Source organism: Pteronotus mesoamericanus, unplaced genomic scaffold (genome assembly GCF_021234165.1).
Source record: "Pteronotus mesoamericanus isolate MK-2021 breed Mesoamerican mustached bat unplaced genomic scaffold, CSHL_Meso_final scaffold_1186, whole genome shotgun sequence".
Lineage (NCBI taxonomy): Eukaryota > Metazoa > Chordata > Mammalia > Chiroptera > Mormoopidae > Pteronotus > Pteronotus mesoamericanus.
The window spans coordinates 3813247-3943291 of NW_026555302.1; the positions used below are offsets into that span (position 1 = coordinate 3813247).

Consider the following 130045-nt stretch of genomic DNA (forward strand, 5'->3'; position numbering starts at 1 on the left):
CTGGCCTGCCCTAAACTGCTGAGAAGAAGCAGAAGCCGAGGAAGAGAAGGAGCCGAAAGTCCTTCCAGACTCGACATCCCTTCGGAGCCCAGCGGAGAAGAGAGGGCGGGAAGAAGGCCGGGGCCAGCCCACAGCTCCTCGGAGGGCGCGGACCTGGAGGAGGCGTCCCAGAAGGCGGCGCCTCTCGGAGGAAGTTGGTCCTTTAACTGCAGAGCCCCGCTGCCCGTCGCTTCAGCCTCCAGAAGCGAGCAGCGGGCACGCACCGGAGCCGTCAGTGCCGCGTGGGGTGTGGGCCGCTGCCGCGCTCAGCACCCGCGCTCCCCGCAGCCATGGGCGCCTCGGCCTCCAGCCAGCTGGACGAGGGCAAGTGCACCTACATCCGAGGTATGCCTCCCGGGGGACGCTTGGGACGGAAGGGCCGCCTGGGCACTGTCCCCAGAGGGGACATCCCGAGCAGGTGCCTGCAGCGCGCCCCGCTCTCCACGCCCCACTCTCTACCTGTGGGCGCAGGGTCCCCAGGTTTCACCCAGTGCGGGTGCAGCTGGCCGGTGCGCTCCGTGTCGGGTGGGGCTGGGGATGCTCGGGGGAGGCCGCCGGAGGGCTTGGAGAGACAGGTGCCGGCTGTGGGGTGGGGCGAGACCTCTTTCCCTCCTCTGCGCCCGCTGCCGCCTGCCTGGGGCTCTGCCCCGCGCCCAGAGCCCCGCGCCCGACCCACCCAGCCCAGAAACACCTGGCTTTCCTGTCCCTGCACTTCGCCGCAGAACACCGCAGGGGATATCCCTCGCTTCTAAAGTTTCCCTGGGGATTCCTGGCCTATCAAGCAGAATTTCCCTCTTGGTCCTGCTGGCCTGGTTTTGGTCCCGCGCAAGGCCGCAGCTATTCTTAAACTTCAGTGTCACTTGGGGGATGATTTCATTAGAGGCAGAAAGGGCAATGTCATTATGCTCCCAGGTTGTAGGGTTCCCTTCCCTCCCTTGTAGAAGGGAGGAAGCAAAAGAGGAACACGAACCTATTTTGTAACTGCTGCTTAAGTCATAGATAGGGAGAAACTCATTTTGAGAAACTTGCAGAGATGTGGTGATTCAGAAAAGAGTGCGAGGTAGAAGAGAAAAATAAAACAAGCTGAACTGAAACTGCAGGAAATCATGACTCTGGGTCTGTTTGGTCTCCCTGTCTTCCCTCCCCACAACCTTGCTCACAGCCACTACCTATTATTTGGTTATCTTGTGAATTTAGTGTTTCTCTGGTTTTAGAAACACCTTCTATACTAGGCATGAAACTCTAGAATGAAACCCTAATTCTGTAAAGAAATGATTAAGTTCTTCCTGATACCTCTTTCTGGCCCCTGAAGCTTTTGTTAAGAAGAAGGCATTTATTTAGTGTTCTTAATCCATATTTGTTTTTAGCCACCACAGCACCTAAATCCTTTTGGAAAGCCAGGGCACTTGAGCACGGTGTAATTGATTTTGCCGATTTCTGCTCCGATGTTTTTTGGTAGTAGAAGGTTATCCACAATCTATATGGTCAGGGGATAAAAGTTGGTCAAGTATCCCTTCACTATTGTTTATTTAAAATGGGAAAAAGGTGGATGACTTGTTTCTATTAGTAGAAGAGCTAAACTGAGCTGGCCTTAGTCTTACGCTTTTGGCTATAGCCTTGTGGTACAGGGGACTGAAAGAACAATGTAGTAGAATGCATGAGAAGGGACTTGCATGGATTTATTAGTAAAACACGTTTCTGGCACTTAATTTTATAAGACTTTATCTCACCAAAAAGCTTAGAAACACCTGAAGCTGGAGCAAGGCCATCTACTGTAATCATTGGAAGTCCAGCAATGAGCTGGTTAGCTTGCCTGAAGAAGACTTTATGGTCATGGCTATTGTTGATGCAAACATTGTACTCATGATAAGAAAATGTGTAATCTCTTTATTTCTGACATTAGATAATTACACATACAGAAGGATGAGACAGCTAGCACCCACGAAGGACTTAGGTGTCAGTCACCATATCCTCTAGTTTTGTTCAGTTTTATCTCCTCATTCTTTGTTTGGGAGGGCACTTTCAAGGTGTGTAGGGACAGAGGGAAGAGAAGAGTTAAAGTTAGAATACCTCCAGAGAAAATGAGATGTTGCCTCATTTGAGCATTCCAGCCTTGCCAAAGAAGAACAGTGCATTGGAAAAATGCATGGGGTTGTAAATTGTTAGTGGATGAATGAATGAAGGTCACTGGGACTGTGATGTCCTGATGTCATTGAAGCCCTGGATCCTGGGGAAAAACAAACAAACAAACAAATAAACAAACATAACCCCACCTTCACCTCTTTGCCCATCCTTTAGACTATATATTTTCAAGCTATGATTCAGTTGTAAGCAGAATGATTGAAAGTATGACAATAAAGTTTAAATACAATTTTATGACCCATTTCTCATACAGTAGCTGCCAGTGAAATATTTTAGATTTGAAAGCTCTTTATGTGGAAACAATAACTTGCTTTCAAGCTTGATAAACTTGCTAATATATGGAGAATAACTAGTCAGTATATGAGTATTTGGAGTGAGGTTTGTTAACTTAATCTTGTATGTGTGAAAAGCAGCTGTCTGAATCAACATTTACTTTTAGATGAATCATTTAACAGCTGCCACTTGGTTTGTGTGCCTCAAAAGTTTGTGTTAATAGTGATCTTTGTCACATGGGTGTTTTGAAAGTCCATTATTTCCTTGGATTTAGTAAATCTCTAGATAAAGGGGTTTCAGAAGTTAAGGACTTCGTTTCTAAAGATGTTAATTTTGAAAATTACTTCCACACTCATGTTTCTTATGACGAAATAAATTTTTAGGAATGTTCCTAGAAGACTTTCAGTAATTTCCCTTGATAAGATGTTTATTAATGAACAACAGAGACCAACTTGTAATACACAGGCAGTGTCATCTGTTGGCTTTCAGTGAGGACCTGGAAGTGTCCCCCTTTCATGAGAAAGAAAGCTCAGTGGCCAGTTTAGGACACTTTTCTCTCTCTTTTTTAAGGATTTTATTTCTTTATTTTTAGAGAGGGAAAAAGAGGGAGAAAGAAAGGGAGAAAAACATCAATGTGCGGTTGCTTCTCACATGCCCGCACCCAGGGACCTGGCCCACAACCCAGGCATGTGCCCTGGCTGGGAATTGAACCAGCGACCCTTTGGTTCTTAGGCTGGCACTCAATCCACTGAGCCACACTAGCCAGGGCACTTTTCTCCTTTTATGCCTTGTTTCCTTTTTCATTTTAAACCTTTGGTATGCCTGAAGGTGAACTATAGCTTCAAAAATATAGTGTTTTCCTGTTTAAGCAATTTTTTTTTCTTTTAAAAATTGTCATTGAACTGTAATTCAATGGGCGGGGACCGGTGGACACCTCTAGGCCTCATAGCAACAAATAGCAGTTAGGAAAACTGTCTTTGTCCTAGACTTACTCATAGTCAGCCACATGTAACCTGTAAAGGGTCCATTGGCTCCCTCTGAAATGCTCATCAGTGATCTGATACTTTGAAGTGAGAAATGAGTTTCAGCTTAAAGACAACATGTATTTCTCTAAGGGGAATTTTATCAGCTTTGTACCATAAGGATTAACTTAGGCGACCGTATAAGAAGCTTATGTGGATAACAGTGTCTAATGTGAAGTCTCCGCAGACGAGGTGAGTGAAAGGCAGGAGCGCTGTGCATACTTGCAGGCTACTCAGTCTGGATGTGCAGGGCCAGTCCACACATTTGCTTATTCTTCAGTCATGATTTGTTGGTAGGAGATGAGCATAAGACCTGATCTGATTTATCTGAATTATTGTGATAAAATGATCTTAGAGCTCAATTTATCTGGCTAGTAATGGTAGTAGGAAGTAGAGAACAACTATACCATTGCTATTTATCTCAGTTCCTAATTTGTAGAAATGGGTGGATTCTCCTAAGAAGTAGGGGCTTGCAGCTCTGCAGATGGGGAGAGCAGGGATGGGAGGAAGAAGGAGAGGACCTGGTATAAATAAAGCATAAACATGTATTGATCACATTCTATTTCAACTTAAAAAAAAGCCTTCAAGCATGCCCAACTACTGATGAAGCTAATAAGAGTTTAAAATTAGAAAAATGATTGCATATAGGGAATTTGTAGTGGCAATAATTACTTTCCACCACCTTTAGAGTTTGTGACTGGAAACCAAACCTTGGGGAATTTAATGTGAATTGAGAATTTCTTAGATTCAACCTAAATAAAGACGGGTAACTGAGGCAGATTAACATTTCCTCCTGGACTTGTGGAAGAAACAGTGACCTTCTTTCTTGGGTCCCCAGTCATGCTTTGATGGACTCAGAGAGTCAGATGGTAAGTCAAGATCTATCTATTCTTGATGAAACACCTTTTTTCTATGAGCATTGGCTGCAAGAGGACCATATCATCAAGGCTCCTTTAATGATAGTAAGTTCTAACGTGACAGTAGTGATTTTCTCGTTTTGATGTTTAAGTTTACTTTTGCTGTGGACTATGGAACTAATTGTAGGTTTCCTCTCCTGTAGCCTTTGGGAAAGTCTAAACTGGGTTCCCAGGTAGAAAGTGCGAGAGCAGGAGCTCAATTTGTAAGAGTAATTTCTAATAGACCTGAAATAAATGCACTGTGAAAGTTTTATAAAATATACAGTGTGAATTGTGGTGGTAAATTTCAATCTCCTAATGAGAACTCTTAATTTTTTTGTCAGTAGAGGTAGGTGCTTAACAAAAAAAGGTGCACATAGTAATCAGCATTGTGAAATGGGAAATGAGTCAGAGTGATGATAAAAGAACAGTGGAAAGGCAGATGAAGGAATAAGAGAGCATAAGTTACCTGCTGCAGTCTGTTTAAACCACTACAGTAAAGCTTAGGACTTGAGGGTTAAAATTCTAACAGTTGCAAACTAAAGTACACACATAACCCCCACCACCGCCATCACCGCCACCAAACAAAACTCCAAATGCAATACAGATTTTCTCCTTGGAAACTGAAAATTCATTTAAAAAAGAGACCAGCAAGTTGCTGCCAATAAGAAAATGCAAGCCAGCTTATAAAAGTGCCTATTATATTTTTTTGGTATTCCATGTTTTTTCTCACTTACAGGAGAGAGGGAAGGATTTAGGGGATGTGTGAACAATTAATTCAGCTTTGCGCATCGCAAGGTCAAGGCCCCAAAGTGTATATTTTTATGCTTGAGGTTGTTGGGTTGTTGATGTCTGTAGGATTAGAATAAATTAATAGTTTTAACGAGGAGCCCCAAAGTGATTTAGAAAAAGTCCACAGTTTGAAGGAATTTTGGAAGAAGAGTAAATGTCTCTATGCCAAACCATGTGGATTTTTCCTTCCATTTTTTTTTTTTTAAAATAAAATATAGGTTTGGAAAAGCACATGAAACAAATGCCGAGCTTGGTGAATCATTTTAAGGTGACCATCGCCCAGGTCTAGAAGCGGAAACGACTTCACTAGCTCCTGCAGGAGCCTTCATTCGGGGACCCCATTCCCAACCCTAGACCTTCTTGTCTCTCTCCAAATAATTGCTGTCTTCAGTGATCTCTTGCTGCCCCACAAGCTCCCCCAAAAGATAATCGCTCTTAAAACAACTAGTTATTTGCCCACAATTCTGCTCTCGGTCCGAGGTCCAGCTGGGCAGTTTTATACCACGTATTTCCCTGTGGGCATTCATTCGGCAGCCACTTTGCGCTGGCAGAATGGCTGGTGGCTGGCCTTAACTCTGAAGGCTTTCTGTGCCCCCAGTGGCCTTTTTACCTGTCTCTCCAGTAAGATATTGGACTTTTAAAATGATAGGTTGGGGTTTGCAAGAGTACAAAAGCTTCTAGAAGCTGACAGGGTTTCCTGTGTTTCAGGCCCGGAATGGCTCAGCATTGCTTGCTGCATTCTGTTGTTAAATCAAGTCTGGGGCCAGCCCCAGTTCAAGGGGTGGGGACTCCACAAAGTGAGAGATACCACGAGTTACGCATAGCTCCTTAGAGGATCGTGGTAACAGGCTACCACAACACTCACTCTTCCTAGATTTTGAAATAATGACACCCTTGTATTTCCTTATGGTTTTATCACCCAGCAGTGTATCTTTAAGCACTATAGTTTAGTCTTGCCCATTTAAAAAATATCTGCTTTAACTTTCTTTTAATCTGCAGTTTTCCCCTGCATCTCTTTCTTTTACCTGCAAATTATCTGTTGAAGGGTCTGGGCTATTTGGCATGCAGTTTTCTACAGTCTGGAATTTGCTAGTGATGCAAGTTCCACATGTTTCTCCTGTATTTTCTACAAATTGACAGAGCAACAGTGAGACTTGATCAGACTCAGGATTAATAGTTTTGTGAGGACTATAGGTGGTGGTTTGTCCTTCATCTGGGGGCACATAACATCTGGTTATGTCTCTTTTTGTGATTTTCGCGCCCATTGATGCTCATTGCCAGGACCCCAAAATTCACTGGGGGGTTTCAAATATGATGATATTCTGATTGTGTCATTTTCATTTTCATTTCTTAGCTAGAATAATTTTATAAAGTGCTACTTTCCTTAACAACTATTTGGTTCCCTTGTATTATAGTTCATACAGGAAAGGCAGGACTAGCACTTTATCCTTTCCTTTTATTTACCAGTTTTCAAGATAATTTATTGCTCTCCTGTCATCTTCTGATGGTGATCAAGTAAATTAAAAATATCATTATGAATTCCTGAATTCCACTGTACTTTTTATTCTCACTGAAGCTCAAATTTTCCTTTGACAATGAAAAACTCTTCAACTTGGCTTCTGAGTCCTTTTGAAATACCCCTAGTCTTATTGATAGCTTCCTTGCCGTCTGATAGGTCAGGGTATTTTACAGGTTCATCTTGTTTATTTCCTATCCTATCTCTCCATTCTCTATAGGGATACAGCAAAATACACATTCAACAATGTAAAATCCACAATATCCAGTATCCAATCAACAATCACCAGGCACATTAGGAAGCAGGAATATATCCTTAACTCTCAGGAAAAATATCCATCAACAGAATACATGTGGGAATGACAGATGTGATAACATTAACAGACAAGGACATTCAGACAGTTTTTATAAATATGTTCCATATGCTAAAGAGGAAGACATGAACATGATGAGGAGAGAAATGGAAGATACAAAAAGTAATTCCTCTCTCTAGTCTTTAGGAAAGAGCAATATGACTACTCTGTTTTTGAAGTCTGTTGGAACCTCTGTTGGAGAACGTGGCTGTCGTACCTGTTACCAACACTCTCAGTACATCTGGGAGAGGAGCAGAGCACATCTGTGTGTGGAGCCGCTGACATGTGCTGGTCTGCGGCCAGGACAAACGAGCAGGTGGCTCAGTGGGGAAACTGGGGATGTTCCTTCAAAAAGGACATTGTTAGTCATGGTCATGTGCTGTTATCTTTGGGGATCACACAGGACGGGTGATAATTTCTGTGATTAGCTCAAAAGAATTCAGAGGTTTTCCGCAATGTCAACTGAATGCATTTAAAAAAAAATTATTTCCTATATAAGTTCTTGCTGAGTGAGTTAGATGGATATGTCTGGACAATTGCCTGAACAAAACAGACACAGGCATGGAATGAGATTAAGATAAATTCTATTAGCAACAATTGAAAAATGTATAGTATGTGAAGAATAAACAACCTAAAATGGTTTCATTGGAGAGGATTACAGTAGTAACATTTATTAAAATGTACTGTTTAAAGTTAAAGTAAATGAGAATTTTATAGCATGACTAAGACTAAGAGCATGAGTGGAATGTCAATTCTTTTTTATTTTTTTAAATCTTTTTATTAAAAATTTTTTCAATTACATTTTACATTCAATATTATTTTGATTTAGTTTCAGGTGTACAGAATAGAGGGTAGATAGTCATATACCTTACAAATGTTCTTCCTGATATTTCCAGTACCCAATTGGCACCATACATAGATATTACAATATTCTTGAATATATTTCTTATATTGTACTTTACATGGGATGTCAATTTTTAATGAAAAGTGATAACTTCTAGTGTGAGGAATGATGATAATAATGAGAGTAAACACTAGTATTTATTGAATGCTTAGAAAGCGCCAGTGAGTAAATGTCTCAGAGAAAAGTTAACAGGATATCAAATGTTCTTTCAGAAATACCAAGTCTTGTCAACATAACTTATTCTTTAGTGGAAAGGAATATCAACTTGATAGGCTCTAAATAGTGACTTATTTACTTCATAAGCTAAACCAGTAATTTACCCCTTGGTATAAGTTGAAACATTTACTACACCCTTGCTTCTACCTCTTAGTTCTAAGTAATTGGGCTACTTTTTGAAGTGAATATTTTCAGTGGATAAGATTGTAAATAGCTGAATCCAGAAATTAAAATTTATCTAAATGTTAGCAAAATGCAATATGGAATTTACAAGGAGGAAAAAGCAGGCCTAGTGTGTCATTTTAAAACTTTAAGTAAAATGGTAGTTTTAGGTACCTTCTTCACTACAGAAGAAAATATTTATATTTGTGAAGAAAGCCACAGAAGACTTGTAAGTGGAGCCTTCAGACTTGAAAAACAGGCGTGATGATCTCCTGAGGACTCACTGAATCTGAAGCTGGATTCTCTGTATATATTGGTTCTGTCAACTGGCTGCCTTTAATTTCTTATATGTAAAATGGGATCAAGCAGTAATGCCCGGTGAGATGAAAAGAGCTCAGAAATGAAGGTAATATAATTCTCTGATCTCCCAATCCTACTATTATGCTAATAAATTTGTTTTTACTATCAGAAATGGCATCCGGCCTTCGGAGAGTGAATAATTGGCTTTCAGATGCTGCCAAATAATACCTATCTCACACATTTGTTCTGCAGACTAATTAATGTTTCCGCGTGTTTAAACACAATGCCTCTACAGAAGCAATGGCATTATAATTTGTTGGGACACTCCAGGATTGTAATTAGTACTAATTGGATTCTTTTCAACAGCTTGTTGCATTTACAAATTACTGCATCGAAGGTATTCTGCGATATTTATCCATTATGAAGGAGTCAGGCACAATGGTTTAAACAGGAGTCTTTAAACAATTATTTTCAGGTTCTACAATAATCTTCCCCTCAAATCAGGTGAGGGAGGCAGCAACACAGCTTTCCAGGACCGGTCGTGGGGAGGAACAGCCCCTGTGGAGTGCCAGGAATTCGCTCACGCTGGCTGACCAGTACTGAATTGAGGTGTCCCTTCCTTACGCAGAGTTCAGGGGCATCCTATTGGGAGCTTGCAATCAGCCACGCTAGGTCTTCTTTTGTTTTGCTTTGTCTTCAGACCCAGTTTACCAGGCCGTCTCTGCTAGTGCCCCTCTCTTCGGCGCATGGATTCTGGCTGCCGTGAGAAGCAATTGCCAGTGGCCTGCGCCGGATTTCAGTTGTATCTTAGACAGGGCTGACTGTTGAAAGGAACACTCCGCAGATCTCAGTAGCTTGTCATGATAATGCTTTATATCTCACTCGTTACACAGTCCAACGTGATTCTCCATGAGACAGAGATGCGGTGAGCCATCCAGGGACCCTGACTCATTCTGTCTAGAGCATTGTGTCATGGACCACCTGGCTGTCTGGTGAAACCTATGGGTCCCTTCTGAGACTAACATTTTTAAATTAAAAAAAAAGACAAAAAACACGCAGAAGTAGAAAAGAAACCAATTTTATGAAAATGCATTTATCAAAATATTTAAAAAATCTATAATACAATATCGTATGTGCTTCTTGATGTGTTCAAGGACAAGGTCTCATGGTGGGTCTCATACCTGCTGTCCTCTTGATGAACTGCTCTTCTAAGATACACAGCAAGTGAAATGTGCAGTGGGAGCATCTGCGATGTCTGTCGATGACAGAGTCACAAGTACGGCCATACTCTATTGTGGTTTGGTGCCTACGTACAATATTGAAGGAAAAGCTGAATTTGAGTTTGAAGTTAATAAAAATAATTGTTATTTCTCTCCATTCAACTTTCGGATCCTCCGAATTCTATCCACAGATCCCATAAGAGTCCACAGACCCCAGAGTAGGAATCCTTGGTCTACTGGCTCCGTTATTCTTAGGGCCACAAAGACCTTACCTGGATGCCCTGCATATATCTGCAGATTAGAGGAGGGACAGTGACAGCTCAGGTGTGAACATTTTATGGACCAGGCCTGGAGGTCCATATCTATTTGACCTTCAAGGTTCCACATGACACAGTGCCTTCTCTATCTGTTTTGCAATTTCCAGTAAAAGTCCTCTCCCTTTGCTGATTACCTCGTCCCTTTCCTTCCCTCATCATGTTGACACTAATATTTTAATGAATTGTTTTTCTACTTAAATGTATTCTCACTTTGAAGGTAGGCTATTTCCTTACATTGTGTTCAGGTAAGGAATGTTTAAGCCCTCTAAACTTGAGCTGTCTAATATGGTAGTAATCATACATGTATAACCATTGAACTCTTGAAATCTGGCTAGTTCAAATTAAGATATGATACAAGTGAAAAAATACACACTGGGCTTTTAAGAGTCTTGGTACAAAGGAAAGAATGTAAAATGCCTCATTAATATTGTTCACTAGCAATTACACATTGAAGTGATACTATTTTGGTTCTATTGTATTAAACTATATTAACATTAACTTAATCTGTTAAAAATTATAATGTGCTACAGAAATCTTAAAATTACACTTGGGGCTCACATTTGTAGCTCACATGGTATTTTAGACTGCTGTTTCTGATAAAGATTTCTAGAAGATTCCTAGAGCAAGGAACTTGAGAGAGAAGTGTCTAACCCAACCTCTTTATTATAATCTGAGCAACTGAGTGAGCGACCCCTGTCTGCGCACCTGGCAGACACAGGACTGGAACTTGGGTCTCCACACCCCGGGAGAGAGCTCTTTTCATGGTCCATGGTATTTCAAACAAGCTAAACCAAACCAAAAATCTCCAAGCTTTATGTTCCAGTCCAAACAGAGTGTACTCTAATTCAGAGTTATATGTAAAAATCCTGAGAATGCCAACTCTTTTTTTAAGCTTATGCATTATATTATTCAGCCCTAAATTTAACACTTAGATATAATGCCCCCTTGGTACTCAAGAATTGCACGCCCCAGTGGGTCGACAGACTGGCTGGTACTTGTCTCTCTGATAAAGCCCTGAGCCCATTTGCCTTCGTCACCAGTCTCTGCATTTCCCTCAGTTGAATGCTTAAGCTCATAAAGAAATGCTAAAGTATTCTTGCCTCTTTGTGATTTTTGTCTGAAAGGGATGGAAATGTGCGGCACCCCTAGTACTTAACATGACCACCCCTCTCCTCCAGCCAGGAGGCGGTAAAATAGATAGCTTAATTTTATCTTCTTCTATTTTCATTTCTTGGCTCCTGCTCAGGACTCTCTAGCCAAATTTAAGAGGATGTCTGGAATCTTTAATGACCTTTTGGTTCCAGACTATCCCTTCCCATGGGTTTTTCCTCCCTCCAACTCATTCTCCCTCTGCAATGACCGATTTTCATAGGATTGCATTTGGGCCATTGTGTATTTAAATTATATTTAGGATAAGAGTTAAGATTTTTAAAAGCCCCACTTTCAATGATACATTGCCACTATTTCCCCTCATAGGACTTTTTAATAATGTAAGTGATTTTGGATCATATACTTTGCTGTTGAAATTGAAATAACATAGTACCTTACTCAGACTTTTTGGAAAAGATTGTATGTCATCTACACTCTGGGATGTTCCATTTTCTCTGTACTTGCATTTCTCTGCATTTTCAGTGGTCTGTAGAATTCTAAGTTCTGAGAAAAGCCATAGGAATGCCTCCTGACACATGACAACATTAGCGGCTCACTTACCAACATGTTTCGTGTTTGGTATTTCCTTCTTCAATATTATTTGACACTTTCAGGAGAAAGTCTTGAGGCATACCATAAACTTTGCTTATTTCAGAGCACCGCAGCTATTGGCATCGGTGGATGCCCGAGAAAAAGGATGCATGCTCTTAGTGTTTCCATATGGTTTTTATGAAAACACATGATGCCTTGAGATGTGTTGGTAGCCACACTCAGCATTTCTCCTGGGATATTTTTAATCTCTTTATTGTTCATTAAAAGGAGAAATATATACATATGATATATTTTGCAAATGAGTGTAAGGCATTAAGATTTGTAATAAAAACTGTCAAAATGATATTTATTATATGTCTGCCCCATTTTCAGAAAAGTGGACAAAAATAAAAAGAACTTACCGAGCAGGTCAATCCTTACAAAACATTCATCATAAACGTTCAATGTGCGGATTTCTTGATTCTACAGAGCACTGGTTCCGCAGGCGCAGTTCCCAAGGTCAGGCACTGGCCTCATCGCTTGCTAGTGGTGCGGTCTTTTGAAGTTCTCTAATCTCCTCTAGCCTTGGTTTCTGCCACTGCAAAATGGGGTTCATAGTCGTGCCCCAAACCAGGACTGAGCTGCTGCACATTTTCTATAATTTATAGAGGTAAGACTCTAATATGTTCCAGACTCAGTAGAAAGCATGGACTTTTGGGACAAGGACATGAAATTTGGTACAAAAGTGGATTTTTGAAGCTTGGTTTTAGTCCTTACCATGTGACTTTGGGCTTGTCTTTAGACCTCAAGTTTTCTTCTTAGTGAAAGGGTTTTTTAATTGATTAAGACTCTCCGAAGAATCTTACTGAGGACAAACTTATAAAACTTCATGGATCACATCTATTTCTAATGATGAGACATTCATTTCATACCTTTCATCCTAGTCATCAAATGGAATGTGCCGTTCTGTGAACTGAGATGAACAGAACAGATAAAACTGCTCTCGAAGGACTTCATTATGGAGGCGGTAGCAGGGAGAAAGAAATAAACAACTAATAAAATGGTGTGTGGTAATAAAGATAGGAAGAAACAGGAACAGGGAAGAGAAAAGAGTGTGATGAGGGCTACTGCATCAGACAAGGGGTCAGGGAGTTCTCCTCTAACATTTGGATGAAGTGCTCGAGTAAGATATGGGAATATCTGGGGTGACGGGTACACCCTGGGTAGAGAAAATAGGAAGTTCAAGGCTCTGAATTGGAAGGCAACTTGTCCTGTTTTAGAAATAGCATTCTTACTGTTCTGAAGAGACACGAATCACGTGTGCTACCAGAGCAAGGGCAGGGAGGTGGGCGGAGCCACGTCACAGAGGGACTTGCAGGTCATTGCAATGACTTGGGCTGGAGAAATCATGGGGAGATCTGGGCACATGGGGAGGAAGGATATAATCTGGTATCTCTGACTGCTGGGTAGAGAACAGGCTGTACGAGGGGCAAGGGAGGAAACAGGAGGCCAGTTAGGAAACTAGAGCTGTAACCTGGGCCCAGGGTGGCTAGGGATAGGGAGTCGCTGGAGGGAGTGACAAGTAGTTGGGTTATCAGTGTATTCTGAAGGCAGAGCTAACAGGTCTATGGAATAGGAGGAAGTAAAGTACAGTGACTTCAACGCAACTCCAAGGTTTCTGACCGGAGCAATGGAAAGAATGAAGTTGCCACTTAAGGAAACAGGGAGGGCTGGGGGTGCACGTGAAAATGAAGAGTTCAGTTTTGGGTGTGCTAAGTTGGATATCCAAGTGGGGATATCAGGTAGACAGATGGAATAATAATAATGATGATGATGATGATGATGATGATGATGATGATAACTGTTGTTTGCTAAGCAAGGCCTTTCACTACCTGCCAGGCGCCATGTTGAAAACTTTATACGTGTAACTTCATTTCAATCCTCACAGTAATCCTCTGAAATAGGTACAGTTTTCATGCTCATTTTGCAGATGGCAAGACAGGCCCAGGGAGATTAAGCCTATGGGTAAAGCCACATATGTAATCATGAATGGATGGCATTCTCCCTGAAGCCAGTGCTTGTCTTGCGTACAGTGTCACTCTGCAGCCACGACAGGAGGGGACCGGACTCAGTAACTGAGCTGACTTCCTCCTTTCAAAAAGAGTTGGCTGAATGGCTCTATGTTGGCTACTTTGACCTCTTTGTGTCTTAATTCTTCTAGGCACCTTGAAGGTTGTTGAATTCTGGTCCGAAGCATCATTTATTATTTAAGAGCAGGAAGATGCTGATGACATAGCATTTACCACATATTTTACTTCTGAGGAATACAAATAATTTTTACTGCCATATACTATAATTTCAGGAGAGCAGTAAGAACTGCCGTCTGATGAAATGATTGTTTCCAAAGGAAATAAGCTTGGCTGCTGATCTATGTCCATTATTGTCCTCTTTTATAGCGGCATTAGGCATTGGGCCATGAATTTTCATTTCTAGCCTGTCCTCGTCTGAAACCAGCTTCTTATTTGTGATACTGCGAGCAAGTGAACATTTTCCCTCCATATATCATGATAGCCTTTAGATGAGGCAGAAGTCTAATCATGATGTTCTCATTTGCATAGGCATCTCCCTGACAGGTCATCAGATATCTTTATTGTTCTTGGGTGCATTTCATGGGCTGCTGAAGGCATGCATAAACATCTCCAGCAATTCATCTCCTTACCTCGTTTAATGGTCCCCGTTACACATCAGGGGAGTGATGGAGTGAGAAGGCAGTTTGTCCAGGGCCTGCCTGCTGCAGAATGCGGAGTAAATCACAGTGGAGAATCACTTACATTAGCTCTTTCTCATTATTCACGTACCTTTTGCAAATTTCTCCTCGCCAGGCTCAACATTTGTGGATGGCCTGGAAAAAGAAATTTGTGCACCTTCTCACCAACAGGCTCAGATTTTCCTTGTTTCGCGTCAAGCTAATAAGTGGTCAAGCCTGAGACCATCAACTCCTAAATTAAGGAAGGCTCTTCCACACTAGAGAACAGGGCTAAGACAGTCACTCCGGTTGGGGGTGAGTGGGCTCCTTATTCTATAACCCTTCATTGAAAAAACTAGTTTGGAGATAAAGCAGATTTAAAAAATCATTATCTTGAATGAGTTGTTTTACTTTATTTTTTTAATCTTTATTATTTTATTATTTATTTATTTTTCCTGCGTGGTGTGTGGTGTCCTCCCCTGGGCTGTGAGAATATATGACTCATAACCTCCTGTTGAGCTCATCTGTTCAGCCGATCGAGTCGTTTTAAATCAATACTCCACTGAACAGTCTCTTGATTGCTTCTTTCTTGGCTTCCACTCAGCGATGATGATGGCAATAGTGATGGTGATGTTCTCTGTCTGCCTGGTGGCACAAGAGCCTTATTTATGGCTGGCCTGTGGCAGAGCGCGGACCCCCACCCAGTTCTGCTTGATTTTCTATGAATATTATCATCCTCCATTTCCAGATTAGGAACTGAGACTTAAATTCCAGCTTGGGACTTTGCGCTCAAATATGTGTGATTTCTGCCTATTAGCATTGCCCTAGCTCAGTTTTGATAGTTATTCTAAGAAAAGTGTTACCACAAGATTAATAACTGCTTTGTTTTGAGAGGAAAACGCAGTGTACTATTGCCTTGGATCATATTTTTATACAAGTCTGTATACTGCTACTGAACACTATATCACAGACAATTCCCTTATCACTACTTCACTAAATATTCTTCTAAAGCATAAGTTTTATTGGCTGTGGAGGACACCAGCTTCCATATAGCCTATAATTTATTTACCCATTCTCCTCTTGTTAGACATGAAGGTCATTTTCAGATTTTTATTATTATAAATAACATTTTAGTGAGCATCCGCTAACACATAAATATTTATGTGCATCTGTGCTTATTTTCTTATAAGTACTTTTTAGATGTCAAAGAGTGTGAACAATTTTAAAAATTACAGCTTTAAAGTAAAAGGCACAATAGAAGTGCAATCTGTTAGTCACGCTGAATTTCTTAACCTTCTGGCACACAGTCAGTAATCTGAGCTCTTGATAGCGGAAAATTTGTCTTATTTTCCTACCCACTTTATATTCCATGATCTGTCCTCAATACTTGTTTGTTGAATGAATGAATAAATTAATAAATATGTGCTTTGAACTGGAGCTAACTGAATCTACATCTCTTTCAACAGAAATGTATCTGAATTAGCTCTTTCTCAGTACCATATTTACCTATGGATCCCTCGGGGAAAAAATTCCATAAACGTATGTAATAATGATTATAGTATTTGACAATTCTTATTCCTAAGGACCTTTCCATCTTGTTACATACTCTTGAATATCTTGATTGTGTTTACCTGGGAGTGGCCGAATAACTAATTAATCTAAGAAATTGTTTTCATTCCCATTATTTTTCCACTTCGTCACTATTTGGGGTCATCACTCTATAAGTCTCACAGTTTAAGGAGATTTTGTTAAAAGAACAAACATCACTTGCTTGCCCCTCAGGAAGGAAATCAAAAAGTAGTTAAAAGTCATCTTAGCTTGAATGCTCTTACTAAACCCCGTGAGTGGCTTTCAATACAGGGTATCCACTGGGAAACTTGTTATCTCCTAAAGCCAATCAGTCCATATTTGGACAGCTTATTTTGTTAGTGAACTGAGCCTGAACCGAATTCTTCCTCGATTCCATCCTGCTTCTTGGCTCACACCTGGCCCCTGGCCCAGGCCCTCTGCCCCCTCCCTCCTGCTCAGCACCAGCCAGCTCTCCCTCCTCCAGCCCCTGGTCAGCTCCCAGGCTCCTGTGCATGTGGGAAGGGGGCTCACCCTGTGCCGAAGCCAGATCTCTCTATTTTTAGTGTGGTAAAATATACATGACATACTATTTATCATTTTGACCATTTATAAGTATACCATTTGGTGGCATTAAAATATTCACCATCTTTTGTAACCATCACCACTGTCTATATGCAAAATTTTTGCATAATTCCCGATGTAAACACGTATAGCATTAAATAATAACCTTTATTTTACCTTCTGTCTGTGAACTTGTCTATTCACCGCATGTAAGTTAAATTATACAAGATGTATGATTTATCCCTCTGTATCTGAAGCTGGACTACTTTTTACTACAACACCCTACCTTCACTATATTGTTCTCCATCACAAATGCATTTTGCCTATTTAAGCTTCCTCAACCAGTTTGGTTCCAAAACCTGCCACACTTCTACGAAGAGCTCAAAGGTTTTGCCTGCATGTCATTTGCTTGAATAGAAAGCCAGGCAGGAAACACTTTCCTTTGTCTTAAACTCTAAACTCCTCTTCAGGCAATTTCTCCTTTCTGTTGTACCAGATTTGCTTTAATGAAAATATGAAGAATGGAGAATATAATCCCCTCCCATTTCTAGTAGCAGTCATTCTGGTTTTGATCCTGCTTTTTTAAAAGAAAAGACTCTCTTTTTTTCTTCAATAAATTTGATTGTTGCTTTTAGTTGGAAACAGATACTATTTATGATCTATTTTTTTATTTTGAAATTTCAAATCATCCCTTTAACAGCAATTCCATAATCTTTCCTGGTATTAAAATTAAGTTCAAAAGTCTGTAGATTGCAAAATCTGCATTTATTTTTCCTCGTTTTAAAAAAGAATCGGGTCTACATTTGTCTATTCAGCTCTTCCAGAACCTCTACTGGTTGGTGATAGCTTAGAATCTTGTTTGTGAATGTTCTGAACACACCGGATTGTCGTAACTTGACAGTGTCCTGCTGCTCTCTTTAAATCTCTTTTATCAATCTTGGGCTTTCTTTTTCTCTTATATTTAGTCTTCTATTTCAAGAATGAAAATCATTTTTTTTAAATTTATTGATTTTCAAGAGAGAGAAGAGAGAAGACAGGGAGAAACATCAATCTGTTGTTCTACTTATCCACGCACTCTTTGGTTGATTCTTGTATGTGCCGTGACCAGGGAACAAACTGCAACATTGGCGTGAACTGCAGCCTTGCCATTTAAGGACGATGCTCCAACCCACTGAGCTACCGGGCGAGGGCTAAAACTCATTCTTCATGGAAGAGAAGACGAGGATAAAAATAGCAGTGGAGCCGTTTTTCTTTCTCTGTGTTATTCCACCAGCATCATGTCACTGGTGCCATACGTCTCATTTATCTCTCCCTGGCATTCCTTTAGTTTTGAACATTACGAAAAGAACACTTTGTTGTACTTAAAAGTTGTAGGTCTCGATCTATCTGTTACTATTTTTGGAGAGCCCTAGCACTCTCTTACATTTATTCTCGGCAAATGCCCTTCTCTATTTTTTTTATACTGGCCCTGTTGAAATCAGAGGTCATGATAAAACTACATACAGGAACCCCTATCCCTGTCCCTTGATGGGCTCACAATACGTGATTGTGTAGACAGGGTCATAGGCCATGTGGGCAGAAGGGCGCCACTCAACCCTCTGTCAGTCTCTTGCCCCAGAGTCATCGTCCTGTTTCTGCCGAGCCTTGTGAATTCTGCCTTCCGGAAGTTCAGGTTTTATAATCACAGTGTTGACCACCCCCCCCCACCTGACTATCAAAAATGCCAGGATATGAGCCTTTTTTCTGTTGCTGTTGGAATGAAGTTGGACAATTAATTAAAAAGACAGTTAAAGTAGCATATTATGAAAAGATCATATGTCTTGAATATTTTAATTTAAAATATATTAGGGAAAGAAATTTATTCATTCCCAATCTTTCGACATAGGGCAAAGATCTTTTTAAAAAAAATTGATTAGGCTTCCCCATTGTGTTTTTTTGTATTATTTATAATTTTCAGTTTTTATTTCCTTTAAGTTGGGCAGATCTTGTTTAAAAAATCTGATCACAGCATCCAAAGAGACCTATTTTTTGGGGTGGGGGGGTGGTTTTTCAAAAGATGTTCACTGTTTAATTGCCTATACCTAATTTAACAATACTTTTTAGAACTCTTTATCAAAACCTTCCAAAACATTTGACTTAGTTAACAATAGTTCTTTTCCTCTTGCACTAACAGTTAGTCAGTTTGTATAATATTAAATTTAAATTACTTATCCACAGTAAGTGCAGCTGGGATGAACAGATTTGGAAGGAAGCACAACAGACGTTTGATAGGCACACAACTTGGAGGTGAAGCAGAGGTAGTAGAGAGTAGTCTATTGAACTTGAACCCTGGGACCCTGTTGCATCAGCAAGTTCATTTTACAAAAGAATCATAAGCCATGGGTAAGTAGAGAGTGGTTAAGAGGGCTCTGTCATATGCTATAATGACATCATTACTTTTGCGCAAGCTTTGTTCTTTCACTTCACTAGCTGTTTAGAATTAGATCCAAGTAGCAGTTCCCTTGGTTACCTCTTCTCTGTATAGAGAAATAAAGTTGTCTTCCAGTCCAGGCAGTCATTTGTGAGACATCCTGCTTTCATTTTAGCATCGCCAATCAAATATTCAGGTCGTTGAAGTTTCCCATCTCAACTGTTTCGTGCCCCTGGGCCAACATTATAAACTAAATTAGGAATGTGTCATCCATTTCTCCCATTGGGCCATACAGTCTGTTAATTTCAGCTTCATCTACAACGTGATAGCTTTTCCTCTCATTTAACCCTTATTTGAATGCCTCTTCATCATCCTTACCACCTAAGTTCATGGATTTTTCACACAGATGATGAGTGATATTTCTTTATGTCCCTTCCTTACAGATATTTCTTTGGATTACTACCAACTCCTAGTAATTATTATGAGATTGTTTTTATCACCTTATTTTCAAGTTGTTGTGCTCTGTACTGGTCCCACACAACAATGAGGCCCTTGAGAATATCATTTTGGGAACTTTTCCCAGTTGTTTTCTTATAGGAGTATTATGGCTCTCCCTTAGCTAGTCTTCTTTTTCTCACAACATGACTGCAGACCATTCTGGTAACTGGTTTCATGGTTCTACGTGCACATCGCTTTCCTTTTTCTTCCATATTTAATTTAAAGACCAACAAATCATCTTCAAGTCTTTCTTCCCTGTCCTCATGAGATGTACTGCAACCCTCCCCAACACCCATCACTCAAGTACATTACGGCATCACACAGAAAATGACACCCTATTCGCCAACCACCTTTTCATGGTAAGCTGTTCACTGCTTCAGTATTTCCTCTCTTCCAAAGTCCTAAGCATTGACAGGAAGAGGCATCAGAACCCCGCTTGTGTTCCTGGGTCTTGTAGTCTCCAGCCTATGACTTCTTAGGTGCAAATGATTGTCGTTGTGTGTTCTAGTGAAGATGCAAGGACTGAATAATGGGTTAGTGGGGCCTAGAATATTCCAGTAGACTCTTGTATTCTAGAACTGTTCCAATGAAGATGGGTAGCAAGCATCATTGACCAAATCATATCTGCACAGAACCCTTAGTACTCCCAATTGGGAGAGGTGACGATTACCCATCCTCTTCTTCCCAGGGCTGCAGCAGGTTCCTTTCTTCTGATGGTGCTTGGAGGTCTTCTGCACATGACTCCTGATGCTCCACGCACACAGAGACAGCAATTGGCAGTGTCCACAGAGGCTACTGTATAGTGATGGCCGTACAATAAGGCAGGGATAAGAGGAGTACATGAGTTTTCCACATTTTTTTTTTTTGGAAGATCATCCTACTCCTTCTACCTCTGATTTTATTATAAGCTTCAAATCCTGAGCTTTCTTTCCCCACTATGGGTCATATTCTCCCACAGAGAACCATATACTCGTTTGTATCACCCACTGTGTCTAGAATAGTGTGCTAGAGAGTTTAGCACTCAATGAAGATTTTTAAGGTTAATTCACATAAGAGCAAAGATTTTGGAATTCATTTTTGAACAGTAATTTGCATTTTACTGAGCTATTGGTTTTGACTTGCTATACTGCATTTCCTTAGCAAGCTGCAAGTATTCAGCGGCAAGAGATGTGGTCAACTTATAAATAGCATGGTAGTTGTTTTGTTTTTGTTGTCATTCAGCATAAACATGTGCTAGCTTTATAACTATCAGATACAACTTCTGCTGTATCTATTAATACAATAGAACTTTCTCTCTAAGAAATGGCATCAATGCATTGGTATATTAAAGTTGCTGTGATTGTGGACCTATTAATTCTGAAGTTGCCATTTTAAAAAATTGAATTTAAGTCTAAACTAAAATGTTACGTAGATTTAGAGGCCGTTTCCTCTTTTCCTTTACTCTTCCTGGACAAGCCCATTGTTTCTGCGTTAGTTGGCCAATGCAGGCTTCCCATAGAACTCAACTCATTCTCATCCAATTTTCTAACAGAATATTATTCGTCTTGTGAGCCTCAGATGGATTCTTCACAGGCATCCAAGTCAAGGAGTTTTCATTTGGGGTCAGGGAATTTGAAGTGGCAGAATTCTATGTTTTTTTATATTTTTCGGGCACCCAAAACTTTCAGCACATTATTAAAGGGACCTATGACCCAAAAAGCCAAACTGCTTCCCTCAACATCAGAGGTTAAGAGAAAATGTATCACTTTCTCTCTAAAATAAGCAAAACACTTAGCTCACATTCTCATTGATGTTCTTGTCTGTATATGTTTCTTTTTCCTATTCTGGGTTGAGGATTTTTCTGAAACATCATTGATTTTCAAGTCACCTGGAAGCATTTGATGTGACAAGTTGCAGGGGCTGGTTTCATTGTTTGTACCCGGGCATGAGAGCGAGAGACTGCTCCCGCCAGCCATGGCCTCGGCGCTAAATGTGGGCAGTTAGTCACACATGTCAGCAGGCAGTGTTCAGGGCAAACATGGATCTTTCAAAAATGGCAGTTCTCACAGATGTTGACTGAGGATCCGGGGACCTATAAAGAAGATAGAGAGTGTCACTGCATTTTTGGGGGGATAAAAAATAATGAAATTAGGTTATTCTATTTTATTTATTTTCTTTTTTAATTGTTGTTCAATTACAGTTTTCCCCTCAGCCATTCTCTGGACTTCCCTGTTGCAGCAACTGACCCCATTACTCTCCCCTGTCCTCCCCTCCCCCCGCCTTCCATTTTCAATCCTCCCCCACCTTCGTTCATGGGCCCTTTATACCAGTTCCTTGACTTGACCCTTCCCCGTCTATAAAGAAGTGTTAAAACTAATTTAGTACGTAGAGCCTGTCCCAGGATCCTGGCCCTGAATGTGGCCCCTGACTTTTATTCTGGATTCTGAAAGTGACCGGGAACCTGGTGGTCTTCTTTCTAAAAGGGCTTTGTCATCTGAGGGCTGCAATGTTGCTGTCAGGGTCCCCGCCCTGGAACGCAGCACAGCCCAGCTAGTAGGAAATTATTTTCTTTATTTTTAAAGATTTTACTTATTTATTTTTAGAGCGAGGGGAAGTGAAGGAGAAAGAGAGGGAGAGAAACACTGATGTGAGAGAGAAACATCAATTGGTTGCTTCCCTTGCACATGCCCTGACCGGGGACTAAATCTGCAGCCCAGGCATGAGCCCTGACTTAGGATTCGAACCTGTGACCTTCTGCTTTGTGGGGCAACACCCAACCCACTGAGCCACACTGGTCGGTGCAGGGAAGTGATTTTCTTGATTGAGGGGTATTCCGCGTTGCCTAATAGATGGGCAGAAAAGCATTTCTAAGCTCTAAAAGCGCTCTCCTGTAGGGTTCCCCTGAGCATCTGGCTCCCTGACTTCCCTGAGCAGCACTGCCTCTTGCTTCCCTCTTGCCTCGGGACTCGTATGTACTGTGTGTGATCAGAATATGGGGGGAAATGGAAAGGAATTTTCCTTAAGGAGCTGCTGGGGTCAGAAAAGTTAGGTAGGGTTGAAGCAAATACATACAAGCAAATCATCATCTTACAAAGCTTTTCCTGTAAGCCAGATAGGATTTCTAAACAAAGAAATTAAACAGACGTTGTTCTTATAATGAAAAAAAGAAAAGGAAACTCTTAGTATACTTTTACTGTACATATGCCCAAGATCAAAGTTTACCCATTAAATGTATTTATAACAATTTCTTCAAACAGGCGATGAAATTTAAGGCGTCTGTCTATTTCACTTGGGTCCCTCCTGCTGTGCCACAGATTTCCTCCAAAACTAGGTGTTTTTGTATTTCATAACCTGCAAAATGCACCTTCTGTTTTAAACTGAAAACAACTAAATGCACTTTTAAAACCATAACTCTAATATGCGCAGGAAGATAGAGTAATTAGTATATTCTCTTTCTGATAGCGTATTATTACATTTCTTAGCCTACACAGCTTTCATTATGAACTATTGGTTCCCTGAGACATTGTTCTACAGGTCAATAAATTCTGTATATTTGAGTCAATGATAACACAGGGACCACAGGAAACTTTAAGTTGTACCACTTAAATTATTTTTAGTGCAAGCCTTATTGTGTACTATGTCTTATCTTAGTATAGTTTCTGTCATTGGCCCCTGAACTGTGGAAAGCTGAATCAAGAGCAGTCCTCTATTTTAGTGTCACCTGTCATTGAGTTCTTTCCATATCCTTCCTTATGGCGAAAAACTTCCCTCTTCTCCTGAGGACCGTAAAAATCCTTTTGGTGTGAGACTCAGCCGTTCTCCGGACTTCCCTGTTGCAGCAACTGACCCCGTCAACTAGCCGTAACCTCAGACACTTCAGTGACAGGATTGCCCACTGTCACATCTTTCCAGGCCCTGCAGATGCAATGCATGTAATACCTTCATGCAACTTTTTTCTTAATGAGGATTGGGGAGACCAGACCTTAATTAGGTCCAAGGAGGTGAGCGACCCGTAGAAGGAATGGTTGAATAATTTGCTACAAATTAGAACAAATACGGTCACCTCCACCTCCCAGCAACTGACCTGTCGCTTAAGCTCAGTTATAGGTGCATCCCTGAGACTGTTGTGAGAGCATGACAACAGATACCAGTCTGTGATACCATTTAACAAGGTATATAAGGACACTCTAGTTGGATTTTTTTAGAAACCAGAATAAAGTAGCTAGTATTGTAAGGTATATGGGTTATGTTCCCTCCCCCTGATCTAAATTCAGAAGGTACGTGAAAACGCCTCCAGATTCTTTAAATAAAAGTGCTGACATTTTAGGTGTTTAACTTTCCTAATTTAGAACTAGACTCGTTGGAGTGGAGGTAGAAAAGACTACCAAAGAGCTTCAATTGGCTTTAGTTTTCTCGCCTCAACTTCCTTTCTTTGTTTAAACTCCTTTCCCTTTTTTTTTTTTTTTTCCTGGTTTCCAAATCCCTAAATGATTTGGGTGTTGTTATAAGGGATGACTAGAGTCAATAAAACAGGTATCACATTTTCCCATATTGTGAACCAGAAAATAAATGGGGCACAAGAAAGGGCAGAGTACTTGTGACAACATGGATGGATCTTGAGAGTATCATGCTATGTGAAGTAAGTGGAAAAGGATCAGAACCATATGATTTTACTCATATGTGGGGGATAAAACAAAAAGCAACAAACAAACAAACAAAACCCCATACCAACTCCTAGACACACACCACCAGGGGAGAAGGGGGCGGGTGAGGGGAGGAGAGAGGGCTCAATCCCATGGTTTTGGAGGGACGTCAGACTGTGGGCGGTGAGCGTACAAGGCAACATACAGATGGTGTGTTACAGAATTGTACACCTGAAATTCAGATAATGTTATTAGCCAGTGTCACCCCAATGAATTTAATCTTTGAAAAACTCTTTAAAGAAAGGGCAGACTGAAGTGTGTCCACACACCCTTTCTCTTGCATCTATGTTGCCCCTTTAACCAACAAGAGATGCACGAAGTCAATCCATCCCACTCAAGCACAATGAGTGAAACATTGGTGATAATTTCACGATATCTTTTTCATTCAAAAATATAAAGCGCCTTCTTATATTTTTACAGAGGTTATTTATTTCATCTGTTAACTGAGAATGGAGAATGTGCCCAGGCATTTTTACTCATGGAACTAATGAGAACAAGTCTTTAAAAAATTATTATACAAGCATTTTGCTTAACTTTCTTGCCAAGCGCCTGCTTTAATAGTTAAGTGAATGTGAATCATGTCGTTGTCACACGGTTGTAAGACAATAACAGTCCTCTTCCCAGCCCTCCACTGAAACAGGATGCACTGATTTATACCAGCTAGGCTCCTATATACCTACCACTGTGTTTTTATGAAAAAGCTTTTAAAAGCAATATTTCATAAATTGTTTTCTTTCCTATATTTTTAAGCTACTTGCCGCTGAGTGGCATGGAGAGAGTCTACAGTGTTATATGATTTGAAGAATTTTAAAGTTCCAAAAGGCCTGCAAAAGTAAATTGGGGAATTTTATTCACTATCATACTCCCTTGCTACCCTTCACATTGGCTGATTTCTTCAAAACCAGGTGCCTTTCAGGGGATGTGGAGGTTCTCGTGTAGTCTCTGAAGTCCAGCCAGGGTTCTACCGGCACGATCAGCCAGAAAGCTGTTCTAGAAACCCAGAGGCCTTGGTTGCTGGGCTCTCTGGCCACAATGGTCTCTGAATGGCCACATTTTCCTTCAAGGTGAGGGTATCTCCTTATAATCCCAAGTTAGCCCGGGACCTGACCTCCTCGTCCATTTCTTCTTACCTCCTTTCTGAAGACTTTGCTTCTTCCTCACCAGCTGCCTCTCCTCATCTTGGAAACAGGCTAATGTCTCTCCTGCCTCACATGCACCATCATCACCTTCTCCAAGGATTCCCTGTCTTCGACCTTTTGAGTTGTTATTCCTTGAGCCGCCTCCCATCTCTCTCCCTTCCTTCACCACTAACCTCTTTTCAAGAGTAAGATTTTATCATCATTGCTTTCTCTCACTGTCACCTCATATCATCCTGTGTTCCTGTCTCCACCATAGCTGTCTACAGAAACTACTACTTTCATGTTATCAGTGACTTCCATTCATGAAACCCACTCTCCTCAATCTTCCTTTTCCCTGCTGCTGAGATAAGTTGTCGTCATTTGAATCTGTTTTTTCACCTTGGTTTTCATGAACAAGGCTGTCTTCTCTCTTATCCCTAGCCAATCCCCCTCTCGCACCATCCGTGCTTTCTCTCTGTGCATAGACTTTCATTAAACCATTTATCACATTTACTGTGTTCGGAATTCCCCATTTCTGCTACACCCATTGCGGGCATCGGTCCACCTTTCATCTTTGTTTCCCCAAGGATTAGCACAGTGCTTGGTTCATGCCAGGAAGTTAAGAAGTAGTTATTGAGTGAATTAATGAACCAAACAATATGCAAACAATATATAAACTCCTACTGCCTGTGAGGGAACACTAGATGGTGTGGAGAAGCAGAATGGAGAACTATCGTGGGCACTTTCTGAATGAAGGGGTGGAGGAGGACAATAGAAATGTCATGTAACCTCTGGAACATGTTAGGGAGGGTATTAAAGTTGGCTACTTAGAGAAGCCAGAAATGAATATCTAGATAATTTTATTAGTTTTTTTTAATGTTTGCACTGCCTAGTATCATTGCTGCCTTAGATGAGCTGATAATTAATCCTTATGAAGAAATGTGCTTGTGCCAGGAACAAAGGGTCATGGCATAGGGTGAAGGACACTCTTACAGTGTGGCTTCATCCAAGACCCTATGTATCTGTATTTGAAAATATTTTTGCTTCTTTTTCTAAAAGATGTTATTTATTTATTTTTTAGAAAGAAGAGGGGAGAGGGGGAAAGAGAGGGAGAGAAACATTGATGTGAGAGAAACATCGGTTGCTTCTCATACTCGCGACCTTTGTTCACATGGAATAGCATGCCAAAGAGTGTGCCCTAAAGATATCAGGTCTTAAATCCCTGGAACCTGTAAATGTTACCTTGTTTGGGAGAAGGCTATTTGCAGATGTGATTAAGTTTAAGGATCTTGAGACAAGGTGATGAAATGCAGCCACATGTATTCTTATAAGAGAGGCGGAGGGGTATCACACACACGCGCATGCACACGTGAGACGGCAGTGTGAAAAGGAAGGCAGAGATCGCAGTGGTGTAGCGACAAACCAAGGAATGCCAGCAGCTGGAAGAGGCAAGGGACAGATTCTATCCTAGACCCTCTGGAGGGAGTGTGGCCCTGCCAGCAGAGGGTGGCCTGGCTGACACCTTGATTTCACCCTAGTGATACTGACTTTAGACTTCTGGCCTCCAGAGCTGCAAGAGAATAAGTTTCTGTTATTTCAGGCAAAGAGTGAGAGAATAGGTATCTGCTATTTTTAGCTTGTGATCATTTGTTTCAGCAACCTCAGGAAACTAATCCACACCTGGAGGCAGTGATTGCGGAATGTAAGCATGAGGCCCCGTACACAGAGAGCCCCTTTGAACGGCTCTCCAACCCTCTTCCCCTGGAAAGCTTTCTGTTTTCACTTTCCAGGGTATCAAGAATGGAGAGCTTCTACCTCTAGAACTGCAGTTACTCTTGGAGTTGGCGAGCTCTCCAGTAGTTCTTCCCTTTCTCAGGATCTTCTGATTCTGTACCCACCCCAGGTCAGGCTTGGCAGATGCACCTTCCTTTGGAGTATGTATGGCTCTCACTGCCTGGTGATGGAATCTGGGAACACAGCTATATCTGAATGAGGTGAATTATGAGTGGGCAGAATCATGTTACTTAATTAGTTTAGCATACGTGGAACCTTTAAATAGCTCAACTTTCCTGTCGTTGTGTCTGTCACAAGAATAGGTCCGATTAGATAACAGCTATGGTTCCTCTTAACTCTGAAATCCTGTCACTCTCTCACTAGTCTGTATTTGCTTTCAACCATGAACCTGTAACTTTTTCTCACTGCATAGCTTCATCCTCTACTATTAGACCCCAGTTGAGTTCTCTCTCAGCTAGTAAGTTCCTAGAGAAAGAGGGTTGTTTTTCTCTCTGGATCCCAGGTCCTGGTCAAAGCTTAAAAAACAAAAAACAAAAACAAAACAAAACAAAACAAAAAACCCCACTTGATTCTTGACTCACATGGCATTCCTAGATTCAGATGTTGGAATTTACCCAGCTAGGCTTTCTTTGGTGTCAGGTACTTACATTTCACCCCGTGTCTGTGACTAGAGCTCGATCACACCCATCTGAGTTCTTGCAAACTTTTATTCTCTTTTCTATTAATACATTTCTAGCTGCTTGTTTCCTTTAGACCTCCCAACCTCCATCAGGTCAGCGTAGGTTGTTTCCCCTTTCTTGATCCCGTGATTTTTCTCATGTACATTCTGGTGTCCTTCACGACTCTCACCCCCAGATCTGACAGGGTTCAGAGGGTGCCCATGTCACACAGTGTCCGGTTGGTCAGCTGGTGCTCAGCCCCCCATCTCCGCATCTTTAAGAACCAGCATTGCGTTCACCAGCATGCTTGGAACACAACTTTCTTTTTATGTACATTATGAGCATCTGTTTATAAGCCAGACATTTCTTCATATAGTATTCTAAGTACACATCCAGATGTTTTTAAATTTCATTCTAATAGAGAAGGTTAGATAACCACACACATAATAAGATCGAACAAGCGCTCCTGAAATGTTGGTGGAAGTCAACCTAGTCTAGGTCCCCTAACTTGCTATGAGTGGGAATTGATGAGCATAGGTTTTCTCATATGCCCACTGGGTCGGTGGGGAGTCTACCGAGTGAAGTTGTTGTGTGAATCAGATGATGTAAATGTATGCGGAAGTGCCCAGTATCATTCCTGGTCTATAGCAGGAGGTCAGTAACAGATTCTTACACTGAAATAATAAAAGAGAGAAGGATTCAAAGGAGGGAGAGATCACAGTTGAGTGGATAAAAAAGGCTTTGTGGAAGATGTAACACCTAAGAGAGGTGAGACAGGTGGCTCCTAAGGGCAGGGACCTTCCAAATTACTTTTTAAAAATTGCAGTTGTTCTACACATAAACTGCACTGAATCTGTATAGAACAAATGGACTTCGAAGGATGAATAGGACTCTGGGTTGATCTGGTCTTGGAGGAAGGGCATTCCAAGCAGAGAGCACAGCACGCTGGCAGGACAATGGCCTAGTCTGACTGGAGTGTAGAGAAGTGGCGGAAGCGAGAGTAAATGTGTGCTGGGAATGTTACGTGGGTATAGAAAGGGTTTCCAATGTTAGACTGGGGGCATTGCACTTAATTCACTCTTTCACGTATTGCTAAGGAAAAAAGTGCTGCCATTTACGCTTACCAATCATCTCACGCTACACGTGAGCTGGTTATACTGGTTTATCATTGCTTTGACATTCCTTGCGTCTCTTCTGAGATATTTAGCACTTTAGTCTGCTTTAGGTTGTATTATTTGGCACAAAGTAAATAGTCCTTTGCATGCATTTTTGTGACAAAATGCAACTCAAATTTTTCTATCTCTTGTTTAGAATCCATAAAACAATTGATTGTTGCTTCGCAATCAAACAAGGAATTGTCATTCCACTGATATCAAATTTTTCCTACAAATCTCTTTCCATGCCTTTTTATTTACACAATAATTTTTGTTTTCCTATTGAATCAGTATAATCTTCTAAAGGTGTATTAAAATGGCAATTAAACTCAACGCTACCTATAAACAAAGCTCAGTAACATGGCAGCCGTGTAAACAGCTGCGATCCAAGTTTGTACGCATGCAACCATGTCATGAGAGCAACTTCGTGGAAGACAGCTCTATGGCCCTATTGATTGTAAGATGCGCTCCCAATTTAGAGATGTTCAAATGTGAAGAAACTATGCATTTTAGGAGCAGTGAAATGCCCATATTTTCAAACTTGCCCAGGGACTAGCCTACCACTTGCTGAAAGTATTGCCTCTCTCACCGAAGACTAAATTGGTGGAGCCACACCTCTTTGTGGTTTCTAGATGTGCACTAACGTGTGTCCTAAAACCATAAGTGTATTTGGTGACCACAGTCATTTTATCAAAGGGGTCTGCCAGGAGGGAGGCAGAGAACTGAGCATCCAAACTTCTGAACCCTGCTTCCCAAGTTGGTGGTTGTATGTTTATGCGTGGAAGCATCATGGACATATTTGCTCTTCCTCATTTCCATCTATAACATGTGTGCACCACTTAGGTTTATTTGGTCTTTAAAAATTAGTTTATTTACATGGACAACAGTGTGGTGGTTGCTAGGGGTAGGTGGTGAGAGATGGTGGAGGAGGGTGTGGGGGGATAAACGGTGGTGGACGGAGGCTTGACCGGGGGTGGTGAGCACACAGTGCAGGGCACTGATGACGTGTTGTAGAACTGCGCACCAGAAACCTGTGTCCTTCTGATAACCAGTGCCATCCCCATAAACTTAATCAAAAATAAAAATAAAAATGTTTATTTAATAGAGTACATTTCTTGTCTGATTTACTACTTTTTTTATGGCTTTTTTGTTTTATTTTTTATTTTTTAAATCATGTTTATTTTATTACAGTTGTCTCCATTTTTTCCCCTTTTGCCCTCCTCCACCCATCCACCCCCGCCCCCCGCGCCCCCAGTCAATTCCCACTCTGTTGTCCATGGCCACGGGTCACTCATACATGCTCTTTGTCTAGTCCCTTCCCCTTCTTTCCACCATTGTCCTCCTTCCCCCTCCCCTCTGGTCACTTTCAGTCTGCTCCATGTTTCTGTGCCTGTGGCTTATTTTGTTCGTTAGTTTATTTTGTTGAATAGATTCCACTTATAGACAAGATTTACTACTTCTTGGCGGTCCTCACTTAGTACAGCATATTTTCATGTACACACAGGAAGCGAAGGATGAAATCATATAACTTATCTCTGAGTCAGTTTCATTTTTTATCACCTTGAGCATGCTCATTTCAAGCATCTCTGCACTGCGGAGTGTGCCTCACAAATTGAGATGTGGGAAACCTGCCAGAAGAAATCAAACTGTCAGTCTCTTTATGTCCCAGGCTGAAGATTGATACATACACCTGTTTTGGCAGCCTTCACTCTGAATTGAGCAGATTTCAAACTTTCCCCTCAGTGGTCTACCTAGGTTTAATCTCTGACGGCTTTTATGTCATTGCTGATCATTGAAAAGATGGATAGATTTGCATTTCATCCAATCCTTTTTTTCTCCAGTTATTTACTGGTAAAAGAAACCCTGAGTAGGAAGTTGTGAAAGAGGATAAAGCAACACCCAGCAAACGGGATAATGCTGAAAAGTCTGTGAGAGACCACATGGGAGGGGGCTAGTGGTGGCTTTGCTGTTCGGCAGTCAAGGTCTCTGGAGTGTGAAGAGAACAACTTCAGCGTGGAGCGGGAGGCGCTGATTCTTTGGGCGTTCCCTCGGGTTGAAAGTCTTCTTGATTCCTGTTTTTGATCTTACTCCTATTACTATCTTTGGAGGGTTGCTTTTGCTCTGATCTGCTGGGTGCAGTCTTATAGCTCGTTAGATGACGACATGTGACCACGTGTCATTGTTCAGTAAAAGTTTGACGAATCTTCCTGTTAGCATTTCATGATCATTTAATCTGTCAGGGACAGACTAAGCGGGCACAATAAGCCATCACTTGTTTTATTGTTATATTAAGAAAAAAGGTTTTTTTAAGTGCACATATATTTGGTGGAGAAAAACAGGGCATGCTTTTAGAGGGGAATTCTTGTTACAAGTGAGTTTTATTTTTTAAAAACTAAATGAATGCCTTAAAACATATTTCTTCTTTTTTGGAAGTAAAAAAAAAATCTTCTAGGAAGTTGTTATTTACAAAAAAATAAGTGGCATCAACCTTCCTTTCAAACTTTTGGAAACCAGACTTACTAAATCTCACTTAATATGTCAAAGGACAACACTATTTGGAAGCATTTTAAATATTATGATTTTAGGGTACTTGAATTGTTTTTTTTAAAACTGAGTTTTTGGGAGTGATAAAGATATTTTATATCATGATGATGTGGTGGTTGTAAAATTATAAACATTTGTCAAAACTCATTGAATTGCACTCAAAATTAATGAATTTTGTTATGTATAAATTGTACTTCAATAACAGTGACAAAAAAATATTTTAGGATTTAGAAAAAGATAGGCTGGGACTCCAAGGGAGGGAGTATCCATGAACAAACAATGACATCAAGATCATAGCTGGGAACAGAAGTTATTGTTTTAATCAGAAGCTGAGTGTAATGAAACTATTACGAGAAATGATTTAGGGTTATTGTATTTAACCTGCTCATTACACTTCCCAGTGCATTTGAGTTCCTTCCCCAGCAGCATTGCAACCAACTCTGTGTGTGGAGGTGGAGTAGGGTGGGGGGGGGTGGGAGGGGTGGGGGGCGGGGGGCCTCATGTGACATTGAAAGGAAGGGAGGAGGGATTCTGGGAGGGTGCCCAGTAGGGAGAATTATTTCTTCTAACTCTACCCCTATCAATTCACTTACTGTAATTTTGTGCATATGGTCAGCATTTACTATATCATGAAAGAATCATGTGTGAAAATTGGAATATAGAAGCAAAACTGAGAAAGAAACAGTGAAGCCAAAATTGCTATTATTATATAATTACTGTGGTTCTTTAAAATTGGGGCCACCATGCTTAAAATATCTAGAGCACAAAATTATATTTTAGCTGAATCAATTGCTTGTTTTAACCGTATAAATATTCTTGAAAATGATGGCAGAGTTGATGCTGTTTGAAAGATTATTATTGATTATTTTTACTCTTAAAATGACTGGACTGATTTTGCAATGCTTTGGGAATTAATGGGACACTATTTACTTTTACTTTTTTAAAAGATTTTATTTAATTATTTTTAGAGAAAGGGAGGGAGAGAAACTTCAATGTGTGGTTGCCTCTCACGTGCCCCCAGCTGGGGACCTGGCCCACAACCCAGGCATGTGCCCTGACTGGGAATAAAACCAGCAACCCTTTGGTTCACAGGCTGGTGTTCAGTCTACCAAGCCTCACCAACCAGAGCCATTTACCTTGATTTTTAGATATTAATTTAATAATATGTAATGTTTTTATTTGGGCTGGCTAGGTAGGATTTTTAGACCTTAACTAAGAAGGTTATTGCTTTTTCTGTACTGTTTCTCTGGATAAAGGGTTTTTTCAATTTCCATTTTAGAATGAAATCTGTCTACAAAGCATAGCCCTTATTAAAATAGAAGGAGATAACTCATCCATGGACCTACTACTCAGTGAGAACCACTGTTGTTCTCATTTTGTTCCTTCTAGTCTTTTTTCTCTGCCCAGCTAGTTTTGTTGCTTTTACATCTTTGTGATAGGTCTCTCTGTAAAAGTCTATGGTCACTTTTTGGCTGTTGTTGCTTACTTTTATGACTTGCATTTTTACATGTTAGTTTCTTTTCACAAATGTATTTTTCATGGTAGCATTCAATTGAAAATATACCATATTTACTTCCCTGATCTTACCAATTTCTTATACTTTATTTACATAATTAAATAAAAAAACATTTCTTTTTGATGGAAGAAAATTTTTATTTGCTAAAATTTTATACTGAAAATTTGGTGTCAGATAAGTGAACAAATTGTATAACAATTAAGATACCTAAGATCAAACTACCAAATTTTAAATAATCCCAGGTGTGTATATAATTTAAAAAGAGATATTCTTATTTCACATTTAAAATATTTTCTTTAGATTTTTTAAGGATTAAATAATTTGCCTACATTTTGATGGAAAATTTAGAAGGTTTAATATGTCATGCACCTTCTGTCTTTTTGGTCTCTCTTGATTATCCTTTTATGTCTTCAAATAGCCATAGAAGACTATTATATACATCTTTGTGATAGTTTAGTAATGGGCTCTAAGTTTCTGTCTTAAGATGAGGCCCTTGGTTTTCCATTTTTATACATCTTGTGGGTTTCCTACTCCCCACTCTCCTCTGCTGCTGATGCAAAACCACTTCCTCTTAAAAGTTTGCCTCATTTCCTGTCATTCAATCCCCCAGCTTTGGTTGGAAGTTCTTATTTACTGACAACCATAATAACTAAAATATACATATGTGCACGCGCACGCGTGTGTGTGTGTGTGTGTGTGTGTGTTTTTCTTTTCTATCCTGGGGTTACTGAATGAGATAAGATTTTTCATCTTTCCCTCCTAAGAAAGCTCACTCAATCTGGAGATATTTTTGAGAATGTGTGGTTAAAATTTTTTTGGTTACTGTTTAGTATTTGTTTTGTTTGTTTGTTTGTTTGTTTGCCTGGAGAGAGAAAGCATTGTGTGTTCAGATGTATTTTACACTCATTACCTGCATGTTTACAGAATTCCCCTCCCCCAGTTAATATACAGCGGCTTTTTATTCCTTGCCCGCTGCCATGGCCCAAATCCAGACAAGTCTAAGGCACCACGGGACCCTTCCTGGAAATAACAAAACAGATGACAAAGGAGTTCGCTTCTCTTCTTCTGAACTGGGTCTCTGTTTTAAAGTTATTTCCAGCAAAAATTTGGGTGTTTCATTTTATTAAAAGTAGCAAATTTCTAATATTCAGACTGTTCAAACTAGATTCTTCGCCACTTCTTGCTAAACTGGATTAAATCAACCAAGTATTTTTGCATCACATGAACCTGATCTTAATCTAGATTTTCACCGCATAGCTTGCTTTGTAAAGGTGTAGTTGTAGTGATTTGCTCCTAACAGAACAGTAAGCTTCAGATCAGATTTGGAGAAGAGGGAAAAAAATGCCCCTTCTGTGAGGTCCTTCCCTGGAGCCCCGGGCTGCTGGGAGCTGGTCACCTTGATTCATCAACAGGTCAGGAGTCTCCAGTTTGTACCAGGTATCTAATACTGAAGGTTACCTTTTTTTTTTTTTTTTTTGGTAATTTGTATCATACTAAATCACTCTATAGCTAAACATATTGCTTTAGGACAAATCTTTCTGATAAATTATGACTTATTTGAAGTCTTTCTGGTTGTTTAGTGAAGGGAAAATAAACTCACAGTATGTGAGAAACTACAGTTTTGAAACAGAGTTTTTAAAGAATTATAGAGGTGCAGGTTTAAATGGAGGGAGAGGGAGGGTATAAATATGAATGATAAAGAAGGAGCAACTGTTGTAGGCAAGGAGTGGCGTTTTCATACATGCTCAGCTCACTCGTTCATACAGTCATCCATTCAGTAAAATATTTATTTTTGTCCTATTTTTATAAATATAGAACATTTATATTTCATTACATTAAATGGGACAAACAACTTTCAATCTTACCTCAGAAATTAAATATTTTACTTCTTTTAAAAAAGTTCTCATTTGAGCCCTGGCCAGGTAGCTCAGTTGGTTAGATACATATCGTCCTGATATGCCAAGGTTGTGGGTTTGATCCCCAGTGAGGGCATATACAAGAATCAACCAGTGAATGCATAAATAAATGGAACAACAAATCAATGTTTCTCCCTCTCTCTCTCTCTCTCTCTCCCTGTCCTCCCCACCCCATCTTGCTCCCTCTCTCCTTCCCTCCCTCCCTTCCTCTCTCCTTAAAATCAATGAATTAAAAAAAGGATTTAAAAAACTTCTTATTTTAAAACCTTGGCCAAGTTACATATAATTTATCTGGTTTTCTTAACATAACCAATTATTCAAAGGGGATAAAGAAGAATTAATAAATTATTTTTACATTTCTGCACATAGCTAAGTTACCTTCCATCTGCTGTCGTAAAAGAAAAGTCAAATTTTGCAGTTAGCCAAACATTATAATATACACATTACAATTAAATAAAGCGAAATTTAAAATGTAAAATCAAATGACATTCCCAGCCCACGCTTCTTTTAGCTTTACTGGCATATAATTTAGTTACCTTGTTGCAGCTTTCTGCTTTCCCTCCCAATCATCCTTTTATTCCCCAATTTTGTAATATCTCTACTACAAAGGCCCAATGGTGTCTATATGATTTCAGATCCATTTTCTTGATGAGAAGAGCCCACAGAAGCCATAATAGACACATTTTTTTAGCTCAGATGTTTCTGCTTCTGCAACTAACAACCTTGATTTTAATGCTTGTGTCTTTTATTTGGAGAGCTTCCAGTACTCAGAAAGAATCTCGTTATATTCTCGTAAGGAAAGTAGACAAGCAGATGGTTTCTACATCCACAAAATGGGGATGTTCATGAATTTCTGGAGCTACACTGAAATTTTAGAATTCCCTGTGGTGGTTATATAATATGTTCCTTGAAACAGCAGCAAATTCAGGAATGAACTAGAATGCGGCCATTTGTCCAAAACAAAAAGCCATTTTAAAAATCCTATTGAGATCTTTCTTTTCCCTAGTTCATAAAGTTAACAACTTTGACATTAACAAAGCCTTCACTATGCAAAACTTTTTTTCAACCTTTCCCCCTCTTTCTCTCTTTAACTTCTGTTTTTCAAATTACCTTGATGGCATAGTTACATGTTAGGAGTTTTCTATTACCTCCCAGATTTCCAAATTCCTTCACCAGATTTCCAATAAAATATACCCCTTCCAACAGTGTTGAGGTCATCAACCTTCCAACTATCCATCATCAAATTTGTACCTTGTATATTGCTCTAGTTCTCCTCATTGCAACAGAACAAAGGAAAACCGGTAAAGTGTCCCCAGCCTTTGCAACACGCTGACACCCAGAAGCTTTAAAACTAGGCTATCTGACCATACATCAGAGACCTTTGATTTGTGTGCTTGCCTCTCCCCTCTTAAATTTGGTGATGGGGCCTGTGATTTAAACTGGTAAAAGATAAAATAAGTGGAGAAAATAAACATTTACTAAGGTATACCGCACACACATCCATAGGGGAGTGATCAGTGTATCTCAAAGGAGCGTTTACAAACAGGGCTCATATACCATCTTAACCAAGAGTGATAAGTTTGTGGAGAAATGACAAGACAAAGGAAAAGGGATTTGGGCTTCTAGGGGCAGTAAATTGTATATAAGTAAATGCATGGCAGAAATGACTGGACGTTAGAGTTATTTTCATTAGATTTGTTTGTGCAGACATTTCTGGGTGCCAGCGTTCTGTCCCTGGCAATAATGATTATTTTCTTCCTCCTGAAATGGGAGTGGGAAGAGGGAACACATTCACAGAGGGACCCCTAGGTCCTGCTTTTGGGTTGTGGTGGGGGTGGGGGCCCATAAAGCTCTTTCAGCATTTGCTGCTCGTTATTGCCTTCAGCTCTAGATAACCCATATGCGAAGGTGGCAGAGTTGGGGGTTGCATTTTCTGATCCCCTTCAGTATGTTAGATACTAGTGAGCACGATGTTAGCCCAACACACTGACTTTGGTAGAGCTTGTGCCTTCTTGCTCTGGGGTGTGCACTGCGCTAGGCAACTTGCGAATACTTACAAATATCAGTATTTAGTCTTCATTGCAATGCTGTTGCTTATATATCATAAGAATCAACTGGAGCAACATATAGAAAATACAGGATTTCCATCTCTCTTGGTACATTCTAACTCGGTGGGTCTGATGAAGGGAATGGAATTTTATCTATTTTTTTTAATCAGGCAGCCTACGAGACCAGTAAAATGAAGGAAAACACTGAGATTTTTATCCCCATCCTAAGATGAAGACATGGAAGTTTTCTAGAGTTTCCCTACTTGGTGTGGCAGCCATTAGCCATGTGTGGTTATTAAAATTCAAGTTACCTGAAACTGGCTAAAATGTTAATTCAGTTTCTCAGTCACACTAACTACCTTTCAGTAGTCCTACTATACAGAACAGGTGTAGAACATTTTCATCATAACAGAAATTGCTATTAAACAGCACTGTCCTAGAGACAAAGTAACTTGCCTAAGGTCATATAATAGTAAGTGGTAAGGCCAACTTAATGGGCATTCGGACTTAACACCTCTCGGAAGTAGAATCTTTTGCCCCTGGAAGCCGAGCTTGGTTCAGCAGAGGGTGGATCTGTCCAAGGGAAAAGGCTTGAGCAGCTGCTCTCTGCTCAGACTGAACCAGCCTTCCTCAGAGGTATCTGAAACCATGGATTCCCCACTTTGGGGGTGTTAGTTTTGAAACCAAATGGGGCCATGCAGACAGATGACAGACACTAACTGCCCATCTGTTAGTTACTGCGCAACAAGCCAAAATTGTGTCCACGGGAGCAGCCCACCTCTGACCCACGTTCAGTCAGCAACTGGAAGTTCACCGGATGCAAGAGAGAATCTACTTTTGAAATGTTTCCCTTTTGCAACTTAGTGTAATGGTTTCTCTTCTCATGTCTACATAGCCCTTCCTGTACTTCAATTGTTTCACTTATGTGAATGGTTGGGATTTTGGAGTGCCTTTTTCCTGTACAGACAATGCTATTGCTGTTGGTTAGTTTCCAGGCTGGCCTACAAAAATCTGCAATGCGCATGAAAGAAACAATCACTTCAATTAGAATATGGGAGTATAAACACAGTATTCGTTACACTTAGTTGCCATTTACCACTCTTGTTTTGGGACTATTCAATAAATAGTTCCAAAATAATTAGTTATCTGTGTGGAGAAATATTTATTCCTAAATCATACTCTACACAAAAATTAATTTGAGGTTGTAAAAAACCGTAATGCTAAAGCACTTTTTGAGGAAAATATAGGAGAATATTCTTATGAAAAAAATAGGAAGGAAAGAAATTCTAAGCCATACTGTAAAAACACAAACCAGAGAAAATAAGATAGTTAAATCTGACTCCACTAAACTTTAAAACTTTTGTTCACCACTATAATCGAAGGGAAAAGACAACTGCAATGTTTCTAGCTGAGAAGTATTCATGCCTAAAATTGATAAACAATGACTATACATCAGTAAGTAGAAGACAGATAGGGAGAGGGTGGATTCACAGAATAAGAAACCTGAATAAGCAATAAATATAAGACAACTAGTAACTGGATAAATGTAAAGGAAGGCTCCATTTTTAAAAATCCATCAGAATAGACACAAATGTGTAGATAGAACAATACTTCAAGTTTCTAAGGATGTGGGAGGAGGAGACTCTTATACTCAGCATGTGGGTTTCACAGGTACTTTGGAGAGAAATCTGACAATACCAAGTGCAGGTGAAGGCGCCCACTCTCTGCCCCAGGATCCCAGACATACACTCTAGAAAAACTCTCCCATTTATATGCTGTATATGTTCACATTAGTATTGATTGAAAGAGCAAAAAGAGAAGAAGCCCATGTGTGGTCTATCAACAAGGAATTAAATAAATTGTAGTTTATATTAGAAGTATAGATAGCAGCTTAAATTAATAAACTAGAATTAAATATCCCATATATGATATCTATCTATCTATCTGTAATAATATGGGTATAAAAAAAAGCAAGCTAGAGAATGACAGGTAGGGTCAAGTCTGAAGATATGCTTAACAATGCCATGAATTATGTATGGATACATACATATATAGTAAGGGTCTAAAATGATTTATAGGAATAAACATCACTCTGAGTATAGTGGTGCCTATTAGGGATATGGGGCAGGAGTCGGGGCTACAAATGTAGCTGCAGTGTTTTGTTTAAAAATTTTGAGACAAATACTGCATAATGTCAAGATTATATTTAGTTGGATACTAGAAATCCAACTTATTGTTCTATATGTTTGAAATAGCTCCTAATTTTAAAAAAACCCACAGACATACACAAAACCCTTCCTATTAGTGGTCCATAATTCAGCATACCTCTTGGCTCATATAAAGTAAGTTACAGAGAAAAAACTAGAGAAACTTTGTTAAAGACATTTCAAATATCATGCAGATGATTGGACTGGTTCATAGCAATACCTTTTAACCTTAATTTTGTGCAAAACTGATTCTTATTCAGTAGATAAGAAAATCTATTTAGTGCATTTCCCAGGGAGTCTTATATTAACCAGCAAAGACTGCAGCTTTAAGGGAGATGGAGATGCCACTTAAATGAAGCACATGAATGAGATTAGGGGGTGTGTGGAGAAGGTCAGCTCATTTCCCTGGGCCTGGAGCTTTGCTGGGTCTCTGCCTTCTTGCTGACAACTTCTGCCAATTGGGATGAACCCGGGCCAAGTGATTTCACTTCTATTTCAGAGTGCTTTCTGAAATGTAGTCACATGCCGATTCTGTTGTTAAATTGAGGACTCATTACACTGAAGCACTAGACATTTGTATTGCTTTTAACTTGTTATTGATCCAGTAGTTTAATGTTCATCAAATAAGTTGATAATTGTGTTGGGTTATATCTGCCCATAAAAAAAGTGCTTGGATTCTTCCACAAAAATCAATGTAGTATTAGTAGAGAGAAAAACTGTTAAAAACATTAACGTTGTTTTTTTCTTTTCATAAGTATTCCATTACTAACTTGTGACCAGGGGCCAATTAATTTCTTGATCTGAAAATAGGAGGAGGATGGGATGGAAATAAGCATTATTATCCCATCCAGCTCTAGAAGTCTGTAATCTTTGGCTTTTTCATCAGTATAGGGAAGCTGGAATGTGACTGAGGTTGGCATGTGTCTGCTACCATCCGGATGTTTTCTTAGGGGTATTGGCGAAGTATGCTCAGTTACTTATAGTTCTACTTCCTTGGTGCATGTAAAGACTAGTTGAGAATAATTGAATCTCACTTGTGAGGCTTGGACTCCAAGCAGAGCTAATCTTATGAGGTTCCAGCACACTTATCAAGTGCCCTGTGAACTGATTATATAGAAGAGAAATTTCCATGAAAAAAAGGGGTGATTTTAAAGAACTTGGGAATATCTAAGTAGTTGGTGCTATCGGTGATTTTTGCCCCCCGTCCCCAACCGTCTCTCTGCTTTTAAATCATCGCAGAGCTTTTGGATAATTTTTCACTAATGTACGAGGTCTATCCAGAAGGTATCCAGCCATGTACTATGAAAAATATGAACATTTATTCAAGAAGATACAAGAAACATTGTACAAAGCACAATGACCCTTCAGTCCCGTTCAAAATAGGCACCTTGGGACCTCACACAGTTCTTCCAGTTACCATCAGCTACCCCATCATATTTTTGTGAATCTCATCAAAGATCTGAAATCTATTCCTTTACAAAGGTGATTATAGTTTTGGGAAAAGCCAGAAGTCACAGGGCGCCAAATCTGGGCTGCATGAGGGCTGAGTCACCTGGGTGATTTGATGTTTCACCAAAAAACTCTGCATGAAATGTGATGCATGAGCAGGCGAGCTGTTGTGATACAGCTACTAATCACCAGTTGCCCATAGCTGCAGCCTTCTGAATCATCCGGGTAGTTTCCGTGGAGGAATGTTCAAGCTTAATGCAAAATCTGATGCAGATTCATTGCTCTTCTCACTCAGTCATTTTGAATGTGACGGCCACACAGTACACATGCTCACTCAGTGGCGTCTACCACCCCCACTGACTAGCACAGTGAGTCATCACTGTTCACGCATGTGCATTCCAGGCCACTCTCCTTGGCGGCCAGGTTACAGCAATGTCACGCAAACCATTCTCGTTACATTAACAATGTTAATTGTTAAACATTGGTATATTAACACTTTCTTCGGACAGACCTTGTACATTACTCAAGAATTTTTTTATGTTATAATTAGCTGATGCACTGACTGGCAGTCCTTAGACTGTCAAAAAAGCAAACTTTGACTGTGTGGCGAGCTGAACTGGGACGGCGCTAAGCCAGACTTTCTTGTCAGAGACGTGCGGGTTGTTATCAAGGAAACCGTATTCAGAGGAAACAGAGCCTGACCAATCGAGCGGGTGGGAGTCAGAACCATTTTGGCAGTTCCTGCATTCTTGTGAGGATAAGTTAGTGCCTGTTAAGATAATTTTCACTCCTGTGTACCTTATCTGCCTTACAAATAGGTTAAGAAAGTCAGCTGGCCTGCATATATGTTGCATAGTGTATGAACTCTTCCCTGGACTCCCTGTCCCCCCGCCTCCCCCAAGCCTAGCAAGGCCGCCTTTCCTTTCCCCGGCCAAGCCCACTCCCTTCTCGTTCTCTGTATCCACAGACTCACACAGCACAGCGTGTTGGGCGGGGCCCCGAACACGGTTCTCTAGAAATACTTTTTTCCTTTTACATGAATGGCACATGTTCTTGAGAGAGAGAGAGGTAGAAGCTATACAAGCTTTTCAGACAGATATACTTCTGTGGAGAGAGGAGAAAAGTGGAAAATAGAATGAAGAAAAAGAAAGGATATAGTTAGGAAAATAAGAGGGGCCTGGAGGAGACACCAGAACTTATTGGTTTGGAAGGAGAATCACTTAGTAAAATTCCTAGGCTTGTTGCCTGGTTTATTTTAAGTCTGGCCCGAGTTCTTTTAATGTGCCTGTTGTGTTCATTTGCGTGGTTGCAATTAAAGCAAAGAGTATTTTCAGGATTTTGGAATAATCTGAGAGCCCTTGATAAAACATGTGCAAAAAAAGAGTTTAATAACTATAATTAGACTGGAAAAAATCAAAGGGAATCTCATTATTTCAGTTTCTGAATTTTAGCTGTTTTCTTCAAAACCCAAAACAGTTGTCTAATGGGCAAAAATATTATTATTACCTTCAGAAAACATATTAATAGCTGTATCAGACTGATTTAATTTTATTTTTCACACCCTTCCCTCTTGTTTCTGAAAAGAAAAAGACAACTGATCTTCGACTTCCTTGGAGGACATTAGACAGCTTAGAGAAGGGGCAAAATGAACACGATTTTTATTCTCATCAGTTGTGTTATAAGAACATTGGATGGATACTGTGAGGTAATGGGAAAATAACCATGAAAATTTCCAAGCACCATTTCCAAATGAAAAGGAAGAAAATTTCAAGTTAGCTTCCATCTAATGATGGCTAAAGAAAGACGTGTGTGTAAAAGTACAGGCATATATATTTTCCCAACAACACCATTGGTTTCTTTGTCTCAAAAAGAGAAGACAAGACTAAAGGTCTTCCAGTTCCAGAAAGCTGTTTTCTGGAATAGCTGACCACAGTGAAGATTTTAGTTTTTCATAGAATAAGATAAAGGGAACTGTAACTGATAAAACAGTAGTGTATGTTTTCCTTTTTAAACGCTTCCTCCTGTGTCATTTATCTCAACCCGTGAAGGTATTGTTTTTCTAAATATGTAGTTGGGTGCAGGAACCTTACTTGATTTCGGTGGCTGTGGTCTTTGGTAGAAAGCACTTGGACTTCTGCCTCACCCCCTGGAGCTCATGTGGCATCTGCCAGTGCAAGTGGATTCACTGAATACCCTTAACGGGTTAAGCTTTGCGGCCAAATCAAAGATCCTGGCCCGCTTTTAGAACAGGAATTGGGAAAAATTGAGGGTGTCTCACAGTCCAAGGTCAAGTATGCTGCAAGCCTCACTCAGAGTTTGGGATCTCTCTAAGTGTGACTTTTGGAAACCAGGAAACAGTTCTATTGTTTGTTCCTAAACGCGCCTGCTTTCTATCCAGATGCTTTCTGAATCTGGAGAGGGTCCCGGAATGACTTCGGTATATTTAATATAAGCTTTGGGAACATAAGTATTTATGTTCCTCTTCTGTGGATTCGTATCTGAAGTAAATCATAGAGAATGTAAGTTGGTTTATATGTCTCTTATTTTTAGCTCACAGTGAAGTTTCTTTCGGGTACAATGCAGGGGCTTGCTGGCATCGAGGCTGCCCAGGAAAAATGTCTGACTTTGACTAGTAGAGGCTGTTCAAAAAATGGCCACTCAAGCACCAGTAATAAATGTGCTTATAAACACACACACGTGCCATTTAGTTCAATTATGAAGAAATTTATACCCACTCTTTAAGGCAGAGATTTTCAACTGGTGTGCCGCGGCACACCTGTGTGCTTCAAGAATTTTTACAATTTGCAGTAGTTATTTAGTCAGGGGAACTCTTTTTCCTTAGAGTGTCAAATTAAAAAAAGAAAATGACAAGAGCCAACATAACAATAGCTGCCCAGTGTGAATGAATCAAAATTTTACCTATTTTTTTGTCAGATTGAAAAAATACATTAGTTGGTGTGCCACAGAATTTTAGTAATTAGTTTATGTGTGCCATTAGATGAAAAAGGTTGGAAATTGCTGTTCTAAGGCATTTCCTAGAAGAAAGAGAGAATCCTTGGGCATTATTCTGCGTAATTAGATTTCTGCACCTTTGTGTTGTGAATTGGGATTTCTGGTTTTTCCACCCGAAGGTGCAAAGTTATGGTGCTTGGAAACCTGAGACTAAAGCTGATGCTATAATTCATCAGGACTTTTAAGCTTTTATGGTCTGAGAAACTCTAGGGGAAATAAACAACAGTGGGTATTATATGCTATTTTATAAATATGCTGTATTGAAAATATTTTTAGAGCCACTTCTCTTGTTCCCCCAAATGAGTCTTCACCTGAGACCTCAACAGGCTTTAAGAAACTGTTCCAAAGGCCTAGTTAATCCTCTCTCATAGGTGGATTTGCTCGCATTCCCAGGAAACATCCACTTTGTTGAAATAAATCTATTTTTTTTAAAAATCAAATTTTTCTTTTCCATAGTAACCGTAAAAATGTACCATCTGAAAAATGTTAATTTATTTTGGTAATGCCATAGAAAAAAACCAAGGGTGAAATGTTACCTAAATTAAAGTGAGTACAAAATATAATAAACTCAATTATTTAAAAATAATTGTAAAAACTATTAGAAGGAAATATAGCAAAAATAGAGTTTGGATTTGTTTATCTTTCTCTATTTATAGGCTGCTTGTCTAAAAGATTGAATAAGGAAAGAATCTGCATATTTCAGAGAAGATTTTATAATATATAATTGCATTGGCACTGGGAATAATGGGGGTCTAGAAACAATCCATCTTTCAAGGAAGAAAACTGATGAGTAAGACTAGATTTGAGTTGGACTGCTACAGAACTGGAAGGTTAACAAAGAACCTTCTAGAATGAGAAACTGTACAACTCTTTTAGGTTCTTCAGACTTCATGGTAGTTTTACCTAGACCCTTATATTATATAACTCCCATGTTTACAGACTGGTCATGAAAAACAAACAAAGAAAGGCTTCTGTTTGTCACTGATTTCCCACATATAAGTTCATGGAAAAAGATTCACTTAAAAACTTGAAAGGAATTAATCAGCAAGAGTCTGATTTTTTCCCAAAACAGATAGCTGAACTTCAAGAGCACATATTTGCAATAATAAGTATTCAAGCGGAGAGGAGAACCATGCCTCCCCCTTTCTTGGGGTATTGACGTGGGTTCTATGATTATGATGCATTGTACTTTGCTTTTCTCTTAAATATTTGCACAACCATTCTTCTCTTCGTCCGACAAATATTTGCTGAGTACATAAATACAGTGTAGCCTTGGCGGAGAGATAGCTGTATTTAAACAGCTGTAGTAAATTGATACACACTTTCGGGAGAATACAAAAGATGGGGAGAGTGTTTACAGCTAGGCAGAGCCAAAAAGGCTTCTTCTTCGGTTGGAATTACCCTCCAGGCCCGAAGGGTCTGAAAGTGGCTGGCAGAGCGCTTACGGGAAGATGGAGGAATGAAGGCATGGGCATGTCCAGGGCACAAGGAGGAGAGCTTGGGTAGGAGGGCAGGAGTGAGGGCAGCGGGGCCACATCACAGGGCTTCTGGTGGTGCTAGGCTAAGGGGTGACTACTCTGGGGAGAGGCAATGGGGAACTGTTGAAGGTTTTTACAAAGGTAGTGACGTGGTCTTGAAGCAACGTGTCAAATGAAACTTGTCAGAACGGGACACAGAGGACTGTGCCTCTACGACTGGAGGTGTGACTCTTACAGCTTTCAAAGGTTCCCTGGGAGCACTGACGGCAAGACTTGGCTCTGAAGGACAGCCCCCGACTCTAACCTCTGGCCTTGATGACTCGCGCCAGCTTTCCCTTGAGTGGGACCGGGGTGGCCAGCTCGGATTCAGCCTCTCCTGCTCTGTTCCGCCAGCCCTGGGCTCCCTCCATCCCCTTCCCAGAACCTGCCTCTGCCACGCTGACCACACTGTGGCTTCTTTCCCACAATCCTCCAGGGTCTGTGTAACAGCAGCGTCACTCCTTCCCCCACGCGGGTTTTGACTTTTATGTTGCTCTGTTAGTGCTGGACGCTACTAAGGCATTTGATGCTGCTGTGAGAGTGACATAGGACAGATAAACAGACTTTTACAGAGTTGTTAAAAAGATGATAAAGACTAGTTTAAAAACTTGCAGGGGTGTCCAACCTGCAGCCCACAGGCTGCATGCAGCCAAGGATAGCGGTGAATGTGGCCCAACACAAAATTGTAAATTTACTTAAAGCAGTATGAGACTTTTAAAATATTTTTGTGATTACGTGTTGCAATGTATTTAAAGTGGGGCCCAAGACAACTCTTCTTCGTCCAGTGTGGCCCAGAGATGCCAAAAGTTTGGACACCCCTGGGTACGAAGATGGGGAAAAGAGGATGAATTCAAGAAATATGCAAATAGAAGTAACAAGATCTGACAGTTAAATAAGTGTGTCAGGAAGAAGGAATCAAATCACAGTGCTGAGTTTCTGAATCTCTGTGAATTCAAATGGTTTTGAAAGGACCAGAAGACACTTCTCTTAACTTCTGCAAAGTTGAACTGAAGCTAAGTGTCGCAGAGAGAGCTGTCAAAGGGGCTTTCTTAAGCTTTAGGGGCCGTTTTCCTGAAGGGTGTTATGAGCAGCCTGGTGAAGTTAGTTGTACCGACATAATGCCCAGCACAGGAGTAATAATTGAGCAGGATTAGACGAAATGTGTACCAAAAATGCTGGTATAACAAAATGTAGACAAAGTCCTTCCATTGGTTCTAGTCTCTATATTATTGAGTAACGTCCTTTTAGTGAAAGACCTAGGACAGTATTTTACAAACAGTTTAAGGAAGGAAATATGGTACTAAATTGGGAAGAAGGGTGGGGAATGAAGGCAATCCAATACCCAAGAATCTTGAAAATTGAAAACAAGCTGGTTCAGCCTGTGTGCCAGTTGACTTTATTTGAACACTTTCACAGCAGAATATTAAATAATAGTAATAATAGTCAACAGTTATTGAGCAACTAAAGTGTCAGGCACTAGTCTAGCCACTCTTGTACCTGAAGACCATCTCATTTCATCCAGACAAAATCCTGTGAAAATGGGCTTCTTACTACCCCGATATTATAGGCAAGAAAACTGAGGGGTGGAGAGAGAAGCTCACTGTAACAGTTTCTAACTCTTGCTTTCGCTTTGGCTCATTATTGCCAATGTTTTATTTCATTGGTTTCAATTCAAGGATGTACTGAGGGCCTCTGATAAGTGTTCCTGAAACATCTGTGAAAATGCAGGTTATGTTTGTTTTTGGCCTGTGGTGAGTGGGACCCCTGTTCTCTCTGCGGCTGGGCAGGGTGGCCCCAGAGACAGAGTCACAGTAGACAGCCTGCTTTTGGCTTCTCCTTGATTTCTTAGTTCAGCTGAAGGACATCCTGTTGGTAGTTGGCTCTGCTGCTCCATCATCACCATTGCCGTGAATTTAGTTACTGTGGATTGTTGAACACTCTCCGTGTGCCAACAATACTGCTGAGCCCTTTACCGCAGTATTTCATGTCATTTCCATAACACTGTGGGATGGCTGCTCTTGTCTTCATTTTATACAAGAGGAAGCCACACAAGATGCCCCTGCTGGTAAGTCGCAAAGATGAGACTCAAACCCACGTCTGTCTGACTCCAGAGTCCATTGTCCTAACCACAGGGACATTTTGCTCCAGCACTAGGCTTTTCTCAAAGGGTCAAGATCCCCACATTGAGCTTTCCTTTAGTTGGGCTTAGATGGGCTTAAACTGAGATCTAGATCCATTTTGGAAATTGCTTTAGGTTCTATTTCCCCCAGAACTTGTGATGTTCTTAGCTGCTTTAGCCCCATTTTGAACCAGTCATTAGGTTCAGTACCTGAGGAAGCTGTACCTCTTTTTTATAAGTGTTGCCTGGTGGATGATGCATTGATGGTGCCATATGCAATTTTCAAAGCACAGAAGCATTTTTCTCATACATTGGAGGCAGTGGCGACCTCAGTGCACTTCAGTAGGAGCCAGCTTTCCTTGAGGAAGGCTTGGTGATGGAGCAGGAAATCAGCTTTCAAGGCTTTGCAGAGCTTATTGTAAAACAACAGCCATCTCCTTTCATTTAAATCCAAGTTCTCACAAGAGTGCAACAATTAGCATCAGGAATTAACAGGCTGTTCTTCTGTTGGACAAAATAGTGGTTATTTGGATCCAAAGTGCAAATTTTGTTAACTGTTCATGTTTCGGTGAGGTGAGACTCATTCTCGTTGTGGGAATTCTCAAAGATGTCGCACTCCTATGTAAGCAAATTATAGACAAGGGAATTGAATTTTACTTCTTATGCACTATATAAAAGCTAATGAAAATAATAACCAATTAGACAATTGTGAAGCTTGAGTGTATTAAAGTGTTATGCAAATATTGATTAATAGTAATGCCATAAACTCACAGAACAAGCAAAAGCATGCCTGGTTCAAATTATAGGAGTTTTCATTTGCATTTCCACAGAACCTGTTATTAGTGGGTCTCAAAGTACCTTATAATTAATAATTATTAAAACCCATAAATATGGTCAGGAAATGTCTTTTTATTGAGGGCATAAGCAAAAAGTCCCCTTTGCCTCATACATATCATGAGATTTAAATGCCTGAGCTAAAGTAGACTTCTCCATATAAAGTCATAGAGTATGAGTGTTTTGGTCTGTGATACTACAGGTTAGAAGCTGCCAGCTATGGGTTCAAGGTTTTGTATTGAGTATTTCAATCTATGTGTTTAGCACACTACTTATTTTTTAAATTTTATATGTGCAATAGCTCTCAACAAATCTTGCCAGTATGGTATATTTTAACATTTCTCTGTTGACTGTAATATCGAATTTGAAAACAAACATTATGCCAAGCTCACGTGAAAGTATTTAAAAATATTTTGGACTGTTGTGTCAGGTTTATTTTTTCTCAAGTTAATATATTATTCCAAGGACTAAGAGCTTTTAAGCAGTCAAAGGGACCTGTGTTCATTTTTAGACTCTGCAGCAAGTCCTCGAAAGGTCGGGAAGATTTCTACTCTGCTTTAGAATACTCCTTTGCCCTTTCTCTCTTATTTCTCCTCTCCTCTCCTTCCTTTGAATCTACCCTACTCTCTAAAGCTAAGCACAGGTTGGAAAAGCTCAGGAATATTCCCAGTGCTTGGCTCTCCTTCTCCTCAACTCCTCAAACTGCCCCCACATGGCTGTTTCTCAGCTTTATTTTCTTCTGGCGCTGAGAGACCATACTGTAGTCATGAGCCACTATTATGAGGCAGCTGTACATCCGGGGTTATACTTCAGTGGCATGTCAATTGTAAGGAAAGGGTGGACTAGTTGGCACTTTCCTTTAGAGTTAGGGACACGAGAACCCAGAGAAAGTGAGTGACTTGAGTGAGGTCCTGTGGTTGGTTTCTCTCTCAGTAGATTTGGGACCAGAACTCAGGTCTCTGGACCCATAAAGCTTTTCTCTCTGCCTCCCAGTCGTTAGATGATGCTTTGAACCACACACAGAACATTAAACCAGGAACATAGGGTCAGAACCAGAAGTAGTTTGTTGATGTTTTATCCAGGGCTGTGGATCAGCAGGACAAGAGGGCGGAGGCTCAGGGCTCTGAAGACAGATGGAGTGAGGAGGATGCAGAGCTGAAATGGGGGACCCTGAGATTGCTGCTGTGTAGGGTTGAATGATGGAGGTGAATGAAGGGCCAGCTGAAGCGAGAACAGGGTGAAGGAGAATGGGCGTTGTCGGGGATTAGAAGGGTGTCGCGTTTATGGCCATGGCCATGGGTTGTTGCTATAAGATGAAGAAAAATTCTATTGGTTACTGGATGGATGGTCCTGATGGACACCAACGTCTCTCAGGATGGTCTCAGAAGGGGGAGAGATAAAGACATGTGTAACATGTGTACAGTTCCCAGGGCACGTGGAGGAACACGTTTCTGGGACACAGTGGCGTGAGGGAGACGGGGGAGTGATTACAGGATGATGTAGGCGTGTGTCTAATCTGTGAGAGAAGCTACTTTTCTAAATTCTGACTTCCATGTCTTTTCAGGGAAAACTGAGGCTGCTATCAAAAACTTCAGTCCCTTCTACGTTCGCCAGTACTCCGTGGCTTTCTGTGATCACGTGCGCAGTGAAGTGGAACAGCAAAGAGATGTGACATCACAGCTTTTGAAGACCAAGGTAACCCATGGCCATTTGGCTTGTGTATTTCTCCCACTAAGTAATGCTTTATAACTCATAATAGATCTGAAAGAAACCATCATTTGGCAGCTTGTAAAAAATGTGCTCTCAAAATATTTCATGCTCAAAACACTCTGTTTACCTGGAAGTTAGAACATGTGAATATGTGTTGATGATATAGTCCATAGTTTAAAAAAAGTAACTATCATGCTCTAATTTTATTATCTTTTCCCTGCATTAATGTTCGATACCAGGAAACTTGACTTGCTGTAGTAAAGTTCACTTTTAAAAAGTCATTTATTCTTTCTCTTTTGCTCCATTATCATAATTATCCATGATCTCCACAAATAATTATTGACCCTACTATGTGCCGGGCCCTATTCCAACAACTGGGCAACAAAGCAAATTCTCTGCCTTACTATTGATATTCAAATGTAGGAGACAGACAACACACAAACGAACGAATATCAGGCGATGTCAGGTATGGACAAATGCTACAAAGAGAAATAAAGCAGGAGTCTTATTTTAGAGAAGGCGGTCAGAGAAGCCCTCTGTGGAGATGACACTTGAGCAGAAACGGGAGTGAAGGTGAGCGTAGGCTGTGTGCACGTCTTAAGAGGAGTGTGCCAGGCACATGACATGGCCAGTCCACAGACCCTGTGGCAGCCACAAGCACATCAGGAAGGCTGGCGTGCAGAGAGCAGTATGAGAAGGGACAAGAAATGACTGCAGAGTGACAGGTAGGAACTAGACCACATGGGATCCATAAACTACAATTGGGTGTTTAAGTGTGAGGGGAAGTTATTGAAAGGTATTGAATACAGAGCGACTTACAATTTTAAGTGATCTCTCTGGCTCTCTACAGCAAAAAGACTATGGGAAAGGACAAGGGGAGAAATGGGGGCCAGTGAGGAGGACACCGCAGCAGTTCAGGAGAAGGATGACGGCAAATGGCACTCAGGTGGTGATGGGAGCAGGTGTGAGGAAGGTCCAGGTCAAGGTATGAGAGATGGAGCTGATGGGACTTGCTCATGGACTGGGTAAGAGGGAACAGAAGAAGAGAGAAGTCTGTGATGACTTCTTGCAAATAAGTGGATGGCGTTGCCTTTCAGATGGAAGACTCGGAAGTGGATGGGAAATACAAGTTCACCTATGGCATCTTAAGTTTAAGACACTTATTTGATATATACTCATGGGAATATAGAGGAGGTAGTTGATTACTCTGATCTAGAGCTCCGTAGAGAGGGTGAAGCTAGGGAGTAGAAATTTGGGATTTCTTAGCTTATAAGTGGTAGCAAAGCTGGAGACATAGTTGAGAGACTACAGAGAAAAGAAAGGTTTCACGACCAACCCCTGGTCCCGTCAATTGTTGGAGATCAGAAAAAGAAGGATTCTGCCACATGGACAGAAAAGAAATAGCTTGTGGAGTAGGAGAAAAGCCAGGAAGTGAAATGTTCCAGAAGGCAAAACAAAAGGGGTTTCAAGAAATTGGGGGTATGAAATGGGTCAAATACTGCTGAGAGGTTGAGTCAGGTGACCAGGAGATTTAGTAGCATGGGTGCGTAGGGATAACTGACCGTTATCTCCATAAAACAGTGATTCTCAAAATTTAGGGACGCTGTTAAAATGCAAATTTTGACCCATACTCCCAGAAGTTCTGTTAACATTAAGTCTAGGGTGAAGCCACATTTTAAACAAGCGTATCAATTGATTAATGGCCCAGGCTTAAGAAATGCTACACATAAGGACTGTAAGGAGGTAAGTTTATATATGGTTTTAGTCTCACACAGAGAGAAGAGTGAGGTTCTCTCTTGCCTGTTAATGAAGCAAAATAAGAGACTGCCTTATTATTTGTGAGGAGAGAATATTAAGCCCTGGACTTTGGAAGGGAATTTATTTCATCCCTCAGACCATTCTTAAAAAGATTAGCATATCTGTCCTCTCAAGTATGGTCTTGAAGTGGAGGGTTGAATTTCTAAAGGCATTATGATTCTTTTAAATAAAGGAAAAATAGATGTCAATTCACATGAAAGACAGAAGGTCCATTCGTATATTTTGAGATAAAATAAGAATTGCACCATGAGGCAGGATGGGAATGATTCCGTACACAGTTAGCCAGGGAGGAGACCTAACTGGGAAGCTCCCAGAGGCTCCCCTATAGCACCTGGGCCACAGGAGTTAATGAGAAATCCTCAAACTTTTAAGTACAAGAGGCAGAACTGCGCTGTTTTGCTGCTTGTTCTTTAATCAGAGAGCCAAGATGTTCTCCTTAAGAACAGGTATGGGTTCAGTTTGTGCAGCTTGAGATCCTCCAGCTTGAGGCCCGGGAAAACTGCTGAGAGCTGACTCTTGCGGCTGCCCAGAGGTGTGATGAATAGGGAGACGGCCTGTTAATTCCCCTGTTTCTCAGGACTTAATCCTGAGGTATATTTCTGGTGTTGGGATAGAATTCTATAACCTCCACCTACCTGCTTCCCTCTGTCTCTTCCACAGAGTTTATCAAGGACTTAGTAAGTGCCACATGTATATTAGGCATAACCGTATTGCTATAATCCCTTCCACCATTTGCTTCTGTTTCTGTAGCATAATGGAGAGAAGTGAAAACCACAAAAATATCACCCAGACAAATATGTGCTTTTGGACAGAAGGCATAGGAAAGGGAAGTGTGGAGGGAGGAAAAAAAGCAGCCCTTTCTCCAGAACCTCAGCACAAGATAGTTTCCTAAAATAGTCCTTGATATGCGCAGGCAGACTTAATGGTAGCGTGCTATGTTATGTTGTGTTGTCGTGATTAATTGTGTTCATCTTCCTTAAGCCACCATTGGATCCTGGCACTGTTTTGTATGAAGCAGAACTATCACAGTTTGCTGAAGATGTAAAGAAATGGAAGGAGAGATATGTTGTGGTTAAAAATGATTTTGCCGTGGAGAGCTATGAGAACAAAGAGGTAAGGTGTTTCCTTGTGACCAAAGGTTCTTGCAATTTTCCTACAGATGGGGGGGGTTGACCGTCATGCCCTCTTCTTCGGGATAGATTGGTTTAGCAAGCACGCGCTCTCGAACATGCGCTCATTTCAGTTAACAGATGTTTACCAAGTGCCTGTTATATGTCACATGTCACGGGAGGTTCTGGAGGATATGGCAATAGATCAGACAGATGTTCACAGTCTAGTGGCCAAGAGAGACTTTGAACAAGTAATTGAACAAGTGAGTGAGTGTGGAAACAGGTTCTGCCGAGGGGCCAGTGCGGGAGCCTTCCCTACAATCGTTCAGCGTCAAGGTCGCTGTCCTGGCATCTGTGCCTTTGCTCTGTGTCTCCATGTCTTCCCACTCTTAAGCCTCCCATAGGACAGGTGGCTGAGGAGTTATTTAATAAGATTGTGGCTGAATTTGCTTGAGCTCCTAGGAACTCAGGACACTTTCTCTACTTATTTCACTTTTACTTACGGATTTTTTCCCCTTTGACGTACCCCTGGTTATCTCATTGTATTTCTTGTCTGCGAAATGTGGAGAAAGTGAGATAACGTGTGTAAAGTGACCAGCACCTGGGAGGACGTCAGTTTTTATTGGTTCCCATTTATTTCCCTCGTGGAGAGCATGGTGGTGTAAAGGAAAGATCACTGGGCCACGAATTGGGGAAACTAAAGTTCAGTTTGGGCTTTAATGAAACCGGACAGTGAGGCCAAATGGTGCCAACAATTCTGCTCCCATCTCATACTGTCCATACATTCAATCTACATAGATTCTCAAGCCGCCTTTGAAAGGAATAGCTATTATTTATCAGTGAAATGTAGCAACGGGTTGAAAACTCTGTTCTCTTGGCTCTAAGTTCAAGAGCAGCCGCAACCACCGCCGATATTCCGAGCAATACCCCTGATGCTAAACCTTCAGGAGCGGGTTTCAGGCTGCCTGACCAATGTGTTTCCTTCCCATTTCTGGGGGGGAAATAGGAATACAACACAACACACACGTATCCCACAGGCAGCCAGGCAATGCTGCCTTGAGTAGTCTTGTTCTTTTCAACACTGATTAAGCTAATATCTTCTCTGTTTATGTATAGGAGGATTTTGTCCAACACTTGATTTGCTCTCTGAAGCAAATTCTCAGTATTCTACAAATAATAATGATAATAAAAGCAAGTCATGTTTATTTTGTATGACTCGTTACAATGACCTCTCAGGGGAGCTTAATGCAATAATGGTTATTGCGTAATGGTTCATATTGCAGACTTGTATCAGGTACTAGGTGTGTCCTTTCATATGTCATAAATGTCCTTGAGCCTCACCTTTCTCATCTGTAAAATGGTGAGCATGCTCTCTTGCTCACGGTGTTGCCGTGAAGGTTAAACGAAGGATTACATAGCAGCACTAGGCACGTGGCTGGGCACAGGCAGAGCCCAATGTGCGGCGGCTGTCGGTTCTGTTACTACTCAGTCATTGGGAGGAAATGCTCAGAGAGTTTCTTCTGGGATTTTTTATGGTTTTCACCATATTTGGCACTAACTGAAGTTTCATTTTGAATCAAAATTAGTCTCTTTCCTCTTTTCATTTTTAAAGTTTTCTCCCTCAACTTTCAATGTATGTGCTCATTATTTTCAAAATAACCTGCTTGGATTTTTAAGATATGATTACTGAATTGGATGATAACCAAGTATAAAAATTTTTTCTGTTCATAATATTCAAATGATCCTGTTTGAATTTTTAAGATACGGTTACTGAATCTGGTAATAAACAAGTATTAAAGAAACCATAGAAATTAAAAATATACCATGCAGTTTGCCATAATTCCTCTAAGCTTTATTAATGTCTTGTTTTTTCACTTATAAAAGAGTGTGTTTTTAAAAATTATACCTAAGAGTTTATACTAAGTACCTACAAATTCCCAGTTATTTTACTGAGGGTTCGGTTTTGGCTGGCAATGAAGCAGGAAAAATAAGCAGTCTCATTTGATAATCATTTAATTTGCACTCTCTGTACACATGCACTGGGCTGGACAGGCCCAGGTATGAATCCAGGATTTGTTACCTAGTCAACAAGGGCCATTGGCAGGTTATTTAACTTCTCACTTATAAAATGGAGAGAATAACTGCTTCATACTGTCATTTTTAAGATTAAATAATACAATGCTTATTAAAGCCCAGATTGGGGCCTGTTATAACAAATAACCCAATTCAGATTTGAGGTCAGTCAGTCATACAACTTTTGACTCTTCTCTCTTATGTTCTGGGTCCCTGATGTGCTTAAGCAGTTGAGTATGGTTTTCGTAAGTATGAAAGCAACCTCTTAGATATATGAGAGTTTGTTTTGTTTGTGTCTCTTCAGTCACTACCTTATTGATGGAGAATGTGTTATACTTATTCTGATTAGATTGCCCTGGTCAACATGATTTCCACTTTTCCCAGGAGTACACTGTACATTGTGGGTCACACAGTTCCTTGGTTTCAATTCTCAACTTGCTCTTAGCTTGTCATCCTCAAAATTTTGCCTGACAGAAGCCCTGACATGAGAATCAGACATACAAACGTAAATTTTATCTTACTTGTGTCTTTGTGGGCCTATCTGCTTTAGTGTCCCAGTAATGCTCTACACCTCTTTCATGTTTCCGGAACCACAGAGCTTCCTGTCTGCTGGCTATTTGTTCTGCTATCATGATCATGTCCTTCCATCCCAGATCACGTTACTACAGAACAGCCTCACATTGAGAGCAAAGTGGTGACATCTTTATCACGGCAATGTTGATTGTTGGTTTCTTTTGGTGAAAATCCATGGCAACCATGGTTGTAGTTACCTGCCCCACAGTCTCGCTAGTCATCCGTCTGCCAGCATTTGGTGTAGGAAATGTCTGTATGCACAATACCCTTGTGGTTATTAGAATGACTCAGGTGCAAGCACCTGAACTGGTGTGGTGCAGGATTTCTAGAAGTTACTAAGGTTATGTTTTCCTCATTTGAGAAACATACCTACAGTGAATCTCGCCGAGAGGAGTGACTCTGACCTACCATCCTGTGACCATCACACAAAAGCACTAAAGTAATATCTTGCAAGTAGCAGTTAGGCAACATATATTTTGTCAGTAAATGGCTCTTAGTAACGTAGTGTGTGAATTGCTTATCTCTGAGGGTCTCTGTCTGGGTCTGTTTCTAATATTCTCGATATTTTTCAAAATTCCAAATGTGCAAAAATAATCACTCATATGTGCCTTTCTTTTCCCAGGCCTATCAGAGAGGAGCTGCTCCTAAAAGCCGAATTCTTCCAGCAGGTGGCAAAGTGTTAACCTCAGAAGAGGAATACAATTTATTATCTGATCGGCATTTCCCAGACCCTCTTGGTGAGTTGCTGAGCATTCTTTCCCAAGGCAAAATTCCTAGACTCGCTTTGTTTAGCTAGTGGTTCTCAGCGGGGGAGGGGGAGCAAGATTTCACTCTCCAGGGATATTTGGCAGGGTCTGGAGACATATTTGCTTGTCACAGCTTGGGAGGGTGGTGCCAGAGGCATTTAGTGGGCAGGGGACCATGATGCTGTTGAACATCGCACAATGTACAGAGCAGCTCCTGAAAATGAAGACTTATCTGATGTAAAATATTAATAGTTGCTGAAGTTGAGAAACTCTGGGTTAGACATGCAGACTTTGCAGACAAATGGGTGATGTAACTTTCTTAATTTAGGTAAACATTGTACCACTTCTATTATTTTGAGTCGTGTTCGGTAGCACACAAGTCGGTTGTGGTGTTTCTAGTACATAGAGAATATGCCACTGGTTGGACATCATAGGGCTTTTGGAGTATGTTGGAGACTTTAGTAGCACTACACAAGACAGCAGAAGTGAGTAAGTAGGGCTCAGTCTGTAAAATGTACAATCTCATCTTTCAGTGAGCATGTCAAGGGAATATTATTTTTCTAATTTTAGGAAGATGTGCAAGAGAATATCCTAATTGGACAAAATGTTTTTTAACAAGCATTACAGTAACTCATAGCTATGGTGTAAGAAAGCATTGAATTAATTAGCGTATTTATAAATAATAGCTGAACGCTGCCATGGAAAGAGCATTGAACTACGAATTCAAGGCTGAATTTTTATCTGGTTCTAATGGTGCCACTTAGCAAATGTGTTCTGTAGTGTTACTAAACCCCTCTGATTACGGTTTCTCCAACTCCAGGGCCTTGAAGTTTGAAAATGTAGAAGGATCTTTTCATGTCTGATATACTTGGATTCTTGTACGTTTGACTTTTTTCACGTTGAGAAAGTGATGGATAATATGTGTACATAGACCAAGTAGTGCATTTCATAGCGATTCATGAACTGTGAATAGTGTAGTAATTCCAGCTGGCGTTGTGTAAATCATATCACATGGTAATTACTTGGTATCTTGAAGAGAGCGCTGGTTCTTATTAATGGGTATGACCATTTCATTAGAGTTTATGGAGAAAATATAGTCATTGTTCTCAACTCTTACTTTGGTGCAGAATTCTTAGCATAGTGTTTTTAATGGCACTAGTATTAGGTTAGTACATGGACCATAAACCTAGATTAACAAACTATTATTAAATATGCAATAATTCAAGCTAAAACAACACCTTATGTGCACTGTACATATTATTATATTTTCTTTTGACATCTACTTACATGTCATCTTGGCTCTGGAGCTACTGCTGGAAGTGGGAATACTAACACACTGATCCTTGGAAATCTCTCCAAAAGGACTTTCCAATGAAATCAGTCAGACCAGACAATATGTTTATTGATTAATTGATGAAATCATGTCCAAAGGAATGAAGAGGAACAAAAAACCCAAGTCCCATGTGACTAATGCCATTTGGCTCAGGGCTTCAGATTGGGGCATTTCAATGACTTTTTTTTTTTTTTTTTAATTGTATAGTGTGGCCTTCTGAGTTTTAAAAATAAGACATTCTACAGTGGATCATTTGTGATATCTTGGTAACACAACTCAGGAAAAATGCAGACTAATGGCATCTGGAAAATTGTTGTAAAAGGTTAAATAGGAGTGCATTTTATGGGCCTTCCAGAAGCTTTTAAATACAAAGGGTCAGTGCTGCTTTGAGTTGTTTGTATAAAACTGTGACATCTTGGAAAGGCAAGAATTGTTTCACAAAATCATGTTAACAGAAAGGCTCCCTGTGTGATACCAATGCTACTGAAAAGGATAAAAGCACAAAAAGGATGGAAGGAATGAACCTCACTTGAGGAAAAGTACTAGAGGTTTATCAACAAATATTACATTCTGCTAAGATGATGTATTCTAGGTGCCCTCATATCTTGCTGAAGTGACTCATTTACTTGGCATTTTATTAGTTAGAATCTAGTTTGTCACACACAACAAAAAACTCAACTTAAATACATAAGTTCTATTATCTTGCTAAAAATATTTGGCTTTAGCTTCCCAGGGGTGGTGGGACATCTCCATGAATGTCGGGGACTCATTTTAGCTTTCTCCCCCTTTATCTCTCAGCCCTTTTTGACATGGCCCACGGTGGCTGCTGGAGAGCCAGCGTGGCTTTCTCCTCCCAGGCAGCAGGAAGGAGGAAAGGGGAGGAGAAAGGCACATTCCCTCTTTTTATGGGTACTTCCAGGAAGTTTCACTGTCCCTTCTGTTTACCCATTAACCAGAACTTCGTGTCTGTGGCACCCCAACCTGAAGCGGAGGCTGGAAACATAGTCTTTATTTTGTGCAGCATTTGCTCACTGGGAAATCAAGGATTTTATTCCTGAGAAAGAAGGGAGAATAGATACGTGTTACAACGAGAGGTCTCTACTACAGCGTTCAATCATTCATTCATTTGTTCATTTACAGGCTGATCCATTCTTAGGTTATTATGAACCATGTGTTTTGCTGGTGGTCCTAGTGCATTCCACTCTGTTACCTTCAGGTTTCAGGACACTGGAACAGCTCTCACATGTGCCCTGGGAAACCTATTCTTTCTCTAAGCCCATCTTGATTTATTATTAACTTGCCAGTAGCAAAGCTTGGTTGTGGAGCCGCCCTTGTGTTACGGTCCATTTCTTGGTATGCCTAGGGCTTTCACTGGCCTCTTGGAGAGCCCTTCCTCTCTTCCTTTCCCTGAGATCAGGGCTTATGATGTAGGCAGGGTGCTCAGGGATAGTTTTTTGTCTACTTTTTCTCCATGACTCAAGGAATAAGATGGGTTTCCTTTAACCAAGTGCAATATCACGTGATTGTAATGCATGAAAGGGAATGAATTAAGGCGGGCATCTGAGTAGTAGTATGGCTTAACATGAGTCTCTTGGAATTGATTTTGAAGAAAGAGGTAAAAGTTCCCTTTGTGTAAGGCTTTTAAGATTTCCTAGGGCAATGTAGCATATTTATTCATTCGGTAGCTCAACATCTACTAGGTTCCATGGCTGTGCCATGTGTGGATGGTACAAAGGTATGTCAGATAGAGTCCCCATCTTCTGGGGGTCCCAGGGCAGCGGTGCAGCTTCCTGGGGAGGGTCAATGAAGGAGCTCATTTCAGTCTGGGCCCCTCGCCCTGAGTGGGGGTGCCAGACATGGAAGCAGATCATTACAACATTTTGGGAGAACAAGGTCGGGAGCACCCAACTCGGTCTCTGGTGACAGAGGGAGGTGCCAACATAGGCACCTCAGCGCAGGTGGCTTTTGCATGGACTTCTGCAGGATGAATGAGACTTTTCTGTGCAAAATCATGATGGGGGAGGAGGAGAGGTAGCAGGAACAGCAGAAGCGATTTGCAGAGTCATGGGGTGGGTGGTTGCACCTGGGGAGAGCGGAGGCTGACGGGGAGCAGACACCAGGGCGGAACAGGGGGCGAGCGCTGACGCTTAACGGGGGGATGCAGAGAAGGGGCAGAGGAACCCATGAAGGGGACAAAGAAGAAACAATTTTTTAAAAGCATGAAGGACATCAGGAAGTCATGGGAAGAGAATGTTTTCAAAAGAAGGGGTAGCCGGTAACAACAGATGTTTCAGATCAGGTTAAAAGCATAGATAATGAAGAGGAAGCCACACACTGGCAGCCAGGGTGACATTCGTGACCTCAGCAATTTGGTTTCTGGACTGGTAGGGCAGGAACAAGACGGAGGTGAGAAGAGAGGTTGACAGTGTGAAGACAGCGAGTGACAGGGAGGAAGGGGAGCGTGCAGGGCAGAGGCAGAGCTGGTGGCGTGAGAGCCTGGGGGAGAGTAAGGCGGGTGTCTGCACAGGTGGGCAGGTTAGCACGGAGGGCGGGGGGCCAGTAGGAGAGAGGGAGCTCTGTTTGCACGTTCCATCAATTTGAGGAAGTTTGGAAAGATCGTGTCTGATGGCCTTGGTTGTTCCCGTGGGGTAGCAATAGGTGAGGCGGCCACCAGCTGGAGTGAGACAGAAGAAGCCGGTGGAAGGATGGGGAGGAGTGTGGACTCTCATTTCCCCCAACCTCCCAAAGACATCTCACAGCACCTCTCCATCCCGTGGCCTGCTCTACAGAGCTACCCTCACAGCCTGAAATAAGTATTTTAATAAAAGACGCATATTTTGAAACATCTTTGTGTTTTCAACATTTCTGTAGCATCCAATGAGAAGGAGAACGTCCAGCCCTTCGTGGTCCTGCCGAAGGAATTCCCAGTGTACCTGTGGCTGCCCTTCCTCAGACATGGCTACTTCTGCTTCCACGAGGCCACCGACCAGAAGAAGTTCAGCGCTCTCCTGAACGACTGCGTCAGACATCTGAACCATGGTATGACATGTCTGCCTCTTGTCCCCGGGGCTGCTTTTTCTCTGTGGACCTGGTCAGTCACCTGTTAGAATGCTTCCTAGAAAGGGCCACAGGCGGTGTCACCATGGGTGTGCTGAGTGACAGTCTTGTGCATGGGCAGCGTGGCCAGCGCGCTGGTGTTTGGTCCTGTCTGGAGGCCTCGGCGGGACAGTATGTCGAGCAGAAATCGGGCGGCACACATAGGTGCACATTGAAGGCACTGTCTTCACACATGGAATTTTGCGTATAATCCGCCCTCCTCCTTTTAACTGACGTTTTAACATCTAAATGACAGCAAGAATATGTCAGATGTCCCTGGCAAAAATCTTAGTCCGTACGATATTTGTTGCTTATTCCCACCTTCCTTTCTGAATGCTAGTTACTCAAAACTCTAAGGTACTTAGGAACTTAAAAGCAGGCTTTGGGGCTCCATTCTCAGCTATGCCGACTCACTGGGTCTATGGTGGACTCCCGATTTCGCTCTTCTAACAAACTTCCAGAGCCAGTGACACCGTTGGCCCCGGGACCACATGGCAGAGGTGTGGCCTTAGACCACTGTGCCTTGAGGTATGGATTTAATTACCTTTGGGTCTATAATAAAGACTCCTTATTCTGATCTGCCATGTTTTTGCTGAATGGGTGTGAATCCTGGCTCTCTGGCCTCCACGAAGCCTTTAGTTACAGACACTTCCCGAGATAACTTGATAGTTATCAACGTGTTAGGGAGCAGCTAGGGGTTACCGCATAGGGAGGGAGGGAGCTCAGTGTTTCCGCCTCCTTGAGCAGGTAACATTGGAGTTGTCGCCTCATCCCCCTGCGCCTTTATTTCCTAATAAGGCTCATTTCACTGTGCACCTACTTTAAAGCTCTGGGGTTTCCCCAAGAGTGTCAGCCTGTCAGTGCCACCAGGCTCAAGTCACTCGTGGTGCCTGTCAGCCTGTTCTTGATTTTAGCTTGTGTATTGATAGACTACATGGAAAAAGATAATGTCACTCTATTTTGCTATGGCAACGCTGAACAACATCGGTCATAATATTGTCTCATACCTAGCTAGGGACTTTATGAAAATGACACCCTTGTTAATATCTTGCCTTGTGGTTTTGATGTTTTAGAGACAGACCCACCCAGCACCTTCGGCCCCTCTGGCTCATTTGTTAGTGCATTCGCACCTCTGGGGGTCAGGGCTTTGGTCTAGTACAAGCATGCACTTGGCACCGGCTGCAACAAACAGGGCTTCCTAAGCAGAGAGTATTCTCAGCCCAGCCAGATGGGACTTGCTCCGCTCCCCTTCCATGGACATAATAGGAAGTGCTCTGGGGAGCCTTTGGATGCCGTGCAGCCCGCATTTAGACTCCATTTATGGAAGAGTGCAGTCGATGGGAAACCCAGCTCCGCTCTCCAGCACGTTATCGAAGGCACTAAGAGAATGACGTCCTGTCACATTGCCCTGGTTCTGTGTCACATTCCTCTGCCCAGAAACTGCTTTCCTGACAGAGGCTTTATGCAGACTTACTGTGATCTGGCATGATTTCCAGTCACTCCAGTCAGAGCCAGAGAGCATCAAAACATTGCAGGGAGCAGTCCCTGATCCTCGTGGGCGATGAGCTCATGGGTCTTTCCCTTCTTGCCTCACTTTCTGGGTTTTGGACGGTACAACACAGCGCTCATCTTTATGGATTCCTCCCCCCTCCTGTTGTTTCAGTCTCTACCTTTTATACCTTGTGTGGTCCTGAATAAACTAGTAAGAGGTTTCTCAGACTGCTAGTTACCCATTATTTTTTCCATGATTACCACAAATGATTAGAAATAGATGTAAAATTAGGGCTGTGCTACAGGCTAGAAGCCCTGAGGGGCCTCCGGGAGGCTGCTGACTTCCACCCCTTGGTAACTTCTAGAATATGCGCTGCCCCCCTGCTTCCATGCGTCATGGACTCAGGCCGCCAAGGGCCTCTGTTGATAACCAGGAATGAGACGTTCCAGCAGCTGGTGCCGAGCCGCTGTGGGTCCTGTCCACTCACAGGTCCTCGGGGACCTTTCTCCTCCTCGGTTTTATTGTGATGTAATGGACACATAATATTGTATTAGTTTAAGGAGTATAACATAATGATTTGATATATGCATCTGTTGCAAAATGATCACCACCATAATTTCAGTTAGCATTAATCACCTCACATCCTTACAGTTTTTTCTTGTGATGAGAACTTTATGTCCACGGAAGATCTACTCTCTTCGCAGCTTCTAATATACAGGACAGCAATGTTAATGAGAGTCACCACATTGCACACTCCATCCCAGAATACCTTTGGGCCCCCTTTCATTCATTTCTTCCCCCTCCTACCCCCTGACTCTGCACTACCAGTCTGTTCTCTGTTTCTCTGAGTTTGGTTTTTTAGGGTATCAAGTGTCAGTGAGATAGCACAGTATCGTTTTTTTCTCTGCCTGACTTTATCTCATTCAGCTTGATGCCCTCAGGGATCATTCCATTGGCTGTGAGCTGAGTTCCACTGTGGATGTCTGTTGCTTGGGGTTCCAGGATGCGTTCCTTACTGCTCAGATCCCACCGGGGCCCAACCCCGTTGCCCCAGGAGCTCTGGGCTCGAACTGGTCTCAGTACCCATGTCCATTCATTTGAATCCTGAAGTGCTTCCCTTGTTCTGCCCTGTGGGTTGGGTTCATTTCTTGTTTAGCTCTGACAGAGGGCCCAGCAGCACCCCATTCTTGCACAATAGTCCTGCGGTAGGAAAGGACAAGCAGAGAGCTCCCTGATCCTCCTTCCTTCAAGAGAGGAAGCTGCCTCTGTGCCTCAGAGATTAGTTACACTTCGAAGGAGCACAGAGGCATGTGTGTGGGTGGGAGTGTGGGTGCATGCGCGCGCACGTGTGTACATGCATGTTTGGTTGGTGGCACCTCTTCATTGAACTGGCATAAGAAAACTCCATGATGAACCTTTAGCAGAACATCCCTCTCCAGCACACTGGACTAAATACTCAACTCACTGCATGACATGAGCCTAGAGGACCTGCTGACCCTTGAGTTTTTGGAATTGACTCTGCAATCCTTGGTCCCTGATGAGGGAAGTCCAGGATCTAAATGTCTGCTGCCACAAAATTGGATTTATATAAAGCCATGATATTCCAAGATGGTTCCATTGCCCAAAGTTCAGCCTATTCTTCAGAATTTTACTTGCAGGATATTGTATTTATACTGCACTGTAGTTACAGAGATAGAGTTAAAACTTAGTACATGTAGAGAGCTGTACATGTGCAGTGTGGAGCAATGATCATTATTAATGTACGTCTGTCCTTGCAGCTCAGGGTAATCCTTTCTCGGCGTGGGAATTTGCAGGAGAGGGGAGAAGTGTTTCTGGCAGGCAGAATAGGATATGGGGGGGCCAGGAAGAGGGTCAGAGCCTGGACCATTAGAGGAACTGAAAGGATTTTGCACAGCTGATGCTTAGAGAGCAGACAGGAGCCAACTGAGGATGGGAAGATGGGCAGGATTCGGGCCATAAAGGGCTTTGCAATGCATATTAAGGGATTTGCACTTTATTCTAACAGCAACAGGAAACCACTAAAGGGCTTTAAGCAGATAAGTGACTCAGTCATGTATTCATTTTAGAAAGGTCACACTGGCTGGTATGTGGGCAGTGGAGGGGGTTTTGCAGGCTGGGAGGCCAGGAGGCCACTTGGGAAGTTTTGGCTCGGAAGTTTTGGTGGCGACAGATGGTGGTAACTTGCACCGAAGAGGTGACCGTAGAGACGGCAGGAGGCGGCTGGATGAGAGGGATATCCAAGAAGTAGAACCAACAGAAGCCAAGGCTAGATTAACGCGGGGAGTGAGGCAGCAGTGGACTAACCAAGAAGAGACCGCACGTTTCTGCCATTCTCTGAGATGGGTCCATGCGCAAGGAGGAGCAGTTTCCGGGGAAAGGGGGTGGTGTGCAGTGTTGTAGATGTTGCAAAGGAGACACGTGGGCGCAACCACTGGAGAAAGTCCCTTAGAGAGATGCATGGACAAGGCTGGAGGGTAGGAGCACAGACCAATGCGGAGACGCCGGTGGGAGGTCAGCAACCTGGGTGTGGTCAATGAAGACAGGACTGGCGTTGGAGGAAGGATGTCACTGGTAAGCCCCTCCCTCCAAAGCACAGGCTGTCTTTTATCTCTGTGTCCCCAGCAAATGGCCGAGGGCCTGGCACCTGGCACAGGCTCTGCAAACATGTCCACCCTTCACCCTTAGACAGACTTGCAAACATGCCCATGTGGTAAAAAGCGTGGGGCATGTGTGTCCGTGCACCTTAAAGGTGCTTGTACTCAAACTTTAAACATTAAAATAAAGTGGGTCTGTGCTTTCGTGAAAGCACTAACTTAGTCACTCACTACACGGACCTATGACTTTACCTTTGAAACTTGAAACAACGTATTCATTAGGAATCCAAAGCCCTTGTGAAATTCGGTGACTCAGTTAGGCTCTCTGACTCACGCTCTTCACACTCAATTGCCAGTGTCTCTCCTGCATTTTATTTCAAGTTCATTGCTACCACCCTACTTTGTGACTCATATAAAACATGCCCAGAGGCTTTTACTTGATCTTACTTTTGCCAGTTCCTGCCACCTCCTTCTAAATGTGACAGTCAGATAAATCATCTTCTTAAGCACAGTTTTTGATTAAAATCTTTCAGTGACATTGCTGTGGTCAAAAAGACAAGACACCCCATTCTAAAGACACTGAGAGGCGGGGTCTGATTTCCTACTGTTCTCAAGCATAAGCCCCCTTTCCCCCAACCTTGCTGCACTGCCCTGCCCGCCCAAGTCGAATGGAAGTTTTCCATGCTTACCTTTGACCTCTAAATATACCCGGAACACCCGCTCCTCACCTATTCAAATTCTCTCTTGCCTCTGTAAGTATAAGCGTCAGCCTGACCCATGCCATGAAGGTTACAGGGAGGACTTCACTGGCACCTGTTACCTGTCCCACTGATTGAATACTCACTACACTCTGTCTTACATGATTCATTTTCACGTCTAGTTGTCCGGTTTCTCTAACTCTATCCCAGGGCCTCAAGGGAAATCCCTGACATCCTTTGTAATCCCCTGTAGTGCGCAGGTAGCTTGTGTTCCATAAAATCGTTTGAAGACATTAATGATTTCAGAATTTAAGTGTGATTTTAAGGATGACAATTATAAATGCGGTTTGGGCGAACTGATGAACATGTTGGCGCGCGTGAGTGAGGGAATTTGTCAGTATGCCAACGTGAAGCCACCACCCCCTAGGTGAGTGATCTGGGGAAGGAGCTGGAATGCCGGCCAAGCTTTGTTAGCAGCACTCTGCTAGCTGGAGGGACAGCTGGGACAGCCACTAGACAAATGCCAGTGTCCCCATCATTGTGAACACTGAGGAAGAGGGGACAGTAGACTCTCTGGGAAGGCACACGAGTTGAAGAAATTTGGCATGAAAGAAGAGCCCAGAGGATTCTGATGAAAAGAACACAATCATGAAATGACACTATGCAAACCTTTACGTCAAGTTGACTCTTCCATTCTCCATGACAGTTATGACATCCGAGGGTGCTTGTGATGGAGGGGTCAGGCTGAATGTGGACCTGCCTTTGGAGTCGGCTGCTGGAGGGTCATATGCCTGGGCTCTTATCCCAGAAATCCCATGGTCAATCAAATGCCTTTATTACATTTTGACACTTGCACATGTTAGTTCAGTGTTACTGAATCACATTGACTTTTAAAACACAAAAGAATCTTATGATTCAAATTAGCGCAAATCTTTTCTGGTGTGTTTATTTGGGCTCAATGTTCTGTACTCTTAGTACTAAACAGCAGATCTCAAATCTATTTTCACTAACTTAATTTCTACTCAGCTCACTATCATCCAGGAAGCAAGTTCATTACTTGAGAGACTAAGTGTCTGATGTGGGCATCAATTGATTTTAACTAAAAATACGTAATGAGTTTTATTTTGTTATATGTGAAAACATGCTTCTGAATTTGTGGCACATGCTTGTATTTACAGACACATCTGTGAGTTTGAAAATTCTAACTGTGCTTGGGCTCTTTGGGACACTTTACTACCATGAGTAAACCTCATAAAATGAATAATGTTTGGACATAGATAAATAAAAGTACAATTTTTATAAACATCTCTTCATATATTTTTGCTTACGTAAGGTATTCTGTAGTGTACTTTTGTTGCAATGCATAAAAATATGCATTGTAAGCAAAAATACTTGCTAAATTAATGTTTAATTCCAGTTTTTGCAGGACCACCCTAAATGAAATTCCTTAAAAGGACTCCCTTTGCATGGAGACTACATTCTTTCCTTAAGTTTAATGTGTGCTCTTTGTCTCACACAGTTAATACTCTACAAATTATAAATATTTCTCTCTATCCCTTTGTGAGTATGGCATTTTCTCTTAACAAGTTATCATTTCCCCTCTCTCATAAAACTCTAAATTTGGAAGGGAGCTTAGAGCTTACCTAGTCTAACCCCTCAGAGTTGATTTATGATAAGGTTGAAATAGTGACTTACTTGCCCAAGGTGACAGCTAGTTAGAGGTATAGGATCAGTTGTTCTGACACCTGGCTCTTGACATCAGTTTCAGTTGTACATATCTTATTGTCTTTTCAACATTATTTTTTAAAAGACTTTTTCATCTCTTGTCTTTTAAAACACATTACTATTAAATCAGACTACTCCTGTGATATGTTTACATGATCCAAAGAGAAGCAAACCTGGAGGTAGTCACTTCAGGTCTTCTGAGACCTGGGATAGGTCTGGTTTCTTGATAAGTAATAGTGAGTTTAACTCAGTATTTTGTTCACTGGCTAAGCATGAGTATATCTTTTAGTTTAGATATGCTCTAAAGATAAAATATTTGACAATGTAGCTTGTTTACTGGTTAAATTTTGTGTAGTGCAAAATTCAAACATATATGGCTTTATGCAACTTAAATAAAAACTAAATTTTAGGAAGGCTACACTGCTTGTGAGGACATGGGTTGGAATACTTTAGAAAGAGTAGATCTAAAATAAGCCAGACAGAGAAAAACCAACATTGCATGGTATCACTTCTATATGAAATCTAAGGAAAGTCGAAGCCATAGAAACCCCGTAGAAGGTGGTTGCTTGGGTTGGGGAGAGGGAGAAATAGGGAGAGGCTGGTAACAGGGTGCAAAGTTTCAGTTACAAAATGAATTAGGTCTGCTAGTCTAAGGTAAAATATGGTGACTATATTGATTAACACTGTGTGAACTAATTGAAATTCTCTAAGAGAGTAGAACTGAAATGTTCTCAACGCTCCAAAAAGGTAAATACATCTGGTGATAGATGAGTTAATTAACTAGATGGGGGAATCCTTTCACCATGTATATGTATATCAAATCACCATGACGTACATTTTAAATATCTTCTAATTTTATATGTCAAGTGTACCTAAGTCAAGCTGAAATAATAGATCCAAACATGTTTTATTCAACCATGTTATTTATACTTATGGATTTACTTTAATCACTTGAAGCTCTCAAAACAACCTAAGAGTTGGAACTGAAAGAACAGGTCTCCATCAGTAACTGGAATAAATAGAACTGCTGTCTCTTAGCCATTTAGCACTTAACCACCACCAGTGCATGTTGAGGCTTAGTCATTTGTTGCCCAAAGCTGTGTTGTCATGGAACTACTCCTTTTGGCCTGTGAAACACAGTTATCATTTCAGTGAAACCATTGATTCTTGCCCACACCCACTCTACTTCCAATGAACCAATAGCTATCTTGGTAGGAGGATCTAAAAGTTGTGTTATTATGGTAGTTAAGGGTGACAAAGCGCAACAATAATAAAAGGATTAAACAGAGAGTTGAAGCTGATTCAAGCAGGGGTGTCTTGGGGTTTTTTATTTTTATTTTTTTGCCTGTGCAATTTGGACTGGGTATGTTCCCAAATCACTGGACAGTATGTGATGTTATTATGATGGACTTTGCCAAGCTTAAATAGCTTTCAAGTTTTTTTTTAGTTGTGGATGGAATACAGTGAGATTAAATGTACTTATTAAAATGACAAAGCAAGTGGGATGGCTGTTTTAACATGTGGCTAGATAATCAACATTATAAAATAACTGTATTTGGCACGTGTTTCTGGATTTGTTTTAAAAGTCAACATTCAGGGAAGCTTGGAGAGAATTCTCACTGATTGTTACGCCACCGTGAACCACAGCTTCCCTTCTGAGACAGGGAACAAACTTAAGAGTGTGGGCTGGGAGAGAACCAGGCTAAGCTGGCTTTTGTTCATTCTATTAGATACTCTGAGTTTTTTAAATTACATATTGAGTAGTTATAAAAGAATGCTTATGAAGTATAAAGAGCATTACTGTTACTTGTTATTTCTCTTGTGCCTGATCCTATTACCTTCTCTTTCCTTTGAGGAAGCACCATCCTGGATTTTGTGCTCGGCTGCTGATCTTTTTTATAGCTGTATTATGTATGTGTAATCAATTTTGCATGTTTTTAGACTTTATCCTGTGGAATGTAATTACATGTCTTCTCTCATGACTTCCTCTTTCAATATTATACTCCAGTGATTCATCTGTGTTATTCCTTGCAGCTGTATTTCTTTGATTTCATTGCAGAATATAATCTATTCTATTTTGCACCCTAATTTGTAATATCCATTTTACTGTTGATAGGCACTTGGGTTGTTTCCATTATTTATTAATAACAATGGTGCTATGAACACTTTTTGTTTGTTGATGGTTTATAGAAATTTAACTTGGATTTGGTTTGCCTTTATTTAACGGAATGTTTACATCTGTGTTTGAGTGTGTTTTGCCTGTAATTTTTCTATTTTGCAATGACACTTTTAGATTTTGCTATCAAGATTAATCTTGTTTCGTAAAATGCATTAGAGAGTGTGCCCCCTCTTTTTCAATAATCTGCAGTAGACTGTGTAGAACTGAAATTACTTGTATTTTTAATATTTGAGGGAATTGCCTACAAAATCATCTTGGCTTGGTTTTCTTTTTTTGAGGGAAGATTTCAAACTGCTAACTTAGATTTTTAAACTGTGAGAGGGTAATTTGGTTTTTCTATGACGCTGATTTCCGATGTTACCGTGGTATCGCTTGTCATCTATTTCCTTGGGCTTTATTTTGCTACGCTTTTCCCCCTTCACCTCTTAAGACAGCTACTCAGCTCACCATGGTTGTCTTAAAATGCTTACAAATTCTTTGACATTCTTCCCTTCAGAAAGATGGGACCCAATTTTCCTCCTCTTGAATGTGGGCCAGGCTTAGTGACTCACGTATTACAAATTGAATGTGGCAAAAGGGATGGTAGGTGACTTTCAAGAATAGGTCACCCACAGAACAGCTTCTGCCTGGCTTTTTTCCCCTCTTCTGGGTCACTCACTTGGGAGAACCTAGCCACCATTAGTGAGGACACACACGCAACCGTAGATGAGGGCTCACCTGGAGGGAAACGGAGGCCTCCTGCCGACAGCCAGCACCAGCTGTTAGCCATGGGAGTAAGTGACCCCGGAAGTGGATGCTTCTGTTTCAGTCAGGCCTTGCGATGATGGTAGTGTTGACCAACATGTGACCGCAACTGCATGAAAAACCTTAAGCCAGAACCATGCAGCCACGTGACTTTTGAATCCCTGACCCACAAACTATGAGATGGGATAAATATGGATTGTTCTTCTAAGCCATTAGCCTTTGAGGTAGTTTGTTTTGTAACAATAGTAAACTAATACACCCACTAATCATCAGCTCTTTTTGGATATTGTGTTCTGAACCCTGTTACCCTCTCCTACCTTTCACTTAGAGATAATTTGAAAATTCCAGAGATAAACAAATACCCCTAGAAGTTGTTTAGTCTGTTCCCCTTTTTGTTCAGCTGCCTTGGAAGCTGTGCTTAATGGGGTAGGAACCTTGCATTTTAAAAATTTGAGTTACCCTAGCTGCCACCTTTAAGTGTTATGCATACAGATGAGTAGTCATAGTAGCAGGAGTTAGCAGCCAGTGAGGGCTCTTCGCGAGCTGCCGTGTGTGTGGGAATAAAAGGAACTGTGCTGTGACCCTGGACAGGCAGCTCAGTTGGTTGGAGCATCATCGTTACAGGCCAAGGTTGCAGGTTCGATTCCTGGTCAGGGCACACACAAGAAACAACCAATGAATGCATGAATACGTGGAACAACAAATTTTTTCTCTCTATGCCTTCCTCTCTCTCTCTCTCTCTCTAAGATAAATAATTTTTTTTTTTAAAAAAGGAATTGTGCTATTTGCTATATAGGCGTTAACTCAGTGATTCTCCAACTCCTGTGGGCACCGGAGACCGGTAGAGGTCCTGCTAAAACACAGAGTGCCAGGCCGCATCCCCAAAGTCTCTCGATCAGCAGGCCTTGGCTGGGCGCTAAAAATTGAGTTTCCAACACGGCCTTTGATGGTGCTGATGCTGATACTAGCAATGGTACTTGCAAAACCACTGAATTCACACATTTACTCCTTACTGCAGCCCCGTGAGGAGGCACTATTGTTTTCATCCTCCTCCCCATTTTGTAGGTGAGGATTCTGAGGTGGCAGCTGGGAAAACAGCTGGGACTAGTGCATTTGAAATCCAAGCAAGCAGACTCTACAGCCCATGCTCTGTGTAACTGACGGTACCATGTGACTTCTCAAGCAGCAAGCACTTATTAAGCACCTACTGTGTACCCATATTTTACTGGCTACTATAAAAACAAAGTTGAATCCAATTCCTCATTCAGCGCCAGAGGATTTGAAGTTAGTCACTTCTTACCGAAATTGACCCTAGCATGGTTAATTTCATAATATCTATCTAAAAGGGAAGTCAGATGTTGCACATTTGTTGAAATCCAGGTGACAGTTGAGATACAGAAGTTAAGGTTTTTCTCTGCTGTGAAACATGGAAGTTGTGCCTTAACCCAGATGCGTGTTCCCATGGTACATTGTGAACTGTAAAAATGCTCTCCAAAGTCAGAATTTTTTGGCTTACGTAAGTATACCGCTGAGAATAATATTGTGGGGTGTGTCTCAGAGGCCAGATTGAAAATTCGTGGCACTTTGTCTATATTACCATCACTTTATATTTGAAATACTTAGCCGTTATTATTATTATTTCCTTCCAGCATTTTTGTATGCTGGCTGGATTCCTATTTTGGCTGTTGGGAGGGGGAAGCTCTGACTTGACCTGAATTTTTGGTGGAGACCACAAATTAGGCTTCAAGTGACCACCATCTGGCTGTTGGTGGGACCTTCCTATTCTGAGGGACTCAGGACAGGAGGTGAAAGAGAAGGAAGTTGGAGAAGAACAATGACCTCATTACAACCACTTTCAGGGCCAGCTACTCTCTATCTAGTTCCCTTTTTCTGGGGAAACCAGGGCACAGTCTCTGCATGGAAAACAAGGCTGAGAACTGAGACTTCTCTTGCTTTGTACTTTCCTATTCCTTCCCCAGCTTTCCATAGAAAGTAGAGGACGGCCCAGACTGCCCAAAGGCCCAGTTTTGTGCACATAGGTGCTGGGCAAACGACACCGTACATGACAACTTAGGCAAAAGGGGAACAGAAGAACCTTTATGAAGTGTGTACCATATCCAGAACATTGTTTTAGGTGCTGGGCGAGGAAAAACCAACCAAAAATGTACAGCCACTCCTCATTAACAAGACTCAGGTGCTAAGGGTTGCCTGTTCAATCGATAGTGGAGAGCTTTTGGAATCATTTTCTCCTGGCTTTCAAGGAGAGGTGGCATAAAAGAACCCAAAATGAGAGACCAGGAACATCATCTCACCTCATTCCATCTCCTTTCAAGTCTGTTCTTGCCCAGGCTGAAGTGGCTCTGCTCTAAAGAACATAATGAGCTGGGCCAGATGCCCTCTCGCTGCACATTGTGTCCTGTCCTGTTCTCCTCCAACCCCTAGGCCGAGGATAATAGCTGAAGCTCTCCCCTCTTTTTCTCCTTCACCGTTTAAGACATCAGACGAGATGTCTTCAAGTTTTGAGAATCAAAATCTTTTCCCCAAAGTTGTGGACTCCTCTGATAATAGTCATGAGTCATTCTTGCTGAGAACATAGGTAGTTGGCATCCGTCTAGCACTTCTTGTCAGAGGCAGCCGAACATTCACAGTGAGCTGTACTTCCTGGCACCGTGTGCCCTAGTCACAAACCACACAATTTTGCAACAAGGCTGTTCAGCAAGGGCATTTGACTGGGTCACTTTTGGTATGTGTATTGTGTGTGCATGCATGTGTGTTGTGTTGTGTCTGATGCGGCCCACACCCCAGCTTCTGGTTGGCCTTATTGATGCTGCTCCATAAATACAGGCGTGAACTTCATATCTTTTGTGTACATGCAAGTCATCATACTCGGTTTTGGACTTTAAGGTGAACCAATTTCCCCATGTGTGTGCTGATGAATGACCAACAAGAGAAGGAAAAAGAAATTGAATTCTGGTTGGCTGAAACAAGTGCAAAACTTTCAGTATTTCTTCACGAAGAAATTTGCAAACAGAAAGCTTATTAAAATTGCCAGAAAGTTCTGAAGATCTTTAATTTAGAGGAAGGTTGATTGACATTTATGGTTGGGTTTGGTCGTGATGAAGTATAGAGAAATATCCAGCATAGATGAGTGAGTTGCCATTGGACAGAGAAAGTGGCCTAAATTTTTTCTATCTTTGCTTTCTCTTTTGATTTCTAGTTTTATGTAATATTTTGTGTTTTTTTTTAAATGAACATGTTACTATGCTATTCATCCTACTTGGCCTTTTACCAGGTCAGGAATCTAAGTCGCTTATGGTCCGATGAAGATGTCCCTAGAAATGTGAATTTAATAACTGGAGAGAAGGGAGCAGATTTCAAATTGAAATATTAAAAAAGGGGAGTTAACAATTGAGGCTAAATGGACTGTTTCACATTATAATCTTCACATCGTATTTCTTGTCTTCTTAAGTTCCCTCCGAAGAACGTATCCTGGAGTTATAGTCTGTTTTTGCTGCTGTGTGCTTCTCTCTGCCTTAGAAATAAATCCTGGGCCAGTAGCTCACTTGGGGCTCCTTCGTTTGATTTTTCTGAAGGCCTTCACTTACGTGCAATTTCCCCTGGAAAGAGCTTATTAATCCAGATGAGAGCTCCACTGATTTTCTTCTTTCTATCTGTCCATTCATCTTTCCTCCCTGTTCTTACTCCCATCACGGCGCTCACCGCATCATACTGTCATTCACGGCTTACGTATCTAACTCCTAAAACCAGGGACTCTTGGAGGCCGGGCCAGTGCCCACCTTCCATTGCATCTCAGCCCCTGTCTCCAGGCCTGTGGTATAATAAGCCTGCACTCGTTTTATTTATTTTTGTAACTGAATGAATGAGCATAGAGAGGAGGGGGTCATTGTTTGAAGAAGGGTCTGGAAATGATGTGGACAGTTAACAAAGCTATCCAGAGTGTTTGCGAGAAGCATCCCTTTGACTCATGCTAACAGCAAAGGCAGTTTCCTTGAAAGATTCTGTTTTCTTCCTCAACGATCCATGGAGCAATTTGCTTATTTTCCATTTCTCCAAAGGTATATCAATTCTGCAACTTTTCCTCATGCTCCTCATCACTTCCCATCATTTCCGTTTAGGCATTCCTCTTGATATAAAACAAAACTTTTGGCTTATATTTGGATGATTTGTGAAAATCAATCTTGCTAGTCAGATTTCTGACTACTGAGACTGGCCAGGTGAAAGGAACTTTGTTGTATCACTCATTTATTTAAATTAATCATTTTGCTGGCTCTGCCCCATTAAACATTCCTTCATTTTATTTAACAACTCCTTTATTATTTTTTACATGTTTTGATTTTGCACGTTTCTTTAAGGTCACATTGGTAACTTTACTGTCACTTCGGAAAAAGTAATTTAGCAAAAGAAGAATGCAAACAATATTTCTCCCCTCCCTGAGACTTTTCCTCTCACATCGAAGCAACTTCTGAGGCCGCTCCCCTCCATGAAGCTTTGCTGGAATAATGCCAGGGAAGATAATATCTTCTCCCAGGCCTACCCTGTTCAAATGTGCACTTCACATTTGTTCACCAAAATAATACACCTATAGAATGTTTTTTATTATTATATAGCTTATGGAGAAAGGAAATGGAAATGAAATGTTTCATACATTATAGCTTGTCAGAGATAAGATTGCCAATTGCAATGGTAAAATATTGGTTAACATTGGCTAATACTTAATGCACACTTGCTATGTACCGAGCACTGTGCCAAGACTGACAACAATTGTGTGGATTACTCTTGTTCTCCTGAGGAATCTGAGTCTTGGACAGGTAAAGGCACATGCTAGAGGTAGACAGTTATCAAGTGATGGACTCAGAATTCAATCCTGAACCTTTGACTCCAAAGCCCATGTTCCTAACTGCTGTGTGTGAAAGAACTCAGCACCTGAAGACTTATATTTAGTAACGAAAGATTACCAAACAATTGTAGCAGAAGGACTTGATTTGGATTAGTTAAAGGGAATGATTACATGATGGAGTAGCGTGGCAAATTAGCCCTGAAGAATGTATGGTCCCTTGAGCGAGAGTTGGCAAACTATGGTCTTTAGGCCAAATCTGGCCAGGACCTGTTTTTATGTGAATCACAGCCACACCCTCTGCCTGGGTCTCCTCTGGCTGCTTTTGCTATACCAGGGTGCACTTCAGTACTGACAACAGTACTGTTACGTTTCCTATTTTGTGTTTAACAGGAAATGTTTGCGGAGCCTTGGTCTAGAACATACTTGAAAATAAGAGTTATGGTATTTAGTGTGACCCATACATTTTCAGGCACCATGGCCCATAAAAGACATGACCAAAATATCTGTGGTCACAAGTTACTATATTTGAACAAGAAGAGTGTATGTCTCTTCATGAAAGAGGCTTTAGCAGACAAGACACTGTCTTTGAAACTTGCCATTGCGTATGTCAGGTGGCTTTCTGTTTGTGGAGAGTGTTATGGCACGGCAGTCATAAACTTTACATTTGGAATCAGATGATTTCGGATTCAAATCCTGGCTTCACCGCTTAGGAGCTGTGTTATCCTCATTGCTCTGCAATTCTCTCATCAGTAAGACAGAGGTACTCTGAAAATAAACCCAAGAGCTGTGGTGTTGGGTAGGGTTGGAATTAAAGCTGTAGGGTTAATAGATTTATTTTGTGAAAATACGTTTATTGTGAAAATTACCGGACAAAGTACAAGAGAGAACGTAGGGCAATGGCTGACACACAGTAATAGAGAATATGTATCATATATTATTATTATACAAAATATACGGGGAGGAAGAAAGAAGGGAGAAAGAGAGGGAGAGAAACATCAATACGTGGTTGCCTCTCGCGTGCCCCCCAAATGGGGACATGGACCGCAACTCACACATGTGCCCTGACTGAGAATCAAACCAGCAACCCTTTGGTTCACAGGCCGGCACTTAATCCACTCAGCCACATCAGCCAGGGCTTTTTGTGTTATTTTAAAGTGCAGTTTTTAAATGATGCCTAGGATAAATAAAATTGGTGACTACTCAGTCACAATTTTATAATCTTATTATGAAGCTGATCTTACAAATGCTTTGAAATTTTTAGCATGTTTACAAAGTTAAATTCCTTTTACTCTAGAAATTTAAAGAATTTCCCTTCTGGGCCTCCACTCCCTCCTTCCCCCAGTGACAGACACACTTAGGGGCCACAGGTGTGTACGTCTTACTGAGCTCCCATCCTAGCCTCCCACAGCCTACAGCTTTGCATATCTCTAAAGAGCCAACAGTGCCTAACTTCCTCCTCACTGCTTCCTCAGCCTGCAACTTTGACCTATATTAATCCTAGAGCTTTAATTCCAACGCCACTGAACACCGCCTCTCTTGGTTTACTTTCAGCGTGTTAGGAGAGGGCCTATTCTTCCAACCTTTTCTCATGTTTTCTTTCTCTGTGCCACCTCCAGTGCTTGCACTGGCCCATCCGCTCCCCCCGCCGCACCCTAGCCCATTCTGCCCCAAAGTTCTGGCTCTCGTGGGCAGGAGCCCTTGGGGCTGAACGGACATCATCTGAAAAGCTGGGAGAATGGGTGGCAAGGGTGAACGCTGGCTGCCTTCTCCCCGCCCTGCCCCGCTGCCCTCTTCCCTGTTCCAGGTCTCAGTTCCCTGCTGCGCAGTGAGTCCTCACCATGCAGTTCGCAAAACTGGCACCCAACCTTCCCTTCAAATGACTAATTCATGGCCAGCGGTCACTCAACAGAACCTGAGTGAGCGTTGCGGAGCACGCCAGCCATGCACAGCAACGCACCATAGCGAGGGCCTCACAGCCTCACGAAAATATTAATTGGCATGATTGGCTGGCCAAGAAAAAGAATGAGAATGAGTGAAACAGGAATCAGGTAGTAGGATGTCCTCCATTTCTGCTTTTTGAGCCTTTTTGATTTGTGTCCATAAGCTACATGGTTATTGGGGAAATAAAAACATGGACTTGTGCTCCTGGACACAGGGACATGGGATGCAGAAGCATCAAATGATGTCAGAGCTGGAAAGAACCTTAGAGATCATGTGCTCTGCTGCCGCCCTTTGACAGACAAGGACGCAGGGCGGTTGAGCAGCGTACTCAGAATCACAGGGAGGAAGAGCGGTGTTGGCCAATATGGGTGGGTGGGGGATGAGTTTGCAGACAGCAGACAGGGTTTTATGAGCCAAATGATTTCTTCCTGAGCCAGGTTTTGTTTCCCCCTGTTTTGTTTTACTTTGTTTAAAAAGTCTGTCATCTATCTATCCATCCATTCATCCATCCATCCATTGATAGATATATACAAAATATATACACATAATTTTATACAAGTGCATAAATTGGATCATATTATAAATGCTAGGCTTTTTTTTTTCTTGTTCTTGCCTCAAATGCTCTTCATTCCTCCATAAACAATAATACAAATTGTACCTTTCCGTTTTCCTCCATATGCATATATATATATATATATATATACACACACACACACACACACACACATATATATATATTTATTACAGGTTTGTTGTTTTCTGAAGGGGGGAGGGTTAGTCATTGTTTGTTTGTTTTTTTAATAGGACTATGTGATACATACTTTTCTGCATTTTGATTTTCTTACCCAAGAGGGCTTCAAGGACATGTATCCTAGTCAAACTGACATGGTTATAAACCATTTATTAGTGACTATATAATATTCTGTGGTTCATATCCTACATTATTCAACCATTGTCTTATTGACGGCCCTAACTTTTTTCCCAGCTTTGCCACTATATTTCATGATAAAATGAATGTCCTGTGCGTATATGCTCATGTTCTTATTTTTTATAAGGCAGTGCCCAGGAAGTAGGATTGATAGGTTTAAAAGTAAATCTATTTTTAACTTAGTGGATGTTGCCAGATTAGTTTCCAGGTGGACTGGAATGTTTCACATTCACAGGGATGCAGTGTAGGAGAGCACCCTTGCCCTGTGTCCCTGCCACCTGGCCTTGTTGCTTTTCCTTTGACAAGCTGATAGGAAAGGAGGGAATCTCTTTGTTACTTCGAATGCCTTTTCCCTGACTACCAGTCAGTCTGAGCATCTTATCTAGTATTTACTACGGCTGGGATTTCATTTTATTTGCATTGTTCATCAATGCTCTTTGCCCATTTTCATTTATTCATTCCTTTGTTCTTAAAAGAACTCTGTAAAAATGTAGATATTAACTCCTTTCTATATTTTCATTGAAAACATTTTCCTCAAATTTATTACTTGTCTTTATCACTCATGACTAAATGACTATAATGACTTATTATATTGTCATTAACCTTTAATTATGATATATTTTGCCATGCAAAGGTGTCTCCTTTTTATACAGTCTAATATGGTCATTTTTTGGCTTCTGAATTTCCTGCTTTTGTTAGAATTTCCCTGCTCCTAGATCATTTTTGTAATTTCCTTTACTTTCCTTGAAGTTTTTATATTGCTTTATTTTAACATTTAAGTCTCTAGTCTGCCTGGAAGTCATGTCTGTATACATATGTCAGTGGTCTAAAATTTACCCTTTTAATGAATAAGCAATTGTACCAGCACTGTTTACTAACTATAACCTCCCCCATTGAATTAAGCTACTATCTCTGCCATTTAAATAATATATATAAAACATGTAATATTACATGTTATCTAGAGGTTGTCTAAGTATCTTCTTTTCCTTTTCATTAACTCACTTATTCCCATGTTAATGCCATTTTGATCCTATTATAGTAAATTTTTTGTTGTATGTTCTTATATCTGATAAGAAAATTTCCCCTTACAATTCATTCATATTATACTTTTTAAACTATTTTAAGGCATATTTTTTGGTGAATTTATTTTCATTGTAGCTAATTATCCCCTAGTGCCTACTGGGATTCTAATTGCAATCACATTAATATACAAATTACTTTAGAAAATATTATTAGCATATTACATGTCCTATTTGGTGGAGGATTTTAAAAACTCACTTTTTTCTTTTTTTCCTTTATTTGTAGTGTTGACACTATTACAGATGCCCCTATTTCCTCCTTCCCTTTGCCTGCCCCCCCCCAGCCCCTCCCCTTCCCTCTGGCTATCACTCTGCACTGTTGTCTGTGTCCATGGGTTATGCTTATATGTTCTTTGGCTAATCCTTTCACCTTCTTTCATCCAGTCTAAAAGTTCGTTTAAAAGACCAGACTCTCGCTGATGGAGATGGTCTAAATGTTGTTATTCAAGCCTGCAGTTAGGAAGCTGAGTGAAGGAGAGGAGGCCCATCACTCACCGCTGCGGGGGACCGCCGGTGCCGGGCTCTGAGCTCATGGTGTCTCACCTGAGCACAGCAGCCGCTGGGTCCCAGTCAGGTGGACCCTGGGCCTCTCAGCCTCCTGGGCCTCTCAGCTTCCAGAGCCCGCCGGCTTGCACGCTGTACGCCAGAAGTCTCTACTGCTGCAGAAGCTTATAGTTGTACCTAATAGAAATTTAAAACTCTCTGCCGGTTGGTTTAAAGATTTCATAGCTTGGGTGTTTAAAAACAGGAAATGCTATGTGGTCTGCTTCTGTACTTTGGGTCAGGATCTCCCCTTTGCCTTGAACACAGTCCAGCCTCCCCTGTCGACTTAGCTCCCTGCTCCAGGTCGATGTCCCTCATCCACATCAGAGAGACCCCACGTCTTCTGAGTTCCCACGGGCCTTTGCTTTCTTGGGCTTCCATGCTTTATTGTACTATGGGTAATGATGCCTCTTTTTTACCAAACTTTTACCAAACTAAGCATCTGCCTTGTGGTTGTTTTGGGATGCTGGAGATACAATGATGAGCAGGTAGTGGCTTTATCATTGCTTCCCACAATGAACCGAATCTTGTTCCCTTGTATTCAGTGCATTCTTCACAGTGACTCATATACAAAGCGTGTTCAACCAGTGATTGGCGAGTGAGTGTATGATTAGGCCGTGAGGGTAGTCATTCTGGTTGAAACATGATTTTCTCAGTTCCACATCAATTATCACTTTTTCCTTAGCTTTTTAATGTTTACGCCTGTTTTGAAGATAACTGTACTTATTTTTTCCCCTTAAATGTCCTTGGTGAGATTTTTCTAAGTTTTCCAAAATTAATTGTTCACTAAATTAATTAATTAATTAATTAATTTAGAGCCTTATTATATTTCAAACATCAGATAAGCATTGGGTATAAAAATCCAAACCAAAAATAAACTCATATCAGCCCTGGCTGGTGTAGCTCAGTGGATTGAGTGCTGGCCTGCAAACCAAAGGGTCACCAGTTCGATTCTCAGTCAGGGCACATGCCTGGGTTGCAGGCCTGGTCCCCGGTAGGGGGTGCGTGAGCTGCAACCACACATTGATCTTTATCTCTCTTTTTCTGCCTCCCTTCCCCTCTCTAAAAATAAATAAATAAAATCTTTTAAAAAAATACACTCGCATCAATAGCGTTTAAAAAAATAAAAGTTGAGTCAGTTTTCTCCAGATAGCATGTGGGCACAATATTTTTAAATCTAAAATCATGTGATCTAACATAAAACACATAAAGGTGTCAGTCAGGAGCCTAAAATAGATTTAATATTTGATTTCCATATGTAAAATGAAAAATGAGTGAGCATAACTCTGAACAGTGTAGATTTGTGGACTCAGTATTTATTAGGAAAATATGGGAATAAGTTAAAAATAATCAGTACTCCCAATTCTCCATGCTAAAGAAACAAACTTTTTAAAAATAAATACTACCAGTATAACCCACTTTGTTCTATATTGTAATAATATAAACATTTATTTTACATTTAGACGTTTTATTTTGTCTTGCCCAATATACTTATCAATCAAATAGAAACATGGGCCAGGATGAATACTTACATATTAGTTTAATTAGACATTGTGAATTTACACTGAACAGATCTACATTCATTTATTCAACGAATATTTGAGTGTGTATATTTGAGCATGTACCGCGTGCCATGCAGTGTTCTAGGCACTCAGGATACAACAATGAGCAAAACAAAGATCCCTGTTCTTGTGATGCTTATATTCCAGGTAGAGACCAATGATGGAGACAGAAATAAATCATAAAATACTAAATATGCAAATTATGTAATATGATAGAAGGGAATAAGTGCTATGGAAAAAGAATAGGGTAGACTGAGGGGTTCAAGATGCTGGAGCTGGAGGCGTGAGGGCAGCCTGCAGTATAAAATACAGTTATATTAAATAAGCACAGAACTATGCCCCACCCAAAACCCACCTAACAGTGAGAACTCCTGTGCTTTAAAACGTGATCTATGGGAGGAGTAAGAGAATGTCTTCTGAAGGACTTAAACTTGATGAATTTAAATTTGTAAACCGCATGGAATGCACTACTTAATAAATATTTGCTTTTGCAATTTTTAATAATGAGCATAGGTCTGGAATTAATTACATGCTGTTTCAGTTACTTAATAAATAAATGCTGCTCTATTAGTAGAGAAATGAAATAGACATTAAAAGCCCATTCAAATTATGTGGCTCCATCATGTCTTCCTTAATGGTAAAAATTCCATTAAGAACTGTGAACAATCAAAAGGCATTTCCTTGTACCTAACTCATCATCAGAGGTGATATGCACATACATCCTCCCTGTCTCCCTCCCTCCCCCGCCCCCCTCCCCCCACCCTGTCATACATTCGGAAGCATTGACACTTCCAACACAGGAATTGAGGTTTTGTTTTCATTTCCTCTTTCTTTGATTTACCATAAGGGAATTAAATCATTGGCCCCATTCTTCCAAATAGTTTCATGGGATGAATTAATTATATTATGTGCGGTCAAGTCTATAGCAACTACTGAGATTGTCTACAGGAGGAACGGGAGGCACATAAATCCATCAAGCATGTTGTTTCTTTTTGGTGGAGAGTAAGAGAGGGGTGAACAGTTTGGTACAATAAATATAGCAGATTGTTGTAAGGCTGTATCCTGTTTGGAAATGATCTCATCTAATATGTCTGTTGGTGGTTAGCAGTTTTCTGCCACACAGGACCATGATAATATGGCATTGTTGTTGGAGCGCCCTCAAAGTTAAAGCCACAAGGATTCCTCACTGCCCATAGTGCAGGGTTTATGAGTGAGACATACTTGTCAAGGCTCTTAAACTCTAACCTTAATCCACGTAGGGATTGTTACACGTCATCTTATTGCTTATTTTTGTGCATTATTTTGATCCTGCGGTTGTTCCATCAGATGAACCGTGCTGTGTGTATAATGATGAGTTAGAAAGTCAGAGGTCTTCCTTCTTTATTTATTTAGATCCCCTTTGTAACAATGATGTTTGAATACAGTTCAGGTGTCTAGCGGCACGCCCACTTTTATTGCCCCCTCCTCTGTCCCCACGCAGATAAACAGTAAAACTCTTAAAACATGAACAATTTAAATTGTGCTGTCCAGTGTGGTGGACACCAGCCACACATGGCTGCTGATCACTTGAAATGTCGCTGGTTCAAAATGAAATGTACCATAGTGTAGAATACATGAAATTGCAAAAAGAACTAAAAAAAAAAGATTGTAAGATGTCTCATTCATCAGTTTATAGTATTTACATATTGTGGGTATATTGGTATAAATAAAATACATTATAAAAATTAATCTTAACTGTTTCTTTTGACTCTTCTGATGTGGCTACTATAAGATTTAAAATTGTATGTGTGGCTTTTATTATATTTCTACTGGCTAGAGCAGGCCTAGAGTATCGTTGCCCTCCCACCTCCCCTTTCATTGCCCTGGAGGAGGCCTTTACAACCAGTACGGGTTACTGTCTGCAGCCCAGGGAAAGATTTGGGCCTGTGCTGGGGGCAGCAGTGGAGACCGGAGAGTGTTCAGTGGGAAAAAGTAGGAACAAAGGAAGGACGAGAGGTGAGCAGTTTCGATCCATTTCAGCTTGCGATGCCATCCACCCTTCCTTGAAGAAGGAAGAATAGCTGAGCCGAATTAGTTCCCCACAAGGCAGCTCTGCTCTTTGTTTTAAAATAGAGTGAGTCACGGAAACATTAGACTCATCTGATTTCAAGAGAAATACACGCAAAGCTTCTGTAACATCAGTACAGGAGCGCACATCATGCCTTGTCACTCATTGTCACGCCTTTCCCTAGTTAACCAAGATAATCGAGAACTGGTCTGTGCGCCATGTGATAGTTCTGATTTGGACAAAAGGTCTAATATATTTTGTTCTGCGGCATTTCATTAAAGAGAAATTTCTGGCTGAGATCTAATCTTTTAGTGGCTTTTAACAACACCTGAAATGATATGGTGGTTTTTCTGGAGAGCTGGAAGATTTTTGTAAATCACGGTGCTTTTGGGAAATGTTAAATTAAGAGATAACAGGCAGTTTCTGCTTTTCCAAGAGGGAAAAAGATGAGTATTTTAGAGACCAAGGCCATGTGATCACCTAAGTTAATGATTTCGCGTTTTATGTGAGACAAATCAGTTCTACTATAATCTTGTCATAGACCGTGAAACGGCAAACTTGAATCTTTTCACTCTTTTGTGAGCTTAGTTAATTAAATAGCCTAGGTGGTGAGCCCAGTGGAAACAGCCATGAATTGAGCTGTCATTCAGGTTGAATGGAAAGGAAAAAGGGAGGACAAAGAGACTCAGATCAGAACAGGAATATAGTGACAACCACATATGCAATTTAAGATTTCCTAGTAGCCTCATTGATTACTTTCTGCACCCCAGAGAAAGATGCATATTTGAGCAAGAAAGTTTAGTGGGGAAAAAAGGGTAAGGCAGTCCCACAGCTGGAACTCTGTATCCCCAGCCTGGACTGCTGTCATGGAAAGTGCTGTCCAAATGTTGATAAACCAACTGTACTTGGAGCGTATCATAGAATTACACTATTTCAGAGCGGGAAAAGGAGACCCACCCATCAGCCTCTCGTTTCAAAGGAGAGAAATCAGGCCCAGAAAAGCAAAGTAGCTCACCTCAAGTCCCATAGACACAGTGGCAGAAGTATAAATAGCATCCAGTTTTGATGTCCACTGGACAGTGTCCCCACAGCTGCCTCTATATTATCGAGTCATCCATTTCTTTGTTCCCTGGTCTATCGGAAGAACATTTGGGGCCAGGCACTGTGCTGTGGCCTTAGGGTACAATGCTGAATACGACAGCCTTTGTGCTCAAGGACAGGGTAGTGTAGGGCATAGGAGTCACCCAGTTGTGTCATAGATGGACCTCCAGCTTCTGATGCACGTCACACTCGTATCATCCCCCTGGCCTTGCTCTGTGTTCATGGCAAACAGGATACTGATGCTACTTTAAAGGACACTTGTGGCAAGCCCACAGGTGCTGCAAGGTACAAGGGCTTCCCTCCATTTGTGGAAAGAAAACACTTGCAGGAGGCAGTAGATACCTATTCCAAGTAAGCCACACTAAACAGTGTCTTTAAGGAGAGGAAAAAAGGAATGACTTCTTTGGTTGACATCACACTAGAAACTGCGTGGTGGACTGAGGGAGGGGCGGGGCCCGAGCTCCACCGCTTCCGGCGGAGAGAAAGGCCGTCCACTCCCATCTGTGAATTTACTTTACAGGCACCACAGTGTGGACCCTGGAACGGGCCACGATTTGGCGGCTGCTGGTGCTCACGGGAGCTTGCTGCCGAGCTCGAAGGCTCACTGCTCCAGCACCGTTTTGACTCTGAAAAGGCGGCTCGTGTTCATGAGAGGATTGGGTAAAAAAAAAAAAAAAAAAAAAGTCATTAGATCAGCACGAATTTTCCTAAGGATAATAGTATAACATTTCATAAAGTTTGAACCACAAATACAAAATCCCCCAGAACTCACTTTTCATTTCTTATGCCTTCCTTTTCAGTTGTTGCTCATAAGGGTGAATATTTTACATTGCTTAATCAGGACGTTATGTGTAATTTTTATAATCTGGTTGCTGCAATTAAAATAATCTCCAAACTACTTTTTCAGGATGGGTCTAAGACATCATAATTGTTATTTTAGTGACTGTGTAATGCCCCATGCAGGAATTCTATTGTGGTTTACTTAAACTTGTTATTAAACGAGCTACCCCTTGGACTTCACTGAAAACCATTGTGAATGCTGAGAGTTTTCCCAAGCAAACGGCACACTTAGTTTAGGTATAAAGCCACATTCAGTGGACCCTGTAGTGAGACAACATATGCTGATCCAGAGCCACGGGCCTTCAGCCACCCGAGTATCTTTTGACTTAAAGCAATTATGCAAAACTGGTACATGTTGTGGGCTCAGCAAACCCAGAAATTAAAAAGAATTCCACTGGCAGCGCTGCCTTTTCTGTAATAGGTGTGGAATGCAGACGCTGTTTTTACTGGTACATGACTGCTCAAGTTTCTACAAAATGACCTGGTCCCCGAGAACCCGAGGCCCAAGTTGTGTCCTGCCTTCCAAAGCTGAGGAGGAGGCCACGAGATCAAACAGGATCATGTGCCTAATCAGGGCGGGGTCACGGGTTTCCAGATGGCTGCGGCTGCCTCTTTGGAATGGAGCAAGGGCCAATTTAATGTTTAAGGTCTTTGGGGGAAATGTTACAAATAAGGAAACCGAGCTATTTTATCCTAGACAAAAGTAGATACAACTTCTGCTGTAAGTTGAAAGTTTTAAGTAAGATTAGGTCCTTTTTGAAATTGAGCCTGTATCAGACCAGACATTTCTTTTATCCTATTATTTTTTACTCACACTTGATGCCCCAGCGAAATGAGTTATACATTTATGTGACATTGGGCAATGACTCAAACTTCTTTGATTTTTAGTTATTATTTTCCATTCTCTACCTGGGAATGATTATGTCCGGTTTACCTGTCTCGTGAAATTGCTGTGAGAAATGAGATGTAAACAGTAAAATATTCTGACAAGCACAAACTGGATGCTCTTCTTAGTCATGGGGATGGTGATGAGTGGAAAATCCCGTGAGAGCATCATCAGATAGCGCGATGCTCTGTGGGTGTGTCTGGCTAGGATTTGACGATGCCAGCTAACGCCGGTAATGTGTTCTGCAAGGTAAGCCTGGCCAAGCCATCCCACCGTCTGCCTTTACTTGTCAAAAACACGCTCCCATGGATGGATGGGATAAGACTAGGCAAGGTGTTCTGAGCTCACAAGATGAAGGCTGCCCGCACATCAGTCAGGAAGAATTTCCCTGATAGGTTTGTGTGCTCCAGTGACAAATTATACCAAGGCCTGAGTAAGAAGAGTCATTTCCAAGAATAAGAGAAAGTGTCATAAAACATAAAGCGCGTATCTGTGGCCAGAGGGGAATCTTCCCTTTTTACTTGAAAACTCAAGCTGGCTTCTAATTGTGTCCAGGTTGTGTGGTCAGGGTTCGCCTGCAGGGACGCGGCGGCGGCCGCGCGACTCCCCACGATGTCACTAGAGGCACGTGACCCACTTTCCATGGTTGGCGCTGAAAGATCGCCGGAGCCGGTGCACTCCCACAGCTGCCCGTGCCGTTCCACAGCGACCGCTCTTTCCAATTTACATTTTAAAGAGGAAATTAGATCATTTTCATTTGTTTTGCTCAGATTTAGGGGTGTAATTTATTTTTCCCCCTGAGGTCATTTCAGCACCATCTGCACAAATAGTTATTAGGGGATTGGGAGAGAGAGTTCAGCACTCACTGTGTTGGAATAGCCATATGTATGTGTCCTGGGCTGATAGGAAATGATTGTGTCCTTGTTCTCCTGGTCTGATGCTGCCCAAGGATGAAGGTACGCAAGGTGACAGATGGAAAGCATATTCAATGAACACAGCTTCAGGGCAGAGTATCTTGATGGTGCTCAGAAAGGAGCAACTGCTCTCTCATCCCTTATATGCAGTCTGTTGACACCATCCTTAGTTTTGGAAGAGTTGGGAACACGGGTCATTTTTATTTTTTCAAGGCAAGTGCTAGAGAAAAGAAGGCTGCCACTGAGAAAATACAGTCCGCACAGCCACTGAGGGTCCAAAAAAGGGACACGAGATGCTCCAGGGTTTCACCTGAGGGTTTACGCCCAGACTTTGCCGAAGGCTTCCAAAGGAAGTGGGTGTTCCCTCCCGCAGGCAGAGTTTTCGTGGTTTGGGATAATGTCCTTATAAACCTGCCGGAGGCGTTGACTCCTTATCCACAGACCTTTTGATAAAGCTCTGTCATAGAGCTATTTTCATATACCACTTGGAGTCAGTACAAGGGTTCGCTTGTGTTAAGTGGGTGAACGTGTAGGGGGGCATTTCTTAACCTGACAATGAGGGAATGAAGTTGCTAACACTGCGAGCATTCAAGACCTATGGTCTTCCATTACATCTTCTCTGTGTGTGTGCGTGTGTGTGTGTTTCTTCTCAAAAAGTGGTCTGTAAATCACCTGCAATAGAATGACTGAAAGAGCCTGTTTAAATGCAGTTTCCTTGGCCCAGTCCTAGTCTGCTGAACTGGAATCTCTGGCACAAAGTTAAGAATCACGGTTTTAACAAGGACCTTAGTCCTGAGCAAGCATTTCCTCTCCCGGGGGGGAACTTTTGACATCCTATTAGAGCCTGTTTTATCTTATATCGAATCAAAATCTGCCACTCTCTCTTTTTCTTTAAATTTTTACCTTTATTCATAATGATAATAGGAATATATTACAATATATTACATTTTTTCTTGTTTCTCCCTCTTTTTAAGTTAAACATTTTTTAGTTACAGTTGACATTCAATATTATATTAATTTCAGAGGTATAACGCAGTGATTAGACATTTACATAACTTACGAAGTGGTCCCCCCCCAATAAGTCTAGTACCCACCTGATACCATACATAGTTATTACGACATTATTGACTATATTCCATGTGCTGTACTTTGCATCCCTGGGACTATTTTGTAACTACCAATTTGTACTTAATCCCTCACCTTTTTCACTCAATCCCGACTGTAGTATTTGAATTCACATGGAACACATCCAGTCCTCTTGTGCATTGTAGATCTTCCCATTGATGAAAATCTCCTCCCTCCCAGTTATTCCTTTCCAAGGCTGGGAGATTCCTTATTCATTTGGTACTGTCTTTGGAAGTTTCTTTTTTTCTTTATTTTAAAAATTTTTGTAAAATATTCTATTGCTCAGCATAACCTAGAAGTATGAAATGATAAGTTCAGAATCCAGCTATGGCTGTCCTTGTCCTTGCTATTTATTTTCCACGTGCCCGTGGCCCAACCTTACCTGCTTTGTCTACAATGGGATCTCACCGCTGACTTGGACCAAGCTCACAGTTTAATGAAACCCTGAAGTCATCCGTCTGTCTGTCTGTCTATTACTTTTTCTGAGTAATTAATAATGTTTAAGGGCAGCGCCCTAGAAATTTTCCTTTGGGAAACCAGTAACCTCAGCCCTTTAACCAGCACCTAACATTTTGGTTGTTTAATTCTTTGATTATGTTTATTTCCATTTTCAAGCAACCTAAATTTTTGTCAGTATGTCAATCAAAATCATGCAAGAGTAATTATTGCCTTGATAAAATCTACAGGATGTCTCCAACAGCCTTCTATTCTACCAATCTGGTATGCCTATCTAAAGGAAATGAGGTTAGTCTGTCTTCACGTGTTCTAGTAGTCACCACTTCCTTTTCTCTGTTGACAAACCATCTTTTAATGCTTATTGACAAGACGAGAATTCATGAGCTGCACGGTTCTTAGTCAAATGAGGTATACAGCATTTTTCCGTATGCTTTAAAATTTCTATCAAAACAATATGTTCACTAGAAACTTCCATTTATTTGAGAAGTCTTTTGTATTCTCTGTGTGAGGCTAGAGCAATAGTATTTTCGCCCAGAGCAACACTGTTATAACCCATCCTATGCCTTTTTTCTCTTCCTGGTAAATGTGTGTCCACTAACACAGATAAGATTTGGTCAGTAGGTGAATATTTTAGTCTAGCAGTTTACAAAATACAATTCAGGAACTTCTAAGTAATCCTGGGGCTAGTTCTCATAAGGATTATCATTTATAAATGGCAATAAATAATTGCACAGGTTGGTCATGAATAAATGAAATAACAAGAACCAGAACTTGTATTACCATCTCATGAAAGTGGACTCCTTTCATTTTTAATTCCAGTGAGGGCATTTTATTTTGTTCTGTTTTTAATAGTGTCATGTCACATCTGTCACTCATTAAATGAGTGGATTGGATGGAATGATCCCTCTGGAATACTCAAACTCTAGTATTATAGGATTCTGAACTTTGAGAAGGGAAGGGAATTTAAGATTATTTATTTTTTTAAAGATTTTATTTATTTGTTTTTAGAGAGAAGGGAAGGGAAGAAGAAAGAGAGGGAGCGAAACATCAGTGTGTGGTTGCCTCTCATGCGCTCCCTACTGGGGACCTGGCCCACAACCCAGGCATGTGCCCTATTGGGCAATTGAACCAGTGACCCTTTGGTTTGCAGGCCAGCGCTCAGTCCACTGAGCCACACCAGCCAGGGCAGAAATTTAGGATAATTTAAAAATATACAAACACACACACATGTGCAGCTGATGGAATCTGAATATGGCGGTTAGGTTGCAACAACATCCGTTTACTGGTTGTGCAACTGTACTATAGTTTTGCAAGATATTCCCATTAAGAGAAACTGGGTGAAGAGAAAAGAATTAGATATATCTGTATTATTTCTTACAAAAACATGTGAAGCTACAATTTTCTCAAAAAGTTTTAAAAAATTAAACCATAGAGTGTTATAACAGGACTCTGGAAGTAATTAACCTTTCTGAAACTCAATTTCTTTGTCAGCCTTAAAGTGGGAGTATTAATTCCTACCTAATGAGACTTTTGGAAGGATTACATGAGACAGTGTATGTGAGCATCTCATAGGGTTCGTACTCCATGATGATATTCAGTAAATGCTGGTTGCTTTCCCTGTGCTTCTTGCCCATTGTCTTAGGGAAGAAACCAGGACAGACAGTCTTGCTGCATCTCTCCTAGGAAAGACACGTGACCTGAAGCTAAAGGCAGTTTGGAAGCAGACATTAGTGTGATGAACCTCATAGCAGTGCAGTGAGTCATGCTGTTACATAACTTTTGCAAATTGCCAGGCAGATCAGCTATCATGGTTTGGCGTAGCTGACCGGTAAAACAAGGCAGCTTCCAAGCCCAGTGCGAGCCGGGGCGCCTGACAGCGCAGCCAGACTCACCCTCCAGAATGACTGCACCGGCCTTGGAGCTCCGGCGTTGCGTTGGACTCAGACTTGCTGTAAATCTGTTTGAGTGGAAAAAACAAAAGCGATTTCTCGCTGGCTGATCCCCTGCATCACTGTCCCCAAGGGGCCTAGAACAGCTTTTGTTCCCTTGAAAAATCCTTAATCACGTCTCCTGAATATGAGTTTTCCAGGCAGCTGCACAGATGAGAAGTAGGGAGAGACGAAGGAGAATAGACATGTCTTGATCCTGAGGATGTGATTGTTGAATGAATGGCCAAGGTGTGTCTCCCACACATTTCCTGAAATGTTCAGACTTTCCCAGGGCTCTGTGGTTGCTCCTGACCTGACAAATGTTTCTATCAGTGAGGGGGTGAGGAACACAGGAGGCAGCCCTACCAAACTTTTTAATGATACCGAGGTGAAAGGGAGTTTGGGGACGGAATTCCACATTTTAAATGATTTTGCCAGATTCTGGGGGCACTGAGCTGATCATAGCAGGTTGTAATTTAATAGGGGTAATGTCAAAACCCGTACTTCAAAATCAAAAGCAAAGTGCATCTTAAGAAAGGCTTAGATTAAGAAGGGTTTTATATGAGAAAGGTATAGGGATTTTATTTGGCTACAGAAAGGTATGAAGCAACAGTGTGATGTGGTTGTAAAAAAAAGACGTGAGGGATCTGGAAAAAGAAAATAATCTTTCTACCTTATGTAAATTGCACTAGTTAGACAATACTTGGGGTGGTATGTTCAGGCTAGGGGCCAAATTTAAGAAAGGTATTGATAAGTTGGAATTGGTCACTAAGGGAAGGAAGGAAAAAGAAGGATCAAATTTAAAAAAACCCAAAACTACATTCTTTAAAGAATGGTTGAAGGAAAATAAAGCTATTTAGCTATCTTTTACAGTTACCATATGGAAGAGAAATAAACGTCTGTTTTGCTCTGAAAGGCAGAAATGGGATTAATGAGAGAGGATTCATGGAAACAGATTTTGGCTCAGTAGAAGGAAAAATTTTCAAATAATTAGAGCAGTCCAGTGGCGAAACGGGCTATTTCATTAAATTGCGAAGTTTCTGTCACTGGAAATATTCAAGTTAGGGCCTGATGAGTGTCTGCCTGGAATTTTGAAGGCTCTCAGCATTGAACGAGAGCTCGGGGTAGGTGACCTTTAAGATTACTTCTAATTCCCACAGTTCATGATTTAAGTAAGCATGAATGCCAAGGTCACTTATGACATGCCAGAGCCACTTTTTCAACTCTTGGCTCTGATTCTGACCAGCTGTGTGACCTTCAGTGAAGGAATGAACCATTTCTTCTTCCAGTTTCCTCATCCATAAAACGAGGGAGCTGGATTTAATGATGTCTAAGTTCTCCCCAGCACATCTGTCTCCTGAAGCATCCTCATAATTACAGCATGTTTGGAAAGTAGAATTTAAGCTGATACCTGCCATTTTTCCTAAGTCAGCTTGCAGGGAGAAGGCTTTTAAAAAACAAACACCATTGTTGATTCTGGGGCCATTGAACTGAAGTCTCAATTGTTTGTTGGCAGGACAGCGGGTGATTGTGATCCTAGAATTTGTTCCCATGAGCCCTGTGGCAGGAAGTCGATCACATAACTGGTAATCTGCTTCCTCTTGAACACCTGTACTTTCTGGCTAAGTGCAGCAGTGCCTTTGCAAACAACTTAGAAGAAGTGAAGATCGTATTACCATTGTAGTATAGTTGTATGTTTTGCAAAGCAAACCTTTGTTCTTTATTTCCTCAGTGATCTGGCTGTTGTTGTTGAACTGTGTTTATAATCTTAAAAACCAGTATCCGTAGGCAACTTACCATGTGGCAGATACTGTTCTTAAAGTTTTATATAAATGAATTTAATTAGTTTATACGCTGAAAACCTAATGATGAATCAGTAGATTAGATCCTTCTTCCCCTATAGAAAAGAAGTAGTTAAAAGCCATTAAGGTCTGTCTTAATGGTAAAAAGTCTAGAATTCAGATCCACACCCTCATTCTTTTCAGCTTTACTGCTGCTATTCAATTACTATCATTTCCTTGGTGGTCCATTTGATTACCAATACTTTTCTTCTTCGGCTATATTTAGGTGCTCTGTCCTCTAGCACTACTACATTCTAGCTCTCTTATTTCTTCTTTGACTACTCTCTGACTCACACTGGTTCAAACCTCTTTTCTTCAGCTATTTTTTTCCCAATGACCTTTAATAACGCATCCATCAGTGGAAGTGTCATCATTTGTTTTGATATAGATATAAAAAGTATGTACAGGATTTCACCCAGTTACTGAGATCTGTGGGGAAAGAAATAAGTAAATTTATGCTTCTTGTAAGGACGGAAGAATTTAAAACTTCATTCCCAGGCTTATGGGTCTGGCAATACTCACTCCATCCAAGTACCACATTTTATTCCATCTCTTTGTTTCCCTATGTTGGAAATGAAAACAGATGTTAAGAATAGGAGCACATGAGTCAATCTTGAATCTCAATGTGATAATTACAATTTCTGTCTCAGTACGTGAAGCCCCTCCCCATGTCCCAGCCCACTCACTGTCAGTTTTATACCAAGACCTTAATTTTTGTTTTCCAAGCCTCTAAGATTAAACACTAAATCAATTGCCAAACCAGAAAAAAAATAACAAGGAAGAAAATACTTCAACTTAACTTAAAAACTTGATTCTTGGGACATGCTTTTTAAAATCTGATTTAGAGTCTGACCAAACCTCTATGTTGATGTTAGAAATGTCAGGTACTGCTCCACGTTTTCGAAGATGGAGCTTCTGGGCTTTTTGGTACCCTCACTGTGAAGAATTTTGCTTGGACCAATATAGAGGCTATGCCTTGAATTTTATTTTCTCTTTCCCGTGACCTAATAAACCAATCTTAAAAGAGTCATCCGCAGCCTGTTAATTGATTGTCACCTTTCAGAGCAGATTGATTCTTCTTTAGTTCTGCTCAGTCCCTGTGTCAGCCATCGAATCCTTGACTGTCTAAAGCGCCAAAGGTGCCCAGTGAGTCAGCGGGGCCAAGCTAAGATCGCCCAACAAATGCAAGTCACTTGTAATTGATAAGAGACTTTTCTGTCCTACAGGGGAAGAGGCAGGAGGCAAGAGACTCAGCTTTGAATCACTTCACTTTGCCCATTTTATTTCCCCTTTCTACAATTTGATTTCCTTGTTGTTAGATGACATTATTTTCATAATTCATTCCCTGCTGACATATCTATAATTCCGGTATCATTGTATCCTCCAAGAGCTGGTGTTATGTGTTGAAAACTGGTTGATCCATTTAGGCTGTTGTAACAAAAATACCATAGTCTTGGAAGTCCAAGATCAAGGCACTGGCGATCCAGTATTTGGAGAGAAAGAGAGAGAGGAAGGGAGGGGAAGAGAGGTCGCATGTTTCCTTTTATAAGGGCACCAACCCTGGGCTTCCCCTTCATGACATAATTACCACCCCCTCCCCCCGGGGGCTCCATCTCCAAATATCATCACACTGAGGATTAAAGTTTCAACATGTGAATTGCGGGGGCACAAAAATACTCAATCCATAGCAGAAATGAAGACGTTTGCATGCGTGCTGTGACCTGTGGACTTCTGGGAAGGCCATTCAGCCACAATTAAAGTCCTACTGTTAGATATTAATTTCTTTGTGGTGGGATATTACCTCTCAGATATGACACCTTTCAAAATCCAATATGCTTCAAAGGGTGAACCCATAAAATTAGAATGTAAGGTAGTATAGAGTAGTCGTTAGAAGTAGGCTCTGGAGTCAGACTGCCTGAATTCACATCCTTACTGGCTGTATGACCTTCAGCAATTAATTCACCTTTCTGTGCTTTGGGTCTCCTCATCTGTAAAATGGGGGTGGTAACAATGCTCATCTTAGAGTCTTTTGTGAGGTTTCAATGAAATGTGTAATGGGCTTAAAAGAACAATATCCTGCTCTATAAGTGTGAGCAATTATCACCCCTCATTTGCATGAGTCAGCGTATGGTCTCTTTTGATAGTAAGTTGACAATCATGTCACAGAGAAATTGGAGTTTTGTTCAGGAAACTGGGAAGGGACGGACACCGTGGAGACATGAGGCCTTGTTGAGGAATGACTGCTTAGTGTGAGGTGTCACAATGGGTTGCGTAAAGCCACGAGGTGCCTGGGGCAGGGAAGCAATTACGAGAGAAAGAAAGAGGGATGGGTTGCCTCTAGTCCTAACCAGGACACCCAGGAATTGATAGAATTAATCCGCTAGTATAGTGAGCAAGTAGCATGATGTATATCTGCAAATGAACTTTGAATTCAGTGCATGCTTAATTTTTCTGTCCCATAATTCTGCTCCTTATAATAATCAGGTGAGGCTAGGTTTCTGAAACATTACTCTTGAAGAACCGCGGACAAATGTAAAATAAAATATTTTTCTTGACTAAATGCCCTTGCCTCTTTCTTTCAGATTACGTGAAGCAGACAACGTTCGAAGCCCAAGCCTTTTTAGAAGCTGTGCAGTTCTTCCGACAGGAGAAAGGTCACTACGGCTCATGGGAGATGATGACCGGGGATGAAACGCAGGTAACACGGGGCTCGGAGTTCGGATCTTGCTCTCTGTCTGGGAGGTAGGAGATCAGGGTCGTAGTAAGCAGCCCAACAGAAAAGCTTGCAGGAGCGGAAGATGCGGAACCAAAGACCATTTCTCTCATGGTCTAATTTTCAACGTTTTGCGTCTCATGGCACACATACACTAATTACTGAAATTCTGCAGCATGCCAAAAAATATATTTTTTTGCCAATCTGACAAAAAAATAGGTATAATTTTGATTCATTCACCCTGGACCCTGGATGGCCATTGTTGTGTTGGCTGTTGTCATTTTTTTTTTTTTATTTGACAGTCGAAGGGGAAAGAAGTCAGCTCCTGACTTCTTAGTTTAGCTCCTGACTGAATGGCCAGGTATTGTGTGCTTTAAAAATTCTTGTGCACACCAGTGTGCTGCGCCCTACCAGTTGAAAATCACTGGTCTAGAAGCATTTGGTCTGCAAGGCCATGGCTGGGCACCTACTCCAAAGACCACCAACCAGGCATGAACAAGGGCAGCCAAAAGCACTGCAAGGGCAATGAGAGGAGCTGCTTCTACTTTTTCTATAAAAATGATTATTCTTTCAGATGACCTTCTGCTTCCAATACAGAAGCAAATGTGAACAGCGCGGCTGAGCGCAAAGTATGTGGTGGGGATTTAGGGCATCGGCCTTGGGTTAAATTTTGACAAGTTATTTAACCTCTTTTAGTCTCAGCTAACTCTTCTGAAGGAAAGACCATTTTTGGCTTGCAGGGTTGTGAGAATTTGGCACACAGTTGTCTTTATCTTTTGAATGATTGATACATTCATTAAAGGAGACACATTTTAAGAGCATGAGACAGTTCTCTATGCATTTCATTTACCTTTTCTAGTTTTCCATTCTCTGTGGTCCAGTATAATTTTCTACGACCTTAATTAAATGCCAATCATGGGCTAAGCGCCATGACTTGGTCCCTGGGACCTTGTTACAACTCTCTAACGACACTGTGTTTCATCATGTGAGCCTGTCCTCCACGAGGACAACAGTGACAGAGTTGATGTGTGCAGGAGGAGGCGGCTGCAGGCATGGCATTCTTTAATTAGAGGCCCACATGGATGGTAGTCTTTAATTTTCCCTCATCTTCCAGAGTGACTCTTTTGGGGACCAGTAAAATTTGTTATTAGGGAACAGTATTTGGAAGATGGCAGATGGTGCCTTGCCTTTGTATGGTCATTAAACATCTATACGGCTGAAAACACTCTCGGGATGACAGGGCTGTTCTTCATTGTTTTACCACGTGACTCAGAATCTTTTTTTTTTTTTTTTTTTTTTTTTTTTGGCAGATTCTAAACTCCTTTATTTCCCACCCTGAGACTTATTCAGGAACTTTAACCAGTTCTCAGTTTCTGATATTTTGGGGAAGCTCATCCATTTATAAACCCGAGAGGACTAAGGACTAACCGTGCTTTTGCCAAAAAGAAAACAAAAGGATTAAGAGAAGGCTGAAGTATTTTGGCCCTGCTTGATCTGTCACATGAACAAACATATTTAGTAGATACACCAGTATTAAAATGCCTCTGTGCGATACTTTTTAATGTTCTTATCCTAATTCTGTCTGTTCATCTTACCATTCTCATGAGGTGGGCAGGGCAGTTATTGTTATTCTCATTTTGCAAATGAGGAAATTCAGGGAGCTATCTAGCAGTTATGTGCCTTGCCTAGTTTTATTCATTCAATGACAGTTTACTGAGCCACCCTCCACCAGGCCCTCTGCTGGTGGCCAGTGATCCGGAGGTGGGCAAGGCAGACTGGTCCCTGTCCTGGGGAGCAGACTGTCCCAGGCCCACATGCTAAGGGGACAAATGGCAAAGGAAATGATAGCCTCTGACCCCTCGTACAGCGGAGGAGCCACACCAGCTGTGGGAATACACTAAGTTACACACGGTCGTTCAGCTCCTTGAGTGGCTGGGCCACTTGCTTCATTTTCTTCTTCCACTTGAAATCGCATGTCAGTTCCCATTCCTTCACCTTGCCATTGAAAACAAGTACTTACTAAGCCCTTTCCGGGGACTGAGTGTTGAGCTTGCTGTATTTGCTTTTGTTGACTTTCTGCTTGTTGCTTTGGGCTGACATGTGTGAAGTGCTCTAAGGTGCAGGAGAGCTAAATGACTCATCCCCTGCCCTTGGTGAGGCAGGACCTACCTAGAAACATCCAGAGAACAAGGCAGTGTTAGCAGTGTGTGTGGGTACACACGTGTGTCGGTACATATATGGACAGCTCAAAGCATTAGCACAAAGCAGCTGTGAGTAGGTGCTAATTCGGCAGTATAACAATACCCTAACGGAGAAAACAAAACAAACACCAGACATCAGTACAGCTGGAGTTAGCAAGGGACCCAAGACATTTTGCTTCTCCAGGGAACTGAGTATCTTTGGTGAAATCACAGACTCATAAAATGAGCATGTCTGAGGGGGTGCAGCGTTTCAGGACTGATTGCCTAGTGCCCTCCGGGGGAGGTGGGGAGAAAGAACCTTCGGAGAGGTTAGTTGGCTGACGGCAGAAGTCACAAAGCCGGTCTGTGACCGAAATGCATTTTGAGCCTTGTCAGGCGATCCTTGGAAAACCGGTGAAAGGAAGGGGCCTCCAGAACTCTCCTGGGTGGGTCTGGTGAGGGCAAGCTTCACTGCGACCTCTTAGACACAGAGCCGAAGCACGTCAGCCCTCAGACCCAGGCAGAAGAGAGGTAAGGGGCCCTAAATGGCTGCCAAGTGGGTGAGAATGTGGCATGGCATTGCCCGCCAGAGAGTAGGACATCTCTTGTTTAAAGTGCTGGGCTTATTTGCACTGTTTCTGCTAAGAACTTAATCATAAAATTGTCCTAACCCCCTTTACCCTAGGGGCCTGTATTTAGATTTTCATCATTGTTACAGTGTTATCTTCTCAGGCATGACTCACACAGCAGACATGGCAGACCCTCTTGGCTGTGGTTATTTTAGGCGCCGGTCCAGGTAAAGCAAATATCCTAGACTAACTTGCTTGACAGACTATTAACACAAAATATTAATACAGATGAAAATACCACAGTTCCCCCTTATCTGCGGTTTTGGTTTCCACAGTTTCAGTCACCCGTGGTCAACCACGGTCTGAAAATACTGAGTAGAAAGTTCCACAAGTAAACAACTCCTACGTTTTGAATGGCACACCGATCTGAGTAGCGTGACGAAATCTGTCACAGTCCCCCTCCATTCTGCCTGGGACGCGAATCCTCCTCTTGTCCACGGTGTCCCCACTGTCTCTGCTACTCGCCTGTCAGTCATGAAGTAGCCATCTCGGCTGTCAGGTCAGTTAGAGAGAGACCACATTCACATAAACTTTCATTGCAGTACATCATTATAATTGTTCTATTTTATTATTGGTTTCTCACAGGCATGTGTGTATATCTGCGGTTTCAGGCACCCCCGGAGGGTCCTGGAATGTATCCATGTATCCCTCACAGATAAGGAGGGATGACTGTATTTCTACACCAGTAAATATGTTTTCTCCCTGTCAATAGAAATGTCAAAGGAGGTCACATTGGAAGGCATTTTGTAAAATGTAAAGATCTAGCTATTTATTACTTGCCTTTAAATTAGCCCCATGGGCCGAGACAGCAGCATCCCCACAGGAGAGGGGGCTTCGTCCAAGGAAACGATCCCCATTTTTCAGGCCTCGTTCGTAGGTTCAGGGTGGGAGGGACAGGAGGCTCCGCCCTGCCCTGTGACGGACCCCTCAGGCCCCTGCCATGCAGCCCACTCCCACCCCCTCCTTTTTTTTTTTCCTGGACATATTTCCTTTAAAATTGCTTAAGTTATAAAAATAGAACCAAATATCTTGGAACATTACATGGGAAAGACGAAAAGAAACTCATAAGCCCACCCAAGTGGAACACTCTCTTTCTTCGACCTTTGTAACATATTCATCTTTTCAACCCCATGTCATGCGTATGCTCAGATGCAAACCAATCTCTGCAGAAGGATGAATTGGCGTAATTAATATTATTAGGGCCATTATCTTGAATTTCACACTTCTCAACGCAGGTAATATTTCCTGCTGATTGTAAGCTCTGGCCTGGTCCCCGCAGGCTCTGAGCTCGCTCTCCCCACCCCACGGTTCCATGCCTCCTGGGCAGTTGTGTTCCAAACAAGAACGGACTCCACTGACCCCAGTGGGGGCCAAGGATGATTAACTCCCCACTGCTATGCACTTGTTGGACCTGCTGACTTCCGTGGAGTTTGCACATGTCAGGTTCTTAAGTTCCTCAAAATGCTGGCTCACCTTTTGGCTGCCCCAAGAGAATGGTTAACAAAGGCAGAAACACCCCTGCCAATGGATTACCAGGGCCAGTGGAACTCCTGTCTCCATTATACTCTTTCGCACCTTGGAGTTCCACATCGCAGATGACAGGCCCCGCCATGGGCCGCATTTCCCCGGCAGCCGCCTCTCCCAGGACCCCCCAGCCACTTGGGGGCCTGGCTGGCTTGCCCACCTCCACGCTGGGAGTGTTCCTCTTGAGTTCAGCTCGAGCGTCACACCCCACTGGGGCCAGCCCCGGGGAAAGGCAGCATCTAGTGAGTTCATGAGTGTTTCCACCAGCAGGAGGCTGCCCGATGACCTCAGAGAAAATCTTTCTTAATTCCCCAAGTTTAACTTGAATTTCTATGAGGTCGATTATTTTGGACAAATATTATTGCAAATTCATGGAGCAGATGTTAAATGATTCTGCAGTGTTGTGCCTGCCTCCAGTCCCCCAAATGGCACTCGCTCTTTTGTAAGGCTCGGTCTGCAGCCTGATGTTGAAAACTGAGCTGTGAGCTCTCAACGACTCATGGCAAAGTGAATATGAACAGTAAGATTGCTCCATTTAGGGACAGGCGGAGGGGGGGGGAGAAGGAGGAAGGGGCAGTATAACTTGGGGTATTATCTGGGGACATGTGGAATGATGCTGATTCAGAAGAAACATTTTCACTGAGCCAAGGAAAATTGTAGGAGAGACTTAGGATCAGTTTTGTGAGACCTCCCAACTTGTATGCTGCTCATCCCACAAGGCCCAGTTATTCCGAAGTATTTGTTACCCCCTCCTTTTTCTGAACTTTCAAGAGAATGGAGGCGGGGCTCAGGGGACAGTCATGTCAAAGAACGTGAAGACACTCAGACCCCAAGGGAACCATGGTCTCAGGGACTACAGACAAGGACTCCAGCCACCACCACCAAGCCTGCCCCGCTTCACAATTCGGCTAAGGATGCCTTTATCCAGAATTGAAGTTTTCCCTCTTTTCCTAAATGCATTAGCTTCCTCTAATTTAGACGTAAGAGGTTTGAATTTGAGGAATTTGTGCCTTCTGATGGGAAAACATGAGCAGACGTTGTTGTTCTTTGTGGTTGTTGAAGAATGTTCCCCCTCTAAGGTTTTCTTAGTTGAGATTTCGGTGGCCTTGGGTCCTGAGTAAAACTACTGACCCAGCAGGTTTCGTGTAGCTCAGGACAGTCGTCTGCAGCCAGGATGGGGACAGCCAGCCGGGACATCATCGGTTGGCACAATGCTCAGATTTTTGCCGTCACCAACTAATGGACTTGGGGACCCTCTTCCCCTTCTGCTCGGCAGATCCTGAGTCACCTGGTGATGGAGGAGCTGCTGCCAACCCTTCAGACAGACCTTCTGCCTAAAATGAAGGGGAAGAAGAATGACAGGAAGAGGGCCTGGCTCGGCGTGAGTGTGACTTTGCGCCCCCCCCCCACTCCCCGCCCCGTGCTACTCAAAACAAGCATTCCTTTCCCTTCTCTTTTTAGGGTAGCCTGTTTTTTTAAAAAGCTAATTCCTTCCCTGGGTAAAGAACGGCCTCCCTCACATCTGCTCAGTCTCACCTAAATGAGGGCTAATCCGAAGAGAGTCTAGCTTTGAAGGAAAAATTAGAATGTGTGTGCAGTTTTGTTCAAATTACAATAATCTGGGGTTAATCCTCCTCCCTGCACGTGACTCTGTCAGGCTCCTCCACGCGACAGGGCCCTGATTCCTGTGTGTTGGCCCCTTGCAGCTCCTGGAGGAGGCCTACAACCTGGTTCAGCAGCAGGTCTCAGAGGGATTAAGTGCCTTGAAGGAGGAATGCAGAGCAATGACGAAGGGCCTGGAAGGAACCATCCGTTCAGACATGGATCAGATTGTGAACTCAAAGGACTTTGTAACTGGGAAGATCAAAGGTTAGTGACGATCATTCCTGTTCCTACTCACGCAATAAGCTGTGCCTTTAGGGCAGCATCACATAGTTAGAATTCATGGTTTCAGAGGAGAACTGAACTGAGGGCATTGGAAAGAAGTGATAACAGTTGTAATAGGAGCTTGCTTGGAGCTGTTAGGGGCCTGGCTACCCCTATGGAAACTTCAGGGAAACTTCAAGGAGGAAGCTTTGCCTCTCGCCTCGGGTGGTGGCTATGTGTTCTGATGCCACCCGCGCGTCCCCTGTTGGAGCACTTCTTACACTGCACAGTCAGGGCTTACGACCCAGATGCAGGATCATTTGGCAATTTCAGTTATTTGCTTTTCAAACAGGTCTTCTCTCAAAGTTAACTGAGAAAATAATTCATTATTCTCCTGACAAGCAATGTTGTATTTGGGTATCAAGCAAGCTGTTTTTAGAAGTCATAGATGCTTCTTATTTGAATCATGCAACTGAAAGGCTTTTTTTCCCTAATAATTCTATGACCTGCTTAATATTTCATGTCCCAAATATTTCGGAGTTAAACATAATATTAACAGTATTGGTCATCTTAGATCATCAGAACACAAGGCAGTATGGTCCTCTATAACTCTTGGAAATATATCTGCGAATTGAAGTAAGAATGTGACCATTCATCTCACTGCAAGCAAGTTATTTACCCATAAAAACTCGAGAAATACACTTGACGTGTGGTTCCATTTCTGTGCGTTAGGGTGTGGCCTTGGCCAAGCCATCGGACATCTCCAGGCTCTGTCTGTCCATCTGACAGCGGACGCCCGGACAGCCAGACGAGCGTGTCTCCCCTGTTCAGTTCGGTGCTGCCGGGACGAGGCCACATGACTTGCCTGGCTCCTCAAAGCTGGCCTTCCCGCCCCAGCTCAGGCTTCCTACACGGGGTTGCTGCTTCCAAACATGGCCGGTCACGAGAATCACCTTAGCACTTAACAACCACAACAAAAAACTAATAATAAAAGCAGAGATTTCCATGTCCTAGCCAGACTTCCAGAAGCAGACTCTTTCCTGTGTTCTTCCTCCTCTAGCAAAGGGCAGTATTTGCCTCCGGGAGGTGGGGAAATGGTTACATTTTTTTCTATCCCTCTTTCTGATTTTCTGGGCTCCTTCCATTTTTGCCCCTGTACATGCTGTCCTTAATTATCAGAACCAAAAATAGTGTTTGTTTGTTTTTAAATCAGGGGTGGGCATGGGAGGTGGGGTGACAAACTAATAGGAATTTGTTTCCATTTGCCCAAGAAAAGACTGTACTTGAGTTTTAAAAGAGTCTCTTGAGGAAGGGAGAGGGGAATTGAATTATATTGATTGACTCTTAGAGTAATGAATGAAAACTTAATAAATTGTTGTATACAAATAATTAATCATTATGTTGTGCACCTGAAACTAATACAATGCTATGTGTCCATTCAACTTCAATTTAGGAAAACAGTGAATTGTGTTTTTAGAAGACAAATTATGTATATACAATGACAATGACTGATGGGTTTCTGGCATTTTCTTTTTCGCATCAGGCATTGCGTGGTTATAGGGACCAAGCACAAAAAGGCAATTCATCCCAGGGCGGAGGAAAGCTTGGGGAGTGGAGAGATTCTGATTGTTTCCATTTTCAAGGCACCTAACAGTTTACTGGTCTGGCGAACGCCAGTACAGGGCTCACCGTGCTGGTCTGCAGTGCGGTCTGCTCTTGTCGTGGCTGTTCAGCGCTCTGCGGGCAACTCTCCAGCCCTGGCCCGGCGGGAGCGCCTTTGAATCCAATTTTGCCATAAGTCACAGTTTTCTGGCTGTTTCCTGCCGCAGCGATAGTGGCCCAGCCGGCAGAGAAGAGCTGTGCGGAGAGCGTGCAACCGTTCCTGGCGTCCATTCTGGAGGAGCTCATGGGGCCCGTGAGCTCAGGATTCAGTGAAGTCCGCTCACTCTTTGAAAAAGAAGTGGATGAACTGAGCCAGAACTTTCAGACCAGCAAAGATGGAGCCCAGCTGAAGGAGGTAGGACATGAAGCCCAGGAGTTCAGTGTGAATGGTCTGCCCGGGGCCGCCTTCCCCGTGGGCTCTATTGCATTCGTCCACTCTTGCCTTCCTTCCCTCCGCCCACTCCCCCTCCTTTCCCCCTTTCATGCATCTCCCATCCATTCATCTAGTCTGTCTTCCATTCACCCAATGGCCCTTTCATCCATCCATCTACCTGCTCTCATTTAATGGTTTTAAGTTGCCAGAATAATCACATGTATATCTATGCACAATTAATTGCCCATTCTCACCCAGTCCTAGTCAACCTCCACCCGTAGGCCACCTCCCTTCCCAGCTCCATGAATCAACTAAAATAAGTAGCTTAGAATGTGTTTTCACACATTTTTTTCCTTGTTCATACAAATATATAAGCATACAGCCTTGTTTATATAAATTTTGTTTGTTGGTTTGTTTGGTTCTAAAAATACAGACTCATCATAAAAACCAATGTTGCTCAAAGCTGGCTCCCTAGACCAGCAGCATCACCATCACGGGCTGTTAATAAGGCAAATGTTCAGGCCCCCACCAAAGACCTACCAAACCGGAAGCTCTGGGGGTGGGCCCCGCAGTGCGTTCTGGCAAGACCTCCAGCGGGTCTGATGCCCCCTAGCGTGTGAGAACCCCTCACAGACATAACTTGCCAACTTGGTTTTACACTTGACACATGATGGGCATCCCTACAGTCAGTGGATAAGACCAGAGACGTCTGTTCCTTTTCCTCTCTTACTTCTCTGTACAGATCTGCACATGCCATTGTACATCAGCAAGATCACTTTGTATGTATTCTGAGGTTTTTTATCACATCTTTCTTTTTAAACTTGCCTTTCCTCTCATTCCTCCCCACATGCCACCCACCCCCACCTCAGGTAATTAGTGTTCACACCTTAGCATATGCCATCCTGTAACTTCCCCATGCTTATATAACATATAACACACACACACACGCGCACACACACACACGCGCACACATTCATAGGCTATTTTTTTTTTATTGCTTGGTCGTAGCAAAATGGGATTATATTACTCTGCTTCTCAGTCTTCTCACTCAAAAATGCCTCATGAAACTGTTTTCAAGTTAACTGTTCCAGCTCTAAATTGTTCACTGTAATGGCTGCATAATATTCCATGTGTGATTTATTCAACCACCCAGATGTTGCCGGCATGGAACAAAGCTGTGCTAAGTAACGTTGTTACATGTGTTCTTATACCTGATGCTTCCATTTCTACAGGATAGATTCCTAGGACAGGATTGGTAGGCTGAACAACAGGTTTATTCCACGTGTTAACAGTTTCCATTTGCATTCAAAAAAGAATTTAAAATCTACACTGCTACCAATTGTGCATGGCAGGAGACTTTTCCCTGCCATGTTCCCATCAGAAATAGGTTTTCCCACTGGTGTGAATTTTCACCCATCTGCTAGGGTCAAAGTGGCAAGCCTTTCTTCCTCTCTTGTCTGCTTAACTGATATTTCTTAAAAATAGTCACATTACATATTTTGTGATGAGAGGCAAATTCGACAGCACGTTTTTGATCATTAATTCCACATCAGTGGGGCTGGCCGTAACTCACTTCTTAACGAGAATAATACTTTCCCATTACAAGCACAATGAGAATGAGCCCTCTTTAAGTTTCTGTTTAGAAAAATCTAGGCATGTAGATCGATCCCTTTTCTGTGACCTGAAAATGAAACAGCACAATCTATAGAGTTTACACTGTCCCCTGTACTCTGCTCTTCCCCTCTGGCCTCAGATGCAGGGGTCTGGTGGTCACCCAGGCCTCACCAGGATCTTCTGAGAGGGGTGGCACTCATTTATAAAGGCCGTGCGGCTCACGCGCCCAGTCACAGTTCTATGCGCCAAAGGACCTACCTGCCTAGTTCTTGGGTTCTCGAAGCGGGAGCTGAGAGTCAGTTCATCAAGAGCTTAGGAAGGCTGGAGCCCTGGTTCCTGCCTCGCGGGGTCCTCTCCTTATCCCGTGGGTCCTTCCCCCAGCCTCTGCTCTGGAGACAGGGCTGACCTGGGGAGGCGCTGAAGGGAGGAAGACCATTGAGGAAGTCGCAGATGTAGTGATTGGGAAGTGATTCACGCTAACAACACACATTGGATTGTTTAGAACTTTGGTAGGAATGTAATGTGTGTGTAATATTGCTCCTAAGCCTGAAGGTGTTTCATTTTTTCCCTTCACTCGAACGCAGCATCTGGATCGGCTTATGAATCTTCCACTGGATTCCGTGAAGATGGAACCTTGTTATGTTCAAGTCAACCTGCTTCAGGAGCGCTTGCAGGACCTCAAGAGCCGCTTCAGATTCCCGCACGTGGATCTGGTGGTGCAGTGGACACAGAACTATATGCAAGAGGTGGGCGCCGCCGGGGCCTCCCGGGCCGAGGGCGGGGCCGGAGGGGAACAGGCGCTGGCGGAGGGTCTGGCGGGCGGCCGCTCAGGTGTGCGGCTGTCGCTCCGTCGTCATCATATCTGTCCTTCCAGCAGGCTTCACCTTTCCTCCGTATTGATCAATGTCATACAGGAGGAACATCTCCGGGGAATAAAGTGACATTAATTAAAAATTGTTTAATTTACCCTTGGGTGCACATGAGAACCATCGGGGGAGATTTTAAGAAGTTCTAGGCCCCACCCCTGTGATTCTCATTTTATATATATATTGCTTTAAATATTGAAATGATATACCTATAATTCAATAACTTTTAAAAATTCAATAATTTAAAATAATGTTTAAAATAATGTAATAATTAAAAAATATTATATTTGAATAGTTAAAAAAAAAAAAGTGGCCTACTCACGCCCATTGTTTCTAACGTGTGTCCAGGCCTGAGCTCCACAGGCTTCAGTTAATTTCCTAACCTACCTTAGGAGCCATCGGCCACTCCATCGCGGCTTTATATTTGAGTTTCTTGTGTTTACTCGACAAGCTCCTTTCCCCCCGTGAGGAACAGGAATGACTAGCGCAGACTTTTCCGCAGTCTGGTGATTCACACATGAAGGAAGGGTGTGCTCACGGCAGCTGTAAGAGCACAGGTCTATTTCACAGACCCCCAGGGCAGCTGCTGCGGGGCGGACACTGTGCCAGCCTCCCTTCGGGGGTCTGATAGGGAGCAGATTCACTCCCGGGTTGAGAATACGGTGAGAAAGGCATGTGTTGGAATCATAGACTTGGAAAAGAAAGAAACATTTTTTTTTTTCTTAAAAGTTATAGGCAGGATTAAGTGGCCCATCTCTCTATTTAACCCCTGAGTTGTGAGCAATTAGAGAGGGACAAGGAACACAGCTGGGCGGTCCTTTCGCAGGAGGCCCTGTGGTAACACGAACCCTGGCGAAGGTTATACCAGCACACGTGCAGAGAATAAGAAGTCGGAACGCCTTCCTCCCCCAGCCCTTGGGCCTGTCAGCCGCGGTTGCACGGAGCCCTGACCCGGCCTCCCGCTCCAGCCTGGCAGGGGTGTGAGCAGGTGGGTGGGAGGCAGGCAGAGAGTTGTGCCAGGCAGTGTGCCTCCACCTTAACGTGCATGTGCAGAATTAAAGCAGCCAACAGTAATTGGAGGTGACTCCCAGCCCATGTTGTTAAGCCCTGGATGCAGGTAGCAGAGGTTGGAGGAAGGGGATGGCCACAGAGGAGGATGGTATTTTCAATCCCATGGTCCTTGGTTTTCCAGTCCAGAGTGGAAGGAGGAGAGAGGAGAAGAGAGGATGCATAGGATACATAAAGGTATAGATGCATGTATACATACGCACATAGGCATCGACGTGTACATGCTCTGACCGATCCCGCTGTGGCCACGTGCCTATGTACTTCACAGTTCAGGCAGCGGGATGAGGACCTGTTGCCCTCATGTCTGAGGGTCATCCCCCCACCTCTGTCCAGCCACCGTAGACAGGCCTGGGCCAGTGACCCCGCCTCTGACGGGGCTGATTCTGTGCTGCTTTGGTTTCCAGCTCATGGGGAATGCAGTGTTCACCTTTGGGCAGCTGCTTTCCCCACATCTCGGGGGAGAGGCCTCCAAGACAGCAGTCGCCATTGAGAAGGTGAAGCTCCGAGTCTTAAAGGTAAAACCACTGTTTTATTTGTGGGAGGCATGAAACTAGAATGTGACCCCTGGAGGAGGTAGAAGAGGGTTAAGGGGGGGTAAATGGTGATAGAGGAAGACTTGGCTTGGGGTGGTGAGCACACAAAACAATATGGATGATATATTATAGAATTGTACACCTGAAACGTATATAATTTTATTAGCCAATATCACCCCGATAAATTCAATGAAAAAGAAACAAAATAAAAGAATGTGGCCCCTATTTCTTTGTAAGCAGAAAATACCTAGTTCTTTCTCTTGCCCACTTTTCTCTCTCATCTTTCCCATCTTTCCTCCCTGAGGTTCCGGGGACGATCAGCACCATCAGTTTCCCCCAGCACAACTCTTATGCCTCTTCTGCCATCTAGTGGCTATTTTGGAAACCACAGGTCCTCAGCATCATTGCCCACGAGCTGAAGTGACCTGTCCCCGTTTACTTTCAAAGCAATTGCACTTGGTATGTATTGGCCGTGCACTATAAGCAAAGCATCATGGTAGGTATTGCATGGAATATAAAAATAGACAAAGCACAGCCTATTTCTTCAAGTAATTTACATTTAAATCAACCAACGTATGTTAAAAAAAATCAACATCTCACAGCAAAGGAAGTATACTCCAAGTAAAAGATAAGGGCCAAAAAATTTACAAGAAAAAAAAGAGATACCTGCCACGTGATGTTATCTTATTTTTAATGTTTCATGTTTAAGTCTATATAAAAGTAGTTTTAATAATAAAAGCTTGCGCAGATATGCTATATTTTTAAGCTTTTTAAAAACCTATCCTGTTTCATTTGATCGTCACAGGAACTTGTGAGATAATTAAAATAGTTCCCCCTTTTAGATTTGAGGAAACTGACACTCTGAGAGCTAAGGCGATGTATGTAAGCTCAATGGGGTAGTCACGGTGAACTAGAGCTTAAACTAAACTTAAACCTACTGCGCTAGTATTTTACTTCTTCCTTCCCATAAGCCAGCGATTTTCAAATAGTGTGCCGCAAGAATTTTTAAACCATGCAGTACATGACCATGTAGTCAGGGGCACTGTCTTCTTTTCCCTTAGACTGTCCTCTTTTCCCTTAGACTGTCAAATTTAAAAAATGACAACAGCCAACACAACAATAGCTGTCAAGCGTGAATGAGCCAAAATTATACCTATTTTGGGGGTGGGGCAGACTGGCAGAAAAATGTAATATATTTTTGGTGTGCCGCAGAATTTTAGTTATTATTTTATGCATGCCATGAGGTGAAAAAGTTTGAAAATCGCTGCCCTAAAGAGTGCTTGGAGCAAAAGATAAAGTTCCACAGAGCCTAGGAGGAAGTCCCTGGATTTCAGACCTGATATTGAGGTCGCGCAGGCCTCAAGAAACTCTGGCAATCAAATTATTGAAAATAAAAGCAGCCCTCACTGGTGTGGCTCCATGGATTGGGCACCAGCCTGAGATCTAAAGGGTCGCTGGTTCGATTCCCGGTCAGGGCACGTGCCTGGGTTGTGGGCCAGGTCCCCAGTTGGGGGCGTGTGAGAGGCAACCGATCGATCTCACACATATTTCTCTCCCTCTCTCTTTCTCTTTCCCTTCTCCTCTCTGTTAAAAAAGAATCAATAAATAAAACCTTTTGAAAAAGAAATTAAAAGCAATATTTATCATGGTAATACCAATAATAATGAACTTGAAATTGAGAAAGAAAAGATATCAATGTCAATATCACCCCCAGTGTCGGGACACTTTGTAACTCTCAGGAAAGCTCACTTCTTCTCTGGACACATTTAACTACAAGAACATGCTTCCTAGTGTTAAAGCCAAAGTTCTCAGCAGTTGTTAATCTAGTTCTATCCTCTATGTTAATGTCCTCCTTCCACAGGGTAGCCTTTTGTTGTTTTAATGGAGCTATCATTTAGCCCCAAATTACTACCTCCGGTATAAGTGGCTTCATCTCTTTGACCATTCTTTATGGAGCCTGACCATTCTGCTCACGTGCCTATGGCTGTGCTTCAGTGTGTCTGTGATCCCCTTAAAGTGACATCTAAGACCACACTCTGGTCACTCAGTTCGGAGGATCCATGCCGTACAGAGTGAATCATCATCTTTCTTGTTCTAGATGCTAAACCCCTCTGATTAACATGCCATCGTGTTAATGTATCTAAGAGCCGGACCTTCTTTTCCCTTATGGAAATCATTACAACTCCCAGAGCCTGCTTTTAGGATGTAGAATGAAAGAAGTAGATGACCATGGTTCCCAGGACTGCCCCCCACCCCCAGGACAGGGGTGACAAACTACAAATTCACCGCCCAGTTCTATCCCCAACTTCTTTATAATGCAGAAATTGCTGTGTGGATCTTGCCTCAGTTTCTGTATCTGTAAGAGGGGATGGTAAGATGGGTCATTATCAGTCACAACCTCCCCCAGAGCATGAGAGAATTGCATAGAAAGATCTCTGAGACCTTGGAAACGCCATAGGGTGCTCAGAAGTTAGAGGGGAAAGGAGATGGAGTGGACGGCTGGGTTTTTCGTTCCAGCGAAAGTTAACAGATTGCAGTGTTGCTACTTAGCATATGTTTCTGTCTCTGTATTGACAGCAATACGATTACGACAGCAGCACCATCCGGAAGAGGATATTTCAAGAGGCACTGGTTCAAATCACACTCCCCACCGTGCAGAAGGCCCTGGCGTCCACGTGCAAACCAGTAAGGGCTGGGTCACTCCAGGGAGCCTGCTCCCCATTGCCTGTGAAGTCTGAGCACTTTTTTTTTTTTTAAGTCATCATGTGCTTACAAACAGTAGAAGGGGTTGGCCAACTTTCTCTGTAAATGGTCCAATAGTAAATATTATGGGCTTCATGGGCCATACTATTTTTGATGCAGCTACCCAGCTCTGCTGTTATAGCCCCAAAGCAGCCATAGGCTATGCATAGACGAATGGGCATATCTGTGTTTCAGTGTAACTTTATTTGCCAAACCAAGCAACTGGCGGGATTTGCTGACCCCTGGACCAGACAAAAATCTCAAAGGGTAATGGCCTGAGCTTGAGCCAAGCTAAGGGTTGCCGTAGAGCACCTGAGAATTCCAGATGTTTCTCGTTAGACTATGACTCATAATTCCTACATGTCCTCTGAAACTTGACCACCACGTCCAGGAAAAGATCTTAAGTAACATGATTGATTACAGGAGGATATTTATTCTGTTAAATCCAGTAACGTTTGTTTGGTGAAACCAATGAAGCTAACCATTTAAAGCTGTGACAAACCCCAGGCAACCAGTGACAGCCCTAATTATGAAGTATGACTTAGTCTGCAAAGCAGGGTAATGGGTGAGCTGACTCTGGAGGCTGGGCCAAGACCTGGGTTCAAGTCCTGGCTCATCCAGGTATCAGCTCTTGGGCCTTGAACAGATCACTTTTCCTCTCTTTCAGTCTAGATTTCACTTTCCAGAAAATGGAGAAAGTATTACCTTGCAGTATCCTTGTTAAGATTGAGAATACTAGAATGAGGCAATTAATATCTGAAGAGTGCTTACCATGTGCAAGGCACTGTGTTAAACACTGTGCATGCATTAGCTCAATGATTCTCAGGACAACCCCATGAGGAGGTGCTATTTATATCCTTATTGTGGTAATGAGGAACCCGGAGAGATGACGTCGTGGGCCCAAAATCACAGAGCTGGCCACCGGCCAAGTTTGCACCCAGCTCACATGCGCTGGTAACACGGGATGCACTCAGTGAATGATAAAAACTACTATTACTACTTCCACATTTCAGAAATGATCTATGAACCTGGACATGCGCAAGGCTCTTAGAGCAAATGAAAAGGAGCATTTAGAATTTCAAAAGGGCTTGTTGGCAGCTTAGAGAGTCTCCAAGCGTTGGACCATTAAAATCCTTTACATGAGTTATTTTACTGGGGCAATTTCTTCAGGCATTTTTACATTCTGTCAATGCTGTTTCTCTTCAAAGTGACATCAGCATCTCTCGTCCCTGGCATTTATTTCTGGGGGTGTATTTCCTTCATAGGGAGGGGTCAATGCCGGGGGAGCCGCCTGTCCATATCATGGTCCCCTGGGCAAAGGGGTTGGAAAAGTTCAGCTGCCCAGAGGATGGCTCAGTCCACCTCGGGACGGGTCAGCACACAGACCTCCTGCTTGGGATGTTTTCCTTTTCCAACCCAAAGGCAACCTGGGCCTCGGGACCGCCTCCTTCCAGAAAAGGGGAAGGAAGGGCGAGGAAGGCTTTCTCTCTTCCTGCCCTCCTCTGTCTAAACACCAGCACAGCTGTACCCAATTTGTAAGGGGCTCTTGTGCCTTTTAATTACGAGAGACTGGTTTCAAAAGAATCTGTGACCCAGGGTTTTCCGTAATGAAGGATATGGTATCAGTGTCAAGAGATTTTTAAAAATCTAGATCTACAGAATAGATAAATTAGGAGAGTTCCCGCTTCAGGGAAGAATTCTTTATTTCATTAAAGTGTGGTTTCTCTTGGCTCTTAAAGTTGCAGCTTCCTAAACCTGCGGTACTTCACTCAAGATGAGCGTTAGAATGGCCGAGGAAGCCTCTAAAAAGTCTGATTCCCCAAGCCCCACCCTCAGGGATTCAATTTAATTGACCCAGGGAATTCAACACGCAAGTGTCACAGTTCAATCCATTTCATATACAAGGTCTGTTTTGTAAAGCTGGCCACGTGACAACTGTATAAATGTCCCTAGAAATTATTTCTTTCCACAGAATTGTTTAGCTGGTTGACATTTTAAAGGTCTCCTGTTTATTCAGCAAACTGGCATTAAATATGTCTCAGATACGATCCAGGCCCTGGGCCCGGCCAGCGGCCCTGGGATCCGGGGTTCACTCAGAGCCTCAAGGCAGGAGTCAGGCACGCAGGGTGCCATGTGGGGAGCTCAGCAGTAGCCACGTGGGGACAGTTCCTCATGCTGGAGTTCCAGGGAGGTTGCCTTGCTCTGCCTGTGGTCTGGCAGGGCTGCCCACAGTCCTGTTTCTGCCCAGTCCTGAGGGGTGAACTATCGTCAGGGGAATGGGGACTGGGAGACCACGGGAGGACGTGAAAGGGTGTCGTGGGCATGAGCCTGTGCCCCTCACTTCACAGGAGGAGAGGGGCACAGAGGGGTCCTTCCTCTAAGGCGCATATAAAGGGACCCGCTGAGAGCCCCCTTTGACCTGGTCCTGGGCTACGGCAGACCCCCAGGCCCTAGCACTGGGAGCTGTCTGAATGCGGTGGCTTCTGATCGCCTGTTGTAAATCTTGTCCCTCCAGGCAGAAGGCATCACATCCCACACCGCTAAGTCCCTGGCTTTCTAATGGCCACAGGCCAGGAGCCCTTTCCAGCACCATCAGGGCAAGGATGACTGAGTTAATCAGCAGGGTAGGATGGGGTGCGCTGGGGTCCCTGCTTCCTCATCATGATGACAGCAGGCAAGCTGTTTGGAAACCCTTGGAAGCAGGAAGGGTTAAAGGGTTTTGTGTGCTGCCTGAGTTGTCTTAGAGGAACAAGTGAGCACCAGGGCCACGGGGAGGGAAAGAGGAGAACATTCCTGAGTCCTGAGGAGTCCTTGACTAGAGATTCTTACACCAGAAAAGGGGACCCATTCTAATGAAGTGAAACACACATCTGCTCTAGGACCCAGCAGTCTCATTTCTAGGTATCTACTCAAGATAAATAAGTAAGTTCTGCCCTGCCTGGTGTGGCTCAGTGGATTGAGTGCCGGCCTGAGAATCAAAGGGTCGCTGGTTTGATTCCCAGTCTAGGACACGTGCCTGGGTTGTAGGCCATGTGCCCAGTAGGGGGCGCACAAGAGGCAACCACATTTTGATGTTTCTCTCCCTCACTTTCTCCCTCTCATCCCCTCTCTAAAAATTAAGTAATTGATTTTTTAAAAAAGATAAGCAAGTCCTTAAATCTGCAACAATCATGCACAAGAATGTTCATAGCATCTATATCTCTCAGTCAAAAAGTGGGAGAAAAATCTCAATATCCATCAACAGGAGTGTGGATAAACAATTTCAGTTTATCTGTATGATGAATGTCTTACCAATAAAAAGGAACAAGCTACTGATACCTGTGGCAACATGGATGACTCTCAAAAAACAAACACAAAAGAATAGCCTATTCCACTTATACAAAGTTTCAAGAACAAGAAAAACAAGGCTACTGTGATAGATGTCAGATCAGTCCTTATCTCTAGGGGTTGTGGATGGGAAAAGGTCATGTGGGTGATGTCCTCTGTCTTGATTTGGGTTAGGGTTTCATGAGGCTACTTATGTATTTAAAACCATTGGGCTGTGCTCTAAATGTTTACATTTTACTGTGTTTGACATATACCTTGGTAAGTACTGTGGGCCCTTTAAAGAAATGAAGAAGGAAATACTTTGGTTATAATGGGGATGGGGAAAGGAGGGACCCAGACTCATCGACACCGCTTGAGGGCATCAGGTCTCTGGTCTGCCCCCCGCAAGTGCGCCCCCAGTGTCGCGGCGGCACCCACGGGCTCAGGAGCGGGCTCGTCCTCCCTGGATCTCCTCTGCGCGCTGCCATCTCATGCCTGGTCCTCTTGGTCTCTCGCTCTCCAGGAACTTCAGAAATACGAGCAGTTCATCTTTGCAGATCACACCAGCATGATCCATGTCGAAAACGTGTACGAGGAGATTTTACATCAGATCCTTCTGGATGAAACTCTGAAAGGTGAGGGAGGTTTACCTGGTGCGGGTGGGCGCGGGGGGAGGGAGGGAACTCTACATAGAGGGGAGTGCACCAGAAATGGGATCCAGTGCGCCCAGCTAGGTTTTCTCAACAGGAGTGAAAGGGGCAGGGGAGCTTGACGATGCTGGGAGATGGAGGCGGGTAGAAGGAGGGGAGAGTAGGACCACTAGCCCTGACTGCGCATGTGCTGTACCGGGAGCGTGAGATCGTCTTCCCCTTCTAAGGACGCTGTGCGATGGGGATGTTGAGGTTGTTTTTCAGATGAGAAGACTGAGGTTTGGAGAGATAAAACCTAGGGTGTCTCATGACCAGCTGTTTTCCTCCAGCTGTTCCAGACAGAACAAAGGACAAAGGGCTCCTCTTAGTCACAGGCTCACAGCCCTGCCCAGAGCAGGAGGAGGTGACCTCGGAGCAGCTGCTCTCGCAGCACATTCCTCATCTCCCCCCAGCTGCACTGAGGAGACCCAGGGCGGTGACCCTGCGCGCTGGGAGGCTCTCTGGGACTCTGGCACCCCCTGGGGAAGAAGGCTTTGCTCCGGACAGGGGTGCGGACTGGAAAACTTGGATAGAGAGAAGGAAGGCCACCCATAAAACTGCAGGCCTGACACATGGCTGGTCCCCACGGGGAAGGTGTTGAGCACCACAAAACCCCCACCACAAAGAAAGCTGGCCAAGTACAAGCCCCGGGTCCCAGTAGCTCAGCACAGGGGGTCTAATGAGATAAGGGACGGAAAGGTGTCCGCACAGCGTCTGCACAGAGGACAGAATCAGTCAAGGCCACTGCCAGGCCATGATGGCACCTTAGTGGGAATTAGAAAAGGGCTCCCTTCACCTGAAACCTATGTAACTTTATTAACCAATGTCACCCCAATAAACTCAACTTTAAAAAATTGGTAGTTACAAAATAGTCACAGGAACATAGTACAGCATAGGAAATATAGTCAAATAATATTGTAGTAACTATGTATGGGGCCGGATGGGTGCTGGAAATATTGGAGGGGACAGTTTATAAAATATATGATTGTCTAACCGCTGCGCTGCACACCCGAAACTAATACAACATAATACTGAATGTAACCTATAATTGGGGAAAAAAACATTTAAACTTAAAAAAAGAAATAATTTATCTAATCCAGAGAGGGAAATGCTAACAACAGCAATAAAATAATTCCTTACTAAAAAAAGAAAAAGAAAAAAGAAAACGACTCTCTCTCTTCAGACCCTGGACTGTTCTCTTTCCCAAAATTAATTGCCACAACACGCTGATGTGTCAGAGCAGGACACGCTTCCACAGCTGCTGGAGGTCATTATGCTGACGACACAAACTATGCTGCCCCTGAGGACAAGGCCGCCCCGCTGGGATGCGATCCTGTTGGGCACTGTGCAGCCTGCACAGCCAGAAGCAGAGGCTCATTGTCAAAATGTCAGCTGCTGTCATTCTTTGTAACATTGCTACTCCTCTCTAGGCCTCTAAGGCTGAGCTGGGTGTACTTAGATCTTCATTTTGGTGTGCTTGCTATTTTTGCTGGAGCATCTTGGCTGCAAACATTTTTGCCCCATAACTAATTGGCCACAAAGCAATTGTTCTAAAAGAAAAATAAAATTATGATAAATAAAAGAGGGACGTTAACACTGAACAAAATTTTAGAAGACTTGATTGCAAAATACAAATATTTGAATACATTTAATATGTGTGTAGATTCATGGCAATACCGCACAAATAACTGATTTTATTTTGTGGTTTGCACCTAACCTTAGCTTTGCCTAAGGCCTTGTCTTTGTTCTATGGGATGTGGGTTCAATTCTGCACCCTTGGAGGCCCTTGGGTGCATCTCTTCCTCTTCCCAACGTAATGTTTCAAAATAAGAAACCGACTAACTCTTGGGGCAAAAATCATCATCATCTGTAAAAAAAAAAAAAAATGCTAACTATTTAAAGATCATCACTATTTATTTTCTCCACTACTTTGTCAATGGAGAAATGAAACCAAACCTGACCAAAACAAAAACAAAAAAAAACCCAAAAACAAAAAATAAAAACAAATCAACATAAAAAACAAACTATCAACCAGTTATTTTATTATCTTTTACAGCAATTGATTCATCAATGGGGAAATGAAACCAAAAAGACAAAAAAAAAACAACAAACAACCCCTAAGAAACAAAACACACACTGTCAACCAGTTATTTATTCTTTTTTTAATATCAAAATAGCCTCACGGCAAATTAGTTACGCAGCAAAAATGTTTGCGGCAAAGTTGCTTGTGGCAGAGACATCCACAGCAAAGACACTGTGGCGACAGCCTAGGCCGACAGGGCTCTCTCTGAGCGCTCAGTACCAAGGACCTATCCCACGCTCAGGACTGCACTCTGGGAAAAGCCGAGAAATGTGAGGCCTCCTTCTGTCCTCGGGGCATTCAGTCAAGGTGGCTATAAACTGGCACCGCACAGATCAGCTGCTAATAAAAGGGGACGGGGCCGTATGAGAGATGCAGGTGATACTATTGTGGATTGCGAGCTCCTTGACAGCAAAGACCACATTTTCCTTGTCTTTGGATTCCCAGAACCTGCCCCGTAGTCAATGCCCAGTAAGCGTTTGCTGTTGGGGTAGTTGAACGCGGAGGAATGAACGAAGGAGCACTAGGGAGGTTCAGGGTTCAGTGTGAACTTGCAGGTTTTGGTTATCAGGGCAGGTGACCTGGAAGAGGGTGAGAGAAAGCTGGAACTTGAACTTCAGATGGTTGGATAACCAGAAAAGCTGAGGGGAGTTTGGTTTCTGGGTCGAATCAGAAAAGCCGAACTGGCCGGGGCAGAGTGCTAATGTCATGTTTTGTTTTCTGGTATCTCAGTGATAAAGGAAGCTGCTGTCCTGAAGAAACACAACTTATTCGAAGACAACATGGCCTTGCCCAGTGAAAGCGTGTCCAGCTTAACAGATCTAAAAACCCCCGCAGGGTCAAACCAGGCCAGCCCTGCCAGGAGAGCCTCCGCCGTTCTGCCAGGAGCCACCGACGGCGAGACTGCCAGCAACGAAGTATTCCAGGAATCAGGGGAAACGAAGCCACCTGGGGTCCCTAGTCCGCTGGCCCAAGAAGGAAGCCTTTCCTTCCCAGGTGGGGACGGCCAGGTGATCACTTCCAGCATGGGTGACCCTGTCGTGAATCCTGTGGCTGCAGAGGATGCGACAGGAGCTCAGGGCACACACCCACCAGAGCTGGAGTTTGGAGGGACTCCCGAGGACAGAGAACCTGCCCACCAAAAGCCAGAATCCCTCGCTGCCTCAGGCTCCTTGAAGGAGCTCCGAAATCTGTTGTCGGTGACCGTTGAAGTGCCAGTGGAGTCTGCCGCCCTTGAGATCGAGAAAGATGCGCATCGGGAGACCCTCGTTCCCCAGGAAATTGAAAAAGAAGAGGAAGCAACCCCAGGCCGCACAGAGGCCAGTCCAACAGCTGCCTCCAGTCAGGACAGCTGTGAGGATGGCGGAGTCAGGGAGGGGGAGGCCCGTCCTCCTGCTGCGGCGGAGGCCGAGGCTGAGGCCGGTGGGGCGGAGCTGCGGGGCTGCACGGGGGCTCTGCCAGCCTGCGGGGGGCTCAGCCCGGGCGCCAGCGGCCCAGACCCCACAGAGGAGCACGCGCAGGCTGGGGAGCCCCACAGGGGGGAGCCCCCAGGCAGTCCCTCCACACCGGAGGCCCAGGAAGGAGGTGTGGCCATGCCCCAAGGAGGTTGCACTGTAAGTCCTGACACCAGCGGCCCCAGGGCGGGCCAGGCCGATGCGGAAGAGGAAGAGGTGGGAGGAAAGGACAGCACGGCCCCGGCCACCGCCTGCGCGGATGCAGAGGCGGTGCAGGGTGCCTGTGGTCACCAGTGTCAGTGGGTGGTCGAGAATGCTCCAAACGCCGACATCCCAGGCCTAGAGAAGGAGGAGGAGCGGGAGAGTCCCCTAGAGCAGCCCTCAGAGGAGTGAAAGGGAGAACTCGGCAGAAGTATTTCTTTGAACAAACTCAGCCAATGAGTTAGTAATGGGTACACTTAGGGGGTGCATGCGTGTTGTTACCAAAAAAAAAAAAAATTATTAAGTGCTTCCTTAATTTGTATTGAAATCAGATGGACTGCAGAGAGGGCGTGAGCACTGAAGCAGGCCTTTGTGGAATTGAGCTGTTCCACCACGAATTCTTGCTTTAGCTTTTTAATCAGAACCACAAAGGTAATGTAGTGTTCAGGGTGAGAGATAGCTGAGGGTGTCCAAGGGTGGGACTGGGTGTCGCATTGAAGATGGAGAAACGGTAGGAGCACAGTTTTCGATACACTCTGCACATCTTCTTTTAATTCACTTTAAGGCTTTTCAGTTCTTCGTAGGAATGCAGACACGGGCTGCAGAGCCAGCTTCCCCATCTACGCTACCAACTTCACAGTCCCTTAAGGACGCAGCCTTTGCCCACGGCCTGGCTGCCGGAAGGTGACAGTGGCGAACACCACCAGTCCCCTGGGTGTGCGGCCCCACAAGGCCCAGGCCAGGGCACGGGAAGCGGAGCAGAAACCGAGGATGGCTGTGGTCTGCGCGGCTGTCTGGGTCTGTTACTAATTCTGCTCTCCGCATCTTGTTAATTAATCTTGTGAATTCTTTTTCATTAATCACCTTTTGGGGAAATTCAAGTGAGGCAAGAAAATTTCCCTAGCATGTTGAAGCGTTCCAAATTAGCCTTAGACTGTGCAGAGAAAGAGCTTAGCTAAATGATGGGGCGTAAAGCCTACCCATTAAACAAATGTTATTGAAACAGCTACTTCTTTGCCACACACTGTGTTAAGCAGAGGAAGAAGGAAGAGGAGGAGGGGGGGGAGGACGAGGAGAAGAAGAAGAAGAACTAAGGTGTTTTGTTCAGTATAAATTAAAAGGCCCAAGGGAATTTAAGAAAATGCCAGTTTTCAAATGATATGCTTTCTGTGCTGACATGAAAGCTTCCTGTCTTTCTATTGAAGCAGTCCTGGTTCACTCCCAGAAGGAAATAAAGTGAATAAATGAATAAAATGAATTAAAAAGAGAGAAGGAAAAGGGAGGGAGGGATGGCGAGGGAGGGAGAGAGAAAGAGAGAAAGAGGGCGGAAAGCCAAGATATATCCATATCATCAAGCTCCGAAGATGTTACCAAGAGTAGAGATCACTTGTTCAGTCATTTAGCAGGTTCAGTGAGTCTGTTACATCCCAGGCGCTGGAGATCCATGATTAAAAAAGATCTGTTCCTTTCTCCCAGAACCTACACTTTAGCAGCAAGAGACACAAATACATCTTCTACGTCGACTGTTACCTATGACTGTTCATGTTACAGGTGGAATGGACTTCCAAAAGATTAAATAGAGAAGTATTCTATTGTCCTTCAGAAAATATCAGTTTATTTCCTAAGAGCTTCAGTCCCAGCACTACATCTTCAAATTTCTTTCCATGAATTTTAATATTAGATCCCAACATGTTGTCCTAAGAACTCAGTTTCATCAACAAGGAAGTTTATAAGAGCTCTTTAGAGGATTTGTCCCAGAGTTTAACCATTTAAGCAGGAATTCAAAATGGATTTCTAGGTCAAAAAGGATGGCAGATAATCAGTATCGGTACAGTCGCCTGATACAACTTTCCTCAGTGAGCTTAGGTCCTCACACCCATGAAGGATCTCCTCACAGGTGAAGAAGGTGGAGGCTACTCCTCCCTGGTCCCTGTGATACCAGCGCTCGCTCATGTCCTTGCACTTAGCATGAAATATTGAAGTCCTCTTACTTCCCGTGTCTTCCAGGGGCTCTTCTCTTCAGGGACAGAAACTAGGGCTTAGCCATTAGAAGTGCTTCCTGCTAGAAACACACAGCCTTGAAAATGGCTTCCTGCCTCCTCAGGTCACTTGAACGTCCCTAGTGCCTAGCAAGGAACTGGCCTGTGCCAGGCTGCTCAGGAAACATGAGAACCCAACACCCACCACTCTGCCGTGCTGGGGCTATTTGGGGCTTGCTGTCAGCCAGGGAGATGTTTTTAAATTGGGCTTTCTGCCCTTGCAGAGCCTTCCCCTAAATCGAGTCCAGATGGCCACATGGTCAGATGCTCTGCCCAGCAAAGCAAGGAGCCAAAGGAACAGTGCCCAGCCCTGCCAAGGGCTGTCCTTCCCTCCAGGAGAATGGTGGCGAGGCAGGAGGTGACAGCGCAGGCTGCCGCCATGCCAAAGCTCCCAGCTTCCTCCCTTTCCGCACATCAGGGCTTCCTGAACCCTCAGAATGCACAGTGATTTTTTCCAACCCAAAAAGAGAGCACATTTCACTGCGTCGGGTGGATGAACATCAGTGCCCTCCCTTAACCTGTCCTGTAGGCCCGAGGGGACTGGGCACGAAGTGGGAGGACGCGCTTGAGAATACAAAGCATTTTTCTGTACATGTTTCACAACAGACAAATTCACTAGACTATGCAGGATGGTGGTTGCACTTGCAGATGAAACAGGAAACTAAAGTGCATTCAAAATATTCCTTATTCATCTTAACGTGTTGAATGGAATAACTTCACGTGACGGTCGGTGTGTTGCTCTTCACACGGACTTCGCTTGTGTTGCTTCGGTGGATCCCAGGTTGGAGCGAGGTCACTGTGATTTCAGGAAGCGGCACAGCCTCCGCAGGCTGCACCAGGGCTCTCTCTTATGGGCAAGTCTACCAGAAATGCGTCGGCCACGAGACTTGCTATTTGGCAAAAATTCCATGACTTTAAATGAGTTGTTACTATTGACCTTCCACAAATAACACTCTCCTTAAAGAAATTAGCTTGCCATTTTCTCCTCTGCAGCTTGGAGGTGAGACAGTAGTGCCTTGCATTACGGAGAGTAAATTCTCTTTTCAAAAAAAAATTAAAAAAGCATTTTGGAGACCGCAAGAATGAACTTCCAGTTTGTCTAAAAGCTTTAAAAAGAGGCTGAGCATGAAAACCTGTGGGTCGTTAGGCCTGATCACCTACATTTATTAAGATTCTCAAGTTTGGTGTTGCAACCTCCAGGTTGGAGCCAGTGATTTCAAAGGGCGTCACAATCCTCCCAGACAGGTGACTTTATTTCTTTGTAATAAGCGCTAAGTGATATATGTTACAGAGCAGTTTTAACGCGGGGAAGGGGAGGGTGTCTTTGACTAAAACAGTAATGCAATCCAGTAGGTAGAACATTGGCTACATGTACCACCTTTACCATAAACAAATGGGTTTGGGGATTTGCCTTCTGAAGTCTACAACCTTAAGACAAAAAATCAGCATTGGGGATTCGCATGTTTTTAGTCACTATGTAAAGCAAATAAACCTAAAACACTTTGTAATCATGCATTTACTCTGTGAAATTTCTATATCCCAATAAAACATTCATCCCGGAAGAGATGTCCAGATGTCCTGTTTCTTGGGAATGGGCCTGGTTTCATCGTTTAAGCAAATGTCATAAGCTGAGCTGGGAAGAACAGTCCTCAGAAATGACAAGGTGAGTCACCATTACCACGTTATGGAACTTTTAATTTTCTGTCATCAGGAAGAAATCCACAGGGAAGTCACTTCACCTCAGATGTAATTATGCTTTGAAAAACTGCATACGCTTGTTTCTCTAGGAATTAGATTATGTCTAACTACAGGAATTGGCAATTATTCTTGACGTAATTGAACTGCTGTTCAAACAAATTTATTTTCAGTGGGTAACAGAGTGACACATTCATTCTTTCTCTAATTGTAAATAAAACAATATTTACTCACCAGTGTCGACAGCTGCTCATTTATCCACGAGTTCACTTCATCCAAGAAATAATGAGTGTGGACCGATTATGTGCCAACACTGTAGTGGGTGCTGGAGAAAGAGGCGGACACAGTGGACGTGAGCCCTACAGCAGCAAACTCATATTTGCAGGGCGAACATGGCCAGGGAAAGCCCGAAAGGGGTATCTGCTTCCTTGCCTGGCATACACCCTGTCTATAATCTCAGCTTTAATTCTATCACGCCAACAGCCTCAGACTAGAGAGGAAGGGACATTGGAGAAATCAAGTCAGGGGCGGTGGGACAGCGGGCGTGGCAGAAACCTCACTCCTCCCCTCCTCCTGCCGTGCCAAGCTTCCGGTGCGCGAGAACCCTTCCCAGAGGGCTCCTCCACAACTTCTGTTGAGGGCCCATGGTCAGGTTGGAATGGCAAGTGAGCGGGTTGATTTGAAACTGCTTGCATAGTTTTTATTTTAGATTATATGTATGCTTGATGTGGCTAGGATGGGACTGGTGGAGGTCTTGAGAGAAGTCAACTAGTATGCCAAGTGTCTATAGTTGCGGTATTAGTAATTGTCAAAAATTGGCCCTGGCTGATGTGGCTCAGTGGCTTGAGTGCCGGCCTGCGAACCAAAGGGCCACCTGTTCATTTCCCAATCAGGGCACATGCCCAGGTTGCAGGCCAGGTCCCCACTAGGGGGCGCACGAGAGACAATCACACATTGATATTTCCCTTTCTCCCTCCCTATCCTTCTCTAAAAATGGATAAAATCTTTTTTAAAAATAATTGTAAAAAACTAGAAAACAAGCCATATGTCCTTTAGCTGGTTAATGTACAAACTGTGGTACATCTATATGATAGACTACTACTCCACAATAAAAAGAAATGCTCTATCGATAGACCCGGTAACATGGCTGAGTCTCAAAATAATTAGAGTGAAAAAAGCCAGACAAAAAAGGATGCATACTATATGCTTCCTTTTATATGACATGCTGGGAAAGGAAAAACTATAGAGCTAAAAATAGATCATTGGTTGCCTGCAGTTGGGGGTAGTAGGAGCCTGTAGGAGACTGTGAAGTGGCGTGTAAGAGAACTTCAGGGGCGGGAGGGGGCGGAACTGTTCTGTATCTTGATTATGGCGGTTGCTCCTTGACCGTATGCATTTGTTAATACCCATGTAACTGTGTGCTGAAAAGGGTACACGTTCGTCCTATGTAAATGATAACTCAATGAACATCACTAAAATATATATTTTCTTCAATGGCCCCAGTTTTCAACACTAAGGAAATTATTAACTGTACTATGAAACTTTATACAGTAAAGCATTACCCAGTTGTTCTGCACTTTGTTATACTTTTTCTCTGCCTAGCAGGTTAGGGACATTCTTCTTGTATGTGCAAAGTTTCTGTGTCTAGTTAGATGCAGCCAGCTTGTTTTTCCTTTCCCTTGTAGCCAGGGCATGCGTGCACGATGTAGGCCCCACCTGTCAGTCTTGTTCTTAGGACATTTCGATTCGAAAGAGTGGTAAGAAGAAGGAGGTGCTTACAGACAATCTATTCTGCTACAGCGGTGGGCTGTGGCAGAGGGTCTAGCAGTGAGTGTTCCACCTCCAAAGTCAATGGTACAATTAAATTCCCGAAGCCTTCTGGTGCCGTGATTTGGGATGTATATTCCTCAAGTCTGGTTCTTGCACCCTCCAAAATTTTAACATATTTACATTCATTTAAATTTTAAATTAATGAATTTAATGAGCTAGAGTGCTGTTTGCAACCAAGAACCTGGACTGATAAAACAGTCATTAAAAATTGTGTGTGTGACCAGGTCCTTACCAACATGAGCTGAGACTGCGTCATGGGTATGGTGGCTTAGGCCATCACTGAGCAATGTGACCTGTGCTGGGCCATGGCTTCCATACCATGAGCATGTGGCGGAGGTGAATGCCATTGTCTCCAGCAAGAAGCTCTACAACAAGCTACAGCTCACATCACTCATCTAACAAAGCGGATGCAGAGTGCCCATTTAAAGTGCAGGAAGAAGAGAGAGGAGAAAGAACTATGTTCTCCACCTGTAGATCCCCAACTCATAGATGCACTGAACTGAAAAACACCAGGAAGAGACACTTAAAGCTTTCTGCTGAGCTATTTTATTTTCAGTATATCGGGGTGTACCAGCCGACCTGGAAAGGAATTGTTTACCAACAGCTTGCAATGCTGTGGGAAAGGCTTAGCCACAGTTTTGAGGGTTTAAAAAATCCCAAGAAGATTACTATACACACATAGGCCAAAAATAAGTAAGTAAGTAAATAAATAAATAAAACCTCAAAGGAAATTTAATGAAATGGAAAACGTGGCTTGGGCTGCTGAGATTTTAAACGGTTGTTATTGTCTTTTGAATCCTCTCCCTGCCCGTCACGTTCCACAGTGAAGATGTGTTATGGTCAAAATCGGAAAACCTTGAATGCTTAAAAATATTTTAAATTTGAATTTAAATTTGGCCAAAAGGTTCTCTGTTTTTCTAGAGTCCCATAAGTCAAGGGATTCTTTGGATGTACTTCCTTCCTCCGATCTTTAGGCCCGTTAACAGCCGTGTGCAATCGGGAGTGATATAAAGCAAAAGGGGAAAAAAACACACGCCAGACATAGTTGCCAAGGTAAAATTGGTTCCCTAAATAGCCCCTTGACAGCTACTGTTCTGAAGGGCTCTGCTCCTCCTTTGAAGTTCTGATCTTGACTCGACTCTTCTTCCCCAGAATTCCTAGGTAAATGCCCTGGCATCTGCCAGACCATCTTGCCGGCACTATCTTCCCACCATGGGGAGCCAGGCACCAGCACGGCAAGTTCTAACAGACAGCCCAGTGGGGAGTTAGGAGCTACTAGGTTCAACTTTCAGTCATGTGTTACTGATGAATCCCCCAAGAGGTCTCACATGAAAGACAACTCAATTTATTTAAGGCCATGGCCGCCTGCTTGATACGCCTTCGGAAATTACAAATACGAAAGAGATCACACTCATTAAAGCACAACGTGACATGCTGTGAAAAACACAACAGATGGTTATTTGAAGTCTGAAAAGCCTGAGTTTTGAATTTTTCTTCCGAATAGCCTTTGATGTATAAACCTTTTTTTTTTTTTTTGATTCTTTGAAAAATAGTGATTCCTAGGTCAAAACCACAAGTGGAAACTCTCTCTTGGTGGGTAAAAATTACCTGAAGATAAAATTGCTAGACTCTGCTAATGGGATGAGGTTAAACACATGAACACAAAGCATTTTGAACGTATCCCCATGAAAAAGACAATCTCATAATTACTCTTTAAAATTTAGTCAACCCATAAAAACTGGAGAGACGCTCCTTTAAATGAAATTTTTTTCATTTTTAGTTATATAACAATTATCATGAAAGCAAAACTTTGTTCCACTCAATTAAAACTGATTACTCTATAAATTATACACAGCTGCCATCATCAAGAAGTGTTTTCAAAAATATTAGTTTGGAATTAGCAGTGTTACACTAAAATCTTTGAGAAGGAGATTATGCACTAGAATCTTATGTTTAAGACCTCTTGTTAACTAACCAGGTGTTAAGATGTAAGGGATGAAGTTAACTGTGAAGAACATAAAATTTGCTTTCTTCGCCTCAATTGTTTTCCTGGAACTTTACTCCCATCCCTAGGCCTTTAGCTAGGATTTGCTTCTCAGTACTCTGTTCTCTGTAGTATTTTAGATGCTCCAAGATGTTAGTTATCAAGTGCTAAACTCAGTCAATGCTATTGTGGATGCTAGTAACAAAACCTTACTCAAACTTGCTTGGGTGAAAAGAGGAATAAGTATCTCATGGAAACTAAAGAACCTGCAATTCATCAGGAGGTAATTTCCCCATCTTTCTCTGTGCCTCTGGCTACCTGGTCTCCCATTTTTGCTTCTCTGTGCAAGCTGTTCCATTCTCATCTCTGCAGGGTAGCGCTCCCTACTTGTCTGTACATAGGGAGGCCTGTGACCAACTTACAGCCCCTGACTTTATTTGCCCCCACATCCAGAAGCCAGCAAAGACTAGAATTTCTGAACCTTGACTCCAAATTTCTGGGAGAGAGACTCTGGAAGACCCAATTTGGATCAGGCATCTACCCCGGTCCAAATCAGCCACAGCCACGGGGTGCGGTGGCATTAAAAAAGTGAAAAGAAACAGATGAAATTAGTTCATGATATAGTTTATTTAATCCAACATATCTAAAATATTATCACTTAAACAATGTAATCAATGTTAAAATCATCAGCAAGTCTATATTACGTTTTCATAACAGAGCTTTGAAATCCAGTGTTCACTGAGGAACTAACCACATTTCATGTGCTCAAGAGTCAAATGCGGTGAGTGGCGACCACATTGACCAGCACAGTTCCAGAACATGCCATTAATGACATCATGAATCAGATTTCCGGAAGTGCAACACAAAGAAAACTTCATAAATGCACAAAAACGGCTTCTAAACTCCAGGTTCCCCATGATACTGAAGGAACGGAAGTGCTAGGAGAACCTTTCTGTTTAACTAGTGTATATTCACCCTTCCTTGCGTGACCTTCCTTCTAACTTCCCTGCTTTCTCACCAAAACCTAATATCAAGTAAATTAGATAACTTGGCAAACCATTGAGTTTTCTTAACAACTTCTAACAGACTCCACCTGTCCAAGTGGACCAGTGAATTGAACAGCCCTCTAGTACTTTTATGTTAATCCTATTATATTTCATTCTTCTGTTCCAGGAGAGACTGTTTACTAGCTGTGTCTTTTATTATCGCCAGGAGATCGAAGTACCCTCAAGGGAAGCTGCCTCGCAGTATTTCCAGTAATGCATTATCTCTCTGTATCTTATACAGAGGAGAAAGGAAAAGGCAAGTCCTAGAGATAAGCTGGAAAAAACTTCTGCAATTGTAAAATCTACCCACGGCTCAGACAAAATAATGACCTTTTTTAACACCTCTCCCAGGAGATCCTGTTATTTGTTGATAGCACTTAGGGGTTTGAGAGAGAAACTATATGTAATGAGCAAAATTAAAAGTAAAATGGGACAGGTTTTTCAGTTAGCCCATTTTAGGAATCCGTGAACATACTAAAAAGTCCTATTTGCACCTTCGCTATAAGTATAACCATGAAGGTACAAACATCAAAGCAAGACTTGGCAGAGAATGCCAACCGTCTCCTTATATTTGTTATCCTCTTCTCCTATCTAATTATAGAATCTACAATTAAGCTCGGCATATACCTTCCTAGTTAGAAGCTAAAATGTCAATTGATTAACTCCTTTCCAATGAGCTATGAGCATCAGTGATGTGTGGACCTTCCTGGTCATGTTCTTTATAAAGGAAACTGCTTGCCCTCCCCTCTCTCCTGCCCTTCCTGGCTAGCTGAAAGGTTCACGCGATGCTGGTGAACCAGCTTCTACCATAGAGATGCCCACCAGGGGATAGATTAGCACCCTGAGTTCCTGGATGACTTAGTGGGGGAGAATTGCCCATCAGCTCTGAACCACCCAGCTGTTTCTGATATTTGGGACAGAAACAACTTTCTCTCTTGTATAAATCATTGTATGTGGGGTCTCTTTCTTGTAGCACCTTGGTTTATACCATAACTGATAAAAGGTTTAGCATTACCGTCACTATCATTTGTGCTATGTTCAAGCCTTTTGTTTATTTTTAACCATTTTTATATATGAGACTATCTCCATCTCTTTAAAAGACAGATGAACTTTTTTTTTTATTTACAAAGGCTTCTATGACTATTTCGTTGGGGGAATTGTTGCTATTTATTCAATGATGCTATAGAGTATGAAACCTTTGCAGATGAAAGGGTCGTAAACAAAAAGTCATTATGCTAATCTCAAGCTAACCGTCCATGATAGCAGGGGGTTTGTGATATTTCTGCAAACATTTTAGCCAACTAACATGGCCCACCTCCCAGGTAACATAATTCAGTCAACACGCACATGCTTCCAGAATAATTAGCTTTTCAGGCATTGTCATATAGCAGAAGAATGGATGCTGATGTATGTAGAGACATCATCTTTTCAATTACATCATGGAAGCCACTGCTCACTTTACCTGTGTGTAAAGTTAGCTCTAGTTGTTTGGGAGACTGATATAATTCACCACTTAACTGACTTCAAAAAATGGCCAACAAGTACTGTTGAATTTCGTGTTTCATTTGATAATATAAAAGCAAATCTAATTAATCTTTTCATTGACATATCATTTTATTTGTACTTCGCTCCACTCAAATTGTTTAATGGATTAATCATCCTGTCACCATTTACTGAGTATTTGCTGCTTACAGAATCCACTCTTAATTTGCAAGTAAGATAAAGACCTTTCTGTCATCTTATTTGTATTTCCTGCAGCTTGGGATACTATTGGCCACTCCCTTCTTGACATTTTCTGATCCTTTGACTTCTGTGACTCTTTTCCTTGATATGCTTCCCAACTTCTTGGTCTTGTCTTTGCTGTCCTCCATGTCTCTGCTGAACTCGTCATCTCTCCTCCTCTCCCCGACTGCTCTTCATCCTCCAGTTTCTATTCTGGTGAGTGGCACCACCATCCAATAAACTGCTCACGTTCTGAAAAAGATTCAGGGCTGAGAGTAAAATCAGGGCCCTGGGAGCTGTGAAGCAGCCACATCCGCCCTGGAATCTTACTTTCAACCATGACTTTCTACCCCCAAATGATGAGAATGTCAATAGCTACTATTTATTGAGTCTTTCAAACTGTGCTAAATATTTTACACACATTGTCTTATCATCTTCACAACATCCCTGTAAGGAAGGTGTTCCAACGATTAAACCAATTAGTCCTCCTAAAAAATCACTGAGCTAGGCACTACCGTTGTCCTTTGGTACTGTTAGGGAATGGGTTCTAGGCGCCCCCCATGGATACCTAAATCTGCAGGTGCTCAAGTCCTTTATATAAAATGGCACGGTGTTTGCATATAACCCAAGCACATACTTCTGTATACTTTAAGTCGTCCCTAGGTTACTTATAATACCTAATTCAATGTTAATGCTATGTAAATCGTTGTACTGTATTGTTTAGGGGAACAATAACAAGAAAAAAAATCTGTACATGTTCCCTACAGAGGCACCATCACAGGCCTAACTACCTAGCACGCGTCCTCGGCAACACAAGTTTTGGGGGGAGTATTTTCCATCCATGGTTGTTTGAATCCTGGATGTGGAACCCACAGATACAGAGGACCCACTGTATTCTTATTCTTGCTTACAAATGAGGAAACTAAGGCACAAAGAAATTCAGTAATTTGCTTAAGATAACAGAGCCAATAAGTAGCAGAGGTGGGTGGGAGCCCTTGTTCGTGGCCACTATGCTACCTTTGCTACGCATGCGGAGCGTTATCGAATGGTGCTGCCCTAACACCTGTGTGTCCAGACCGAAATGTCAAGTAAAACCTATGCGAGTCGTGCAAAATGGGGATTTAGGAGAGAGGCCAGAGGCAGAATGCACCAGCTTGTGAAGAGCCACGTGACTTGCCTTTGTTTCCCCTGATACATAAAGGAAATGGAAAATGGCTGCTAACTGAGATACCCAACCACAAGACTGAGCTTAACATGAAACGTGCCTTAGGAGCAAAATCTCTTGCCCAGGAGAACAGGTGCAGGTGTTATAGGGGGAGCCATAATCTGGAGCTGAAGTGATTTTGAAGATCTCAAATCGTGATCTGGTAACATGATTGCGGGTAGTAAGTCATCCAAACTTCCCATTCTCTTTCTTTGAGTTTGGATAAATCAAGCAGGCAGCCCAGCATGGAGTCAGTCCGCAACCCCTGCTGAGTACCTTTTTTATGAAGTATTCTTTCCAGGGCCTTAAAGTCTCTAGCTGTGAATGTAGAGTAAGTACTGTCATTTTTTTTTTTCTTAAATGTTGGCAAGATTGGGTTCTCAAAAAGAAAAGTGGTCTGTAAAGGCTACACACTATCATATAACAGAAAGAGTGGTTTGAGGAATGACAAAATCACCACTCCCAAATTCCACACCAGAGTTTCAGGAGGAAATAGATCTGTCATATTAAAGAATTCAAATCATTTAGGGGCAACTGCTGCTGTATAATCAGTCTCACACAGCTGGCCACAGCCTCCCGGGACGATAGCTGAGCCATATATTACAGTGCAGATTCTCCCTTAAGTTTGTGAATCCATCTGATTCTAACCAGTTCTCCTACCCCTCTCTAACTCCTGATCCATCCAGGCAAGTAAATAAAGAGAACACCAGGTGAACATAAGTATTTACATAAGCCACAAGGCTGTGCAAACAAACTCTTAACCGGTTAAAGGGCATCTTATACATGACTCTTATCTCTTTTCATTTTTAATGAGCTTTACATATCTAAAATCTTGTCCATATTCTATAAAAATCCTTATCCTTCTTCTCCTTAATGCTTTC

The 130045-nt window shown here is 42.4% G+C and overlaps 1 protein-coding gene across 1 annotated transcript; it reads left to right on the top strand.

The window, feature by feature from the left end:
• The first annotated feature begins 205 nt into the window (after nucleotides 1–205).
• On the top strand, nucleotides 206–121621 carry NIBAN1 (niban apoptosis regulator 1). The gene is made up of 14 exons (XM_054587660.1): nucleotides 206–384; nucleotides 49749–49879; nucleotides 52694–52825; nucleotides 56090–56204; nucleotides 60418–60585; nucleotides 94727–94842; nucleotides 100467–100571; nucleotides 100897–101059; nucleotides 102886–103073; nucleotides 105290–105451; nucleotides 107044–107154; nucleotides 109750–109857; nucleotides 113744–113855; nucleotides 116722–121621. The coding sequence occupies exons 1-14, from the start codon at nucleotides 330–332 to the stop codon at nucleotides 117834–117836; spliced, it is 2781 nt and encodes a 926-aa protein (XP_054443635.1). The 5' UTR covers nucleotides 206–329; the 3' UTR covers nucleotides 117837–121621.
• The last annotated feature ends 8424 nt before the right edge of the window (nucleotides 121622–130045 follow it).

Coding starts and splice junctions, on each gene's coding strand:
- NIBAN1 (XM_054587660.1), top strand. CDS start 330: ATGGGCGCCTCGGCCTCCAGCCAGCTGGACGAGGGCAAGTGCACCTAC. Junction 52,826..56,089: donor AGAGCTATGAGAACAAAGAG/GTAAGGTGTTTC, acceptor TTCTTTTCCCAG/GCCTATCAGAGAGGAGCTGC. Junction 113,856..116,721: donor TCTGGATGAAACTCTGAAAG/GTGAGGGAGGTT, acceptor CTGGTATCTCAG/TGATAAAGGAAGCTGCTGTC.